Genomic DNA, 144,179 nt, shown 5'->3' with positions numbered 1-144,179 from the left:
GTTGCTCAGGGGCGGTGGGGTTACCACCGTGGCAGGCTGCCCCCAAGACGACCCACGGAATTGCTCCAGGAGCATGTCCAACACCCGGTCATGGCGCTCAGCCAACGTTTTGGACCCCTTCCATCAGCCCACGAAGCAATTCCTCATGCCTACCTCATGCCTACCAATGGACCAGGGAGGTGATGGCGTTGCGCAGCTGGTCCAGGTCTGCTGGGTCAGTCAATGCCAGTTTGTACTATCAGGTATGAAGGTAAGACCCATATGCAGACCACGTCGAATAAACACTAGTTTAATATTCCAACAGGGGCAGGCAATAGACAGGTCAAGGCAGGCAGGGGTCAGTAAACCAGAGGTGGTGCAATGGTACCGGGTGGCAGACAGGCTCAGGGTCAGGGTAAGGCAGAGGTCGGTAATCCAGAGGGGGGCAAAGGTTCAGGTCGACAGGCAGGCTCAGGCAGAGTGGTCAGGCAGGCGGGCTCGGAGTCAAGACAGGCAAGGGTCAAAACCAGGAGGGCGAGAAAAGAGAGACTGGAAAAAGCAGGAGCTGAGATACAACACGTCGGTTGACTTGAACAAACGAGATGACCTGGCAACAGAAAAACAAAGACCACAGGTATAAATACACAGGGGATAATGGGGAAGATGGGTGACACCTGGAGGAGGGTGGAGATAATCACAAAGACAGGTGAAACAGATCAGGGTGTGACAGCTCTTCCATCTCTATTTAGCTTTTACCATAATTTTATTTACCATTACACCTCTGCATAACTATGGCAAATTGATCAATCACATAGCTTGTGAGGCCTCTCGCACTGCTGCTTTATGGGCCAGGTAAATTGTAGGTAAGGTAAAATATAGGTAATGCTTATCATTATGCCCCATCTTAACACTTACACATGCTCTCTCTTTAATGTGTTGACTACCGCACCTGAATGGAATGACTCACATCAGAAATGGAGAGAGAATGGATGTCAAAGGATCTTAGCATTTTTGAGACAACTCAACAGTCATTTTGTGTCTTTCTCTCTGTCCTTCAGTGTCTTCCAATGACAGGCATGCTATGTTTTTAGCCTACAGAATGGGCTTAAGTGAATCTAAATGATCCAGATGGCTAAAGATTCCTGTGAGTGTTCGATGGTCCATATTTGGCGAATGCGCGGATGAATAACGATGACTGGATTTGGGTGCCATTTGGGGATCAGATTATGAGCCCCATGCTTGATTGTGCGAGTTCCGCCCAACCCCACAAAGTTCTGCATATTGTAATATCCTGACATGTAACTGTATAGATTTTTCCCCATCACTACTATAAACCCTGTTGCAACAAATTAAAAAAGTTGAGATAAGAAAGTTGCAATATAGCGGAACACTGACATTTCCCTTCGTTTTCCCTCCTCCTCTCTCTCTCTCTCTCTCTCTGTGTGTCTCTCTCCCTTCCTGTCTCTCTGTCCCTTCCTGTCGCTCTCTTCCTCTCTCTCTCTCTCTCTCTCTCTCTCTCTCTCTGTCCCTTGTATCTGTCACATCATCCTTCTCTTATTGCCTAGATGTCTTTATTTTACTCTGTTTCATCTCCCACATTCCCCATACACTAACGTCTTTCACATTCTCTTTGTCATCTGATTTCTTTCTCGCTCTCCCTCTTTATCTCCCGTTCTCTCTACCCCCTAACTTCTTTCACTTTCTCATCACTCTCTAATCCCATGCCTCTCCTTTAATCACTTACCCTCTCTTTAATCTCAAATTATTTCACAATCTCTCTTTCGCCCCTGCTCTCTCTCCTCCACCTCTTTCTCATTTTTTCCCACTTGTTCTCTTTCCCGTATGTATTTTGGTTTCCCCTCGTTCTCTCTCTTCCCGCTATCTCTTTCTGTCTTTCTCTATCTGTCTAATCGCTCTGCTATGCCTTTGGCTTTAATGTGTCTGGGTGCTTTGATGGTTTGCCGCAACGATGAGATGAGTGACAGCTGGGTGCCAATTTTCACACTCTAATCGTGACGACATCATCGCTCAGCCCAGTTTCATTTCACATCAAGCAGGAACGATTTGGGAGTTGAAAAACACGGGAGGCATTTACCTCGCAATCTGGTATATCCTACATTGTACGAACACCCTAAAAGGCCATATGGTAAAGCTGTGACCACTGTAACTACTGCACAAATTACAAATCAAATCAGCCAGAAATGGAAAATATCAATTTCCATCAGAGTAGGCTAGTAGGCGGCGATATTGGAGGGAGGGTTCATTATAATGGTTGAAATTGAATGAATGGAAAGGTACCAATCACATCAAACACGTGGTTTTCACAATGAGCCAATCCTCCTATATATTTGTCCACCAGCCACCACTGATTTCTACAAAGGCCAGGAGTCAAGCACTTTGCATTTGACTTAAAGGTAATTAATTTGTGAACGCCAGTTATAATTGTGCTGTGAGTTCCTAATGAACCAATGTGGTTGGTCGTGTTCTTTTTTTGTTGTTGACAGGAAGTCTAAAAAAGGTTTATTGAGACCAAAGTTTATTTTCCTGATAACACCACAATTCACATCAAAATACAATAAACACATTAAATTACACATCCATGTACACATTAAAATACTTCAGTAAAAAGGTCCTCTAACAACCATCTGAAAAAACAACTAAAAGCGGATCTACCCAACTCAGTTAAGATTGAAGGGATCTCCAGAGTTTGCCATCCCTGAGACCAGGTCTGGTATCCCATACGTCTACCAGTTAACAAGGAAGTAAGGTACAGTGGAAGTTGATGCAGGAGGGCTTTTTAAACAAAAAGAGTGCAATGCATCAATCCAGGAGACTTCAAAGAGGGCCAGCTTAATTTCTGATACAGAATGCATCCATTTCTGATACAGTATGCAATCTCCGGTGATAAATGTTAGTAAGCTATGATAAACTGTGTCCAATGGTTTTAATACAGTGGCAGCTGCATTCATACAGACAATATCCCCAAAGTCTATAACCGGAATGCATTTTGACTGAATGATTTGTTTTCTGCTACTGAATTAATTTATTATTATTCATTTATTAGCTAACTCATCAAAATGTTTTTTTTTAAAGATAGCTTTTTCGTCAATCCAGATGCCCAGATATTTATAAGCGGGGACACGATCAATGAGGGCACCCTCCAATTTACAGATGCATAAATCATCAGCTACATTTGTACGTGATTTGTAGAATAATATATATTTGGTTAAAACGCAAGCATTTTTGCTAAATCCATATGAAGACAATAAATCTCGCATTCTTTCAAAGACATGTTGGCCCTAGACAACAAGGGGTTGACCAAACACTCCCTGCCTGCTCCTGTTTGTACTTCCTGGGTAGAAGAACCCATTCAGAGAGAGATACTGTAGGTTGACATTCTGTGGCCGTAGACCAACACCAGACTATATATACTCTACTATAAAGCAGACCTGGGTTCAAATACTATTTGAAATATTTTAAATACCCTTACATGTGTTATACCCTGTCCAGAGTGCCAGATGGGCAGGTTTTACAGTTTTAGGACTGTTCTATTGGTTCATTAAGCCAGACAAGCTCAATCAAGTACAGAGAAAAAATATATATATATTTTTAATAGTTTTTGAAGCCAGGTCTGATATACTCTATTATAAATAACCGTGTTAAAGCGACACCGCTGTGTTTTCTTTGATTAGGCTTTATTTCGGGGCCCTTATCGCTCCTGAGGGCCTCTCCCAACCTCCCTGGAGCCAGTTTGATGTAGCAAAATGAAACACAGAGGCAATAAAGAGCAATAACAAAACGGGAGGCAGGGGTGTCTAGGGAGGGGAAATGGAAGAATTGAGGGAGTGACGGAGTGACCCCAATCACACCTAGCTAGCTGTACATGTTTTGTTCATGTCAACTTGCTCTCTCTCCTTCACTCTCGCTCTCTTTTCTTTCACTTGTTCTCTCTTGATCTCCCCATCTCTCGCTCTCTAATTAGCCAACTGACTTTCATGCCTGCTCCATACAAATCCTCCTCTTTATCTCCTCCTCTCTTTCTCTCGAGAAAAACAAACACAAACGAGACAAACTACACCATCGGTATCGAACAGCGAAGAAGGGAGGGAAATGGCACTCCTCTAAGCCTTCTAATGCTAAGCGCGGCGACACTTGCGGGGACGTTTTTAAAAAATGACGGATACTTGGGCAGTGAAGCTCTTCTGTCATCTTTCGCATTTCCTATTTTCCATCTTGTTATCAGCCCAGCCGTTCTGTTGAAATTACTGACGCTTCGCGTGCCTGCCGAAACAGTAGGAGCTAACAATAGCTCGGCACAGTGCACAGCCCCCCACTCCCTGGTGCCCGATATGAGTGAGCATGCTTCTAATATCTCCCTCATTCATAATTAATGAGATTAGGTACTCCGGCCCTCCGCTATTTATCGAGTGAGAACGCATTATTTTATAAAATCCCTCCACCCGCTACAACTCCTACAACTCCGCTCCTGCGCCAAGATTGCTGTTTAACTTCCCATTCATTTATTCTCTCGTTCTTTCTCTTGTCCTCTTTCTCATTCTCTCCCTCAATCTATTTCTCTTTCACGTTCTCTCATTCTGTCCTCTCTTTCACTTTTCCTCTAATTTTCTCTTGCTTTCTTTCTCCTTCTCTCTGTTCTGCCGATGTTTGCACTAACCCATGGTGCAAACAAAGTGCGATGGCAACAAAAGTTGGGGTAATCTATTTGCACACTGTTCTACCATAGTTAGATAATCAAGGGTCTTCTTGCTTTGCTGTGCTGATTACTGCCTCCAAATTAATCGATGTCAATTGTGATGCAGTGGTCCCCACTCTAGCACATGTTCCAAGTGATTTCTGTCAGTTGATTGTTTCTAAGAGTCGTATTTGGCTGCAGACCTGGGTTCAAATGCTACAGATGTACAGAAGGGTTAGGGTTAGGGATAGTCTCTTCTGGACTTGGGGACTGTGCCGAGACCTCTGGTGGCATGTCTTGTGGGGTATGCATGGGTGTCTGAGCTGTGTGCTAGTAGTTTAAACAGACAGCTCGGTGCATTCAATAATTCCATTGAAGCTGGCAAGAACAATCAAGAGCAGCTAAAGTATTTGAAATGATTTTGAATAGTATTTGAACCCAGGTCTTTTTGGTTGTGGTGGATGGTAGGTTTAGGTTATATCACTATTGGTATGAAGTGGATTGACATTTGCATTGTGTTCTGGTATTAGTGAAATGGTATTATCCTAATCATTCATGTGTATTAAGGCTACAGAGAGTTGTGCGGACAGCCCAGTACATCACTTGGGCCGAGCTCCCTGCCATCCAGGACCTTTACATCATGCTGTGTCAGAGGAAGGCCCGAAATATTGCCAAAGACTCCGGCCACCAAACCATAGACTGTTCACTACCAACAGTACCGGAGCACCTGTTCTCGGACCAACAGGCTCCGAGACAGCGTCTTTCCCCAAGCAAAAAGGCTCCTAAATAGCCAAAAGACTGCCAAATAGTTAATTAAATGGTTACCCGGACTATCTGCACTGACCCTATCTTGCACTGACTACATGCACACTCACAACATTATATATGCAGCGCATTCGGAAATTATTCAGACCCCTTGACTTTTTTCACATTTTGTTACATTACATCCTTATTCTAAAATTGATTAAATAAAACATTTTCCTCATCAATCTACACACAATACCCCATAATGACAAAGTGAAAACAGGTTTATAGAATTGTATGCAAATTTGTTCAAAACATAAACAGAAATACCTTATTTACATACACTACCGGTCAAAAGTTTTAGAACATCTACTCATTCAACGGTTTTTCTTTATTTTTACTTTCTACATTGTAGAAAAATAGTGAAGACATCAAAACTATGAAATAACACATATGATATTATGTAGTATCCAAAAAAGTGTTAAACAAATCAAATATATTTTATTTTTGAGATTCTTCATTGCCTTGATGACAGCTTTGCACATTCTTGGCATTCTCTCAACCAGCTTCACCTGGAATGCATTTCCAACAGTCTTGAAGGAGTTCCACCATATGCTGAGAACTTGTTGGCTGCTATTCCTTCATTCTGCAGTCTGACTCATCCCAAACCATCTCAATTTGCTTGAAGTCAGGGGATTGTGGAGGCCAGGTCATCTGATGCAGCACTCCATCACTCTCCTTCTTGGTCAAATAGACCCTACACAGCCTGGAGGTGTGTTGGGTCATTGTCCTGTTGAAAATGAAGTGATACTCCCACTAAGCCCAAACCAGATGGGGTGACGTGTCGCTGCAGAATGCTGTGGTAGCCATGCTGGTTAAGTGTGCCTTGAATTCTAAATAAATCACAGACAGTGTCACCAGAAAAACACCACCACACTATAACACTTCCTCCTCCATGCTTTACGGTGGGAAATACACATGGGTCTCACAAAGACACCAACAACCTCCAATTTGGACTCCAGACCAAAGGACACATTTCCATTGGTCTAATGTCTAATGCTTGTGTTTCTTCGCCCAAGCAAGTCTCTTCATAGTTTTGATGTCTTCACTATTATTCTACAATTTAGAAAATAGTAAAAATATGTAGGTGAAAAAAAACCTTTGACCGGTAGAGTAAGTATTCAGACCCTTTGCTTATGAGACTCAACATTTAGCTCAGGTGCATCCTGTTTCCATTGATCATCCTTGAAATGTTTCCACAACTTGATTGGAGTCCACATGTGATACATTCAATTGATTAGACATGATTTGGAAAGGCACACACCTGTCTGTATAAGGTCCCACAGTTGACAGTGCATGTCAGAGCAAAAACCAAGCAAGGAAGTCGAATTAATTGTCCGTAGAGCTCCGAGACAGGATTGTTTTGAGGCAAAGACATGGAGAAGGGCACCAAAAAAATTCTGCAGCATTGAAGTTCCCCAAGAACACAGTGGCCTCCATCATTCATAAATGGAAGAAGTTTGGAAACACCAAGACTCTTCGTCAAGCTGGCCGCCCGACCAAACTGAGCAATCGGGAGAGAAGCTCCTTGGTCCTTGGTCCTCTGAAAGAGCTCCAGAGTTCCTCTGTGGAGATGGAAGAACCTTCAAGAAGGACAACCATCTCTGCAGCACTCTACCAATCAAGCATTTATGGTAGAGTGGCCAGACGGAAGCCACTCCTCAGTAAAAGGCACATGACAACCCGCTTTGAGTTAGCCAAAAGGCTCCTAAAGGCCCTGAGAAACAAGATTCTCTGGTCTGATGAAACCAACATTGAACTCTTTGGTCTGAATGCCAAGCGTACCGTCTGGAGGGAACCTGGCACCATCCGTATGGTGAAGCATGGTGGTGGCAGCATCATGCTGTGGGGATGTTTATAAACTGCAGTGACTGGGAGACTAGTCCAGATTGAGGGAAAGATGAATGGAGCAAAGTACAGAGAGATCCTTAATGAAAACCTGCTCCAGAACGCTTAGGACCTCAGACTGGGGTGACGGTTCACCTTCCAACAGGACAACGACCCTAAGCACACAGCCAAGACAACGCAGGAGTGGCTTCGGGACAATTCTCTGAATGTCCTTGAGTGGCCCAGCCAGAGCCCGGACTTGAACCCGATCGAACATCTCTGGAGACCTGAAAATAGCTGTGCACCGACGATCCCATCCAACCTGACAGAGCTTGAGAGGATCTGCAGAGAAGAATGGGAGAAACTCACCAAATACAGGTGTGCCAAGCTTGTAGCATCATACCCAAGAAGACTAGAGGCTGTAATCGCTGCCGAAGGTGCTTCAAAAAAGTACTGAGTGAAGGTTCTGAATACTTATGTAAATGTGATATTTCAGGGGGGTTTTGCACACAAAAAAATATTACAATTCCGAAAAACCTGTTTTCGCTTTGTCTTTATGGGGTATTGTGTATAGATTGATGAGGAAAAAAAAAAATTCATCCATTTTAGAATAAGGCTGTAACTTAACAAAATGTGGAAAAGTCAAGGGGTCTGAATACTTTCCGATTGCACTGTATACACACTATATAAACACCCACTCACACAAACTACACTGACAAGCTCACACAAAACCCACACATATTCACATACACTACATATACACACACACACACATACACACACACACACACACACACTCACATACACACTCACTTTTACACTCATCATATGCTGCTGCTACTCGGTTCTGTATTTTACTCTTATTATTATCTGTCCTGATGCCTACTCACTGGGCACAGACGTCAGTTCAATGTCTAGTTTTTGGTTGAGTTGTCAACTAACGTGAAATCCACAAAACAATTCCCCATGTCACTGGACTTAGGTTAAGAGTTAATTAAGAGACGAAATGGCCTTACATTAATTACTTTTTTCAAATCCAAATCAGTTTTCCACGTTCATTTAACAAAAACATAGATTTATTTTGTGGAAACAAAATTATGAAATTATGTGGAAACAATGTCGATTCAACCAGTTTGTACCCATTGGGTAGTTACTTTACCCTGCCTTCATGTACATATCTACCTCAAATACCTTGTACCCATTGGGTAGTCACTTTACCCTGCCTTCATGTACATATCTACCTCAAATACCTTGTACCCATTGGGTAGTCACTTTACCCTGCCTTCATGTACATATCTACTTCAAATACATTGTACCCCTGCACATTGATCTGGTATTGGTATTCCCTGTATATAACTCCATTATTGTGTTTGTTATTCCTCTTGTGTTACAAATTATTATTATTTCTTATGTTGTTTTTGTTAAACTCTACATCATTGGGAAGGGCTCGTGAGCAAGCACTTCCCAGTAAAGCCTACACCTGTTGTATTTGGCGCATGTGACAAATACACATTTTTTTAATTGTATTTATCTCTCCCCTCCCACCCACACACAACATACACACACACACACACACACACACACACACACACACACACACACACACACACACACACACACACACATACATAATGGGCCCTTGGGAAGGTGAGGCCAGGACCAGATCTAATTATAGCCTCCCCAGTCTGCCTGTATTTCCCCATGTTTTACTGCTCGCCCTCTGTCACTGAACTTGTTGTGCGTGGGCTTCTCAAAACGAATCACCGTCCGGGGCATTAACAATTGACAAGAGCTGACGCCTCGCCTCCTTGCCTCACTCGCCCTCCTCGTCTATTTTTGGCCCCACCGAAGCTACCTGATTACACAACTATGTCTCCCGGCGTAGTTTGTGTCTTCTAAAAACAGCTCTCTCGTTTTGCAGATGGCTGGAGAACGAGGAGGGGTATTAAAGTGAAATTTAAACCATTTTCAACTTCATATTCATTATCTCCAGCACCACCCCAACATCAACATAATGTGAAAATGTTGTGTTTCTAGGTTTTGTAGGAAACAAGATAGAGGAAGATAAGTGTTTCCAATGACATCATCAACCAATTGATGATTGGTTGAAAAAAAAATGTTTACTACAAAACATGGAAACGCACCATTTTCACATATTGTGATGTTGGAGTGGTGCTAGAGATGATGAATATGAAGTAAAAAATAAATAAATGAAATTTCACTTTAAGTGCTAAAAAGCTTTGGAAGAAGTCCCTGGCGAGGCTTTAGTCTGGGTCCAAGGACCCCTTCAAATTAGCATGTCGACCCACAGGGGAACCGCAGGGGATTGTGGGGAAACACAGAACTGTCTGTAGTAAGGAAGACAGAGGTTGCATCTCAAATGCCACCCTATTCCGTATGTAATGCACAACTTTTGAACAGAGCCATAAAAAGGTAGCGTACGGATTAATTAATAGGGTGCCATTTGGGACAGCCTCTCCGAGCTGTTCCGTAAGATGTTGGACACTTAATGGCTGTGTTGATTGAGGAAATGCAGAGGCAACTCAGACACACACAGACTCATCCATGTGTACATATACACACACAGTCACAAACACCTACACCTCTTTCAATTAACCCCCCAAAAACGACACAAGTAATACGGCATATATACCTCTTCACTGGAACAGCTCTTCACTGGAACAGCTCTTCACTGGAACAGCGCTTCACTGGAACAGCTCTTCACTGCAACAGCTCTTCACTGGAACAGCTCTTCACTGGAACAGCCCTTCACTGGAACAGCTCTTCACTGGAACAGCTCTTCACTGCAACAGCTCTTCACTGCAACAGCTCTTCACTGGAAAAGCGCTTCACTGGAACAGCTCTTCACTGCAACAGCTCTTCACTGGAACAGCTCTTCACTGGAAAAGCGCTTCACTGGAACAGCTCTTCACTGGAACAGCTCTTCACTGGAACAGCTCTTCAATGGAACAGCTCTTCACTGGAACAACTCTTCACTGGAACAACCCTTCACTGGAACAGCTCTTCACTGGAACAGCTCTTCACTGGAACAGCTCTTCACTGGAACGGCTCTTCACTGGAAAAGCGCTTCACTGGAACAGCTCTTCACTGGAACAGCTCTTCACTGGAACAGCTCTTCACTGCAACAGCTCTTCACTGGAACAGCCCTTCACTGGAACAGCTCTTCACTGCAACAGCTCTTCACTGCAACAGCTCTTCACTGGAACAGCCCTTCACTGCAACAGCCCTTCACTGCAACAGCTCTTCACTGGAACAGCTCTTCACTGGAACAACGCTTCACTGGAACAGCCCTTCACTGGAATAGACCTTCACTGGAACATCCCTTTACTGGATCTGTCCTTCAGTGAAACAACTCTTCACTGGAACAGCTCTTCACTGGAACAGCTCTTCACTGGAACAGCCCTTCACTGGAACAGCCCTTCACTGGATCAGTCCTTCACTGGAATATACCTTCACTGGAACATCCCTTTACTGGATCTGTCCTTCACTGAAACAACTCTTCACTGGAACAACCCTTCACTGGATCAGCTCTTCATTGGAACAGCCTTTTACTAGAACAACGCTTCACTGGAACAGCTCTTCACTGGAACAGCTCTTCACTGGAACAGCTCTTCACTGGAACAACTCTTCACTGGAACAACCCTTCACTGGAACAGCTCTTCACTGGAACAGCCCTTCACTGGAACAACTCTTCACTGGAACAGCTCTTCACTGGAACAACTCTTCCCTGGAACAGCTCTTCAATGGAACAACTCTTCACTGGAACAGCTCTTCACTGGAACAGCGCTTCACTGGAACAGCCCTTCACTGGAACAACGCTTCACTGGAATAGCTCTTCAATGGAACAGCTCTTCACTGGAACAGCCCTTCACTGGAACAGCGCTTCACTGGAACAGCCCTTCACTGGAACAACTCTTCACTGGAACAGCCCTTCACCGGAACGACTCTTCACTGGAACAGCTCTTCACTCAACTCAAGAAATAAAAAATTTGCAAGTGTACACGTCAGTCAATCCAATGGGCACACATGAGGTCATGTCAATTATTCAACAAGCCCAGCTTTCCAAATATGCATATTCAAATAAGCACTGATATATGCATATGTTATTCATGTGTTAGTGATACCTGTCAGCGAAATAAAGAATTAGGCCTAGGGCTGTACAGCAGAAAGTTTCCAATTACAGTTACTCTTTTTCGACCAATGAGAAATATATCATTTAACCGAGTATGCTTAAAGGAAAACATCACTCAAAAACATGATGCTTTATTCCTGTGACACGTTCTCTATTTTGAAAGTTCTGTATCTTGATTTGCTGACATGCAAAACATGTTGGGACTGTATCAACAGTGCACTAATGAAACAAATATCAAAAGACAGTTTTTGAGTGGTATTTTCCTATAACATCAAAAACTGTCCAAAAATATCTGTCATCTGAAGTATCATTTTTTTTTATGTTAGAACTCCTTGTGGATAAAGTGAAGACCTTGATTGTAATGTACTGCAGTGTATTTCAGGGGTAGCCCCAACCGAGATACAAACCCAAGTCCTGCGATTGTCAATCCAGCACCTTAGCTGTTACGCCAAGAGTATTGAACCTCTTGATAAGGTTCTTATAGTATGTGGTTTGGATCCCCAAACTTGCCCCCAAGATAGAAGGAGTACCCATGAAGGTTCCTCTCTTCGTTTCTTTTGGAACTTGTGGCATGTTCTCTATCATGGCTCAGGCCCTGTACTCTGCTAGATATGCTACGTAGGTCTGGTGGGGTAGGACAGATCTAGGACCAGCTTCCCTTCCCACAACCCAGTGTGAGTGTCGCCCAGTTAGTTGTTTTGGGGAGGTTAATACGTGCTGACATCACAGAAATGTCATTTCATCCAGCAGAGAATATGCCAGGCAAGCAGCAAGTAAACCAACAGGGCATCAAACATTTTATTTTTAGCTGCAGCCTCTGGTGCTCTCGCTCTCCGACACAGACAGAGACACACATCGTAACAAACACGCAAGCATACACACACACACACACACACACGCACACACACACACGCACATTCCATCCATCTGTAAAACACATACAGTACACACAAACAAATGCATGCACACGCGAACACACACACACACACTATCTTGCTATCTCTGCTCTCTTTTGTTTCTATATATATCCAACCACTATACCTCCTTCTGTACTAACCATGTTCTCTCTGCCTCCACCCATATAAATAACATGGAAAACATACAGTAGGTTATCTGCTTGATTGCCCTGACACGAATTCATGCGATTGCTCTCATGCATTGAACAAACATGTTCGGTTAACACACCTGTCACCTCCACAGAAAACACTGGGATGAGAAATGCAATGGAATCTGGCAGATAATGAAATCCTACTATGTGTGGTTGTCAAATCTCTATTTCTCACGGATTTCAGCAATATGCAGTGCATTTATATGTTGTTGATTCTCTCTCGCTTTCTCTTTGTTGCTTTATCTCTCTCTCCCTCTCTCTTTCCTCTCTCTCTTTCTCTCTCTTGCTCTCTGTCTCTCTACTAATAACACTACAAGATTGAATCCACAGGACCAGTCACCCAGATTTTCCATGTGTGGATCCATACTGTGTATTATACAGCTGAGCTACACGGGCAGCCCATCAATGGTAAATGGCATGTGTCAAGGAGAAACTGTCACTCGTCACACCCCTAGATGGCGCCATTTTGGGGTCACCGGCTCCCTTGCTTCCTGGTATTAGTGTGGTGACGTGTGAACGCCTGTGAAAACAAACAGGCCTGATCAACGGCTTTGCTGTGCCTCGTCTTTAATCCGTGGGTAATGCCACTGAAACAGCACGACCATCTTAGGTCTTAGAGCTAGCTATCATAACATTGCTAGCATGGGAGAAAGCTTATACAGATGGCAGGAGAGAATCGAGAAGATCTCAATACCTTCCCCCCCACCCCCAACCCCCCACCTCTTTTTAACAGCCGAAATCTCAACAACAAGGATTTTATTTTATTTATTTTACTCTGAACGTTCTCATATCACCGACAGAACATTTAAGTAGCGCTAACGCTAAACCAAACATAGCATGGATAATAGCGCCGATTGAATGTTCCATTTTGAGTTCAAGTTAGTTTAGTCGAATTGCCAAGTTTGTCTGTTTTGGTTTACGTCTTAACTTCTCTAACCTCCCTATCGGCCTGCTGTCCTCTCACCCTTGTTTAGGGTAAACATGTTCCAGCATGGCAACCACACACACCACCACTTAATTTGGTTAATGCAAACGTTGGAATCAATGTGCAAATTGATTAATCAGAAAAACGCTCTGTCGTGTTATTATGTATGTATGAGTGAAATTGTGAGTCTTGGTGTGTGTGCGGTGCGTGTGTGTGTGTGACTGTGTGTTACACTGTATGTGTGTTACTGTGTGTGTGACACATGCGTCTATTCTGGTGTGTGCGCGCACACATACGTACAGTTGAAGACGGAAGTTTACATACACTTACGTTGGAATCATTAAAACTCGTTTTTCAACAACTCCACAAACTTCTTGTTAAAACAAACTATAGTTTTGGCGAGTCATTTAGATCATCTACTTTGTGCATGACTGTCAAGAGGTGAGTGTAGCTGGTGCATCGAAGTCAGGCGCAGGAGAGCGATGAGTGGACAAAGCATTTTACTAAGGCAATCATTTGCACAGAACGCAACTGCGTCACAAAACAAATGCCCAACGAACCAGTAAGGCAGCACAAAGTACAAAATACACAAGTACAAAGTACAGGCTGCCACAAAGCACGGCTAATAAAATAAACCCGGAGCAAACCAGCCGGAAGCATGCCAACCTCAACAATAAACAATTACACACACAGACATGGGGGGAACAGAGGGTTAAATACACAACATGTAATGAGGGAATGAATACCAGGTGTGTGGGAAAACAAGACAAAACAAATGGAAAATGAAAGGTGGATCGGCGATGGCTAGAAGACCGGTGACGTCGACCGCCGATTGCCGCCCGAACAAGGAGAGGGACCGACTTTGGCGGAAGTCGTGACAGTGACACAAGTAATTTTTCCAACATTTTTTTACAGACAGATTATTTCACTTATAATTCACTGTATCACAATTCCAGTGGGTCAGAAATTATCATATAGTAATTTGACTGTGCCTTTAAACAGCTTGGAAAATTCCAGAAAATGATGTCATGGCTTTAGAAGCTTCTGATAGGCTGTGGATGTATTTCAAGGCCTACCTTCAAACTCAGTGCCTCTTTGCTGGACATCATGGGAAAATCAAAAGAAATCAGCCAAGACCTCAGAAAATTAATTGTAGACCTCCACAAGTCTGGTTCATCCTTGGGAGAAATTTCCAAACGCCTGAAGGTACCACGTTCATCTGTACAAACAATAGCACGCAAGTATAAACACCATGGGACCATGCAGCCGTCATACCACTCAGGAAGGAGACGCGTTTTGTCTCCTAGAGATGAGCGTACATTGGTGCGAAAAGTGCAAATCCTAGAACAACAGCACAGGACATTGTGAAGATGCTGGAGGAAACAGGTACAAAAGTATCTATATCCACAGTAAAAACAAGTCCTATATCGACATAACATGAAAGGTTGCTCAGCAAGGAAGACACCACTGCTCCAAAACCGCCATAAAAAAGCCAGACAACGGTTTGCAACTGCACATGGGGACAAAGATTGCACCTTTTGGAAAAATGTCATCTGGTTTGATAGAACTGTTTGGCCATAATGCCCATTGTTATGTATGGGGGAAAAAGCGGGAAGCTTGCAAGCCGAAGAACACCATCCCAACTGTGAAGCAGGGGGGTGGCAGCATCATGTTGTGGGGTGCTTTGCTGCAGGAGGGACTGGTCCACTTCACAAAATAGATGGCATCTATATATGTGGATATGTTGAAGCAACATCTCATGACATCAGTCAGGAAGTTAAAACCTGGTCACAAATGGGTCTTCCAAATGGACAATGACAAAATGGTTTGTGGCAAAATGGTTTAATGACAACAAAGTCAAGGTACTGGAGGCCTACAAACCTGACTCAGTTACACCAGCTCTATCAGAAGGAATAAGCCAAAATTCACCCAACTTATTGTGGGAAGCTTGTGGAAGGCTACCAGAAACATTTGGCCCAAGTTAAAAAAATTAAAGGCAATGCTACCAAATAAAAGCTGAAATAAATCATTCTCTCTGCTATTATTCTGACATTTCACATTCTTAAAATAAAGTGGTGATCCTAACTGAGCTAAAACAGGGAATTTTTACTAGGATTAAATGTCAGGAATTGTGAAAAACTGAGTTTAAATGTATTTGGCTAAGGCGTATGTAAACTTCTGACTTCAACTGTACACAAGTGTGTGTTGGATTGCCAGCTTTAAGCTGTATGCTAAAACGTTACAGACGCTTCACCTATAGAAGAGCATTTTCCTCAATTGCTACAGTATCACAACTCGCAGAGATAATCGCTCATTTTAACGCAGTTTCATGATGATAAGGATTGTAATAACGATGCCAATGTTTCAAGATCGCACCCTTGGGAGAATCAGTTGCCTTTAGAGGGTGGTGGTGTTTGAGAGTGGCAACTCCTTTCTATATCTCCCACTCTCTTTTTTCAGTATCTCTCCCTCTCTCTCCCCCTCACTCTTCTTCACACTCTTTCTCTCTCATTTCCCAACTCTCTCCTGTCAATCCGTATTCTGTCATACTCTGGGTCTGAATAATTATGTAAATAAGGTATTTATGTAGTTTTTTTGCAGATTTTTTAAATAATCCATTTAAAAATAAGGCTGTAAAGTAACAAAATGTTGAAAAAGTGAAGGGGTTTGAATACTTACTGAAGGCACTTTATATGCTTAATGTATATTTTGTTATGCAACTCTCCCTCTACCTCATACCCTCTCTCTCCCTCAATCTCATACCCTCTCTCTCCTTCCATCTCCTTCTCTCTCTCTCCCTCCATCACATGACCTCTCTCTCCCTAAGCTCACACTCTCTCACCCTTCTTTTATCTCTCTGCTCAATCTCTCCCTGTCTCTTTCGCCCTTGCTCTTTCTCGCTCCCTAACTCTCTAACCTAATTTTTCTCTCTCTCTCTCCCTCATTTTATCTTCCCCTCTTTCATCATCTCGCTCCTTCAGTAGAGGACAGAGGACTGTAAAGAGCTACCAAGTGAATGACAGTAATTTGGGTGTGAAGGGCTAAAGCAAGCCCTAGCCAAGCCCTCTCGGGCCCCAGTAGTGTGCAGACAGTGCAGCGGGCCAGTCCCATCCTTCAGGCTATTGTAGCTATGTTGTTGTGGCCTGTCTGGTCTGGTCACACACACACACAACATGTACGCACACACACACACACACACACACACACATAGGGCTGTGGCGGTCATTACACTTTGTCAGCCGGTGATTGTCAAGCAGATAACTGCTTGGTAATTTACCGTTATTTACCGTCATGGTAATTTACCGTTAATTAACATAAACAAATGTAGCATCTCCTAGTAACGACATGATTTGGCACTATGTTCATTGTTGTTTAACTAGCTAATGTTTCTTGGCTAGCTCGTTAGCTAACATTATGTGACATGTGTGACCTGGACAAGGCTCTTCTCCCCCGATTGCTCCATTTGGCCAGGTGGCCAGCTCTAGGAACAGTCTTGGTGGTTCCTAACTTCTTCCATTTAAGAATGATGGAGGCCACTGTTCTTGGGGACCTTCAATGCTGTAGAAATGTTTTGGTACCCTTCCCCAGATATGTGCCTCAACACAATCCTGTCTCAGAGCTCTACGGCCAATGCCTTCGACCTCATGGCTTGATTTTTGCTCTTTCATGCACTGTTAACTGTGGGACCTTATATAGACAGCCTTTCCAAATCATGTCCAATCAATTGAATTTACCACGGGTGGACTCCAATCAAGTTGTAGAAACATCTCAATGATGATCAATGGAAACAGGATGCACATGAGCTCAATTTCGAGTCTCATAGAAAAGGGTCTGAATAATTATGTAAATAAGGTATTTATGTTGTTTTTTTGCAGATTTTTTAAATAATCCATTTAAAAATAAGGCTGTAAAGCAGGGGTCGGGAACCCGTTGCTAGGTAAAACAGGTAAACGCCTCCTTTTGAATCAGTCTGCTCGGTCATTAGCTCAAAGCTAACCCTTCGACGAAGAAGATGGCGAAAAGAAAAAAAGATGACGAGTATCGTACATTTCAGGACGAATGGACCGAAGAATTCGCCTTTGTGGAGAGAGCAGGTTCTGCGGTGTGTCTAATTTGCAATGACAAAATTACATCGATGAAACGGTCGAATGTAAAGCGGCACTTCGACACGCGCCATGCTACCTTTGCATCAAAATACCCTGCGGGAGACAGCAGAAAGAAAGCGTGCCAAGAGCTACTGAGCAGGGTGCAAGCTAGCCAGCAGCAACTCCGCGTATGGACCCGGCAAGGTAACTATAATTCCGCTAGCTTTGCTGGATCTTTAGCAATAGTGAGGAACGGAAAACCATTCACAGATGGCGAGTATGCTAAAACGTTCATGCTGGATGTAGCCAATGAACTTTTTGATGATCTTCCGAACAAAGACAAGATAATTAAACGGATACAAGACATGCCTCTGTCGGCAAGAACTGTTCATGATCGTACCATCGTGATGGCAAACAAAATGGAGGAAACGCAAGTGAAGGACATAAATGCAGCGCCGTTCTTTTCCCTGGCTTTGGATGAGTCAACAGACGTGAGCCATTTGTCGCAGTTCAGCGTGATTGCAAGATATGCTGTTGGTGACACACTGCGCGAAGAAAGTCTTGCAGTTCTGCCATTAAAAGGGTCCACAAGAGGTGAGGATTTATTTAAGTCTTTCATGGAGTTTGCTCAAGAAAAAAATCTACCTATGGATAAACTTCTCTCAGTGTGTACTGATGGTGCTCCGTGTACGGTGGGGAATAAAAAAGGATTTGTGGCGCTTCTCTGTGAACATGAAAATAGACCCATCCTAAGTTTCCATTGCATTCTACACCAGGAGGCACTTTGTGCTCAGATGTGTGACAGGCAGTTTGGGGAAGTGATGTCGCTGGTCATTCGTGTGATCAACTTTATTGTTGCTCGAGCGTTAAATGATCGCCAGTTTAAAACACTGCTGGATGAAGTTGGAAATAACTATCCTGGTCTGCTTTTGCACAGCAATGTGCGTTGGTTGTGCGTTGGTTGTCAAGAGGGAAGGTGCTTAGCCGTTTTGCGGCTTGCCTGAAAGAAATAAAATATATTATATGGCTTTCACTGAAATAAATTTCAATTTTTTTTTGCTTTCATGGCTCTCTTAGTCAAAAAGGTTCCCGACCCCTGCTGTAAAGTAACAAAATGTTGAAAAAGTGAAGGGGTCTGAATACTTACAGAAGGCACTTTATATGCTTAATGTATAGTTTTTTATGCAACTTTAGTTGTGATACAAATGTTGGGCTATATGTCTCCAAGATATATCAACTCTTATTAGCCAATGCCCTTCACATGATCGGGTACTTCTCACAGGCATCTTGGGTCTTTCTCACAGGCTACAAGTGAAGACAGACACATCGGCTCGCGTCCTTAGGCACATAGTGAGTATGTCAGAAGAACTGTCCACATTTACTTTCGTCAGCCAACAAGATGAGTAGGCCTAACGAACAGCAAAAGCACTAGCCTACGTCAATCTACTATCCGCCATAGTACAAATGTTGACCTATTCTATTCTGTGGGAGAAATTAATATTCCAAACATAGTCCGGGACAGTTGTGGGATGCGATAGATTCCAAATTAATACAACCATTAGCATCAAAAAAACTTCTAAAAACAATGAGTCTGATGCAACAGATAAGAATTAGCTTCAAATGTTGATAAACTATTAGGCTATTTCTTCACATTATAAGCGCAACAATGCACACATGTGCATGTGAATGTTCTAAAATGCAATCAATTAGCGATTCGCAAAAGCGACCGCAAATGCGATTATGCATGTAATGCTTTATTATAAAGGTGCATCTTTATGGTGATAATGTTCTTCCCCAAACTTGAAAGTCATGCGCCGCCTATGTATGCCAGTTACATGCTGACCACACTGACACATACATGTTATTCAATCATTTCACCCACACTGCTCACTGTCAACGAGCGTCTGCGTAGCCAGGCACTAAAATAGAACTTGGTTCTATTTGTGATGCTTGACGCACTGCAAGTCCCGCCTCTCCCATCTCCTCATTGGTTTTTAGGAGCATATACCCACGTGGGTGATTGAAAGACGAACTGAGGTCCACACTCCAGTCCAGTTGGTGGTGGTAATGCACCTTAAAGTTGGTTGCCAACCGCCATATAAAGTCCAAAGAAGAAGAAGAAGTCTGAAGGAGGAGAGATTATTAGAAACAAACTTTTACTCTTTTATCTGTAGATACATTTTCGGGGGTAGAGGACCTTGTGCATTCCAGGTAAAACAACAACCCAATTTTTATATCCCTTGACAAATTAGCTAGCAAGAGGAAGCTAGCTAGCTAATTTGCCATAAATCTTTAATGCTTTTCAACCTGTCCCCAAATTAATGTAGTTGGTTCAGAGTTTGTTTTGATGGTCATTAGTACCTTGACAAAGTTACCGTGACAAAGAGGTCACGTGGAATTTGAATGCAGTCATGACTCATAACCGCTGACGTGGCGGTAATACGGTCACCGTAACAACCCTAGTCACACACACACAGGCTACTGCAGCTACAGTATGGTCTGGTCGCCTGCAGCGGTTACACTGCCTTCTGACCTCTGTGCCTGTCTGTATCTGTAATGAAAGTCCCCGGGCCCTATATGCCCACTGCTGTTAAGGGGACAAAACTTTACATAATCGATGCTTTCTATGACATGGGGCCTGAGCAGAGGTTGGGGGTGTGTCAACAACTATAGGAATAAATGTGTGGGTAGTAGTGTGTGGGTTTTGTGTGTGTGTGTGTCTACCAGTATGCACCCACACATGCATAAGAAGAGACTGTCAGCCTATTGGCAGTATCCAGTATGAATGTTCATGTACACAGAAACACGCACACACACTGACAACTCAAAGTCACCTTGTTTAAATGTAGCATTGTTCCGAATACGTCGCATTGGCCAGTGATTAATTAAGCAATAAGGCCCGAGGAGGTATGGTATATGGCTAATATACGACGGCTAAGGGCTGTTCTTATGCACAACGCAATGCGGAGTGCCTGGACGCAGCCCTTAGCCGTGGTATATTGGCCATATATCACAAACCCCTGAGGTGCCTTATTGCTATTATAAACTGATTACCAACGTAATTAGAGCAGTAAAAATAAATGTTTTGTCATACCCGTGGTATACGGTCTGATATACCACGGCTGTCAGCCAATCAGCATTCAGGGCTCGAACCACCCAGTCTTTAATAGGAAATAGACATTTGAAGCACCTTGAGTTCTGAGGCGCCTATATCCATGGCTCCAACCACCATCTGTCATATGAGAGAGAAAATTAGCTCCTCTAGTCCTCCTCTATCCCTCCCTAAGCCTCCCAATCCCTTACCCCGATTTTGACATTAATCCCAATGGATATATTAGACTTTTAGCGGAATCAGGGAATGGGCAAATATGCACACGGCTTAAGTCCTAAAATCGTCAAAGTCTGGAGTTGTCAGAGGACTGTTGTCAAAAGAGAAGAGAGTTTATGTTCAGCAATCCAATTTAATTGCACTTTTTTTTGAAGGATTGGGGGATTTTGTAGAAAGGTGTCTTGTATTCTCTTGAGTGTTGTTCTTTGTATTGTTTTTCGCATGGAGGCGTTATGGGAAATAATTATTCATTAATATCGACGTATTAACCCTCCTGCTGTGTTCCGGTTGAATTGGACCGATTTACAAGTTTTCTCTCTGAAAAATGTAGTTCATTTAATCTGACTGTCATAAGGTTCCATGACTTTGTCCACACAGGGCATCTGAACACACAAAATGCATTTTGATGATGTTCATTACATTTTGGGTGTTTTATTTCACTTTTGTACACCAGTGGTGTTCTCAGTCAAAAATGAACGGTCATTAGAAATGAATGGGTGAGACTACAATTAGTCTATAAAATTGAGTTCAAGCAAATGCCAATTCATCAGATGGACACACTTCCTCTCCCAGACCCCAGTGTGTGTTTGAGCACACACACACACACCTCAATCCCCTTCTTGGCTTCCATGGCAACCCCCACAAAAACCTTTCCCCAATAGAATCTTTCCTCCACGGGAACCACACCTGTTTTCATTCTCACAAACAATCGCAACATTATTTCAATAATATGTAGAGCTTTTCTCGAAGCTCTGGTATATAAAGATTTTTTGAGGCCTCGCTCACAATTCATTCTGTGGCAGCACAATGACCAAACGATATACTGTATGTGAGGCTCTTGATCATATCTTTGATCCTGACACTGGTGAGGAGGAGGGAGGCCAGGAAACTGACAGTGAAGACGCATTAGAGGAGGAAGTGTCAGAAGTTGAAGACAACACAGAATATGATCCAGACCAAGAGACAACCGATGTGGAACAATCCAGTGATGAGGAAGAGGGCCATGCTGAGGTTGCTGTTACATTCCGGTCAAAGAATGGGAATTTGTCCTGGTCTTCATCCCCACCTGAGAGGAGAGGTAGGCTGTCGGCCGAAAATGTTATTAGGATGACCCCAGGGCCAACGAGATACGCCATATCCCCGGTTGATGACTTTTAAAGTCCTGCAACTATTTAAAAATGTGAAATGGTTTCAGAACAAATGTCCTTGTTAAACTTTGACACAAAGTAGTCTGCGATAAACAGCACAAAATGTTCATCTGAGTATTTGTTATCGTCAAAATAATCCATGCATTATGATTTTTTTTTTACTCAAAAACGAGTTGTATGAACTCAGGTCAATGAGGCCTACAGGCCATAAATAGCAAATAGAAATTCAAAACTTGTCATGTTCACAATAACTTAAGTTGACAAAAAGATCTAACACAACATTAAGTGATAATATATGTATTACTATGGATTTATAATCAGCTATAATGGGGCGGGAACATTGGACCGGGAACACATCATTCATTTAACACGAAACAAAAACAACAGGAGGGTTAAAGGGTTTGTTGCTTTTGATATCGTTAGCATTTCACAATTTTCCGGTTTCAAACATATTTATCTTTTGATTAATATCTTATCCCTGTAAAATAGGTCTTCTTTGCATGCCTTATATAGCTTACTTAGCTGCATAGAGGAAGAAACTCCAGCACAGTGCTACTCTTCTATTCTCCATAATGAATTGAACCTCCCACAAACCATTTCGATCCACAGACCTTCCATGTGATATTAGGACGTAGCATTGGGGTTGTGCCAACATTAAGCACTACGCCTTTAGGATGAGAGGCACGCTTCACACACAAGCCGATCATACACTACCTATTAGCGCTGATGGTAGCATATGGGGGAATTGAACTCTACTGTACCCAGCATATGGGTTTACTTGCCTTCCTTCCTGAAATGACCTCCGTGTTTCTCCATCTGGCTATCTAGCCACACTCCTGGGCAAGTGTGGCAGGTTAAGAGGATACGAGCTTGGGAGAGTAGCTGATAGGTTGCTGGTTTGAATCCCTCAGTCAACGAGGTGAAACTAGGTGTCCACTGTCAACACCTCGTCGCATCAGGGACTAGGCGTTGACGCGCATTGAGGAAGGAACTTAATGTAATTGGTCGTGTAAGTCTCCCTGGATAAGAATGACTGTAAATGTAAAATGTCTAACGCAACCTACTGTAGGGACAAGGACAGTGTGTGTAGAGCTCAAGATCCACTTAGAAATTCAACGTCTGTCCTGGATGTCGGGAGATGACTTGAAAACCTGCCACTAGGGGCAATGGTGAATGCTCTGGCACCTAGGGTTGTGTGCTCAATCCCAGTGCTAGGCTCTGGTCTATATCTCGTTTTAACCATATCCCAACCCTTAACCCTTAACTTAACCATTCAGAATGAATGCCTAAACTTAACCTTTGAAATTGGACCTTTATGGACAAACTTCAGAGTCTGAGAGCTTGCAGCGAGCGCGCGCGTGTGTGTGTGTGTGTGTGTGTGTGTGTGTGTGTGTGTGTGTGTGTGTGTGTGTGTGTGTGTGTGTGTGTGTGTGTGTGTGTGTGTGTGTGTGTGTGTGTGTGTGTGTGTGTGTGTGTGTGTGTGTGTGTGTGTGTAAGACCACACTGTCCTCTAACATTATTACTCCCTACCCAGTGAGCCACATGCTCCTCCTGCCTCGTTAGGGTAAAAACCCCACGCACACATATACGAAAACCCCACCGAGGCCGGAATGGCCACCTAGGACCTTGCTCCAGCTAGGGGCATCCCTCTGGCTCCCTCCATCTTTCCTTGTGAGTTTCCACCCATCATTTCTCCCTTCCCCACTTTCATTTCGTTCTGTCCTTGTGGTGCAGTCTGCTTTTTATGGCAGTCATTAAATGTAGAAAGCTCACAAAGAGAACGCCACTGCACACGCTAATTCCGTGTTCAGACGACATCATCCGTGATGTCTCCGGAATAGATTGGGCAGTCTGAATATGCCACTTTATAATGAAAAGCTCTAAAAATAAACCGGAGCTGGCAGCCTCATCTCTTAATGGAGTGCTTTAGCCATTTTGAAAACCCCTGTGTGTCCTAAATGGTGCCCTATTCCCTAGTGCACTACTTTTGAACCAGGGCCCATAGGGCTCTAGTCGAAAGTAGTGGACAATGTAGGGAATAGGCTGCTATTTGGAACTAAAACCCCTTCAGTGGGATCTTTGGTCTTTTACGCTTTGAGATGTCAACGCAAAGTGCACAGCTATTTAGCGAAAGGTCCGCCACAGACAGCCTAGATTTGCGTCCCAATGACACTTTTGAAGGGAAAAATATGATTCTGGGAGTTCTGTTGGGTCTGCTTTGGGAGGGAGACATTGAGTCTACATTGAAGAGATGGTGGTGCGACAATTATGTGACATTTGTGTTAATTAACTAGTACCCTTTTCAAACTAGTGAGCTGAGCTGAACTGAATTGCAAATGAAAACTATAAAAAAAATAAAAAAATGCTTCACAGTCTAGTATGTCATTGGAAATGACCAAGAAGCAAAAGTAGCCTTTTTTCTTCACATTTCACACTGATCTGTCACATTTCACTGCTTGCTCACTGAGCAGTCAGTCACGTTTTGGGCAGATTATGGCTTTTTGTTCATTAAAACCACATCTCCAAATCTGTCAGTAAAACATGTGGTATTAAAATGCAATGTGTGTGAATCCGTGTTGGCTAAATTCAGTTGAATGCAAAACATGCACACACACACACACACACACACACACACACACGTGCACATGCACGCATACTCTCATGCATTGATACACACACACTTGTACATATGTACGCATGCTCTCCCACACACACGCACATGACCGCGCACACACGCATGCACAAACACACACACACACACCCACGGTGCAGCTCCAATGCAGGCTTGCAATTGGTCGTGACCTAATTAACCACTCATGTGCAAGCACACTCATTCTTTTCTCCTGCCAGAGGTTCTAAAAATATCCACACATGCTCAATGAAATATGACTGCACTTCAGTCTAAATAATGTAAAGGACTGGTTAAAGAGGTAGACGTCTAGAATATCGTAGACATTCACAGCCCTGGCCAACACCTCATGTCCACCAGACGCATCAAACTCTTTGCTTGCCGGCGGGAGTCATTCCTTGTCAACGGAGCAGTCCGCAACGCTACGTTGGGGGTGCCGCAGTAGACTGCGGTGCGTTCTGTGTACCGCCGTGCTTTCAATATTTTCAACTCATCCGTTGCTTTCCTGTGCTTTCTAATTGACTCCATGTGTGAGGGTGTTTCCCAGTTCAAAACCGTATGTTTCTTAAAGCTCGAAGACACGTATGGTTCTCGTGTGCTAGCTGGGAAAGCTTCTGGCATAACTGATTGAGTACTAATCTACCAAGGTTATGGGGAAGGACCGTTTCTCACAGTATTCAAGTGGATGAAAAGTGCAGAAACAATACAACTGGTTATAGTTATTCAAGACCCACCTGCATTTTCCCTCCAAACCACATTGATACGGCAAGATTACTGATATAGGTAGTATGGCCAGTAGTGGAATAGGGAGATTGGAACAAAGCTCCCAAAATGAAAGAAAAAATGATTTAATGGTGGTGAGTTCCTAGGGAGATTTTTCTTGTAACAAACTTGGATTAAACACAAACTTGCCAGAAATAAGGCATTGGGGAACTTGGTGAGTGCAATAATAGAGTATTGATAGGAAAACCATAAGGATTCCACATAAGTAACACAAAGAATGACTTAATAATAGAACTTAAAACGTTAGTCTTACCAGAACCTCAGGTCGTGTCCTGAAGGGAAGTCCAAATCCAAGGAAATAACTCCGTTATAAAGTCCAAATCCAACATAAATCCAAAAGGTCCAATGAAAACAGACGGCTTTGAACTATTCGATGTCTATTTTCAACCAAAGCGGTGAGCAAACAATGTTCTCCTCAAACTGTGGGCCTGCAGTCTGATTCATTGTAATGCGATGCACGACATCCAATCTTCAAGGCTTGCGTCAAAATATCAAAGCTGTCTGATGCAAAATGATCGATGCTTGAATCAAATTTCAATGATCATGTGATCAATGACTTCCGAACCCATCAGACAAAAACTGGTTGTATCAACGTTGTTTCCACGTCATTTCAACAGCAACAAAATGTAATGCGATGACGTTGAATCAACGTGTCAAACTGATTGGATTTGCAGAAGGATTTCTGGTCTAAGACACCGCATCTCAATACAAGAGGTGTCACTGCAGTACCTGGTTTGAATCCAGGCTGCATCACATCCGGCTGTGATTGGGAGTCCCATAGGGCTGCGCACAATTGGCCCAGCGTCGTCTCGGTTTGGCCGGGGTAGGCTGTCATTGTAAATAAGAATTTGTTCTTAACTGACTTGCCTAGTTAAATAAATGTTACATCAACGGTAGGGAATTTTGTATTTTTTTCACCCAACTTTTAACCTAAATCCAATGACATAGTGAATTTTTTGTTTATTTCACACTGAACTCACATTAGTTGACAACTCAACCAAATTTAAATCAAAACTATACGTTGAACTGATGTCTGTGCCCAGTGGTAAGCTTAATTGAAATCAGGTACTTTTTTGAAATGTGTGTTGCAATGGTCACAGGAAGGCCACAAAGGTAATAAGAAGGCCAGCATCCCAGAGTCGCCTCTTCACTGTTGACGTTGAGACTGATGTTTTGCTGGTACTATTTAATGAAGCTGTCAGTTGAGGACTTGTGAGGCGTCTGTTTCTCAAACTAAACACTCTAATGTACTTGTCCTCTTGCTCAGTTATGCACCGGGGCCTCCCACTCCTCTTTCTATTCTGGTTAGAGCCTGTTTGCGCTGCTCTGTGAAGGGAGTAGTACACAGAGTTGTACGAGATCTTCAATTTCTCACATGGAATAGCCTTAATTTCTCAGAACAAGAATAGACTGACGAGTTTCAGAAGAAAGGTCTTTGTTTCTGGCCATTTTGAGTCTGTAATCAAACCCACAAATGTTGATGCTCCAGATACTCAACTTGTCTAAAGAAGGCCAGTTTTATTTCTTTAAATCAGGACAACAGTTTTCAGCTGTGCTAACATAATTGCAAAAGGGTATTCTAATGATCAATTTGCCTTTTAAAATGATAAACTTGGATTAGCTAACACATTGTGCCTTTGGAACACAGGAGTGGTGGTTGCTGATAATGAGCCTCTATACGCCTATGTAGATATTCCATTAAAAATCAGTCGTTTCCAAACAATAGTCATTTACAACATTAACAATGTCTACACTGTATTTCTGATCAGTTTGATGTTATTTTAATGGACAAAAAATGTGCTTTTCTTTCAAAAACAAGGACATTTCTAAGTGACCTCAAACTTTTGAACTGTAGTGTATATTCTGTATTCTATTCTACTGTGTTTTAGTCAATGCCAACATTGTTCAAACTAATATTTATGTATTTCTTAATTTCATTCTTTTACTTTTTGATTTGTGTGTATTGTTGTGAATTGTTTTTAGATACCACTGCACTGTTGGAGCAAGGAACATAAGCATTTCACTACACCTGAATTAACATCTGTTAATTATGTGTATGTGACCAATTAAATGTTATTTGATTTTAACGTGGTCTTTGCTGAGTACATACACTACATGACCAAAAGTATGTGGACACCTTCTCTCCGAACATCTCAATCGAAAATCACGGGCAGTAATATGGAGTTAGTCCCCCATTTGCTGCTATAACAGCCTCCACTCTTCTGGGAAGGCTTTACACTGGTTGATTGAACATTGCTGTGGGGATTTGCTTCCATTCAGTCACAAGAGGATTAGTGAGGTTGGGCAGGATTAGGCCTGGATTCTGATTCAAGATCAGTCTGCGTCCCAATTCATACCAAAGGTGTTCAATGGGGTTGCGGGTAGGGCTGTGTGCAGGCCAGTCAAGTCCCAGACAAATTTTTCCTCTTCCACCAAGCTTTGCAGTTGGCACTAAGCATTGCGACAGCTAACGATCTCCTGGCATCCGCCAACCCATATTAGTCCTTCAGACTGCCAGATTGTAAAGCGTGATTCATCACTCCAGAGATCGCGTTTCCACTGCTCCAGAATCCAATGGCGGCGAGCTTTACACCACTCCAGCTGACACTTGGCATTGTGCACGGTGATCTTAGGCTTGTGTGCGGCTTCTCGGCCACGCAAACCCATTTCATCAAGCTCCCGACGAACTGTCCTTGTGCCGACATTGCTTCCAGAGGCAACTTGGAACTCGGTAGTGAGTGTGGCAACCGAGGACAGACGATTTGTATGCGCTACGCACTTCAGCACTCGGCTGTCCCGTTCTGTGAGCTTGTGTGGCCTTCCACTTCGCGGCTGAGCCGTTGTTATTTTCATCATTTCGTAATTTAATTTCTTTAATGACTTGTGTTTTATTACATTGTCATTTTATGCTTTCATGGTAGGGTGTGTTACAAACTATGGCTCTCCAGAGGATGATGGATGATTGTTGGGTGAGTCATCAGCGGCAGACACTCTCTTCCAAAATCTGGAGTGTTTCCAGATGATCCATCCTCACTAGTGATTTATATCAACTGTTTCCTGAAGTCTATGTTCTCCTGTTAGTGTGAGTGGTTTATAGCGACGTCTCCTCCTGTCCTGTTTTTCATGGCGGCTAAGGAGTGACACATTCGGCCCAGACGGTGTGGGGAGAAACGCTTCCATTGTGAAATTCCCCAGGTCAAATCACCTTATTCCCAATCACCTTATTCCCCAATTCCCCAGGTCAAATCACCTTATTCCCAATCACCTTATTCCCCAATTCCCCAGGTCAAATCACCTTATTCCCAATCACCTTATTCCCCAATTCCCCAGGTCAAATCACCTTATTCCCAATCACCTTATTCCCCAATTCCCCAGGTCAAATCACCTTATTCCCAATCACCTTATTCCCCAATTCCCCAGGTCAAATCACCTTATTCCTTCCTCCCTTTTCCTCTCACACTACTTACGCGTCTATCATCCTAGGGCGAATACATATAAGCCAGCTTAGATAAGGAGCCACTGCTTAATGGTGGCAGTAATACTACTAATTATTTCTTATCTCCAGTGGTGTGGATGGGGGAGGGAGGGGGGGGGGGCGTTTGATCCTGAGCTCTCAAAGGTAATGTTGCTGGGTGAATAGCAATAGCATGAGCCCCTCTTACGCTTCTGTTTTTTTGTGCTTCATGTTCCTTCATCTGCTGCTATGATGAAGGTCAAAATGGCCGGCGGATTGGGGTTTACGGCGGGATGAAAATAACTCAGCGTTCATTTGATGTAAATCAAAGCTCATTGCCATTCGGTGCCACTTCTAGCGGCACTTTTAAACGAAAACATGTTTAATTAAACACTATGTTTAATCACTTGAGTTGGTTTAGCTAGTTAATTATCAAACCGTCTGTATTAGTCATAGATGATTGGGTGGTAATTGTTTTTAAACTCATTTTGATCCACGGTCAGGATTCATTATTCTGCCTCTATGTGGAAAGAAAGTTCCAGAACTTTAACGGTGGTTGGTAGAAATACATTTTCCAAAGATTTAGATCTAAGTCAGCCATGGCACAGTAGTCTTTACTTGTGGAATGTTCAGGTGTGTGTCAGACATGGCCAAAGCCTGGGCTGTGTTCAATGGGCACTAGGCGAAAGAAAAAGGTCTGAAACATGGAGGGCCCACCTGTACTTGTCCAATAGCAAAGATTTACTCTCCTTGTGAAATGTTGTAAAATGTTACACGTTAAGTGCACTAATGAACATGACCCAGGCACTGTAAGCAAGGGCGAGGCAGACAGATGACTTTTCAAACCCCATTCACAGCCACTTGCGTGGCTCTTTTTGGCACTCATCCCACTCTGTCACTGTGGCACAGATATCGTCAGGAGGTGGGAAGATGTCTATGAAAAAACGTATCAGGTATCATTGATATTGGTATGAATGACGAATGGCATCAGTTGATTCCTTGAGCCCTACTGAGATGCTATTTTGAAAAAAAGAAAGGAGCAATGGAGAGATGGGAGAGCAGAGAGTGGGGGAGGAGGAGGTGGCTGTGAGAGACTTTTAAATGCCAACACATATATTGTGTTGAGCTGTGAGGGGAACGGCACCTCCGTACCTTCAGGCTCTGATCAGGCCCTACACCCAAACAAGGGCACTGCGTTCATCCACCTCTGGCCTGCTCGCCTCCCTACCTCTGAGGAAGTACAGTTCCCGCTCAGCCCAGTCAAAACTGTTCGCTGCTCTGGCACCCCAATGGTGGAACAAACTCCCTCACGACGCCAGGTCAGCGGAGTCAATCACCACCTTCCGGAGACACCTGAAACCCCACCTCTTTAAGGAATACCTAGGATAGGATAAAGTAATCCTTCTAACCCCCCCCCCTTAAAAGAGTTAGATGCACTATTGTAAAGTGGTTGTTCCACTGGATATCATAAGGTGAATGCACCAATTTGTAAGTCGCTCTGGATAAGAGCGTCTGCTAAATGACTTAAATGTAAATGTAAATGTAATATATTGATTTGGATCATCTCAAAAACGACATTACTTTTCCGGGGCTTGTGACGCACAAGCCTGCCCGACGAAAATAGCCAAAGCTGGAAAGCCCCAAAAATATTACCAGAATGGAAAATGCAGAGAGGCTGGTTTAGACTGCAGGTTTAGGCCTTTACACAGACAATGGATTCAAGCACCCAGCTCTGCACGCGCTGACCAATGTCCTCGTATGACACTGGAAATATACGGCTGGACAATAGGGACAGAAAAGAACATAACCTCTCAAATTCAATTCTTGTAAAGAGGTAATGGGCTAACAGTGATAGAGATGAAAATGTATATGAATGGTTAACCCATGACAGTTTTAATTGAGGGGGGGGGGGGGGGTTCTACTAAGCTATATGGAATTGTTTTAATAAGGTCATGCCAAGGATCATGTTGCTATTTGATTTAGAATTTTAAGACCCCTTGAAGTATCCCAAAAATATAATCCAAAATTATTTGACGACGCATTTTATTCAGCCTTACTGCTATTAGACCATACACATGCATTGAATAACAGATTCACTACATGGAACAACAGATAGTCCCCCAAAAAACTAAAGGAAGTTTGTTCTGAAGTGTATGTCCTATATCTGAGGGATATAAGAAAGATCAGGAAATATGTATATATATATATATATATTACATGTATTGAACCCCTTATTTTTGGCTCTAAACAGTCTCCATAATATAATGTACTTCCATTCTTTTTTCCCAACTGGTACCGGGTGACCTACAGACGAGTCTTGTGAGGCCTGTGGCCGTACTAAAGCAAAATTATTTACATTTAAGTGTTCGTGAGAGTCTCACCTTTCCGCAGAGGGGTTATTAGTGTGTAGGCCAAACTGTTCGGACACTACAGACAGAAGTTGGCAGGATCAGCTGTACCGACTTCAGACATGTCCCACAACGCTTGTGGGGGTCATAGAGCAAAGTATCTTTTCATTCCATAGAGGGGCCAAACCATTCATAGGCTACAGATTTTGGGAGAAGACCGATTTTCGGGATGTCTCATGGTCTGACAAACACCACTCTAGCGCTGTCACCTTTCACCCCAGATGGTCCTGTGTGGCTCAGTTGGTAGAACATGGTGCTTGCAAAGCCAGGGTTGTGTGTTTGATTCCCAAAGGGGACCAGTATGAAAATGTACGCACTCACAACTGTAAGTCGCTCTGGATAAGAGTGTCTGTTAAAATGTAGAAGTGTGACATTGGTGGATTAAGATGCATCCAATGCACCAGATATCTCTAGCTTAAACTAACAGATTTTTATGAGGATTTTTTTATTGTCCTAAATTGATTTCTGTGGGGGGCGCGGACATTGACTTTCGGTTAATGTGTCCATTCATTCATGTTTTCTCTAGATATGTTATTATATTGTCATATACTTACCTCGTTGTACAATAACACAAAGGAGAGCCTTGAAGTAACATTGGTTGGAGTGACTAGATGCTCCAACCAGTCCCAAGAAGCAAGTCAAAATTATAGGCAATTGTATTGGAACATAACACCTACTTTTCAATATCAAGTGAATTAAATGGTGATAAATGATGTTGATTAAAATCTCACTTCTTAGTGAAGAGAGAGAGAGAGAGAGAGAGAGAGAGGGAGAATGTCGAGGGAGAAAGAGAGAATGTCGAGGGAGAAAGAGAGAAAGTCGAGGGAGAAAGAGAGAAAGTCGAGGGAGAAAGAGAGAAAGTCGAGGGAGAAAGAGTGTAGGGAGAGAAGGAGAGAGAGAGTGGGGGGGGGCTCAGAAGGGCTGGGGTAAGCAAAGAGGTCACTCACCGTACTCACCGGACTGCTGACGCCCAAATAATGTATAATGAAACAAAATGAGACATATTTAATATTTAATAATTTTCTGATACAGAGGATCACATCCACGGCTTTGTCGGCGGCGAGAGCCAGTCTCCAAAGTGTCACAAGAGAAATCGTCTGACTAGCACTGCCAGGTTTTGTTTAATCTGTAAACGAATGGGCTATCACTGGGGAGTCAGGTGAAGTGGCCCATAGACACTGATCTTGCATCAGTTCTGCATTTCCCCCACTAATGGTTAGGATTGGAAGAGGGAAAGCTGATCCTAGATCTGTACCTAGAGGAAACGTAACCCCAGCTTATCCCTGGACGTCGGTCTATACCATTGCCACAAGAAAAGAGCATTTTGGTTCAGGCGTCACTGCTTTTGCATACAAAGTACAACGTTGCTGTGGAGTTCCCAATAATAGTGTATAGCAACGTCCTTGGCTATGTTCTAAAAGTCATACATACTTGCGTACTAGTTGGAACGCATGCCAAATGCTAGTGTAGCGAACAAATAGGTTCCGGTGTCATTAAGGTCAATATCAAAGGTGGCCAGACCACACACTTATGTGACAGACTTGTGTCATGTGACATATTTGTATGTCATTTCTCTTCATGGTGATGGGGAATTCTAGCGTGTTTCACCTTCCAAAGCATGGTGAATGTTTGGAGGTTGTTGGACTCCGTTTCCCCGGGGGGTATAGTTCTTGTAACATCCTTCAGCATCACACCTCTGTATCCCCCTCTCTGCTTTTAGCTGCTTTGCTTTCAGCGACGTTGCGGCCACCCCCTCCCTGTACTTTGTGAAGTATGTTTGTGTGTGTGTGTGTGTGTGTGTGTGTGTGTGTGTGTGTGTGTGTGTGTGTGTGTGTGTGTGTGTGTGTGTGTGTGTGTGTGTGTGTGTGTGCGTGTGCGTGTGCGTGTGTGTGTGTGTGTGCGTGCGTGTGTGAAGTACACAGTCTTGGGGGTTGTGTGTATACAAAATATTTAAGTGCCTTTGAACGGGGTATGGTAGTAGGTGCCAGGCACACCGGTTTGTGTCAAGAACTGCAACGCTGCCGGGTGTTTCACGCTCAACAGTTTCCTGTGTATCGAGAATGGTCCAGGCAACTTGACACAACTGTGGGAAGCATTGGAGTCAACATACGCCAGCATCCCTGTGGAACGCTTTCGACACCTTGTGGAGTTCATGCCCCAATGAATTGAGGCTGTTCTGAGGGCAAAAGGGGGGGATGCAACTCCGTATTAGGAAGGTGTTCCTAATGAGTGGTATGCTCTGTGTATATCACTCAACTAAGATCCCTTCTCTGTTCTTGAAAAGACATTAACAAGAGACACACATCGCAGAGGGCACTGCACACATATTCTATGAACTCGTCTCGAATGGCACACGTAGTGCACTACCTATAACCAGGGCCCATATAGATGTAGGATCTTCATTTGATCACTCTTTTGTTGCTCGGAATTTCCTGCACAGCAGGAAATGCCAACTTGTGGTGTATGCAAGGTTAAAAAAGGCTTCTAAAGCTAAAATGTCAGACTTGATTTGTCCTAACTAAAAACGTATCATCCCCTACAAAAAAAGTCCCTTTAATCATAATCCACATAATAATTCACATTTCCTGTTGCTGCAAGATTATTTTCCTGTTGTAGCAAACGGCCTCAAATTAAGAGCCTACATTTGTAGGGCTCTGGTCAAAGGTAGTGCATGATATAGGGCTGCCATTTGGGACTCACCCTATGATTAATGTGGCACTTAGCTGAGCCCAGGATTAATCCTAATCTATATGCAGGATACAGCTTCATCCAGCATCATCCAGCCCCCCTGATTCGATTTTCCAGAGTGTTGGATGAGCTTCCCAATCACTTTGGATGAGCGTCCACGTCACTTCCTGTTGAACGCGGAACGAGGGAGAGCTCGGTTTGTTGTTTTAGAAAGTTTGTTGTTTTGGAACGTTTTGAAAGTCTATTGAGTTTGGATCCTGTGACGCGGTTGGCATCAGCTTCTGGGACCGCTACAATCTGTCCAGGGATCCTGACGACCAATGCCGGGTCTGAGGAGCCTGCTTAGTGTAGCAGTTAGCCTAGCAGCAGATCTATCACCTTGCTGCCAGCGCTTGCTGATTATTCAACCATATACGCATCAGCAACCAGAGCTAATGAAGTCACTGAAACCTTTAACAAAGAGTTGCAGTCTGTTTTGGAATGGGTGGCCAGTAATAAACTGGACCTGAACATCTCTAAAAGTAAGAGCATTGTATTTGGTACAAATCATTCCCTAAGTTCTAGACCTCAGCTGAATCTGGTAATGAATGGTGTGGCTGTTGAACAAGTTGAGGTGGATAAATTACTTGGTGTTACCTTAGATTGTAAACTGTCATGGTCAAAACATATAAATTCAATGGTTGTAAAGAGGGGAAAAGGTCTGTCTGTAATAAAGAGATGCTCTGCTTTTTTGACACCACACTCCACAAAGCAAGTCCTGCAGGTTTTAGTTTTGTCTTATCTTGATTGTTGTCCAGTCATATGGTCAAGTGTTGCAAAGAAAGACTTAGTTAAGCTGCAGCTGACCCAGAACAGAGCCATATCTCTTGCTCTTAATTGTAAACAGAAGGCTAATTCACAGTCCCCAGGTCTTTTCACAGTCCCCAGGTCCAGAACAAATTCAAGGAAACGTATAGTTTTATACAGAGCCATGAGTGCATGGAACTCCCTTCAATCTTATATAGCGCAAGTGAACAGCAAACCTGGTTTACACAAAACAAATAAAGCAACCTCTCACGACACAACGCCTCTCCCCCATGTGACCTACTTGTTGTGTGTATACATGTACACTGACATGTATGTGTGACTGATAGATGCACACAAACATACATGTTAATGTTTTTAAATGTATGTAAATTGTATGTAAAAAAAAATATATATATATAATTCATTATGTGTCGGACCCAAGTAAGACTAGCTGTCTCCATTGGCGTCGGCTAATGGGGATCCTAATAAATAAAATTAAAAAACTAAATGAAATACCTGTTTATGCCTTCTTACGCAAATGAAAAATGGCCAACATGTGAGACCCCACTGGGCACAGAGGTCAGCTGAATGATTTACATTTCATTAACTAACACTCATTCGAAATGAAATTTAAATAAAAATGTAACCATGCCATTGGATTTAGATCAGGGGTTGGGTGGAGAAAAAGACAACAATTGCCGAGGTTCCTTTATGACTCTTCTCGAATCACTTTTCAATGTTTATTCACCCATTTTGTGCCCAGTGGGACCTGAACGTTGCAAAATGTTCTGTTGCGTTCATGCACAAATGAATAGGACCTTGATCTTCGGACGTGAGTGAATGAACAATATTTGATGGTTGTTGGTCTCCTAAATGGACAGAACACCTCTTCCAAATCATGGGCTTCTTGCCTGGCTATCCATCAACATCGCTCCGGCCAAATTACATTTCTTCTCCACGATTTTCCTCCCTCAAGACAATTTCTAGAAAATGGACAAATTCTGACTGTTCTGATTGGTCCCAGAAACCAATGGGTTGGGCCAGAGCTGGCACCCCTGATGACGGTATCAACCTTGAAACTCTGATTGGTTCCAATTTTTTGGAGACCATCCAAATGCTGATGAATTTGTTTTTTTACAAATTCACACAAACAACTTCTAGGATGGCAGTGTCAGACTGAATATATGTAGCGATCGATAGAGCAAAGGAATTCAATTCAGGGTGAGTTGTCTGGCTATTTGGTCTGGCCCACTGATGGGTGGCTATGGGATGCTTGGGGTGTGTGTGTGTGTGTGTGTGTGTGTGTGTGTGTGTGTGTGTGTGTGTGTGTGTGTGTGTGTGTGTGTGTGTGTGTGTGTGTGTGTGTGTGTGTGTGTGTGTGTGTGTGTGTGTGTGTGTGTGTGTGTGTGTGTGTGTTGTACAAGACTGTGTGCGTGTGTGTGTCCTGGACATCCTCTGCATTGCGACCACATTATCTCAACTGTCAGTGCTTTCTGGCTGGCTGGATGTAGCATGTAGCGAGTAGCATAATATTCTGCTGGCAGACACAATCATGTCCAGTAGCTCAGCAGGGCTTTAGGTGAAACATTACGAGGAGAGGAACGTTGTCACACACATACACGCACGCACACACACACACTTACTCATATGATTCTAACCGAGGGTTAGGGAAGGAGCAAGGGGAAAACATTCACTGATAAGAAACATACAAGCATAGCACAGGGAGCTGGAAATGTGTAATAAATAAGTTGTTCATCCATGTACTGTAGCTTTTGCTTATTTTCTGGGTTGATTGACCAATTATTGCTAATAGTGTATTTTGGAAGCCGGACTATTCCAAGTGTGTTTTATGAGAACGTGTCAATGGCTGAATGTTTTATTTTATTTAATTTTTTAAACATTTTTCTCAACAGAGACAACTGGTGAAAAAGGAGCGTCCTTGTCATTCAATGTTGAATCCATCTCCCTCTCTCGCTCCCTCTCTTCTTGTCTCATTCTGTCTCTACCCGTCTTCGTGGATGCACTATGTGGGGCCCTATCTGTCCTCATTGCCCTGATTGGTTGGGCAACACCCCGAGTTGACATGGTCCATTCAGAAGACGGGGAATAGAAGTGTATCATCATGGGATATGGGGTTGACAGAGAGGGTCTTTCTCAATACATTTTCTCATGATTTCTCACATCCTCTCTCCACACATCCTTCATAAAACCCCTTAAAGAAGGTCAGAGGGGTGAGGGAAAGAGGTGAGGAGATAGGATGGGAGGAATCGTGGAGAGACATTATGAAAGAGCTCTAAAGAGAGAAAGAAACACCCGACCAAACGATCATTTCAACATGGATAATTGGATAATATTTGGTTGAGACGTCGATCAACGAGATTACGACCCAGCCCAGCCACAACCTATATTCACCCACTCAAAAAGACAGCCAAAGGTAGATTATTACAGCAATTGTGAAGATCTCCACAGACCTGCGACAACCCATGCATGCTATCTTGAACATGCACGCTTTATATGATTGCATTAGATTACGTTAGAAGTCACCAAAACTTTTTTTCCCGTGGATGTGTTACTCATTTTAAGGTTGAATGTTCGATTATTTTGTAAGATAGCTATTTCTTGTTTAAGCAAAGGCCTTTTTCTGGCCCAACTATGTGGAGTTTACGACTTAAAGTGGTCCTGTGGACAGATACTTCAATCTCTGCTGTGGAGCTTTGGAGCTCATTCAGTGTTATCTTTGGTCTCTTTGTTGCCTCTCTGAATAATGCCCTCATTGCCTGGTCTGTGAGATTTGGTGGGCGGCCCTCTCTTGGCAGGTTTGTTGTGGTGCCATATTCTTTCCATTTTTAATAACATCCGTGGGATGTTCAAATTTTCTGATATTTTTATATCCCAACTCGGATCTGTACTTATCCACAACTTTGTCTCTGACCTGTTTGGAGAGATCCTTGGTCTTCATAGTGTCACTTCCTTGGTGGTGCCCCATGCTTAGTATTGTTGCAGACTCTGAAGCCTTTCAGAACAGCTGTACAGTTGAAGTCGGAAGTTTACATACACCTTAGCCAAATACATTTAAACTCAGTTTTTCACAACTCCTGACATTTAATCCGAGCTAAAATTCCCTGTTTTAGGTCAGTTAGGATCAGCACTTTATTTTAAGAATTTGAAATGTCAGAATAATAGTAGAGAGAATGATTTATTTCAGCTTTTATTTCTTTCATCACTTTCCCAGTGGGTAAGAAGTGTACATACAATCAATTAGTATTTGATAGCATTCCCTTTAAATTGTTTAACTTGGGTCAAACGTTTCGGGTAGCCTTCCACAAGCTTCCCACAATAAGTTGGGTGAATTTTGGCCCATTCCTCCTGACAGAGATGGTGTAACTGAGTCAGGTTTGTAGGCCTCCTTGCTCACACATGCTCTTTCAGTTCTGCCCACAAATTTTCTATAGGATTGAGGTCAGGGCTTTGTTATGGCCACTCTAATACCTTGACTTGTTTTCCTTAAGCCATTTTGCCACAACTTTGGAAGTATGCTTGGGGCCATTGTCCATTTGGAAGACCCATTTGCGACCAAGCTTTAACTTCCTGACTGATGTCTTGAGATGTTGCTTCAATTTATCCACATCATTTTCCTGCCTCATAATGCCATCTATTTTGTGAAGTGTACCAGTCTATCCTGCAGCAAAGTACCCCCAAACATGATGCTGCCACCCCTGTGCTTAACGGTTGGGATGGTGTTCTTCTGCTTGCAAGCCTCCCCCTTTTTCCTCCAAACATAATGATGGTCATTATGGCCAAACAGTTCTATTTTTATTTAATCAGACCAGAGAATTGTGATACAGTGAACTATAAGTGAAATAATCTGTCTGTAAACAATTGTTGGAAAAATTACTTGTGTCATGCACAAAGTAGATGTCCTAACCGACTTGCGAAAACTATAGTTTGTTAACAAGAAATTTGTGGAGTTGTTGAAAAACTAGTTTTAATGACTCCATCCTAAGTGTATAAACTTCTGACTTCAACTGTATATATACTGAGATCATGTGACAGATCATGTGACACTTAGATTGCACATAGGTGGACTTTATTTAACAAATTATGTGATTTCTGAAAGTAATTGTATACACCAGATCTTATTTAGGGGCTTCATAGCAAAGCGGGTGAATACATAAGCACGCACCACTTTTCCATTCTGAATTTTTTTGAAAGAAGTAATTTCTTTCATTTCACTTCACCAATTTGGACTATTTTTGTCACAACTTCTACCCGAAGTCGGTTCTTCTCCTTGTTCGGGCGGTGTTCGGCGGTCGATGTCACCGGTCTTCTAGCCATGATCGATCTATTTTTCATGTTCCGTTTGTTTTGTCTGGTTGTCGCACTCACCTGGTTTCAATTCCCTAATTACATGTTATATATGTTCCCTCTGTTTCCCCCATGTCCTTGTCGGGAATTGTTTATTGTAAGTACGTGTGCTTTATGTGACTGGTGCGATACGGGTTTTGTTGCCCATGTGTTTTGTTATTTTTGTATGCCGGTAGTTATGTACATTAAACGTCTCCGGCTATTTACCAAGTTCTGCTCTCCTGCGTTTGACTTCCATGCCACCAGTTATGCACCCTTGACAATTGTGTGTATTACATGAAATCCAAATAAAAATCTATTTAAATTACAGGTTGTAATGCAACAAAATAGGAAAAACGCCAAGGCGGGTGAATACTTTTGCAAGGCACTGTACATGTGAAAAATATATACATGTGTTTATTTTTTATATCTCTCAGATATAGGACAGACACTTCAGAACAAACTTCGTTCAGATGTTTTTTAGGGGGCACTATCTATTTTTCCATGTAGTGAATCGGTTAATCAGTGCATTGGTATGTGTATATAATGATGGACTGTCGTGGGAACTCCTTCAAGTCTGTTGGAAAAGCATTCCAGGTGAACCTGGTTGAGAGAATGCCAAGAGTGTGCAAAGCTGTCAGCAAGGCTAAAGGTGGCTACTTTGAAGAATCTCAAATACAAAATATAACACTTTTTTGGTTACTACATGATTCCATATTTGTTATTTCATAGTTTTGATGTCTTCACTAATATTCTACAATGTAGAAAATATTAAAAATAAGTAAAACCCTGGAATGAGTACTGTAGGTGTGTTCAAACTTTTTACTGGTACCATAGTTTATGGAACTCTATGGTGTTTAGCTACAGTTTACACCGTTTTTACAAGTCGAAGCGTGGAATATTGTCACGTTCCTGACCTGTTTTCTGTTAGTTTTGTATGTGTTAGTTGGTCAGGACGTGAGTTTGGGTGGGCAGTCTGTTTTGTGTTTCTATGTTGGTTTAAGGGTGACCTGATATGGCTCTCAATTAGAGGCAGGTGGTTTTCATTTCCTCTGATTGAGAGCCATATTAAGGTAGGTGTTTTCACATTGATTGTTGTGGGTGGTTGTCTCCTGTGTCTGTGTATGTTGCGCCACACGGGACTGTTTCGGTTTGTTTGTTCGGTTTTTGTGTAGTCTGTTTTTCCTGTTCGTGCATTCTTCGTGTTACATGTAAGTTCTTACGTTCAGGTCAGTCTACGTTGTTTTGTAATTATTCAAGTGTTCGTTGTGTTTTCAGTTTTGTTTAATAAATATGTCACGTTACAACGCTGCGTTTTGGTTCAATCCCTGCTCCTCCTCTTCGGATGAAGAGGAAGAGGAATTCCGTTACAGAACCACTTATGCGGGATCAAGCAGCGTGAAAAGCGGCAACAGGAGCAGCGCAAGGAGGAATGGAAATGGGAGCGTAATCTGTACTACACTACTTGGGAGGAGATCGACAGGTGGGCAATCGACCCAGGGCGAGTGCCGGAGCCAGCCTGGGATTCTCTGGCGCAGTGTGAGGAGGGATACCTGTAACGGTAATCCTCTTCCTCTTCAACCGAAGAGGAGGAGTAGTGATTGAACCAAGGCGCAGCGGGTTGTGATGACATATTTATTTACAGAAAAGACGAAAACACGAACTTGACTATAAACTAACAAAACAACAAAACGGAGTAGACAAACCTGGACATGCGAACTTACATAAAACGCAGAACTCACGAACAGGAAAATGACTACACAAAAGACCGAACTTACAAACAAACCGAACAGTCCCGTATGGTGCGACAAACACTGACACAGGAGACAACCACTCACAACGAACACTGTGAAACAACTTACCTAAATATGACTCTCAATTAGAGGAAAACGCAAAACACCTGCCTCTAATTAAGAGCCATACCAGGCAACCCTTAAACCAACATAGAAACAGAAAACATAGAATGCCCACCCAAACTCACGTCCTGACCAACTAACACATACAACAAACTAACAGAAATAGGTCAGGAACGTGACATAACCCCCCCCTTAAGGTGCGAACTCCGGGCGCACTAGCACAAAGTTTAGGGGAGGGTCTGGGTGGGCATCTGACCACGGTGGTGGCTCAGGCTCAGGACGAGGTCCCCACCCCACCATAGTCAATCCCAGCTCGCTAATCCCCCTCAGAATGACCACCCCTCTATTCCACCCACCTAATATATGCAACACAAAATAAAGGGACAGCTCCGGGACAAGGTAGCTCAGGACATAGAGGTAGGTGAGAATAGAGAGGTAGATAGAGAGGTAGCTCAGGATAAAGAGATAGCTCAGGATAGAGGGGCAACTCCGGACTGAAAGGCAGCTCCGGACAGAGAGACAGCTCTGGACTGAGGGGCAGTTCTGGATTACTGGCAGCTCCGGACTGGCTGACGGCTCTGGACGCTCATGGCTGGCTGACGGCTCTGGACGCTCATGGCAGGCTGACGGCTCTAGACGCTCATGGCTCGCTGACGGCTCTGGCTGCTCATGGCTCGCTGACGGCTCTGGCTGCTCATGGCTCGCTGACGGCTCTGGCTGCTCATGGCTCGCTGACGGCTCTGGCTGCTCATGGCTCGCTGACGGCTCTGGCTGCTCATGGCTCGCTGACGGCTCTGGCTGCTCATGGCTCGCTGACAGCTCTGGCTGCTCATGGCTCACTAACGGCTCTGGACGCTCATGGCTCACTGGCGGTTCTGGACGCTCATGGCTCACTGGCGGCTCTGGCAGATCCTGTCTGGTTGGCGGCTCTGGCAGATCCTGTCTGGTTGGCGGCTCTGGCAGATCCTGTCTGGTTGGCGGCTCTGGCAGATCCTGTCTGTTTGGCGGCTCTGGCAGATCCTGTCTGGTTGGCGGCTCTGGCAGATCCTGTCTGACGAATGGCTCTAGCGGCTCCTGACTGACTATCGGCTCTGACGGCTCGGGACAGACGGGCGGCTCTAATGGCTCGGGACAGACGGATGGCTCAGACGGCGCTGGGGAGACGGATGGCTCAGATGGCGCTGGGGAGACGGATGGCTCAGATGGCGCTGGGGAGACGGATGGCTCAAATGGCGCTGGGGAGACGGATGGCTCAGACGGCGCTGCGGAGACGGATGGCTCAGACGGCGCTGCGGAGACGGATGGCTCTGGCTGATCCAGTCTGGCGGAAGGCTTTGGCTGCTCCTGTCTGGCGGAAGGCTCTAGCGGCTCCTGTCTGGCGGAAGGCTCTAGCGACTCCTGTCTGGCGGAAGGCTCTGTAGGCTCATGGCAGACGGGCGGCTTTGCAGGCTCATGGCAGACGGGCGGCTTTGAAGGCTCAATACCGACGGGCAGTTCATGCGGCGCTTGGCAGACGGACAGTTCAGGCGCCGTTGGGCAGACGGCAGACTCTGGCCGGCTGAGACGCACTGTAGGCCTGGTACGTGGTGCCGGAACTGGAGGCACCGGACTGGAGACACGCACCTTCAGGCTAGTGCGGGGAGCAGGGACAGGGCACACTGACCTCTCAAAGCGCACTATAGGCCTGGTGCGTGGTACCGGCACTGGTGGTACCGGGCTAAGGGCACGCACCTCAGGGCGAGTGCGGGGAGAAGGAACAGTGTGTACAGGACTCTGGAGACGCACAGGTGGCTTAGTGCGTGGTGCCGGAACTGGAGGCACCGAACTGGATACACGCACCATAGGAAGAGTGCGTGGAGGAGGAACAGGGCTCTGGAAACGCACTGGAAGCCTGGTGCGTGGTGTAGGCACTGGTGGTACTGGGCTGGGGCGGGGAGGTAGCGCCGGAAATACCGGACCGTGCAGGCGTACTGGCTCCCTTGAGCACCGAGCCTGCCCAACCTTACCTGGTTGAATACTCCCCGTCGCCCGACCAGTGCGGGGAGGTGGAATAACCCGCACCGGGCTATGTAGGCGAACCGGGGACACCATGCGTAAGGCTGGTGCCATGAATGCCGGCCCGAGAAGACGCACTGGAGACCAGACGTGTTGAGCCGGCCTCATGACACCTGGCTCAATGCCCAATCTAGCCCTACCAGTGCGGGGAGGTGGAATAACCCGCACCGGGCTATGCACACGTACAGGAGACACCATGCGCTCTACTGCGTAACACGGTGTCTGCCCGTACTCCCGCTCTCCACGGTTAGCCTGGGAAGTGGGCGCAGGTCTCCTACCTGCCCTTGGCCCACTACCTCTTAGCCACCCCCCAAGAAATTTTTGGGATTTCTTCTCGGGCTTCCTTGCTAGCCGCGTACCTTCATAATTGCGGTTCCTCTCTCCGGTTGCCTCCGCTCTCCTAATCGCCTCCAGCTGTTCCCATGGGAGGCGATCCCTTCCAGCCAGGATCTCCTCCCATGTGTAGCAACCCTTTCCGTTTAGTACGTCCTCCCATGTCCACTGCTCGAACTCACGCTGCTTGGTTCTGGATTGGTGGGTGGTTCTGTAACGGTAATCCCCTTCCTCTTCAACCGAAGAGGAGGAGTAGTGATTGAACCAAGGCGCAGCGGGTTGTGATGACATATTTATTTACAGAAAAGACGAAAACACGAACTTGACTATAAACTAACAAAACAACAAAACGGAGTAGACAAACCTGGACATGCGAACTTACATAAAACGCAGAACTCACGAACAGGAAAATGACTACACAAAAGACCAAACTTACAAACAAACCGAACAGTCCCGTATGTGTAACGGTCCTGACCTGTTTTATGTTGTTTTTGTATGTGTTTAGGTCAGGGCATGTGTTTTGGGTGGGCAGTCTATGTTATCTGTTTCTATGTTGGTTGTGGTTGCCTGGTATGGCTCTTAATTAGAGGCAGGTGTTTTGCGTTCTCCTCTAATTAAGAGTCATATTTAGGTAGGGTGTTCTCACTGTTTGTTTGTGGGTGATTGTCTCCTGTGTCGTCGAATGTATGTACCATACGGGACTGTTTGGCTGTTCGTTTATTTTGATGTCGTCTGTTTCCTGTCCGTGAGTTTACGTTTAGTTATGTAAGTTTATGTTCAGGTTTCGTCAACGTCGTTTTCTTGTTTTGTAAATTTGTAAGTGTTTTGTTTCGTGTTGCCATCGGGTTCAAATAAAAGATGGCTTATTTCCCGAATGCTGCATATTGGTCTGATGATCCTTCTCTCCTCTCCTCGTCCGAGGATGAGGAGAGCGACAGCCCTAACAGAATCACCCACCACGCTAAGACCAAGCGGCAAGGGAATGCTCAACAGAGCAACAAGGACTCCTGGACTTGGGAGGAGATCCTGGATGGTAGAGGACCTTGGGCTCAGCCAGGGGAATATCGCCGTCCCAAGGAGGAGTTGGAAGCAGCGAAGGCTGAGAGGCGCTGGTATGAGGAGGCAGCGCGTCGACGCGGTTGGGAGCCCGTGAGTCAGACCCAAAAATTTCTTGGGGGGGGGCACACGAGGAGTGTGGCAAAGCCGGGTAGGATACCCGAGCCAACTCCCCGTGCTTACCGTGGAGGTAGAAGGCGTCGTACTGGTAAGACACCGTGTTATGCGGTAAAGCGCACGGTGTCCCCAGTACGCGTGCTTAGCCCAGTGCGGGCTATTCCACCTTGCCGCACTGGGAGGGCTAAGTTGGGCATCGAGCCGAGTGCCATGAAGCCGGCCCAACGTATCTGGTCTCCAGTACGTCTCCTCGGGCCGGCGTACATGGCACCAGCCTTACAGGTGGTGTCCCCGGTTCGCCTGCATAGCCCAGTGCGGGCTATTCCACCTCGCCGCACTGGCAGGGCTACGGGGACCATTCAACCTGGTAAGGTTGGGGAGGCTCGGTGCTCAAGAGCACGTGTCCTCCTTCACGGTCCGGTATACCCGGTGCCACCTCCATGTACCAGTCCTCCGGTGGCAGCCCCCCGTACCAGGCTGTCTCTCCGGGTTCTCTCTCCAGCTGTTTCCTCCTCTCCAGCGCAGCCAGTGCCTAGACCACGCACCAGGCTGTCTCTCCTTCTCCTCCCTACAGAGCCGTCCTGCCATGACCAGCCAGAGCCGTCCTGCCATGATCAGCCAGAGCCGTCCTGCCATGATCAGCCAGAGCCGTCCTGCCATGACCAGCCAGAGCCGTCCTGCCATGACCTGCCAGAGCCGTCCTGCCATGACCTGCCAGAGCCGTCCTGCCATGACCTGCCAGAGCCGTCCTGCCATGACCTGCCAGAGCCGTCCAGCCAGGACCTGCCAGAGCCGTCCAGCCAGGACCTGCCAGAGCCGTCCAGCCAGGACCTGCCAGAGCCGTCCAGCCAGGACCTGCCAGAGCCGTCCAGCCAGGACCTGCCAGAGCCGTCCAGCCAGGACCTGCCAGAGTCCCTCAGCCAGGACCTGCCAGAGTCCCTCAGCCAGGACCTGCCAGAGTCCCTCAGCCAGGACCTGCCAGAGTCCCTCAGCCAGGATCTGCCAGAGTCCCTCAGCCAGGATCTGCCAGAGTCCCTCAGCCAGGATCTGCCAGAGTCCCTCAGCCAGGATCTGCCAGAGTCCCTCAGCCAGGATCTGCCAGAGTCCCTCAGCCAGGATCTGCCAGAGTCCCTCATCCAGGATCTGCCAGAGTCCCTCATCCAGGATCTGCCAGAGTCCCTCAGCCAGGATCTGCCAGAGTCCCTCAGCCAGGATCTGCCAGAGTCCCTCAGCCAGGATCTGCCAGAGTCCCTCAGCCAGGATCTGCCAGAGTCCCTCAGCCGGGACCTGCTCCTTGTCCCGGTGCTGCCCCTTATCCCGGTGCTGCCCCTTATCCCGGTGCTGGTCCTTATCCCGGTGCTGGTCCTTGTCCCGGTGCTGGTCCTTGTCCCGGTGCTGCCCCTTGTCCCGGTGCTGCCCCTTGTCCCGGTGCTGCCCCTTGTCCCGGTGCTGCCCCTTGTCCCGGTGCTGCCCCTTGTCCCGGTGCTGCCCCTTGTCCCGGTGCTGCCCCTTGTCCCGGTGCTGCCCCTTCTCCCGGTGCTGGCCGTTCATTTAGGGGATGTTAGTTTTAGGGTGGTCATTGGGAGGGGAAGACAGAAGCGGGGAGTGACTATGGTGGTGTGGGGACAGCGTCCAGAGCCGGAGCCACCACCGTGGTCAACTGCCCACCCAGACCCTCCCCTGGACTTTGTGCTGGTGCGCCCGGCGTTCGCACCTTGAGGGGGGGGTTCTGTAACGGTCCTGACCTGTTTTATGTTGTTTTTGTATGTGTTTAGGTCAGGGCATGTGTTTTGGGTGGGCAGTCTATGTTATCTGTTTCTATGTTGGTTGTGGTTGCCTGGTATGGCTCTTAATTAGAGGCAGGTGTTTTGCGTTCTCCTCTAATTAAGAGTCATATTTAGGTAGGGTGTTCTCACTGTTTGTTTGTGGGTGATTGTCTCCTGTGTCGTCGAATGTATGTACCATACGGGACTGTTTGGCTGTTCGTTTATTTTGATGTCGTCTGTTTCCTGTCCGTGAGTTTACGTTTAGTTATGTAAGTTTATGTTCAGGTTTCGTCAACGTCGTTTTCTTGTTTTGTAAATTTGTAAGTGTTTTGTTTCGTGTTGCCATCGGGTTCAAATAAAAGATGGCTTATTTCCCGAATGCTGCATATTGGTCTGATGATCCTTCTCTCCTCTCCTCGTCCGAGGATGAGGAGAGCGACAGCCCTAACAGTATGGTGCGACAAACACTGACACAGGAGACAACCACCCACAACGAACACTGTGAAACAACCTACCTAAATATGACTCTCAATTAGAGGAAAACGCAAAACACCTGCCTCTAATTAAGAGCCATACCAGGCAACCCTTAAACCAACATAGAAACAGAAAACATAGAATGCTAAACAAACTCACGTCCTGACCAACTAACACATACAACAAACTAACAGAAATAGGTCAGGAACGTGACAATACCGGCGAATGGAGGCAGCACGACGACGCGGTAGGAAGCCTGTGAGTCAGCCCAAAAAATTTCTTGGGGGGGCTTAGAGGTAGTGGGCCGAGGGCAGGTAGGAGACCTGTGCCCACTTCACAGGCTAACCGTGGAGAGCGGGAGTACGGGTGAACACCGTGTTAGCAGTAGAGCGCACGGTGTCTCCTGTACGTGTTCATAGCCCGGTGCGGGTTATTCCACCTCCCCGCACTGGTAGGGCTAGATTGGGCATTGAGCCAGGTGCCATGATGCCGGCTCAACGCGTCTGGTCTCCAGTGCGTCTCCTCGGGCCGGCATACATGGCACCAGCCTTACACATGGTGTCCCCGGTTCACCTACATAGCCCGGTGCGGGTTATTCCACCTCCCCGCACTGGTCGGGCGACGGGGACGGGGAGCATTCAACCAGATAAGGTTGGGCAGGCTCGGTGTTCAAGGGAACCAGTACGCCTGCACGGTCCGGTATTTCCGGCACCACCTCCCCGCCCCAGTCCAGTTCCACCAGTGCCTACACCACGTAACAGGCTTCCAGTGTGTCTCCAGAGCCCTGTTCCTCCTCCACTCACTCGTCCTATGGTGCGTGTCTCCAGCCCGGTACCACCAATTCCGGCACCACGCACTAAGCCTCCTGTGCGTCTCCAGAGTCCTGTGCATCCTGTTGCTGCTCCCCGCACTAGCCCTGAGATGCGTGTCCCCAGCCCGGTACCACCAGTTCCGGCACCACGCACTAGGCCTAATGTGCGTCCCCAGGGTCCAGTATGCCCTGTTCCTTCTCCCCGCACTAGCCTGAAGGTGCGTGTCCTTAGCACGGTGCCTCCAGTTCCGGCACCACGCACCAGGCCTACAGTGCGCCTCATCCGGCCAGAGCCATCCGTCTCCCCAGCGCCATCTGAGCCATCCGTCTCCCCAGCGCCATCTGAGCCATCCGTCTCCCCAGCGCCATCTGAGCCATCCGTCTCCCCAGCGCCATCTGAGCCATCCGTCTCCCCAGCGCTATCTGAGCCATCCGTCTGTCCCGAGCCATTAGAGCCGTCCGTCTGTCCCGAGCCGTCAGAGCCGTTAGTCAGTCAGGAGCCGCTAGAGCCATTCACCAGACAGGATCTGCCAGAGCCGCCAACCAGACAGGATCTGCCAGAGCCGCCAACCAGACAGGATCTGCCAGAGCCGCCAACCAGACAGGATCTGCCAGAGCCGCCAACCAGACAGGATCTGCCAGAGCCGCCAACCAGACATGAGCGTCCAGAGCCGCCAGCCAGCCATGAGCGTCCAGAGCCGTCAGCTAGCCATGAGCGTCCAGAGCCGTCAGCCAGCCATGAGCGTCCAGAGCCGTCAGCCAGCCAAGAGCGTCGAGAGCCGTCAGCCAGCCATGAGCGTCGAGAGCCGTCAGCCAGCCATGAGCGTCGAGAGCCGTCAGCCAGCCATGAGCGTCGAGAGCCGTCAGCCAGCCATGAGCGTCCAGAGCCGTCAGCCAGCCATGAGCGTCCAGAGCCATCAGCCAGCCATGAGCGTCCAGAGCCGTCAGCCAGCCATGAGCTGCCCCTCAGCCCAGAGCTGCCATTAATCCTGAACTGCCCCTCAGTCCAGAGCTGTCTCTCTGTCCGGAGCTTCCCTTCAGCCCGGAGTTGCCCCTCTATCCTGAGCTACCTCTCTATCCTGACCTACCTCTCTGTCCTGAGCTACCTTATCCCGGTGCTGCCCCTTGTCCCGGTGCTGCCCCTTATTTTCATGTTATCCTGTAAATTAAGTGGGTGTAATAGGAGGGTGGTCAGTCGGAGGGGGAGACGTAAGCTGGGATTGACTATGGTGGGGTGGGGACCTCGCCCAGAGCCTGAGCCACCACCGTGGTCAGATGCCCACCCAGACCCTCCCCTAGACTTTGTGCTGGTGCGCCCGGAGTTCGCACCTTAAGGGGGGGGTTATGTCACGTTCCTGACCTGTTTTCTGTTAGTTTTGTATGTGTTAGTTGGTCAGGATGTGAGTTTGGGTGGGCAGTCTGTTTTGTGTTTCTATGTTGGTTTAAGGGTGACCTGATATGGCTCTCAATTAGAGGCAGGTGGTTTTCATTTCCTCTGATTGAGAGCCATATTAAGCTAGGTGTTTTCACATTGATTGTTGTGGGTGGTTGTCTCCTGTGTCTGTGTATGTTGCGCCACACGGGACTGTTTCGGTTTGTTTGTTCGTTCGGTTTTTGTGTAGTCTGTTTTTCCTGTTCGTGCGTTCTTCGTGTTACATGTAAGTTCTTACGTTCAGGTCAGTCTACGTCGTTTGTTGTTTTGTAATTATTCAAGTGTTCGTCGTGTTTTCAGTTTTGTTTAATAAATATGTCACGTTACAACGCTGCGTTTTGGTTCAATCCCTGCTCCTCCTCTTCGGATGAAGAGGAAGAGGTATTCCGTTACAAATATTTAATTAGCCGTGGTCTTTTTTATGTCAATAAATGAATTTTTTGGCATGTTTTAAGCTTGCATTAGAAGTTCCGGTTACATGGATGGATCAAGTTACATGGATGTTTATAGATAGATAATAATAAACAGCGAGTAGCAGCAGTGTAAAAAAAAATGTAAGTAGTCTGAGTGGTCATTTGATTAATTGTTCAGCAGTCTTATGGCTTGGGGCTAGAAGCTGTTAAAGGAGCCTTTTGGACCTAGACTTGGAACTCCAGTACCGCTTGCCGTGTGGTAGCAGAAAGAACGGTCTGGAGTCTTTGACAATTTCAGACTATGGCTTTTCAGATTTCAGAGCAGCATGTACCTGATTCCAAATCAGTGGCCGTGCGGTTAGACTGTATGCCCTGAGAATGGTCGGTGGTTTGATCCCTGGTCGAGTCATACTAAAGAACATGGGACCTGAAGCCTCTCTGCTTGGCACTCAGCATTAAAGCTGCAGTATGTAGCTTTGTGCGTGACCTGACAGAATTCACATAGAAATGTGTGTTATAAATCTGTCATTCTCACTGAAAGCAAGTCTGATATGCGGTCGATCCGTTCTATGTGTGCTATTTCTATGCTTTCCCCCTTAACTTCGGTTTTTGCATCTTTTTACTTTGGGTTTTGTACACCAGCTTGAAAATACATTTCACAGCAGTTTAGATGGTACACTTATTTTCTACACTAAACACAAAACAGCCTGTTTTGTCACATAAACCGACGTTTTTGAGTTTTAGCAAGCAGGTAATGGTGGAGCGATTGCTCCATAATTGGGAGTATGGCCCTGCGTCAAACTAGCATCCTGTCTGGGGTGTGTACAGAAGATTCCGTTCTGGCTCGGACAAGGCCTACTAACTTATGTACCGGATGGAGGGAATTGAAACCTGACTGAGAAGCATCCAGTGCATGTGAGCAGCCGGACAATGTAAAAAATGCAATACTGTTTGATCCAACTTCATATTGTCCTGATCTATGGGGCTGATAGTCCTGTATTCAATGGTGTTAACATTGATCTCAAATAGCTCATGAAAACATCTATACATTTTTTACTTATGTTCAAGAAATGCATTGTCATCCAAAGGGAGAGAGTTACCACATTCTGTGGCTGATTCAGCGGTTATTGGGAAACAGTACGGATGCTAATGACGCATTTTAAGGCCCAGGTTGGCCCAGGTTGGTGGTGAGATCATCACACATTTATTTTGACTCGTTTCACCCTGATGAACACTCCACCCACAAGGGACCACCCAGAACCGACCAGGGTCATGTTCATTAGGGCACGCAACAGAAAATTGTAAACACATTTTGCAACGGAAAATGAAGATGAGCATTTCCTATTAGACCAGCTAGTCCCTTCCTATTTCAGTCTGTTTTCTTCCATTCTGTGCCTGATGAACACCAGCCAGGGGAATATTTGATCCAGAGCCAGGGCCAAGCCTCCCAGCAGTCATCCCACAATCAAGTCACCATGGTCAGTCACCTATGGTTCACTTCACCCCCTTCTCCCTGGCCTCCCGAGGTGGACAGACGCTCAGTGAAAAAAAATAGGCAGGACGGAGACTGGAGCAAATATAAAAATCCCAGGGATTTACGCCCTGCTCAAACAGAATTATACAGTAATCTGGTCCCTTCCTGCAGACTTTTATAACCTCCTTTGGCACTAGGATCTACAACACACATACAAACACACACACACAGAGGGAGGAAAACATGCAACACTGTGTTTTCCCCCTCATCACCTCCCAGACCTCTGTGTGTGCATTTCTGTGTGTGTGTGTGTTGTAAATCCTGGGGCCAAGGGGAGGTTATAAAAGTCCCCTAGAGGGAACAGATCACTGTATAAATCCGTGTGAGGAGGGAATACATCCCTGGGATTTGTATATTTGCTCCAGTCTCTGTCCTGCTCATTAATTCCCCTACAACACACAGCTCACAGGATTAGCAGGGGGATTGTACAGGGAAGTAGGGAAGAGGTAGGGAGAACGATGACCTGGCTCTTTCGGAGTTGGTTGGTTCAGTGGGTGAAGGACGGTGTTGGATGGTCAGAGTCCGTCAAGTGGACGTCAGATGCTCAGTTCAGCCTTTTGAAACCAGTGCAATTGTGGCGGGTTTATGCTGCTTTTGTCTGTGGCCCACGAACCACCGCTGCCCACACACGTGAGGCAACAACAAGGACAACGGGGGTGAGCGGCGGCGCACACGATCGAGCCGCCTATGACATTGGTCCTTAAACAAAGGCAATACTCCTCACTATGAAACAAAGTAGCCTATAGCCGGCCCAGATTGACATGCAAAATTTAATTGCATTGAATAGCAACTGAAAGTGGGCATTCATTTCACAAATCCACTTTACTCAAGTTTATTTGCTGCTAGTCTGTAAATCTGTGCGTGACAGCAGGATGTTCGAGATTGCACAGACTGAAAATGCACCAGCCTGAATGCACATGAGGCGCTGTTCCAAGTTGCCAACGAGGGTTTGTAAGGTCACGAAAAGTCATGGAAATTAGTTTAATCATTTTTGTTCATGTAATTCATGAAGGCACACTTTTATTATCAATCACAACAAATTGACATATCACCCATTATCATAATGACCGTTCAGTGTGTGCCTGTGTGTGCTAGTGCGAATGGCCCATTTCCCCAGGAGAGAGAGCGCAACATTTTAGCGGCAGGTATAAAATAATGACAGACAACAGACTAACTAGATAGCCAATTCAAAACATAACTCGTAGTAGTTATCTCTCTAGTTAACAATCGCTAACTAAACATTAATGTCATTGTTGCCTTTCCACCGGCACTGTAGATAGCCTTAATAAATCGGCATCGTTGGAATGCTGGGATTCCCCTCTATTAAACAGTAGCCATGTAATTGCGACAGCATTAAAAATATTCTAAGAGTAGCCTAATTGACAAATACCTTGCTGTGCAGATCTTCCCTCAAACACAAATATTTGAGACTGATATATAAACATGTCTAGTTAGATACCTTGCTTTTAAAGTAACCTGCCTTATCCATTTGATCTCTGATTCATTGAATGAGGGAATCATTTTATAAAGACAAAAGTATTTGATTGTAATGTTGCAATATTTTATATCAAGGGTGGCAACCATCCGCCAGGATAGCTACTGGGTGTGCAGGCTTTTGTTCCAGCCCTGGTCTAACCAAATTGTAGCCTAAACATCAGGTGCTCAACATGACCTTGCTAAGCAGCCTCGGGTGTTTCAGGGCTGGATCAAAAGCCAAAAGCGAGCTCTCCAGATGGAGGGTTGACCACATATTGACAGCATGTGACTAACAGTGCAGTTCTACTTTGTGGAGGGTTAAGTGCCTTGATCAAGGGAACAATGGCAGGAGATGGTAGACCTACATGGGATCAGACACAGCAGCTTTCCAGTGTCAATAATGCTTTACTTTTTAATGAAGGCTATAATAAGTCATGGAAATGTGGTTAAAAGTAATGGCGACGTCATGAAAAAATGTGTATGAACCCTTTCACTGTGAGTAATCAGAGTATAGCTTATAGCTTTATAGCATTTGTGAATTGGTGAACTAGTCTAATAGACCGCATTGGAAAAAGACAGCTCCTGCACTTCTTTCATCCCAAATCAAACACTGTTTCCAGCTAGTTGTTACAGAGTACTGGGCCCAGGAAGTGTATTCAAATGTTTGATAGAAAATCTGGTTTGTTAGAACTAGAATACCTGAAAGCTATCAAACTATATCATTAACAGTGGTAAACAAATTTACTTTTGCCATGAGAGATAACGAATAGTCTTCTTTCAGTCCTGGTTTCTAGTAGCCAGGAATCCAAACTGATATAGTCCATTTTACCATAATTATTTTTTAATTCCAGCTAGGATAGATATCTAGTTGGTTTACAGCTACGGTTAGTGATTGAGCCTTAGCATGGGCCAGGTCGAATCACAAATTACCTGGGCAGATCTGTAGCGCCGCCGTCACTGTTGATCTCTGGTTTCTGGGCCAAGAAATAGGGTTGTGGAGCCAGGACCTCAGCCAAGTTGGGGGACATCAATTAACGTTGCACATCGATACGGCCCCAACCCGAGACAGATTGGTTTGTTTGCTAATGGCAATTAAAGTGTAATCAGTGGGTTTGAAAGTGTATTTGTCTTAGCGAGTGCCGTTGGACAAAGGCTTTCTTCAAATAAGTCCTAAGGAAACTGCTGAGCGGGGAAAATCTACTGGCTAATAGCAAGGTAATCCATTTTACCCAAATGTCTTTACTAAGTGTATTTCATTACGTATCGATATAACATGCATGAATTTCCCCCAAAACATTTGAACAAACCGGACTGCAATATGTGTGTGCTTGTGTTTTGTTGTGCTGTACTGAAATAGGTGCACACATCTGCATCTGATCCTTTATTTTGCATATGAACGATTCTTCAGATCCATGCATACAAGGAACTCACAGAGATAGAGAAAGAGAGAGAGAAAGATGTCTCTTAGAGAATGAGACGTGAGTGAGAAAGAAAGAAATCCCATACTTACAAACATATTCCACCGAATGATGGGAACAGTTTTGCAGGGCATCGTGACACAGCAGCAATCCAAACATATTGCTTCCTCCTCCAAAGGAAGGAGTGTTACAGTGTCACAACCCAACAAAAATGATCATTAACATTGGTAAAATCTTTAAAAAACACTTTTGGTAATGTTTGTGACCAGACATTGCAGAATTTTTCTGGCTTTCACGGTATGATATATTTGTCATTTGTAGGTTTGCAAAATGCAGGTTTTCTATAAATCTTGATTGCTACTTATTTCCTCCTGATTCTGGGAATATTCCAACTGGGATTTCTGAAAAACCTGTGAATTTTTGAGAAGTTCCAGGAATTTTACAACCCTAGTCATTTTCTTTCATCGGATTATTGATGTTGGTGAAATGAACCTGATATATATTCTCGTACATCTATATAACATATACTTCATATAAAATAAAAACATATAATATGTCATACATAGAGTCACTGTTATCATCACTGTAAACATGAAAACAAAAGTACATTATCACTTTTTAAGTACCAAAAAAACTAACAAAAGTGCTTTTCGCAAAAGACAAAGCTACATTTTCCCCGTTTCGCTTTGACTGTATAGAGGTGAAGATAGCACAGATCACGGACGGTTCAGAAAGTGGAACTGTTTTGTATTTGGTAATTGTTTTCCTTTCACTTGTATTTTTTAAAGTAATTTTACTATTTTCTGTCACGTTGGTTCCCTTAAGCCTCCCTCCCCCTTTGTCCATGCGTGTGTGTTAGTATCACCCGGTCCCAAATCGCTCCCTACCCCTTCCCCTGGGCTCCTTAACTCCTCCAATGTTTGTAGATCTGCAGTGTACTGGATAGGTACAAGAAGTGAAATGGGGCAGCTTGAGCTTCCGCCATATTGCTTCCTTCCACCTTACAGATGTATAGACATTGATGGGTTCGCGCCATGGGGGAGGGGTAGGGAGCGCACTGGGACCAGCTGGTCCTCTCACACCAACTCCACCTTGACCTGGTTGTTGTTGGTGATGAGCGGCGACGGCTTGCCCTTGAGCCGCTCGGCCGCGTCGTTGGAGCTGCCGTGGAAGAAGATTCGCGCCGTGCAGACCGACACCACAATGCGCTTGTACTCGCGCCGGAAGTTCTGGTTGAGCACTCCGTATACGATGGCATTAAGGCAGCTGTTGAAGTAGGCCATGAAGTAGCTCGCCACGAAGAGCCACTCAGGGATGAGAGGCACCACCACCTCTGGGTTGATGGCCACCGCCAGCCCGATGAAGTTGAGCGGCGCCCAGCACACGGCGAACAGCACAAACACCACGAACATAGTCACGAAGTTCCTCACGTCGTGTGGCGTCAGTTTCGGTCTATTGTCCGGTTTGACACGTCGCCTAACCTGAATGACCAGGATCCAGATCCTCAGGTAGCAGTAAGTGACGATCATGATCGGTAGGATGAAGTGGAAGAAGACCACGGCGATGGTGTACGCCGAACTCGCCGACTGCTCGAACGTACACGAATACACCCTAGGGTCATACTGCAACGAACCCACGAAGAGATTCGGCACGATGGCCACAATGGTCAACGCCCAGATGAGTAGGACGTAACACACTGAGTTCTTGTCGCTGTACAGCTTGTCGTACTTAAGGCTGTGACATATATAACAGTAGCGGTTGATGGCAATGCCGGTGATGTTGAAGATGGAGCCGATGACGCTGACACCCATGAGAAAACCGCTGATCTGGCAGTGGACATAGCCCAGGTTCCAGCCTTTGTGGAAGATGGAGGTGAGGACCAGAGGGTAGGGGTAGATGGCCACCACCAGGTCGGCCACAGCCAGGCTCACCACAAAGATGTTGCCTAGAGATAGAGAGAGAGAGAGATAGAGAGAGAGAGAGAGAGAGAGAGAGAGAGAGAGAGAGAGAGAGAGAGAGAAGGAGAGAGAAAACAAAGAACATGGCAATTAGAAACGATTCTATCCTATCACAATGAGCACAATCAAAGTCATCAAGACAAACACTATGTTAATGTCACTGAATAAGCGGCTGAATGGACGGACAGGTAATTGTGTTTCCGTTCTTACAGCCAGCGAGGCTTGACTAATTTATTTACATATACCATTTTGCATACTTCACAACACAGTAATCTGCTTCAAGGCTACTACTTTGACAACTAGGTGCTAATGGTGAGAGAAAAACAATGCCTTTAAATCTGCATATGCTTGTGTAAGTGTGTATATCCGTGTGTGTATATCCGTGTGTGTATGACTGTGTGTGTGTGTGTGTGTGTGTGTGTGTGTGTGTGTGTGTGTGTGTGTGTGTGTGTGTGTGTGTGTGTGTGTGTGTGTGTGTGTGTGTGTGTGTGTGTGTGTGTGTGTGTGTGTGTGCGTGCGTGTGTGTGTGTTTCTTTGTTTGTTTCTTAGTTAGGGACCGTCAATCAATTACACAATGTAAATGATACAATATTTTCATCTTGCACACCTTTTAGTTTATTTGTACAGTGGGGAGAACAAGTATTTGACACACTGCCGATTTTGCAGGTTTTCCTACTTACAAAGCATGTAGAGGTCTGTCATTTTTATCATAGGTACACTTCAACTGTGAGAGACGGAATCTAAAACAAACATCCTGAAAATCACATTGTATGATTTTTAAGTAATTAATTAGCATTTTATTGCATGACATAAGTATTTGATACATCAGAAAAGCAGAACTTAATATTTGGTACAGAAACCTTTGTTTGCAATTACAGAGATCATACGTTTCCTGTAGTTCTTGACCAGGTTTGCACACACTGCAGCAGTGATTTTGGCCCACTCCTCCATACAGACCTTCTCCAGATCCTTCAGGTTTCAGGGCTGTCGCTGGGCAATGCGGACTTTCAGCTCCCTCCAAAGATTTTCTATTGGGTTCAGGTCTGGAGACTGGCTAAGCCACTCCAGGACCTTGAGATGCTTCTTACGGAGCCACTCCTTAGTTGCCCTGGCTGTGTGTTTCGGGTCGTTGTCATGCTGGAAGACCCAGCCACGACCCATCTTCAATGCTCTTACTGAGGGAAGGAGGTTGTTGGCCAAGATCTCGCGATACATGGCCCCATCCATCCTCCCCTCAATACGGTGCAGTCGTCCTGTCCCCTTTGCAGAAAAGCATCCCCAAAGAATGATGTTTCCACCTCCATGCTTCACGGTTGGGATGGTGTTCTTGGGGTTGTACTCATCCTTCTTCTTCCTCCAAACACGGCGAGTGGAGTTTAGACCAAAAGGCTCTATTTTTGTCTCATAAGACCACATGACCTTCTCCCATTCCTCCTCTGGATCATCCAGATGGTCATTGGCAAACTTCAGACGGGCCTGGACATGCGCTGGCTTGAGCAGGGGGACCTTGCGTGCGCTGCATGATTTTAATCCATGACGGCGTAGTGTGTTACTAATGGTTTTCTTTGAGACTGTGGTCCCAGCTCTCTTCAGGTCATTGACCAGGTCCTGCCGTGTAGTTCTGGGCTGATCCCTCACCTTCCTCATGATCATTGATGCCCCACGAGGTGAGATCTTGCATGGAGCCCCAGACCGAGGGTGATTGACCGTCATCTTGAACTTCTTCCATTTTCTAATAATTGCGCCAACAGTTGTTGCCTTCTCACCAAGCTGCTTGCCTATTGTCCTGTAGCCCATCCCAGCCTTGTGCAGGTCTACAATTTTATCCCTGATGTCCTTACACAGCTCTCTGGTCTTGGCCATTGTGGAGAGGTTGGAGTCTGTTTGATTGAGTGTGTGGACAGGTGTCTTTTATACAGGTAACGAGTTCAAACAGGTGCAGTTAATACAGGTAATGAGTGGAGAACAGGAGGGCTTCTTAAAGAAAAACTAACAGGTCTGTGAGAGCCGGAATTCTTACTGATTGGTAGGTGATCAAATACTTATGTCATGCAATAAAATGCAAATTAATTACTTAAAAATCATACAATGTGATTTTCTGGATTTTTGTTTTAGATTCCGTCTCTCACAGTTGAAGTGTACCTATGATAAAAATTACAGACCTCTACATGCTTTGTAAGTAGGAAAACCTGCAAAATCGGCAGTGTATCAAATACTTGTTCTCCCCACTGTATATGAATTTCTCCAATGTATAGTTGTTTTTAGGTTTTTAATCATTGACATTTGGAGCTATTGACATTTTTGCATATTCTCCCATGTACATTGTGTAATATACTGATGATCCCTAACTAGCCCCATATGGATATCCAAAGTCAACCCAAATTTACCACAGACATTACGATTGGGTCGCGTGCAGCAAAGATGGTGGATAACTAAAAATAGTTCACTCAGGCCGTTAGCTTTTGATAAAAATGTATTATGTTCCGGTCTACTTACCCTCTCTTGGGTAGCGGGCAGTATTTTGACGTCTGGATGAAAAGCGTGCCCAAAGTAAACTGCCTGTTACTCAGGCCCAGAAGCTAGGATATGCATATAATATAAAGTTTCTAAAACTGTTAAAATTATGTCTGTGAGTATAACAGAACTGATATGGCAGACGAATCCGTGAGGACAAACCACCCCCCCCCCCCCCAAAAAAAACAGCCTACCTCTATTTTCAATGGCTATCACTTTAATTATAATGCCAAGTCCTCCCAGATTGCAGTTCCTAGGGCTTCCACTAGATGTCAACAGTCTTTAGAAAGAGTTTCAGGCTGTTTTTTGGAAAAACTAGGGAGAAATTGTCGTTTTTCTAGGTGGCTCCCATTTTGGCCGTAGTGTTTCCAAGCGCGTGGAAGTGAGAGCGGTCTTTGGTATTTTTCTCCGGCAAAGACAATAGCGATTCTCCGTCTTACATTTTATCGTTTATTTACGTATAAGGGTACCTAAGGTTTGATTATAAACGTTGTTTGACTTGTTTGGAAAAGTTTATTAGTAATGTTTGGGATTAATTTTGTATGCATTTTGATGGGGGCAAACTGGGTCGATTATTGACTGAAGCGAGCCAGCTAAACTGAGTTTTTATGGATATAAAAAAGGACATTATCGAACAAAAGGACAATTTGTGATGTAACTGGGACCTTTTGGAGTGCCAACAGAAGAAGATCATCAAAAGTAAGGCATTTTTTATATCGCTATTTCTGACTTTCATGTCGCACCTGCCTGGTTGAAATATGTTTTTCATGTGTTTGTATGCGGGGTGCTGTCCTCAGATAATCGCACGGTTTGCTTTAGCCGTAAAGCCTTTTTGAAATCTGACACCGCGGCTGGATTAACAAGAAGTTAAGCTTTATTTTGATGTATTACTACACTTGTGATTTTATGAAAGTTAAATATTTATAATACTGTAGTTTGAATTTTGCGCTCTGCAATTTCACCGGATGTTGGCCAGGTGGAACGCTGCCCATGAGAAGTTTAATTGGGTGTGTCTCCCATAGACACCAGTGTAATAGCAGCTGGGTCTGGTCTACTTAGTTAATTAACTTTCATTGAAACGGCAAGTGTGGTGTTTCGGTTTGTCTTCCATCCTTGGCGTGCATCTGCACTCTGAATTCATAATTACTTGTGTGCTGCCAGCTGTGGGCATGTGGACAGGATTGAAAATTTGAAACCAACCCAACCTTCATTTACGTTGTGATGCAGTCACGACTACCACAAGTCTCACGAAAATACATTTTGGACAAGACTGACTTTATGACCAAAATTATCCTATTTACACTTTGTAGTCAGTTTTGACAGTTGTCATGGGTGAGGATCAAAGAGTGCACCCCCCCCCCCCCCCCCCTCCCATCAGAGAAGAAGGGGGAGAAATTGGGGCAGTTGATGACTTTAATGACCAGTCGTAAACTTTCTCTCTCTGGCCCTTTGCAGTATGGAGAATGGAATGTCTGGGTGTTACAACAGAGAGATACTTTGCAGTACTTTAACAACAGAAGTTTGGACATTGAAACAATATTTCTATCATAAATAGTGTGGGAAATGGTTGGTGGGGCTCCAAACAATAATCATGTCAAATCAGATGTTGTTTTGTGATATCATTAAGGCCGGTATAACTAAATAACAGTAACTCTACCAATGTATATGTCCCAGTAATCAGATTTACATCTAAATGTTGTGGAACTTATGAGATTAAATATGAAACAATTTGTGAGAAGATGAAATGTGATTTTAGTCTTCTAAATTAGATAATTGTTTTTCCTAAGAAACTTTGCCAAGTCAGTAACTATGCCCACGTGAGCACAGACATTGTGGCAACATGATGTATTCGCCCTCCAAGGCGAGTGCATAAAAGGACCGCTAACGAAATTTAGATTAGACCAAAACATGCCGGGTTGCTGCCGGTGTGTAAATTGGTTCCAGCTGTACCCTGAATAATCATAACTTAGATTAGGGTTCGTGCGGATTTGAAGTCATTGACGTTCAGAATGAGACTGATACAAGGTAATATAATTAATGGATGATGGTATGATAATGATATATAACAATATATTATATTAACCTGTCTAGGATGAGAGTGGCGCTAGCGGCACTCCCCCCCCACCCCCACTGAAAAACCAGTGCCGCGAAATTCAAAAAAATTTTTTTTTTTAAATATTTAACTTTCACACATTAAAGTCCAATACAGCTAATGAAAGACGCAGATCTTGTGAATCCAGTCAACATGTCCGATTTTTTAAATGTTTTACAGGGAAGACACAATATGTAAAGATGTACACATTAGCACCTAAAAACACATTAGCATAATCCACCATCTTTTATTTGTCCACCAACACCAGTAGCTATCACCAATTCGGCTAAACTAAGATATTTATAGCCCCTAACCAAGAAAAAAACTAATCAGATGACAGTCTGATAACATATTTATGGTATGGGATAGGTTTTGTTAGAAAAAAGTGCATATTTCAGGTAGATGGCATCGGTTACAATTGCACCCACCGTCACAAATGGAATAGACAAACTACTTAGAGCAACGTGTTTACCTACTTACTAATCATCAAACATTTCGTAAAAATACACAGCATACACGAATCGAAAGACACAGATCCTGTGAATACAGACAATATTTCAGATTTTCTAAGTGTCTTACAGCGAAAACACAATAAATCGTTATATTAGCATAGCACATAGCACATAGCAGCCCAGCATTGATTCTAGCCAAAGTGAGCGATAAAAGTAAACATCGCCAAAATATATTAATTTTTTCACTAACCTTCTCAGAATTCTTCAGATGACACTCCTGTAACATCATATTACACAATCCATATAGAGTTTGATCGAAAATGTTTATATTTAGCCACCAAAATCATGGTTAGACAATGTGGAATGTAGCTCAGCTGGTCAGAAAAAGTCTGTGCGCCACTTAGACAGTGATCTACTCTTATACATAAATACTCATAAACGTGACTAAAAAATATAGGGTGGACAGGGATTGATAGACAATTTAATTCTTAATACAATCGCGGAATTACATTTTTTAAATTATCCTTACTTTTCAATACAGCTTGCGCCAAGCGATGCTACGTCAAAAAACATGGCGTCCGAAGCCACTAAAATGTTTCGACAGAAACACGATTTATCATAATAAAAATGTCCTACCTTGAGCTGTTCTTCCATCAGTATCTTGGGCAAAGGATGCTTTCTTGGGAGAAATCATCTTTTGGTGGAAAGCTGTCCTCTTGCCATGTGGAAAGGTCAACTGCGTTCGGGATGAACTGAAAAGCGTGCCCAACTTTTCACATCGTTGCAAAAATAAATGTCCCAAAATCGCACTAAACGGATATAAATTGCTATAAAACGCTTTAAATTAACTACCTTATGATGTTTTTAACTCCTATAACGAGTGAAAAGATGACCGGAGAAATATAACAGGCTAAACTAACGCTTGGAACAGGTGCGCGCCGGTGTCCTCTAGGCTCATGACGCAGCTCCCAAAGAATGACTAGCTTCAGGGTTTTTTCATTTGTAGGTCCTGTGAACGTGCAATCGACCCCGTTGGAATCGTCATCACGTAAAGGCATCCAGGGGAAGACGTAAGAAGTGTCCGTATAGTCATAGCAACGACAGTGCCCTTTTAACTGAGTTCAGAAGAGTGGCCAACATTTCTCAAATCTGACTCCATGTCAGGGAAATTGCTGTAGAATGGGCTCTGTTCCACTTAGAGACAAAATTTCAACTCCTATAGAAACTATAGACTGTTTTCTATCCAATAATAATAATAATATGCATATTGTACGATCAAGGATTTTGTGGGAAGCCGTTTCAAAAATTAGCCAAGTTAGCATAAATAGTCTAAACAGCGCCCCCATCCCCAACAGGTTAACTCATTAAACAAACTTTTTCCATGGTGACCCAAGATTGCTAATGAGTTAATTTTTACATGATTTATTTAATCACATAATAATTAAACATAGTTAATTGGATCAGGATCACAGACTGTTTCTTGGTAGTCTTAAACAAATCTACTTTGAAACACAAGTATACACCTCACACACATGGTTATGGGCAGAAACAACAAAAAAGAGGACACCCATACCATGGCAGATATACAGTAATGTTTTCAATTTTGAATTTTCATCCCAATATTACACTTTATATACATCACAGAAGATTGAAATATAACAAAACCATTTGACATAGAAATATCATATGTTTATTTTTTATAATCTTTATTAATTATGAAATTATGAAAAATAATAATAACATTCCACAGATTAGGCAAAAGAGGGGGCTTTTGGTCATTGACAGCAGGAAAGGGCTATACAGCCCGTCTTTCAAGTGAAGTGACTGCATGACATGCCACTTCACACAGAGAAGGAGGACAAGAACAAATCTCTCATTATATTCTGACAGGACCATGCTTAGGCTCGCACACGCACAAACACACACACACACACACGCTAGTTAGTTCCAAAGTTTGCTTTAATTATGCAAAGTCTGTGTTTTTCCCCGCGTCTGCCCGGCGGATCTTCTGAAGAGTGAAATTGTATGCGTAAAGGCAAAGATTGAATTTACTCAATCAGGCAGTTAACAGCTTTCACCTACAGTACCTACAGTACTGTATGTGTGTCGTAAACCTGGTCCTGTTAGTGAGGAGGTCCTCTTGTGTCAGACGTGAGCTAAACAGCATAGCACTACACTTCTACAACATCGCTACAACGACTCAGCAACATTGCAGTAGCGCTGAAGTATCGTCTTTTCACACCCATCACTCCTTGACTTCCAGCTACGATCTATCAAACAGATCAGTCCCCAGACGCTTCTGGGAAATGTGTCACTCTCTCCGGGACGCCGGTGGCACAGACACGCAAGCACAACAAAAGCCAGGTCTGCCCGGTGCCTTCCCTCTCTTTCTGTCTCCCCTCTCCCTTGTAGCATACCAGAAATTCTTTCATGGCCGAAGACCTTTCCTGCAATAAATTAAGCTTAGTCCTCCTGGATCTGTCATCGAGGAGCCCTCTGTAAGAGGATTATGTGCACCTGCTATTGTCATGTGCACCTGCCTTGTGCACCTGCTATTGTAGCTGGACGAGGAGACTTAACAAAAGGTCTGGCGGCTAAAACAAAGAGATGTTTCTCAAGCTATGGGGTGAGAGCTTAAGGGTGGAGACAGCAAGGGTCGAGGAGTTTGTCTTTAAGCCCTCTAAGACCAAGAATGCACTACCCCTAAACGTGAGTCTCGCTAAAGCAAAGCTGGGGCCAGGGTTTAGACTATTTGAGCTGCTTGGAGTGTTCATACAGAGCCTAGACCTTGACAAGGTTGTGAGACAGAGCCCTACAGCCAGCTCGGCTGGCTTTCAAGTACCCTGAGGCCTGGCTTCTATTGGCTCTTGTCACCGTGGAGGCTAGACCCGGTGATTGACACACCACTCAAAGTATTAATTTGGCTTAAGGGGATATACAGCCCAGCCCAAAATGTTCATTTTTCATTCACTTGCCACCAACTTTGATAAGGATTTAGGCATGAGGGAATACCCTCTGGTCTTTTTCTGTGGCAGGCAGTGGAGATACATTTTTTCAATGGAGCAGCATGGATAAGATACCTTGAATACCTCGAGTAGCGTTCCCTTTTTGAAGGTAAGGGAACTCCCCCCCCAATTGTACAAAATAACATGGCAACTTATTGGCAGAGAGCGAACCATACACACGATGGGATTGTGTGGGATTTCACATTGCAAGCGGCGGTGTTTCATCCAAAGTTAATGGCAAATGCCATATTGTAAATGAGCTGTGTAACACCCCAAAATTCCTATAGTGGGCGAGTGAGTTCCATGTTAATTTTTCATAGGCTTACTGTAACGCAAGTCAAAACCCAAGAGTCAAATTTTGAGATTTTGAAAATTTTGGCAAAAACGTATCACCCCCTTAAAAAAGTGCTTTCTGGACCGTTTTTCGAAATTCTTTCGATTTTTATGTCAATTACACATGTGTAAGAACTGTATGAAAATACTTTTGTCAAATTTTATTAACATAATTTTTTTGAAATTTTTATTTGGACTTAAGGAATATGTTTTGTGCATTTGGAATGTGATTTCAATGGAAGTCAAAAGTCAAAAGTCAAAAATGTCAAATATTTGGAAAAAACGTATCACCCCCTTTAAAAAAGTGCTTTCTGGACCGTTTTTCGAAATTCTTTCGATTTTTATGTCAATTACACATGTATAAGAACTGTATGAAAATACTTTTGTCACATTTTACTATCATAATTTTTTATAAATGTTTACTTGGACTTAAGGAATATGTTTTGTGCATTTGGAATGTGATTTCATAGGAAGTCAAAAGTCAAAAGTTAAAAGTCAAAAATGTTAAAAATGTGGAAAAAACATATATTCCATTTAAGAAAGTGCTTTCTGGACCGTTTTTTGAAATTCTTTCGATTTTTACGTCAATTACACATGTATAAGAACTGTATGAAAATACTTTAGTCACATTTTACTATCATAATTTTTTATAAATGTTTACTTGTACTTATCACCCCCCAAACCTCCATAAATCACTCAGGCCAGCACCCATTGATTTGGGGCCGTAGTATAGTGCTCCCATGGACGTCTGGATGACACCTAAAAGCATTTAAAACCGTTTTGAAAAATGACATGAAAACATGAAAAATATTTTTTTTTTTTCTTTTTTTGGAAACCTCCTTAAATCACTCAGGCCAGACCCCATTGACTCGAGAAGAAAAAACATAAAATATTTTTCAGAAGATAAAACAGAATATTTTTTGACTTTTTTGGAAAACCTCCATAAATCACTCAGGCCAACCCCCATTGATTTTTGTCCGTAGAATAGTGCTCCCAGAGCGGGTATGGAGGTCTGGATGCCCCCTAAACGCAATTTCAACCGTCTTGAAACAGGGCACCTGGTAACCTAAAAGTTTGGACTTAGAATATTTTTCGAGTTTTTTGGAAAAACTCCATAAATCACTCAGGCCATTGAATCGAGAATAAAAAACATAAAATATTTTTCAGAAAAAAAAACAGAATATTTTCTGACTTTTTTGGAAAACCTCCATAAATCCCTCAGGCCAACACCCATTGATTTTTGTCCGTCGAATAGTGCTCCCAGAGCGGGTTGGAAGTCTGGATGCCCCCTAAACGCAGTTTCAACCAGGGCATCTGGTAACCTAAAAATAATGCCAGGTGCACAAACAGTTTGGACTTGTTTGTGTGTGTGTGAGCTTTTCTTTGACATCTGTTTCGAGAAATGACTGATTTACAGTTCATGAAGGTTGCCTAATCACACACTTAAAGTTTTGGAAAGATCTGACTTTTTTAACCCTTTTAAACAGCACCTATGACCCCATTTTAAGGCACTTCCGGTTGGCACAGGAAGCTATAGGTAAAGACATATGCTGATCGGGGTATGCTCTTAGAGAATCCTGAGTTTTAAGTCTATACGTTAAGAACTGACTGATTTACACAGGGTTGAATGCACTATAAATCACAAACTGCTGGTTGGCTATGGCAAAACACTTTTAGGGTTATTTAACCACTTCCGGTTGCTCCAGGAAGCTTAGAATCAACACAGGTAGACCTCATAGTGGCCTGATGGATTGTTATCAAAGACAGGTTCATAAGACATTCATAACCCACATAGGCTTCAGGTTGAATTTAGAGGTGCACTCAATGTATTCCTATGGGGCTACATTTCATTGTATACTGTTTGATGTAAACACCTTCTTTTAACTGTGAAGGGTTAATGCCACAGAGTCAAGGTTATGCTTGCACAGATCGGGAGGACCTTAGGAGTGTTCCTGAGGTAAAATTGTGCTTCTAACCTTAACGGTTCTCTCTCTGTCTCCCAAAAGCAAATCAAATTGACATTGAGGTCAAAGGGTCATTTGTGTCCGTCTTCTTGTAACGGTCGCTGCGCTCAGACCGAGCAAGCTACGGTTAAGCGGGGCATCTCGTTGAACTCGGCACGGCCTGGAGATAATAGTAATGCCATTGCAGGCTTTGTGTGTCTTTAAGCACCGTACTTTTTCACTCCATCCTTGCTTTTTGTGTGTGTATGTTTGTGTGAGAGAGCTTTTCTTTGACATCTGTTGGGAGAAATGACTGATTACAGTTCATGAGGGTTGTCTAATCACATATATGAAGTTTTGAAAAGTTCTGACCTTTTAACCCTTCAAAACAGCATCTATGACACCATCTTAAGGCCCTTCTGGTTGTCACAGGAAGCTATAAGTAAAGAGATATCCTGATCGGGGTATGCTCTTAGAGAATCCTGAGTTTTAAGTCTATACGTTAAGAACTGACTGATTTACACAGGGTTGCATGCACTATATATCACAAACTGCTGGTTGGGTATGGCAAAACACTTTTAGGGTGATTTAACCACTGCCGGTTGCTCCAGGAAGCTTAGAATCAACACAGGTAGACCTCATAGTGGCTTGATGGATTGTTATCAAAGACAGGTTCATAAGACATTCATAACCCACATAGGGTTTATTTTTAAGAATGCACGTTAAATTTGCAATATGATTCAACACATCATATTGCAAAAGTAACAGACACTGTTATGTTTGCAATATGATTCAACACATCATATTGCAAAAGTAACACACACTGTTACGTTTGCAATATGATGTGTTGAATCATATTGCAAACATAACACACACTGTTACTTTTGCAATATGATGTGTTGAATCATATTGCAAATTTAACGTGCATTCTTTAAATACTTTAAATACTTTAGAAATACAAAATCGAACAGGCTTGTTGGGGTTTGTCTCTATGGGCCGAGCCGGTTTCAATGCACCTAGTCTTGAGACTCTGGGACTTTTCTAAATGTCGCCAGTTTCGTTGAGGTCAAAATGACTTGAAAACATGGCAAATACACAAGGCTTTTTATCGATCCGAGAACCTTCTAGAGCCACCTAATTCACCGTGCACAATCGACCTGAGGTCTAGAACAGGTTTGTAAATTTTCAGAACTCTAGGTCTGACGGTTCTTTAAAAGTTGGAACAAAAGTAACTACCACAGGCACTGTCTGCCTCTTAGCCCCTCAGTGTGTCCCTCCATCATTTCTGTTTGGGTGTGTAAATTTTTCTTTGAAATCTGATGGGACTAATGACTGATTTACAGTTCAGGAAGGTTGCCTAATCACAAATATGAAGTTTTGGAAAGATTTGACTTTTTTAACCCTTCGAAACAGCTCTTTTGACACCAATTATGGCACTTCCGGTTTGCACAGGAAGCTGAACGTAAACACATATCCTCATTGGAGTAGGCTTTTACAGAATCCTGAGTTTTAAGTCTATACGTTAAGAACTCAGTGATTTACATAGGGCTGAATGCACTATTTCTCTCAAACTGCAGGTTGAGTATTGCAAACACTTTTAGGGTGATTTTAACCACTTCCGGTTGCTCCAGGAAGCTTAGAATCGACACAGGTAGACCTTATGATGGCCTGATGGACTGACATCAAAGACAGGTTCCTAAGACCTTCATAACCCACATAGGCTTCAGGTTGAATTTGGAGGTGCAGTCAATGTATTCCAATGGAGAGAGATGTCAATGTAAACTGTGAGATGTAAAAACCTGTTTTCACTGTTAAGGGTTAATGCCACAAGGTCAAGGTTAGGCTTGCACAGATCGGGAGGACCTAAAGAACATTCCTGAGGTCAAATTGTGTTTCTAACCCTAACGGTTCTCTCGCTGTCTCCCAAAAGCAAATAGAATTGACATTGAGGTCAAAAGGTCATTTTGCTCTGTCTTCTTGTCACTGTCGCTGTGGCCAGACCGAGTGAGCTACGGTCAAGCGGGGCATCTCGTTGAACTCGGCACGGCCTAGAGATAATAGTCATGCCATTGTCGGCTTTGTGTGTCTTTAAGCACCGTACTTTTTCACTCCATCATTGCTTTGTGTGTGTGTGTGTGTGAGAGAGAGCTTTTCTTTGACATCTGTTTAGAGAAATGACTGATTTACACTTCATGAAGGTTGCCTAATCACACACTTAAAGTTTTGGAAAGATCTGACTTTTTTAACCCTTCGAAACAGCACCTATGACCCCATTTCAATGCACTTCCGGTTGGCACAGGAAGCTATAGGTAAACACATATCTTGATTGGGGTATGCTGTTACAGAATCCTGAATTTTAAGTCTATACGTTAAGAATTGACTGATCTACATAGGGTTGAATGCAGTGATTTTCAAAATTGCAAGTCATGTATATCAGGACACCTTTTAGGGTGGTTTTAACCACTTCCGGTTGGTCCAGGTAACTTAAAATCAACACAGGTAGACCTCATAGTGGCCTGATGGATTGGTATCAAAGACAGGTTCATAAGACATTCAAAACCCACATAGGCTTCAGGTTGAATTTGGAGGTGCAGTCAATGTATTCCTATGGGGCGAAATGTCATTGTAAACTGTTTGATCTAAACACCTTCATTTAACTATTAAGGGTTAATGCCACAGGGTCAATGTTAGGCTTGCACAGATCGGGGGGACCTTAAAAACATTCCTGAGGTCAAATTGTGTTTCTAACCCTAACGGTTCTCTCGCTGTCTCCCAAAAGCAAATAAAATTGACATGGAGGTCAAAAGGTCATTTTGCTCTGTCTTCTTGTAACGGTCGCTGCGCTCAGACCGAGCGAGCTACGGCCAAGCGGGGCATCTCGTTGAACTCGGCACGGCCTAGAGATAATAGTCATACCATTGTCGGCTTTGTGTGTCTTTAAGCACCGTACTTTTTCACTCCATCATTGCTTTGTGTGTGTGTGTGTGTGAGAGAGAGCTTTTCTTTGACATCTGTTTAGAGAAATGACTGATTTACACTTCATGAAGGTTGCCTAATCACACACTTAAAGTTTTGGAAAGATCTGACTTTTTTAACCCTTCGAAACAGCACCTATGACCCCATTTCAATGCACTTCCGGTTGGCACAGGAAGCTATAGGTAAACACATATCTTGATTGGGGTATGCTGTTACAGAATCCTGAATTTTAAGTCTATACGTTAAGAATTGACTGATCTACATAGGGTTGAATGCAGTGATTTTCAAAATTGCAAGTCATGTATATCAGGACACCTTTTAGGGTGGTTTTAACCACTTCCGGTTGGTCCAGGTAGCTTAAAATCAACACAGGTAGACCTCATAGTGGCCTGATGGATTGGTATCAAAGACAGGTTCATAAGACATTCATAACCCACATAGGCTTCAGGTTGAATTTGGAGGTGCAGTCAATGTATTCCTATGGGGCGAAATGTCATTGTAAACTGTTTGATCTAAACACCTTCATTTAACTATTAAGGGTTAATGCCACAGGGTCAATGTTAGGCTTGCACAGATCGGGGGGACCTTAAAAACATTCCTGAGGTCAAATTGTGTTTCTAACCCTAACGGTTCTCTCGCTGTCTCCCAAAAGCAAATAAAATTGACATGGAGGTCAAAAGGTCATTTTGCTCTGTCTTCTTGTAACGGTCGCTGCGCTCAGACCGAGCGAGCTACGGCCAAGCGGGGCATCTCGTTGAACTCGGCACGGCCTGGAGATTATGGTGATGTCATTTTAGTGGTGATTTCAGAATGCTGTTTTGCTGCATTCATGGAAGGCGCTGTGAATTTTGGGCCTGCTCTGAAATATTTGACAGTTGGCTTCTAAAGGAGTTGGAAAAAGTGAGTTTGGAGTCAGATGGTATCAGTTTGGTGTCTGAAAAGATGTCATTGACTTATGGACACTTGCTAGTTGACTTTGGTTGACAATTGCTAGTTGACTTGCTAGTTGACTTTTGTCCATTTGCAATATGTTTCAACGGGGAGGTACCATGAGGATAAAGCGACATGATGAAATTTCACGAAACGAGCGATGGAGAGGAACCACTATCACTGCCCGGCCATCCTGAGGTCATCAGGACGTTGACTTTTGTATTTCTAAAGTATTTAAAGAATGCACGTTATATTTGCAATATGATTCAACATCACATCATATTGCAAATATAACGGGCATTTGCAATATGATGTGATGTTGAATCATATTGCAAATCTAACGGGCATTCTTTAAATACTTTACAAATGCAAAAGTCAACGGTCTGATGACCTCAGGATGGCCGGGCAGTGATAGTGGTTCCTCTCCATCGCTCGTTTCGTGAAATTTCATCGTGTCGCTTTATCCTCATGGTACCTCCCCGTTGAAACATATTGCAAATGTACAAAAGTCAACGAGCAAGTCAGTGTCCATCAGTCAAATAGATATTTTCAGACACCAAACTGATACCATCTGACTCCAAACTCACTTATTCCAACTCCTTTAGATGCCAACTATAACATATTTCAGAGCAGGCCCAAAATTCACAGCGCCTTCTATTTAAACCATAATAAAACAAATAATACGTAGTTATGTTCTAGCTGCGGGTCCAGTGCTCACATTATGTTTAGCCCTATGTGAGGCGACCTCGAATCCCAAGTTTCGGCTCGATAGGTCATTCGGTGCCCGAGCAAAACCCTAATTGGTGCTGAAATTCCACTTTTTTCATTGCCTTGCTACGGGGTCCTTGAATGAGCAATCAAACAGGCTTGTTGGGTTCTGTCTCTATGGGCCGAGCCGGTTTCAACGCACCTAGTCTTGAGACTCTGGGACTTTCCTAAATGTCGTCCGTTTCGTTGAGGTCAAAATGAATTGAAAACATGGCAAATACACGAGGCTTTTTATCGATCCGGGAACCTTCTAGAGCCACATAATTCACTGTGCACAATCGACCTGAGGTCTAGAACAGGTTTGTAAATTTTCAGAACTCTAGGTCTGACGGTTCTTTAAAAGTTGGAACAAAAGTAACTACTACAGGCACTGTCTGCCTCTTAGCCCCTCAGTGTGTCCCTCCATCATTTCTGTGTCGGTGTGTTTTTTTTTTTTTTTTTATCTGATGGGATGAAGGACTGATTTACAGTTCATGAGGGTTGTCTATTCACATATATGAAGTTTTGGAAAGATTTGACATGTTTAACCCTTCAAAACAGCCCATTAGACACCAGTTATGGCACTTCCGGTTGTCACAGGAAGCTATAAATAAACACATACACTCACTGGAGTATGCTGTTACAGAATCCTGAGTTTTAAGTCTGTATGTTAAAAGTTGACTGATTTACATAGGGCTGAATGCACTATTTCTCTCAAACTGCAGGTTGGCTATGGCAAACAATTTTAGGGTGATTTAACCACTTCCGGTTGCTCCAGGAAGCTTAGAATCGACACAGGTAGACCTCATGGTGGCCTGATGGACTGACATCAAAGACAGGTTCATAAGACATTCATAACCCACATAGGCTTCAGGTTGAATTTAGAGGCGCAGTCAATGTATTCCAATGGGGAGACATGTCATTGTAAATTGTTTGATGTAAACACCAGCTTTTAACTGTTAAGGGTTAATGCCACAAGGTCAAGGTTAGGCTTGCACAGATCGGGAGGACCTTAAGAACATTCCTGAGGTGAAATTGTGCTTCTAACGTTAACGGTTCTCTCTCTGTCACCCAAAAGCAAATAAAATTGACATTGAGGTCAAAAGGTCATTTGTGTCCGTCTTCTTGTAACGGTCGCTGCGCTCAGACCGAACGAGCTACGGTCAAGCGGGGCATCTCGTTGAACTCGGCACGGCCTGGAGATAATAGTAATACCGTTGCAGGCTTTGTGTGTCTTTAAGCACCGTACTTTTTCACTCCATCCTTCCTTTTTGTGTGTGTGTGTTTGTGTGAGAGAGCTTTTCTTTGACATCTGTTGGGAAAAATGACTGATTACAGTTCATGAGGGTTGTCTAATCACACAAGTGAAGTTTTGAAAAGATCTGACCTTTATTACCCTTCAAACCTGACCCTATGCACCAGTTTAAGGTACTTCCAGTTGACATAGGAAGCTGAACGTGAACACATACCCTCCTTGGGGTAGGCTCTTATATAATATTGAGCTTTAAGTCTTTATGTTAAGAACTGACTTATTAACAGAGGGTTAAATGAGTGTGTGTTACTTCATAAAATCACATAAAATCACAGAATTCTCGCAGAGCTTCGAGACCCACTTTAAAAATGTTCGTGTGAACAAACTGCAACTGGATCTGTGATTTTTTTGGAAAAAAAAATCCTCTTCGTGAACATCACCAAAGGGACAATGTACTATTTCTCTTAAATTACGATAGATAAACGGCAGTTTTTTTTTTTCCTGACACCGTATGCTTATGTACTTTGATGTGAAGCGGTCAAATTGCACCCTACTTTTCGTTTTTGACCTTTGATCCCAGCAAAATGGCCATAACTCAAAAAGCGCCGAAGCCTCGACGCCATCTTGTTCGGGGCCAACTTCCCTTTACTCCAAACCTACGCTCGCCGAGTTTCGTCTTCGAAATATTTTCCGTTTAGGAGAAAAGGCCGCGCTCGTTTGCCCCGTGTTCGTGCGCCTGCAATATGATTTATTTTCCGCCTTGTGGGAATTTTCGAGAATGCGGAGCGCAAGTCAAAAATTTGTTATTTTTATAAAACGGCGACCGAACGTCCGAAACGATTTCCGACATGACTTCCCGAAAGAGCTCCCCCGCGCCCTCGGCCCGACGCTGTCCGCGATTTTCCCGGACGAAGTCGGACGTCAGGTAAGGGACCGTACATTTCCAATGGGAGAATCCTCACCGATCATACGGCTCCCGTACCAGATGTCCCTTAAGGTATGACAGCAGGTAGAGCGAGTCAAAGTGAGTCCAAGCACGTCGGCGCCGGCCAACTGTAGCCTCACGGTTATGCTCCGCTAATGAGGTGTGAATTTCAACGCCTAGGGTCAAAGTGTAAACTCCACAACTTGAGGGTCAGCGAGGCACCAAGGTCGAAGTGTCAGCAAGTGGGAGAAGGTCCCAAGGGCCCTAACTCTATTGCTCCTGACAGATTACTATGCATAGGCTAGCTAGCTGTTATAAAGTAATCTATGATAATGTATGCCAGTGGTTCCCAAACTAGGGGAGATGAACAAATGAAAGAGGAACTTTCAACTTACAGTACACTTGAATGTTGTAATAGTGAAATGCACAAGGTGCAATTTCAAAATTGGGTAGTGCATCAGAGGTTTTCCTCTTGTTCAGTCAGTCATTGTAGAGAGAGCTATTCATAACTTGTCAGAAATGCCCAGTTGATTAACTAGCCCATGTCATCTAGTGTTTTGATTTTGTTGTAAAGTTTGAGTCACTCAGATATCAGACGAAACCACATAATACATAAATAGCAGGGAATTAGCTTTAAAACCGCACATAAATCCTCCACCCTATGGCGAAATGTATATGTTTGCAGCGAGCATGTATACAATTTCAGGAAATAAGCATTGAATCTGAAAAACAAGAGGGGTGTGAACAGTTTGTGTCATGAACAGTGCTTGTGCCCATAGAAATAGACGTTGGAGAATGCATATCTGACATTCATGAATTGTAACTCACATTTAACGTTCACCTTCTGTACTTCGGCATCGATAAAATGGTTAATAATTCAAGTGTTTCTTTCACAAAAGCAATGTGGAAACACTGGCTTATTAAGTCAATGATGGTGTTACAGAATTGGCATGTGTCACAGATGGGCATTTAGCAAGGGCTAGTTGGAATTCACCCAAAATATCCCACCGCTGCCACCAGCACAACAAAGATCAAATTGGATTACGATGGCTCCAACTCCCTCACAGCACCAATGTGACAGATCAGAGTCAAACACATAACAGTGAGATGGAGCTACTGTACTGAGACGAAAGTGAACCCAAACAAAAAAAAGAAAATGAGCGTGTCGTATCTCTATGGCACTCACTGTAATCTGGGTCCTTCATAGAAGAGAGAGAGAGAGTAAAAGGGACAGAGAGAGAGAGAGGGAGAGAGAGAGAGAGAGAGAGAGGGGGGGGGGGGGGGGCGTGATAGGAGAGAAACATGAGCGAGGTCCCTCGTGACATTATTGGATTTGCAGATATAGTGTTTATGAATGAGGGCTGGTGACAGGCGTGGATGATGAGGCATGCCTCTCCAGAGTTAATCTGTTCTCTCCTCTCTACTAAGGCTATTTCAAGAGCGGACCATAAAACAAACGGCTTAGAAAGGAAAATGGCCAGCATTTGGAAAGCATGCTGAAACAATCTGTTAATGCAAGCAGTGTAGAGTATCAGCGAGATCACACCAGATATTACTTCAATATTCTATTCAGGTCCCCAGGACGTCAGGAGCTGCCTTCAATACCATCCACTAGAGGCAACGTCAGCACGTATTACCATCTAGTAGGCACATGGCTCCGAGCATCACAGGTTCAATCCCTTTTACCTTTTTTCAGTTTTAACCTTATCCCAAACTTTAAACCTTGCCTTAACCAGTCAGAATAATTTGGTAGATTTGGGCTTGCCTGCCTGGTTTATTCTGTCTCTCGCTCTCTCGCTCTCTGGGCATAGGCAGATTCTGCAATTACAATCAACAGACTAAAGCATCACCACCTTGCATAACATATAAACTAGAGGTCGACTGATTATGATTTTTCAACGCCGATACCGATACCGATTGTTGGGGGGGCAAAAAGCCGATGCCGATTAATCGGCTGATTTTTATATATATATTTGTAATAATGACAATTACAACAATACTGAATGAACACTTTTATTTTAACTTAATATAATACATCACTAAAATCAATTTAGTCTCAAATAAATAATGAAACATGTTCAATTTGGTTTAAACAATGCAAAAACAAAGTGTTGGAGAAGAAAGTAAAAGGGCAATATTTGCCATGCAAAAAAGCTAACGTTTAAGTTCCTTGCTCAGAACATGAGAACATGAGAACATATGAACGCTGGAGGTTCCTTTTAACATGAGTCTTCAATATTCACAGGTAAGAAGTTTTAGGTTGTAGTTATTGTAGGAATTATAGGACTATTACTCTCTATGTCATTTGTATTTCATATACCTTTCACTATTGGATGTTCTTATAGGCACTATAGTATTGCCAGCCTAATCTCGGGAGTTGATAGGCTTGAGGTCATAAACAGCGCAATGCTTGAAGTACAGCGAAGAGCTGCTGGCAAATGCAGGAAAGTGCTGTTTGAATGAATGCTTACGAGCCTGCTGCTGCCTACCACCGCTCAGTCAGACTGCTCTATCAAATATCAAATCATAGACTTAATTATAATATAAGAACACACAGAAATACGAGCCTTAGGTCATTAATATGGTCAAATCCGGAAACTATCATTTTGAAAACAAAATGTTTATTCTTTCAGTGAAATACGGAACCGTTCCGTATTTTATCTAACGGGTTGCATCCCTAAGTCTAAATATTGCTGTTACATTGCACAACCTTCAATGTTATGTCTTTGTTAGGAAGAATTGGTCTTCACACAGTTCCCCACGAGCCAGGCAGCCCAAACTGCTGCATATACCCTGACTCTGCTTGCACCGAACGCAAGAGAAGTGACACAATTTCCCTAGTAATACAATATTAACTAAATATCCAGGTTTAAAAATATATACTTGTCTATTGATTTTAAGAAAGGCATTGATGTTTATGGTTAGGTACACATTGGTGCAACGACAGTGCTTTTTTTGCGAATGCGCTTGTTAAATCATCACCCGTTTGGAGAAGTAGGCTGTGATTCGATGATAAATTAACAGGCACCGCATCGATTATATGCAACGCAGGACAAGCTACCATGTGTAGTTAACTAGTGATTATGTTAATATTGATTGTTTTTTATAAGATAAGTTTAATGCTAGCTAGCAACTTACCTTGGCTCCTTGCTGCACTCGCGTAACAGGTAGTCAGCCTGCCACGCAGTCTCATCGTGGAGTGCAATGTAATCGACCATAATCGTTGTCCAAAAATACCGATTACCGATTGTTATGAAAACTTGAAATCGGCCCAAATTAGTCGGTTAATCGGTCGACCTCTAATATAAACGCAATATGTTATCCTAAATGTCATATGTAAACATCTGGCATTCGACCAATTCTCACAAGCAGACATAATAAAGCAAAAGCCGAAACAATGCAAAGCAACAATGGAATACACAAGACGACTACAAAAGACTAACCAGACAAAACAAAACCTACAATTCGAAACAGTATAAGTAAAAGCTGATTCTGCAGTAAGCTGCCCCACGTGAACTGTCATTGTCACCAGTTAATAAATCACAGGAGTCAAAGCTATCATACGAGGCGGACTAGTGCCAGAGGAGAGAAGAAAGAACCCAACTGCAGACAGAAGAGATTCACATTACCACAGGTATTTCAAGGCACTTACCTAACTCTTGACATTTCGCAAAGTGCTTTTGACTTGTTCCATCTTCTGGGATTCTGTCTCTTTTTCTCTCAGTGCAGCTTTTGGCCTTGCATACAGACTGTCAGGTCAGGGTGCTTCCCTGTGTCTGTATTCAGACAGAACTCTTCAGACAAGGGTGAGTTTTTAGTTCTGTGCACATTGACATTTGTCTAACTGCGACAAACTACTTGTATGGGCTCTTGAAGACCTCAGGAACGGACTTTCACTGTTATATTCATGGAAACCGGAAAACAATTGTCAAGTTCTTCCAATTCCCTATTTATTTATCTTAGTGTTCGGCACAATAAGACGAATCCTAGGATGTGATAGCTCTGTGGTTTAACAGTACTCAGATAGACATGAACCCCACATCCCACCTACTCACAGAACATGCCACAAAGAAAATCCCCCAAAGTTGCTCATCCTCCCTAGTTCACGGTCTCATTCTCAATTTGCCGGGCTGCTAGTCAATTTTTACGGACCGCTAGACCATCGCGTGTCGCGGCTTTGAGGACCATGCGCTGTGCATGTACCTGTCCGGCACACTCACTGTCTCTCCTCGGGAAGCTGAGGGAGCCGCGATGACAAAACACCATGGGTGTTGTCACAATGGATGTCAACACGGCCCACACGGCTGGTGGCATGAAGCGAGATGACAGGACCAGCCATGTTGGTCGTGGAGCCAGACAGAACCCCCCAAGGCGGAGTTGTTCACTGTCATGTTGTCACTTCGATAAAGCCATCTTTCATTTGTGAAGTTTCGCTGTCTCCAATGTTAATTGCAACTTCTCCAAAAACATTGACGGAAAACATCAAACCTGTGAACGGGGCGCTAGTTAAGGTATCGTATCGAATTTGTTCATACCTGAACTGAGTGACAAAGGCTGTTTGCGTCACCGTTCTAGATGTGGCACCGACCTGCAGGTTTAAAAAACCCAGATAACATCTTCAATGTGTCATTATGACCAAGAAACTACGATTCGGTCCAACACGAGGATCTGAAAAGCTGTGTTTTAGGCTAGCTAGCTGTTAGCATGTACAGTCACTGACTGCTACACAATAACACATTAGCTGCGTAATTTTCCCAAACACTCATCTTGCTTCTAGTTCTGAGCGATTAGTGCTTTTCTAGGTTGGTTAAGTTTCTGGTCGGTTATTCAAAAAACAATCACGGTTTCCAGTTTCGATTATTTGGGTTGAATACTGTAACAACACAGAATAAAATTATGAATAAAAGTCCCATGATGGTAGTGACTGTTCATTACTGCTGATCACTTATTAACCATCATTTAATTCACATTACTTTACTTTAAAAATATATATTTCAGATGTTGTGTATCATACATGTGTTTTATTTTACTTAATTATTTCATTCCAAGTCAACGAATTTCTATAGAGCGACTGCATACAGTATGTTGTCTGACAAAATTACTATTTTGCAGTTCTTCAAAGTAAATAAGACATACTTTTATGACTGCTGAATATCAGCTATCAGTCACTTGGAACATTTATTTTCAGGTAGAGACGCCTCCCGAAGCAACAGCTGCTCTCTAATCCCCTCAGACCGGACAAGTAGATGTGCAATGGATTATGATCATTGTAGTTAATTACCATGTTTTATGCACTAAACTATGTAGAATATTCGCCTGTTGGAAACTACAACTCCCTACTACATCGCACAGTTCATGCTGGTCTGATTTATTTCTAGAGAAACTGTGCAATGTGCACATTAAGAATTCAAATCATTGAACCGATGTCGGTCAATGATTTGTTAAAAAGACTAAGAAAAAAACAACATTTTGGTTAATCGCTCAGCACTACTTTCTTCACATGGGGCCCTGGCCTGTTGTGTATGGGCTACTGTACTTAAGGCCCTGAGGGGGGTGTGGGTTGGGTGAACCATGTGGGTTACGGCTTGTTGTAGCCCCGGGCACCACTGCACCTTAACTCAGCTGCTCACCAGAGATCCACCATCAGATATAGTAGAAAGAGAAAAATATATTCACAGAACCACTTGGACAGACAGAAAGCCCCCAATGCACGATAGCTGCTGTCCCTGATCCACTTCCTGGGCACTGTGAATGCAAAACTAGGACCCTACACTGGCACTGTGTTGCACTGTGCTGGACTGTGCGCTAGAGAAAAGGATGTCAAAGCGCCAGGCTGTCCATTTCTGGATCCATACCTTGTGGGTTTGCAAATAAAGCCTAAGTTCCAATCCAATCGGTCCTAAGTTCCAATCCCATCAACCCTTTTTCTGTGCCGAATTCAGTGTCCCACCAGAGGTCCACTGTAATGATAGCCACCACTTCAGGAGTATCAAAGGGGTGTTGGCGCTTGCCGGGGTGCTTTGGGCAAGCCCCAGGGGCCAACTCCATTATTTTCGAATGGGGCCCTTTGATTTTAAACTTTGGGACATAAGGATACAAGCCAGGGATGGCCTAGCAGCAGGAATCCAAGTGTTGTCCATAGCCAACACACAGTGCCACAGTGCCACAAATTTGGGGAGGGCATGTGTGGGGATTATCATCTTCCCTCCACCTCCAATTAGACCCCCAGGTGAATTTGTTTTGAGTGGGTGCGTGAGTTTTGATTTGGAGAGACAAGCCTGGGCACCACACAGTAGGGAACTGATGAGGTGACCCAGATAGGGGGGAAACAGACTGAAAGTTTAGCCAGGGCACAAGGATTACAGGCCACGGTCAAAGCGTCTGCATATACGCACTCTGTGTCCTATACGAGCGTGAGAGAGGTCTTAGTTGGAAGTGATTCCAGGGCTATTCTCAATGATTTTCCTCAAGGAATACTAAGTGGCTAACAGGCTAACAAACCATATAGTGCAGTCGAATCCCATTAGGTGTTGGAATGCAAACGCTAATTAAGAAAAATGGAGCGAAAACTCATATCGTCATGATATACAGAGGAGAAGAGGTTTTCCCCTCCTTTTTTCTCCCTTCTCATATAAACTGGTTGAATAAACATTGTTTTCACGTCATTCCAACCCCAAAAAAATGCACAGATGACGTTGAATCAACGTGGAAAACTGATTGTCATCAATGTAAGAGAATTTTCCATTTTTTTCATCCAACTTTTAACCTAAATCCAATGCAACGGTGAAATGTTTTGCTGATTTCACTTTGAATTCACATTAGTTAGCTAGCTCTGGTCCAATGTTAAAAAGGAGATGGCCTCAATGGCGCTGCCCATGCTGTCACAGACGCTATAATGGCTCAGATACAAAAATGAGTCCTCTATCTATCTCTATGGGCCATCTCCATTTTCTATTAGTTGGTAAACAAACTAAAAGGGTGAATACCGCCACCTGGAGTGTGTTGTTTGAACAGGTATAAAGTCAAGTTTGGCGATTTACTGCCACCTGAAGTTATGGAATGTTTCTTCATGAGTCTAATTAATTGGCTGATCCCTCCTGATGATCGCGATAGAATTATGTGATCCTTCCTTAAACCATGACGAGTCCCACCCAGTTGACTACTTTAAAATGGTGAAAGTCCTCATTGGCAACGTCCATGGAAACATTTGTTATTTCCAAGTAGTGACCTCTATTTATCTCTATGGATTGAACCCATTATGCCTTTTAGCTTTTGAAGTCCTCATAAAGACACCATCTAATGATGAGCTACTCGCAGTCTTTCGAATTATAAACAGGCCGACCCATTAAGAATGCTACCTATAGGTAGACAAAGACTTTTTGGTAGCATAGCACTATGCTGGCTGTTTGACAAATGGCGGGAGGTTGGGGGAAGGGTGTGGGTGTTCGATCATTTTTTTCTTGATTAAAGTTATTAATTACAACGGAATATACGGTTAAGGTACATTTTTTAAAAGGATGATTATCTTTGGAGAGGAAGATTGGGGTGCATTACAGTAGGGTGAGTGTTCCCTTGTTCCCATGGTACTGAATATCCCCATAATTACAAGAGAATATTAAGATGGACTGGATAGTGGGTCATTTTCCAAAAAATGATGGGTTTAAAGTTGAAATGTTGTGCCCTTTAAATCTGAACTAAATTGATATGAGCTTGGTACATTGGCCAAACTCATTAGTATGGAAACCTTGAAGCCTTCTATAAGAAAATATATTTACCGGGCTGCAATATCTCACATTATTCCTACACCTACCTCTTAATTGTATTCCTCCCAAATGGAAACACCTCGACATACTGCGAGTTTGCAATGATCTTTTGAAAAATGACCATGTCTAGTTTGTGGCCTACAGTAGCTGAATACTACACACCTACACAGTACCAATACACATCTGGTAAAACATACACAATGAATATTCCTTTAAGAAATAAAGACGTTGTTTATCGGTGTAGGTTGAATTTGCCCCTGGATGCTGATCTTTTTTGCCTCACTAAACCTCACTATTGGTTAAGGTTAGGACTGGGGGAGGGGAAGCTGATCCCAGATCTGTACCTAGGGTAAACTTCACCCCGGAGTGTGGTTTATCCATTGCTTCTGTAAGTGACCGTCCTCGTTCAGCGTTTTGACAAAAATATGTTGGCCAACCGGTGCCTATCCAATGGTTTAACATCTGCCTGCTGAGCCTCTAAATTCTGATTGGTTGGCGTGATGGTTGTTATTCTTATCACCCATTTATTAAGCAGATGACCTAGCCCCGGCTGACTTAAAAGACCTCAAATTTAATCTCCTTAAACTTTGAATGGGAATGCGTTGCATAATATGTCAATCTCATATCTTCCCATTTTCCAGTGACATTCTATGACTTTGCTGTCGTGTGTCTTTTCTAATGAAACCAACCCCCCTTGATGAAAAGATAAACCATGTCGTTTATCCCTCCCACGTGAATAATGTGGCCCTATAGGATGACTAGCAGCCAAGCCTTCTGGGTCATGTTCAGTAGGTAACACAACATTTTGAAATGTTTCGAAATGGGGAGGCACTACCTGAACCTGTCCAATCGGAAAAACAGATTTTTTTGTTTTCCATTTCAAAACGTTTTGCTACGGTGTACCCGACTGAACACCACCCTGGTTAGTGAGGGACCTGTCAATGCATAAGCTGTCACCCAGCCCACCAATTTTCTGTTTATGCAACGTGTTCACCATCAAAGTCGTGCCAATACCTTATCCGTAATTCTGAGTATTTCGTCACATTTATTAATCCCTATATAAAAAAAAACACTATCTTCAATTCATCATTAAAATGAATCCTATTTTCCCCGACAGTGAGTAGATCCCATCCGTTCGCCTGCTTCCCACCACTCTCTCCCTCCATCCCAGACAGCTCACACTCCTGTAATTACTTTTCTGACAGCTCGGCGAGTGACCCCAAAAATACACAAAATAAATAAGCCACACACTGGGGTTGACAGAACACACACACACAAACACTTTCCCTGTCACACACACACACACACACACTCTCTCTTTCCCTTTATGTGCATCTCTCTCTCTCTCTCTCTCTCTCTCTCTCTCTCTCTCACACACACGCACACATAAACACACACGGAAACAGATTAAATCATAGCAACACACACAGGTAGTAACACAACTGCACTTACACACTCTAGGGTTGTGCATCTCTCCTCTCATGAATGATTCAATACGCATCTAGATGCATGGGATCCGATATGATACAGGAACGATGTTTTAGTTTGAAATGAATCGGTGCGATTCAGTTTGATTCGGATAGCGAATCGATGTGATTCGGTTGGATATGATACAATGATTTTTTTTGTTTGTTGCATGAACACATTCCTTTTCCATTTTAAATGAATATCTGCTGCTGATGTGAGCTCAGGAGCTGGGCCTCTCTGAGCTGGGCCTCTCTGAGCTGGATCTGCCTGAGATGACTTCTCTTAGCTAAGTGGCCCTCTGTTAGTGTGTGTGTGTGTGTGTGTGTGTGTGTGTGTGTGTGTGTGTAGGCACCTGAGCTGAGCCATTGGGCAGATTGAGCATGTACCACCCCACTGTCAAATTAGGGGTCGGGGGAAATGTATGTTTTTATTCCCACCACTTGTTTTCTGAAATCACCATCACCCACTGATTAACTTGTCATTTTTGCAGATTGAAAATGTTTTGAGCTAGTACTATGTCAATATTTATATTTAGAAATGAGCATGGTATTTAGAGAATTAATATAATGCAGCTTTGGATACCAAAAGCCCAAAAGGCTGTCAGACAGCGATTTTGATTTGTGTCATTTTACTGTTCAAATGCATTATATGCAGCCGGCAATACATTTGTATCCCTGGCGGATCGGTCCGTACCTAAAACATTCTCCATTCAGCCTGCATAGGCTTCGATTTCCTCCGTAACTTTATATGATGGAGATAAGGTGGGGGAAAAAACTGGGGAAATATGCATACTTTCCTTACACAACATCCAGGATTAGCATTTAGACACTTCTAGCATGATGGTGTAAAATGGTGTTTCATAAAGAAAGTACGCATATTCCCCCTGTTTTCCCCCCCAACTTTTCGCAATTAAATAAGTTTAAGGAGGAACTCAAAGCCTATGCAGTCTGATGGAGAAGGTTTTAGGTACGAACCGGTCCACTCGGGATACCAATGTATTGCCGGCGCATACAATGCATTTAGATGGTAAAATGACACGACTCAATATCGGCATCTGTCGGCCTTTGGGCTAGGATAGGCCTTACCGCTCGTTGGCGCGAGCATCTGTGTCTCCCGCACTGTTGTTATCCGACAGTCGTACACAGTTACATGCATAAACGTTCGATAGGCTACTGAACTGAAGGAGAGGACTTCATCAATTCAGACACAACGGAAGAGAAGATTTTTGGAATAAAACAATAGAGGAGTAAAGAACATTAGTGAACTGGCGATTCTTAACGTTTCAATCGGTTTTCCTACCAACGCATGCTTCATTTAGATCGTTTCGGGCAGACTGATGCACTCTTCTCTTAAACATCTGAACCAGGACCAATGTGTATCCGTGAATTGTTACATCCCTAACACGCACACGCACACACAAAGTCTATACACACCACAGTAACACACAAGCTCAGTGATAGACACAAGTGCACAAACACACGCACGCACACACCCACACTCTCTTTCTCTCGCACACTTCATGCAGGAATGATAAGCTCTAATTACCAGACTTCATCCCCACCCCCCACCCACACATCGCTAGGGTTGTCACGATACCAGTATTGCATTACTACGGCACCAGATTCTCCATGGCAAAAAAAATAAAACACGAATGATCCTATAAAAAACGACTTTATGTAAAATTGTGGGTGTTATAGCTTGCAAAATAAACAAAATTGACTCTGGGTGATACATAATGCTGTTTGTTTCAAACATTAGGACTGTTTTTCTCAAGAAATGTTTTGTTTCCTTGCCACGATACTTCCGAGTATCGCGATACTGGTATCGTGACAACCCTAATAAGACACCCCTCCCACCCTGCAGAGCTGCCTCTCAGGAGACAGAGAAATATTAGCTCCAGGCCTAAACGTGGGGTTATTCTATGGGATCCAGGCTCCTGGTATCAGTTCCATATCTATTTTTAAACACATTTGCCCGATTCGGTGGCACGCCATCTGCAATTGGAAACCCAAGGCCCACAATGTATCACAACAAGGCAGCCCTTTTGATGGCACTCTCCGTTTCTATATTGCATTGAGATCTTGCCTACTGTGGGATTGGGGGGGATCACACACAGATGTGTAGATGTGAAACATTGAAGAGTGCTAAGACACACACTGGAGAGAGAGATACAAACACGCACGCGCGCACGCACACACACACACACACTGGAGACAGAGATACACACACGGACACTGGAGAGAAATACACACACACACACACACTGGAGACAGAGATACACACACACACTGGAGAGAGAGATACACACACACACGCACACACACACACACACACACACACACACACTGGAGACAGAGATACACACACGTACACTGGAGAGAGAGATACACACACACGGGTGCACACACACACACACACACACACACACACACACTGGAGACAGAAATACACACACGCACACTGGAGAGAGAGATACACACACACACACGCACGCGCGCACACACACACACACACACACACTGGAGACAGAGATACACACACGCACACTGGAGAGAGATACACACACACACACTGGAGACAGAGATACACACACACACACAAGAAAGATACAAACACACACACTGGAGAGATACATATACACACACACTAGAGACAGAGATACACACACACACAACGCACACATGAGAATGTTACAAACACACACACTGTAGAGATACATACACACACACTGGAGACAGATACACACACACTGGAGACAGAGACATATATGCACACAGAGACTCACACACATACACTCATCCCCCCCTCCCACACACACACACACACACACACACATAGTCTACAGAGAGAAAGTGTGCAGGAGAAAAAGACTCAGTGACCCATGTAAAGGTAATGCATACGTCTTTATTTTCCGTCTGCTGCAGCTGGTGTTGTTGTTTTGAGCACCCACACGGTTCACACAGCCTCCTTCTACATGTATGCATCAGCACAGTAAATGTCTGAGTCCGTATAAACATATCACCTCAGTACCTTGATAATACCTCTGTTTTCTACATACAATTAACAACTAGTTTTTGTTTCATGTGTAACACAATTCTACAGGCATTCATACTGGTTCATTGAGAAGAGACTCATACTTTGAAAAACATATATGTTTTTTTAACATATTGTGGTGACATAAAAACTGTCTTTGCACCATGACAATTTTTCAATTCGTTGATCTCCTAAATGTGACCGACTGACTGGGTTCGGACATGAATACCTTCCACTCCACAACACTGTTTTAGCCCACTTACCTCAGGGACCTATAGCGCAAGTCTTCAGGTCTTAGAGAGTTCAACGTTTGGAAACACTGACAACTCTTGGCTGATGATTAGAAACATACCAGCAGGCAGAAACTTAACCAATAGGATTGGGAAGAATGTTCCAGAGAAACAGCAGCTCGCTCTTCTCTCTCTTCTATTTTATTTGTTGTCTTTGCAGCCCTCTGATTTTCCTTCCCTACCTACCTGGTCCACCCTAGCTGCTCCGACTGAGTCCACATAAACAACTACAGGCTATGCACATCTACACAAACACATATGAGTATGAGCGTACATACACACACTCTCTCTCTCACACATAGGGTTGCAAAGGGTCGGAAACTTCAAGACCTCAAGACTTCTGCCTGCAGCCCATACACGCTGCAGCGTACATGTTGGACCCCAAGTATGCTGGCAAGAGCATCCTGTCTGGTGCAGAGATCAACAAGGCCTATGGTGTCATCACTACCGTGTCTCGCCACCTTGGCCTGGATGAGGGCAAGGTTCTTGGCAGTCTGGCGAAGTACACTTCCAAGCAAAGGCTTTGGGATGGAGATGCAATATGGCAGTCGTGCCAACATACAGTAGCATGCGAAAGTATTCACTCCCCTTGGCAATTTTCCTATTTTGTTGCCTTACAACCTGGAATTAAAATAGATTTTTTGAGGATTTGTATCATTTGATTTACACAACATCCCTACCGCTTTGAAGATGTAAAAAACAAATATTGTGAGACAAGCAAGAAATAAGACAAAGAAACAGAAAACTTGAGCGTGCATAACTACTAAATGTTTAAGGTAATTGGTTGCACCAGCTCGTATTTAGCGGCTTCATAGCAAAGGGGATGAACAGACATGCATACACCACTTTTCTGTTTTTAATTTTTGTACATTCTTTGAAACAAGTTATATTTTTAATTTCACTTCACCAATTTGCACTATTTTGTGTATGTCCATTACATGAAATCCAAATAAAAATCCATCCATAGGGCTAGGCCCCTTTTTCTCCACTTCCTGTCTGAATGACGTGCCCAAAGTAAACTGAATGTAGCTCAGGCCCTGAAGCAAGGATATACATATAATTGGTACCATTGGAAAGAAAACAATGTGAAGTATGTAGAAATAATAAAATTATGTAAGAGAATATAACACAATAGATATGGTAGGAGAAAATCCAAAGAAAAACTAACCGGAATGTTCTTTTTTTGGAGAGACCATTCTCTTAGAAATGCAAGAGTAAGGTCATATTGAAAATTAGCTCCCGCGATGCAATTCATATGGCTTCCACAGGGTGTCAGCAGTCTATGTTCAAGGTTTCAGGCTTGTAACTTAAAAAACGAATAAGAAATATCAGGTTTAGCAGAAGGACACAGTCTTGGAAATTTGTGTTTGCGCGCACCATGAAGACATTAGGCACCTGCTAAAATCGGTTTCCTATTGAACATACTTCTTTCCGTAAGAAATCATATAGTTTGATTACATTTTAGGGTATCTGAGGAGTAAATAGACATGTATTTTTACTTGCTGAAATAGAGTTTAGGGGTAGATTTTTCGGATTCCTTTCTCTGCATGTTAAACGAGTGGATTACTCAAATCGATGGCGCCAACTAAACTGACTTTTAGGGATATAAAGAAGGATTTTATCCAACAAAATGACACTACATGTTATAACTGGGACCCTTTGGATGACAAATCACAAGAAGATTATCAAAAAGTAAGTGAATATTAAATCGTTATTTGTGAATGTATGAAACCGGTGCCGGAGGAAAAATATTTTTATGTGCGGCGCCGTCCTCAAACAATCGCATGGCATGTTTCGCTGTAATAGCTACTGTAAATCGGACAGTGCAGTTAGATTAACAAGAATTTAAGCTTTCAGCCAATATAAGACACTTATATGTACATAAATGTTTAGCGGGACGGGACTCCTAACCCTAAGAAGTTTTAAATTACAGGTTGTTAATGCAACAAAATAGGAAAAACGCCAAGGGGGATGAATACATTTGCAAGGCACTGTATATCATCAGCTACCTGGTGGAAGGGACTTCGTGGATCTGAGGCTCCTTCCCCTGTTGCCTCCATCATCCTCCAAATCCCACCAACATCAGCCGCCTCAGAGCGCAACTGGTCCTTGTTTGGGAACACACACACCAAAGCACGCAACAGGCTGACCAATACAAGGATTGAAAAATTGGTGGCCATCTGGGCAAATTTCAGGACTTTTGAGCCTGACAACGAGCCATCCTCAACAAGGTTGGAAAGTGACAGTGAAGATGAGCCCTTATAGAGTCTGATGTTCAAGAGGTGGACATTGAGGAGGTCCAGGGAGAAGACATGGAAGCCTGAGAGGAAGACAACCAAAGCTTTAGTTTCTAGACCATAATTGTACAGATGTATGTTGAAAACGTTTTTGGGAGAGGCGATGGATCATTGAGGAGCATTCAATATTCCCTTTCTTTTGTTTTCAGTGACATCATCCCATGTGAAGGCTCAACTACTCACACACACATGCGTTCTAGCTCGCGCTCGCAAGCGCTCACAAACACACACACACCCCTTACGAAAAAGCACTACGGCGTTCCTATAGTATTTCTATAAGAAACTGTACGTTTTGTATAATACCCTATAGTTAGCTTATAGTATGCTATGATATATTATTTTGCTATGAAAATACTATAGAATGATTATAGGAGTCTATATAGTATGTATTTTTAACTTACAATAACCTCAAAATATCCAATATGTTTTCGTTAGTACAAATATTATACACTATCTCTATAATATTCGTATGAATTTAAATAGCGTTCCTGTATTATTTTCGTTAGAATTCCCCTGAAGTTATTGAAAGCATTCCTATAGGCTGTTCCAGTCGGGTTTGTAGTAGTATTCTAATTGAGGTGATGAAAATTAGCCAAGAAAAAACATTTTCTGCAAGCAAAAAAAGAAAGCCAACCAATATTTATTTTATATGCCAACATGGGTCCATCAAAAATCCATCAAAAACATGTTGCATCTTAGTAAAAACAGACCAGTAATATTAATGTTCATTTATTTGTATTTAAAAAAACATCTATTCCACTGAACACGTGAACCACATGTACGATACAATATATACGTGATGGCCCTTGCATCACTGATGTATGTCGCTGAGAAGTTATCAATGAGTGATACGATTAGAATCACACAGATTCATTGACATACAACACACATTCTGTGATCGCCAACTATTGCTCCAGTGAAACTAGACGCGTGCGTTCTAACTGGAAGCTGCACGTCCCTAACATATCCTCACACTGGACGGACCTGAATTAAAGTACCTTATGTTGATGCTTTTTTTGGCCAGGTCACCATTGCAAATGAGAATCAGCTCTCATTGTCAATCAGCTCAATAACATCAACCAGCTCTCTAATAAAACAGCCATAACTAATCTCTCTCATAAGTGTTTGGCAGAGGGACAAGCCAGCCATCCACATAAATACATTTGCACTTGTCTTCCAAAGAAAAAATGTTTTTTTTGTCTCGACCTCTCAACTTTCACATACATTTTTTTTGATGAGATGCTTAGATTGCGGTTGATGAAGAAACTGTCAGCTTGAATGACATCTGGTTGAACCACAACAATGGGAATAGGTTGACATCAGCAGTTTGTTTGACAAATGCAATTCAGTCTAACAAAGAAACAGAACAGCAGTTGTGCCCAGCATCCCTTTTTTCAGAGATTTTGTAGTTAGTTGTGTGATAAACAATCTGTTCATAAATGAATCGGTCGTATGACTCCACAGGCTGGGACGGGACAGATCCGGTAATTAGTTATGAAGAGGTACAGATTTTCCAAGAGTTTTGAGAGAGCCTGAGATTTTTTTCTCCTTTCAGTCTCCTGTCTGCAAGATTTGTAAGGAATATACCGAACTCTGACTCTGGGTGAAATCCTAAAACACTAAGACGTTTGGGAATGTTTCGCCAAAGAAGGAAAAGCTGGCAAATTTGTTGTGGAACACACTGCGTCCCATGGAAAAGAGATTTCAAACTTCCATTGTTACCCTCAAATGTAAAAGATGACGTTGCCCAGAGAGACCCCCAGTTCAGTACACTATCAGTAAGGTGGATTAGCTGATGACAATTGAAAGAAACATTTTCTTGTCCATATAATTCTTCAATTTTCTTGAAAAAGAGGACTAGATCCTTGAAGCAAAATATGCATGCTGAATGTATGTAGAAAAGAATGTTGTAGAAATGGAGCCGGAAGGAAGCCCGGCGGAACAGTGGTTGAATAAAACAGAAGAAATGTACGACACTCAGATGCTTTCCATCTTATAGTGATCGCGGTATTCTTGTGATTTCCTTTGGTGGCTTGAGATTTAGCAGTCGAGAGTCTAATTCTGTAATTTGTCGAACTATGTACCATGGATTCAAACAGTTGCACGTGTCCAACCAAAGAGAGAGAAGTTGTCGAGTTATGCCGAGGAGAACAGAATGCATGTAGTTAGGCACAAAACCAAACACAATGTTGAACAATGAACAATGAACAATTTGCAGTTGTTGACTGTAAGGTCAGGATCTTACCTTACAGTCAACAACTGCAAATTGAAAGATCACACAATCAATTTAAGGATAATGCATTTCATGCTGCTCGCACTGACATTCTGTAAAATGGTGTAAAGGGGTTGTCAACACCTCTGCCTTTGGGGACAACTTTACGGGGTGCAAGCATCAGTCACAACCATATTCCCGATTGAATTGCTTACAGTAACGAAGGATTGGCCTGGCAATTGCATCTGAGGAACAAATCAAGGAGAAGACCTTTGTCCTCTTCAGAATCTCACTGTTATCGCTCCAAAGTAATGGATTTTGGGCTAAATCGCAACATTCATCAATAAAAGGTTTTAAAAGGTTATCCATTCTGGGGTTTTCTGGGCCAAACCAAAGTCCTGCAACCATCATATGTTCTTTCCGATGTATTTAAGGAAGTTCATTTATGGTAAATTGAAGGGGCCAAACTGAGTAATTTGAGGAGTTAAAAACGGGTACTCCATCACAGTTCCAGGTTAATGTTAAATCATCAGCAGATAGCCTCTTCTCTTTCAGTAATGTCTGGTACATCTTTCCATCCATGACATCCTCAATTTCATATTCTTCTTCCTTCACTGTTTTCCTCAAAATATCTATTCCATGGTTCTCCAGTGTATCTCGCAGAAGGTTCCTCAAAGGTATTGACAAAAAAAAAACGTTTTGTTTCTCTGATGAATGACGTTCCACAATGTGGAACGGGTTGCTTTCCTAAGTAATTTTGGCATTCATCCCAAAAGAAATGAGAGACCGCTGTCAGGGCTGGGTTACCCAACATTTTTTTGAAGAGATATTTAGATGTTGGAACCAAATTGGGGACAAGCAAATTCAGCAAGGCAAATAGGTCTATCAGGGCAGTTCCAGTCAGGTGATGATGCAGAACAAAAAAGATTATTGCCATAAGGCATTGCTCCTTTGTTACTGATGCCCCAGGGTAAAATCCTTTCTTTGTTCTGAAAAGAGTTAGATGCAAGGTATATTTAGACATTTGTTTAAGCCAGAAGGAAACATATAATACATCTGTAAAGTTAGAACAGATTGCCAAGGCCTGAGAGTTGTGTGTGTTTGTGAACCTGACACTAACCATCTCAGGGGCATCATCATAGTCTAAATGATCAGAGCCAGGTTGATTGGGGTGTGTCAAGGGGTCCTAAATTAGGAATACATGGAGAAAACCAACACAGAACATGATCTAACTGAAATGTTTGCTAGAATACATAACGCTGACTTCACAAGGGTGAGGCTAAGAAACGGAATGTCTGTGTGTGTACCACATTAATGTGTACATGTGGGTACCTGATGTCCCCACATGTATACAAAAACCTGACAAATTGGACACCGTGGGGATATTTGGCAAGTCCCCACGAGGGGAATTGCGATTTTTGGCTCGGGGGTTAAGTTTAGGGAAAAACGTACAATTGTGCATAGTGTTAGAATTGGGGTTACTATTAGGTTTAGGCATTGCGGGTTAAGTTTAGGGTTAGGCATTAGGGCCAGGTGAATTTTAGCCTTAGCCTTAACCCAATAACCTAAATGTTATGGTTAGGGTTAGGATAAAGGTTAGGGTTAGAGTTAAGATGAGGGTATGGTTAAGGTTAGGGTTAGGGTTAGGATAAAGGTTAGGGTTACGTTTAGGGCTAGGGAACATGATTTTTTGGGTCAAGTTTAGGTCTCAAGTCCCCACAAGGGTAGAAAAACAAATATGTGTGTGTGCATGTGTGTGTGTTTGTGCACCTGACACTTACCATCTCAGGGGCATCATCATAGTCTAAATGATCAGAGCCAGGTTGATTGGGGGGGTGTTTCAAGGGGTCCTAAAAAATGAACAGAGAAAACCAACACAGAACATTATCTAATGAAAATATTAGCTAGAATACATGACTCTGACTTCACAAGGGTGAGGCTAAAAAACGGAATGTGTGTGTGTGTGTGTGTGTGTGTGTGTGTGTGTGTGTGTGTGTGTGTGTGTCATTAAGCTCAAAATAATCAGAGCCATGTTGATTGAGGTTTGTAAGTAGCTAGCTAGAAACTAGATACTGAACACACACACTGACAATGTACCATCTAGGTAGCAAGTTAACTAGCTACTGTATCTAGCTATATACAGTTAGTGTATACATACCAGTAACAGCATAGCATAAGCAATTTAACACCCCAAGCAGTATTATGGTTGTAGCTACATTTTTAAAAAATCTAGTTTTCTAGAGCTCACACCTAGCTAAGGCAATATAACAACAACAATACCTTAATATTTCTGCTTGATCTGGTCTGTCGAGGAAAAGGGAAGTTTCCATCACGCATCCATTTTTTATATGGTCTCCATATCACTCGGACTGGAGGCATTTCTTACAAGCGTAAGCAAATTAGCTAATTGTTGAAAACGGCTTGCATCATGTCAACTGCTAATGAAACTGATTGCGTAGTTAGCTATAAAAAAAACTTTGCGGCAAAGCATAAAAGGCGCCAAGCTCTACGTAACTAAATTGTGCGCATGGGTGAAAGTTAGAAAACTAGGCACGAGCAAAGAGAAAATAACGGTTTACTCTCAGTTTGCACTTTGCAGCACAAGCAAAATATCACCAAACATGTATGCACTTGTGGAATTTTTTGAAGAAGGGACATCAGAAATTGTTCCAGTGGAAAATATTGAAGAGTTTGATGGGACATGCGGCAATTTGAAAGAATGTATTGTTATTGGCAGCACACAGGGAAGAGATATCCCGCCTATGTCATGGCTCTGGATGGTAAGCTATCTAGCTAGCTATCCAGCTAATGACACAGTATAACGTAGCTAGCTAACAATATATGGTTAATGTCATCAATTGTTAAACTTAGTTATACAAAAGTAATACAGCCAAGACATTGGCTATAACAATAACAACAAATGTAGCTAACATTAGCTAGCTAAGGAGCTAGTTATATCACTTCATTTCACTAGTATGTGTAGGTAGCATGCTAACCACTGGCTAGTTAGCTGTTCGGAAGACCGATCCAATAGCTAACTAGCTTCTGGTTAGCACGAAAGCTAGCTAACACATACTAACTGGGCTGATTGCCTGGCCATTGTTGTAAATAATAATTTGTTCTTAACTGACTTGCCTGGTAAAAGAAAGGTAAAAGAAAAGAAAATATATAGCTAGCTAGTAAGCTAAGTTGCAAACACAGCTTATGATATTATGGGGTGGGGGGGGGGGGTATGCATCATGGTGAGTGATGTGAGTCTACACTTTGTAGCATTAGTTGTGCAATTTAAGTTGATGCATTAAAGGTGAATTTAACCCTGTACTAATCACTAATATTATCATAACACTTTGTGCATAAAAATCTGATTTCTCCTCAACACAACCAAATACATAAAAAAAATAGTTATGTGGTTAATAATTATGTCTGAAACCTCCAATCATTGAGACTAAAAAACACCACAAATATTGTCAATTGGTGGATTTTGTCTTTAAAAAATATGTCCCCTATTCATGTCTAAATGTGTAAGTTGTACAAAGAATCTTTGTCCTTGTAACGGGTGACGCTCTCCTCATCCTCGGACGAGGTGAGGAGAGAAGGATCTTCAGACCAAAATGCAGCTTGAGGGAAATAAGCCATCTTTATTATAAATACGACGATGGCAACACGAAAACACAAACACTTTCAAATTTACAAAATAACAAAACGACTTATACGAAACCTGAACATAAACTTACATAACTAATACGTAACACTTACGGACAGGAAACATACTACATCGAAACGAAACGAACAACCGAAACAATCCCGTATGGTGTAAGACATAACACAGACACAGGAGACAATCACCCACAACGAACACTGTGACAACGCCTACCTAAATATGACTCTTAATTAGAGGAACGCCAAACACCTGCCTCTAATTAAGAGCCATACCAGGTAACCCAAAACCAACACAGAAACAGAAAACATAGAATGCCCACCCAACCTCACGTCCTGACCAACTAACACACAAAAACTAACAGAAATAGGTCAGGAACGTGACAGTACCCCCCCCCACAAGGTGCGAACTCCGGACGCACCAGCACAAAGTCTAGGGGAGGGTCTGGGTGGGCATCTAACCACGGTGGTGGCTCAGGCTCCGGGCGCGGTTCCCACCCCACCATAATCCATCCTAGCCCCCTCCCTTCAAGAATGTCCACCCTCTTACTTCCCCCACAAAATCCTCCTAATAACATATCTAATAATGACAATACCGGGACAGAGAGATAAACCAAGACAGAGGGATAGATAAGACTATAGAGGTAGATAAAGATAGAGAGGGAGATCAGGATAGAGGGGCAACTCCGGACTGAAAGGCAGCTCCGGACAGAGAGACAGCTCTGGACTGATGGGCAGTTCTGGGTATTTAGCCTTTTCAGGCTGAAGGGCAGCTCATGGCTGACTGACGAATCTCGATGCTCATGGCTGGCTGACGGCTCTCGACGCTCATGGCAGGCTGACGGCTCTCGACGCTCATGGCAGGCTGACGGCTCTCGACGCTCATGGCAGGCTGACGGCTCTCGACGCTCATGGCAGGCTGACGGCTCTCGACGCTCATGGCAGGCTGACGGCTCTCGACGCTCATGGCAGGCTGACGGCTCTCGACGCTCATGGCGCTCTGACGGCTCTGGCTGCTCATGGCGCTCTGACGGCTCTGGCTGCTCATGGCGCTCTGACGGCTCTGGCTGCTCATGGCGCTCTGACGGCTCTGGCTGCTCATGGCGCTCTGACGGCTCTGGCTGCTCATGGCGCTCTGACGGCTCTGGCTGCTCATGGCGCTCTGACGGCTCTGGCTGCTCATGGCTCGCTGACGGCTCTGGCAGATCCTGTCTGGCTGGCGGCTCTGGCAGATCCTGTCTGGCTGGCGGCTCTGGCAGATCCTGTCTGATTGGCGGCTCTGGCAGATCCTGTCTGATTGGCGGCTCTGGCAGATCCTGTCTGATTGGCGGCTCTGGCGGATCCTGTCTGACGGGCGGCTCTAGCGGCTCCTGTCTGGCGGACGGCTCTAGCGGCTCCTGTCTGGCGGACGGCTCTGTAGGCTCATGGCAGACGGGCGGCTTTGCAGGCTCATGGCAGACGGGCGGCTTTGCAGGCTCATTGCAGACGGATGGCTCAGACGGCGCTGGGGAGACGGATGGCTCAGATGGCGCTGGGGAGACGGATGGCTCAGATGGCGCTGGGGAGACGGATGGCTCAGATGGCGCTGGGGAGACGGATGGCTCAGATGGCGCTGGGGAGACGGATGGCTCTGGCCGGATAATGCGCACTGTAGACCTGGTGCGTGGTGCCGGAACTGGAGGCACCGGGCTAAGGACACGCACCTTCATACTAGTGCGGGGAGCAGGGACAGGGCACACTGGACTCTCAAAGCCCACTCTATACCTGGTGCGAGGTACCGGCACTGGTGACACCGGGCTGAGGGCAAGCACATCAGGATTAGTAGGGGGAGAAGAAACAGTGTGTACAGGGCTCTGGAGACGCACTGGTAGCTTAGTGCGTGGGGCCGGAACTGGAGGCACCGAACTGGATACACGCACTACAGGGAGAGTGCGTAGAGGAGGAACAGGGCTCAGGAGACGCACTGGTAGCCTAGTGCGTAGTGTAGGCACTGTAGGTACTAGGCTGGGGCGGGGAGGTGGCGCCGGAAATACCGGACCGTGCAGGCGTACTGGCTCTCTTGAGCATTGAGCCTGCCCAACCTTACCTGGTTGAATGCTCCCGGTCGCCCGCCCAGTGCGGGGAGGTGGAATAACCCGCACCGGGCTGTGTAGGCGAACCGGGGAAACCATGCGTAAGGCAGGTGCCATGTATGCCGGCCCGAGGAGACGCACTGGAGACCAGACGCGTTGAGCCGGCCTCATGACACCTGGCTCAATGCCCAATCTAGCCCTACCAGTGCGGGGAGGTGGAATAACCCGCACCGGGCTATGCACACGTACAGGAGACACCGTGCGCTCTACTGCGTAACACGGTGTCTGCCCGTACTCCCGCTCTCCACGGTTAGCCTGGGAAGTGGGCGCAGGTCTCCTACCTTCCCTTGGCCCACAACCCCTTAGCCCCCCCCCAAGAAATTTTTGGGAGTTACTCACGGGCTTTTCGGGCTTCCGTGCAAGACGCGTCCCCTCATAACGCCGGTTCCCTTCTCCGGTTGCCTCTGTTCTCCTCAGTGCCTCCACCTGTTCCCATGGGAGGCGATCCCTTCCAGCCAGGATCTCCTCCCATGTGTAGCAACCTTTACCGTCCAATACATCGTCCCAAGTCCATTCCTCCTTCTTTCGCTGTCCCTTACTCCGTTTACACCGCTGCTTGGCTCTGGATTGGTGGGTGATTCTGTAACGGGTGACGCTCTCCTCATCCTCGGACGAGGTGAGGAGAGAAGGATCTTCAGACCAAAATGCAGCTTGAGGGAAATAAGCCATCTTTATTATAAATACGACGATGGCAACACGAAAACACAAACACTTTCAAATTTACAAAATAACAAAACGACGTATACGAAACCTGAACATAAACTTACATAACTAATACGTAACACTTACGGACAGGAAACATACTACATCGAAACGAAACGAACAACCGAAACAATCCCGTATGGTGTAAGACATAACACAGACACAGGAGACAATCACCCACAACGAACACTGTGACAACGCCTACCTAAATATGACTCTTAATTAGAGGAACGCCAAACACCTGCCTCTAATTAAGAGCCATACCAGGTAACCCAAAACCAACACAGAAACAGAAAACATAGAATGCCCACCCAACCTCACGTCCTGACCAACTAACACACAAAAACTAACAGAAATAGGTCAGGAACGTGACAGTCCTTCCAGGCCAGACCTCAAAGTGACACAGAGAGTGAGGACCTCACCTTAGTGTCAAAACAGGAAATGCAAATGCAGGTAACCACTGCAAACTTTCAAATAAGAAAATGCAGCACTCAGACAATCTCTCTCCATGATTGAAGGTAAGCTTTCCTGTTTGTGGATGCTCCCACGGAATATTGTCACCCTGCATGCAAGTCCAGGTTTAGTTGTGTATATACCCATAGATACAGTGATTAGGTTAATTTGTAGGTGTATCTGTGAGTAGGTGCAGTTGTAAAGTGTCTACCAATCTATTAGTTGAATGCATATTGCATGCAAGTGTAATGATAACACATTATGTTCTATATTTTCAGTTGCCAGGTTTGCTCCAGGAGGTGAAAAACCTAAAAAGGGAGAGAATGAGACACACAACTTCAAAGGGTGTGTGTGTGTGTTTGGTTTAAGCATGATGACCAGAATATGAGCAGTAGAGATTGAGATTAGGAAAGATTATTAGAAGTTGGAAGGAGTTGGTTGAAGGAATCTGTATTCACTTTCTCTGTCTGTCATCCTGTGTTCCCAGACATGGCTGGGAGGAAGAGAGGAAACACAGTTTCTAACGGTGTGTTATAGATTGTTGTTCGGTTGATGATCAGAATATGAGGAGTAGAGATTGAGAGTAGGAGGGATGATTAGAAGTTGTAAGGAGGTGGTTGAATGAATCTGTATTACATCGCTTTAACTGTCTGTCATACTGTGTGTCCCAGACATCATGGCTGGTGGATCCACACCCTTCCTCCAATCCCCAAAAGCAGCACTCCAAAACATAGCCGTCACAAACCTACCAGACAGCATGGTAGGGTGACTTGAAACCTTGAGCTGTAAAGCGGGGATGCAAACTAGTCACAATTTGAATACAAAAGTAGGTGTATTAACATTGTAACAATACAGCAAGGAGAAAAATACTGTATGCATGTGCAGTTTTGCTTAATTTCACGTAAATGTTTAATGCATATTGTAGTACAATAATAATGTGTCTTATAAGTGTTTTAAATTATAGAGCGCCATTTAAGATTACACAAAACATACTCATAAAACTATTTCTCGTTAACTACTAAAACTATCTAACGGAGTACAGCAAGCAAACAACTTGAGTCATGGCAGAAAGGAAATGGTTTTATAATTCCAATACATTTACTTACTTAAAGGGGTGGTTCATCGAAAAAATACTTTTAACCTCTGCGAGTAAGGCTAGTTTCCTGAATTTCTGCCTGTCTGACATGCCCAAAGTAAACTACCTGTTACTCAGGCCCAGAAGCTAAGATATGCATATAATTGGTAGAATTTGATAGAAAACACTCTGAAGTTCCTAAAACTGTTAAAATAATATCTGTGAGTATAACAGAACTGATATAGCAGGTGAAAACCCGAGGAGAATCCATCCGGAAAAAACTTTTGGAGCTCAGAATGACTTCCAATGCAATGCTATTGAAAGATCTAATTTCCGCCTCCCAGATTGCAGTTCCTATGGCTTCCAGTAGATGTCAACAGTCTTTATACAAGGTTTTAGGCTTGTTTCTTTGAAAAATAAAGAAGTATTTGTAGTCGTTCCAAGTTGAGCGCCAGGGAAAAAGTAGTCTTTTTGCACGCGTTCTTTTCCTTTGCTATTGAACATAGTAATCTCCGTCTGAAATATTATCGTTTATTTAGATATTAGACAACCTGAGGATTAATAAAAAACATTGTTTGACTTGTTTGGACTTTGCTGGTAACTTTTTGGAATCCTTTGTATGCATGTTGAAGGACTGGATTATTGAATTCAATTGCGCCCACTAAACAGCATTTCTGGGATATAAAGCAGGACTTTATCGAACAAAACAACCATTCATTGTGTAGCTGGGACCCTTGGGATTGCAAACAGAGGAAGATCTTCAAAAGAAAGTGATTTATTTTATCGCTATTTGTTATATCGTGACGCCTGTGCTGGTTTGGAAAATATGCTAATGTGAGGCACTGTCCTCAGACAATCGAATGCTATGCTTTCTCCGTAAAGCCTTTTTGAAATCTGACAACGCAGTTCGATTACCAAGATTCTAATCTAAAGAATCATGTATGACACTTGAATTTTCATGAATATTTAATATTACGATTTTGTATTTTGAATTTGGCGCGCTGCGATTTCACCGGATATTGTTGAATTGATCCCTCTAGCGGGATCTCAGCTCTAAGATGTTTTAACCTCATTAGAACATTTACCTAGGCATTCGCCTTTACCAGAGACCGTTTTTAGATTAGTTGTATCAGTATTTCGACTTCTGCAATTTTATTTCAAAATGCGACATTTACAATTTTATCTAGAATGTATGAAAAACTATATGTATTTATCCTTACTTTATGCAACAACTGTTTGTCTCATCACTGAATTGCCCAAAAACAATCGGTTTTGCTTTAAAACATGTAACAAAAATCAACCTACTTTTCTTCAGTTTGTGTCATCTGGTTGATACTCTTCCTCTTGGTTCAAAGATTTGTAAGTCAATTCTGACTCTGACCCAAGTCGAGGCTCGGCGCGGATTAATTAAAAATTAATTCCTGGATTTTAATGAAAAAATTACCGATATATTAGGCTATGTAAATATTTTATCAAAGTAATCTTATCGAGATTTTAACTACAAGGGCTATTGCAGTGATTGGAGGCACCGGTGGTGTCTTTCGAGGGTACTTTGTTTATGATATACATTGATATTAAATGGGGTTTCTATGGGAGAGGGAGAAGTAGAATTCGCTGATGAGCTAAACTAAATACTGATCCAACCAACCTAAAAATTGTCTCTGGTGAAGGCTAATGCCTAGGAACATGTTCTAGTGAGATTAAATGTATTTTTGGACGAACCACCCCTTTAACACGAGTGATGAAAACATTAAAGAAGGCAATACAACAGTTTACATTTCAAGATAATACTTTATGAACAAAGAATATCTAAACATGAATCTGAGAGGTAGGCAGAGAACATATGCTTCACTAAGTCCAAAACTCAAATCTAATATACTGTACTTAGAAAGGGGGGGGATAGAAGGGGAGAGTGACAAAGCGAGGGAGACAGAGAGAGAAAGAAGGAGATCAGAGTTGTATAGTTACCACTAGTGCTGGGGGATAGGACTACATCTATCATCAATGGCGACGATGTGACAATGTCAAAAACAATGTTCTGTTAAATTTGGAGTCGACTCGATAAATTCTCTTTTCAGAAACGTTTTACAATCACAGATAATGATGTTAATAATTCATATTTGTGTTCTGCCAAGTGCTAATATCGGTAACAATAATGATTTTGTCCGAATACTCTGCACACCCCTATTAAAGACATACTGGGGATAATTGCGCTAACAAGACAAGGGTTTTTTAGAACAAATTAGAAGTCAGAGCAAATCCTAATATTAAAATACTGTATTGATTTCGGATATAATTTAAAAAATATATTCTAATATCATGCAAAAACTACGTTTCAGTCCATCACAAAGGACAGTTTGAATACATTGTTGATAACTATTACAGTACCGTACAAAGAGCAAATTTTGACCACAGCTTCTAAAGGCCCAAAATGATGTGTAACTGGCTTATTTTTTGTGTCTTTTATTAAAGTTGTTTTATGAAGTCTTACAGGTGGAACTGGCAGAGGGTGTTAAACTCCAGGCAAACATTATCACTCGACTGAGCAAAGAACCATCAATGTGCATTTCTGAGCTCATGACAGTTCTGTTTCCCAGAGAGATGACGGCCGTCTCTTCGTTGACAGGAAAACATTTTAATGCATTCTGGGACCAGGAGGCAAAGAAACCGCTGTGCCCAAGTGTCTGCCATTTGCAGTAAGTTGCTTAAGAATTGTTTACTACAAATACTGTACAATAACATGTAGAATTATGAAAGATAATACTTTTACTTCAAAATACAGCAGAACTACTATTAAAAAAAGCTTTGTAGTTTATTTTATTATATTATTTATTTATAACAAGAGTGTGAATTTGTGTGTGTAACCTGATCTCAGGTCTATTAGTTTGTGCCAAGACTGTTGATTAATTTCGGGTTAGGCAAGCTATTCTGTCCTCAAAGAAAATTTGTTAAAATCCCCTTTTCTTTTTCTCCACAGCATTTTTAATTAGGCGAAACCAGATGAAGAAGGATGTCTTAAAAATAATTTGATTGAAGATTCAAAATTGCTTAAGAAGTCCAATATTTAGTTTTAAAACTGCTTTTTTTATTCAAAGGGAGTAACTTGGAGGCTAAAGCCTAACCTTTTGATTTGTTAACTTAGTGAAAAAGTATTAAAATTGATAATTTTTCAAATATGATGTCCTCGTATCTGTCAAATTCTTAATGTACACTGAACAAAAACATTTCAAAAGTCTACTATAGTTATTGCTGTAGTATCACTATAAGATTGCTGTAATATTACCATAAGATATACCTTTGATTATTGGTATAGTAGTGTATAATATTAGTTATTGCTATAGTATCACTATAAGAAGATGTTATAGTATTCCTTTAAGATTACTATAGTTATTCTATAGTATGTCCGAATTACCATAATAATACTATAGAATTTAGAAAACGTTTTTTTCTGTGATATTTCTATAGTAATCTTATAGGATCATTATAATATTGATATAGTTATTGCTATATTTTTACTATAAGATTACTATAGTTATTCTATAGTATGTCTGAATTTACCACAAGAATACTATGTTGTTTCGTGATATTTGTATAATACTCTTTTATAGTAATCCTATAGTGCTTTTTCGTAAGGGACCACCAGGAGAGACTGGTGTTGCAGTTTGGGAGTGTGCAGAAAGAGCTAAACCAGATAAATGATGATTAGTCATTATCAGTCTATAGATACAGCTCAACTGAGCCTGGGCTGAATACACAAACATCCTGTACTAATGGAGCGCCACCCCCTCCGAATCTTCACATGGCATGGTGTGAAGTCAAAAGGTGCCTCCAGATTCTAGAGTAATGAGCAGGGCTTTTCAATCAAGGTCTTGGGGGGAACCACAGTGTACGCGTTTTAGGTGTACCAATACACATGATGCAAGTAATCAACTACACACTCTGGTATAGAGGTCCAGGGCCTAGACAGGTCCAGGGCCTAGATTCACAAAACCTTCGTAAGAAGAAATTTCTTCTTAACTGCCATTTTTTCCTTAACTATAGACTTAAGAAGAAAGATAAGCAAAGTTGCTATTCCTCAAAAAGGTTATTGGAAATTTTAGCAGCCGGCTATTAACAGTGAATAAGGTTCAGGGCACTGTACTGGGCGAAGGCCGGCTATTGGTGACTGTTAACAGTCTGAAGGCCTGGAGATAGAAGCTGTTTATCAGTCTCTCGGTTTTGATGCACTTGTACTGTCTTTGCCTTTTAGATGGTAGTGAGGTGAACAGGCCGTGGCTGGGGTGGTGAGGTCCTTGATGATCTTCTTGTCCTTCCTGTGACACCGGGTGCTGTAGATGTCTTGGAGGGCACTCAGTGTGCCCCCGTTAATGTGTTGGGCTCTCACCTGTAGGCTGTCTCATAGTTGTTGGTAATCAGGCCTACCACTGTTGTGTCGTCAGCAAACTTGATGATTGAGTTGGAGACGATTTGCGTGGCCACACCGTCATGGGTGGACAGGGGCTACAGGAGGGGACTGAGCATGCACCCCTGTGGGGCCCCCGTGTTGAGGATCAGTGTGGCGCAGGCGTTGTTGCCTTCCTTCACCAATTGGGGTACGCCCACCAGGAAGTCCAAGACCCAGTTGCACAGGGAGGGGTTTAGACTCAGGGCCTGTCATGCCAAATAGTGTCCCCTGACAAAAAGTGTCCACCCCATGCTTCACAATGGGATTCGATGAGTTCTAGGGCTGTTGCTAGAACTTGCAAAATTCTGACCAAATTAAGTAATGAACCAAAGCGTCTGTTGCTATGCTGGTTGCTTGGCTCTATTTTACCTCGTAGAGGTCACGAAGGAAGGAGGAAGCGGGCAGTTCTTGTACTATTTCACCTCATAAGCGCCAGCTCAGTCTGCGCAAAATGTATATCTCAGAATTGCACTCCAAGGACGGTGTTTTTGACGGTGACAACCTGCTAACTACCTGCTGCTTCAAAGGACCGAAAAGACTGGAAAGCGAAGTGACACAAGCCTACCAGACGAGCTAAATAACTTCTATGCTCGCTTCGAGGCAAGTAACACTGAAACATGCATGAGAGCATCAGCTGTTCTGGATGAATGTGTGATCACGCTCTCCACAGCCGATGTGAGTAAGACCTTTAAACAGGTCAATATTCACAAGACCGCAGGGCCAGACGGATTACCAGGACGTGTACTCCGAGCATGCGCTGACCAACTGGCAAGTGTCTTCACTGACATTTTCAATCTCTCCCTGTCTAAGTCTGTAATACCAACATGTTTCAAGTAGACCACCATAGTCCCTGTGCCCAAGAACACTAAGGTAAGCTGCCTAAATGACTACGACCTGTAGCACTCACGTCTGTAGCCATGAAGTACTTTGAAAGGCTGGTGGAAGTTCACATCAACACCATTATCCCAGAAACCCTAGACCCACTCCAATTTGCATACTGCACCAACAGATCCACAGATGATGCTATCTCTATTGCACTCCACACTGCACTTTCACACCTGGACAAAAGGAACACCTACAGTGGCTTGCGAAAGTATTCACCTCCCTTGGCATTTTTCCTATTTTGATGCCTTTGATGCATTTTCTTCTGAAACAAGCAAGAAATAAGACAAAAAAACTGAAAACTTGAGCGTGCATAACTATTCACCCCCCCAAAGTCAATACTTAGCAGAGCCACCTTTTGCAGCAATTACAGCTGCAAGTCTCTTGGGGTATGTCTCTACAAGCTTGGCACACCACTGGGATTTTTGCCCGTTCTTCAAGGCAAAACTGCTCCAGCTCATTCAAGTTGGATGAGTTCCGCTGGTGTACAGCAATCTTTAAGTCATACCAAAGATTCTCAATTGGATTCAGGTCTGGGCTTTGACTAGGCCTTTCAAAAACATATAAATGTTTCCCCTTAAACCACTTGAGTGTTGCTTTAGCAGTATGGTTAGGGTCATTGTCCTGCTGGAAGGTGATCCTCAAATCTCTTGAAGACTGAAACAGGTTTCCCTCAAGAATTTCCCTGTATTTATTGCCATCCATCATTCCTTAATTCCCCCATGCCTTTATGGCTTTTTTCTGGCCACTCTTCCGTAAAGCCCAACTCGGCTTAAAGTGGTCCTGTGGACAGATACTCCAATCTCTGCTGTGGAGCTTTACAGCTCCTTCAGGGTTATCTTTGGTCTCTTTGTTGCCTCTCTGATTAATGCCCTCATTGCCTGGTCTGTGAGTTTTGGTGGGCGGTCCTCTCTTGACAGGTTTGTTGTGGTGCCATATTGTCTCCATTTTTTAATAATGGATTTAATGGTGCTCCGTGGGATGTTCAAAGTTTTAGATTTTTTTTTATAACCCTACCCTGATCTGTACTTCTCCACAACTTTGTCCCTGACCTGTTTGGAGAGCTCCTTGGTCTTCATGGTGCCACTTGCTTGGTGGTGCGGTCCCGTGTGGCTCAGTTGGTAGAGCATGGCGCTTGCAACGCCAGAGTTGTGGGTTCAATTCCCACGGGGGGACCAGGGTTCAATTCCCACGGGGGGACCAGGATGAATATGTATGAACTTTCCAATTTGTAAGTCGCTCTGGATAAGAGCGTCTGCTAAATGACTTAAATGTAAATGGTGCCACTTGCTTAGTGGTGTTGCAGACTCTGGGGCCTTTCAGAACAGGTGTATTTATAAATACCGAGATCATGTGACACTTAGATTGCACACAGGTGCATAATTATTTAACTAATTATGTGACTTCTGAAGGTAATTGGTTGCACCAGATCTTATTTAGGTGCTTCATAGCAAAGGGAGTGAATACATATGCAAGCACCACTTTTCCATTTAAAATGTATTTTTAATTTAATTTCATTTCATTTCATTTCACCAATTTGGACTATGATGTGTATGTCCATTACATAAAATAAAAATCTATTTAAATTACAGGTTGTAATGCAACAAAATGGGAAACATGCCAAGGGGGGCGAATACTTTTGCAAGGCACTGTATGTGAGAATGCTATTCATTGACTACAGCTCAGCGTTCAACACCATAGTGCCCTCAAAGCTCAACACTAAGCTAAGGACCCTGGGACTAAACACCTCCCTCTGCAACTGGATCCGGCACTTCTTGATGGGCCGCCCCCAGGTGGTAAGGGTAGGTAACAACACATCCACCACGCTGATCCTCAACATGGGGGCCCCTCAGGGGTGCGTGCTCAGTCCCTTCCTGTACTCACTGTTCACTAATGGCTGCACGCCCAGTCACGACTCCAACACCATCATTAAGTTTGCCGATGACACAACAGTGGTAGGCCTGATCACCGACAACGATGACACAGCCTATAGGGAAGAGGTCAGACACCTGGCCGTGTATTGCCAGGACAACAACCTCTTCCTCAACGTGATCAAGAAAAAGGAGATGATTGTGGGCTACAGGATAAGGAGGACTGAGCACACCCCCATTCTCATTGACGGGGCTGTAGTGGAGCAGGTTGAGAGCTTCAAGTTCCTTGGTGTCTACATCACCAACAAACTAACATGGTCCAAGCACACCAAGACAATCGTGGAGAAGGCACGACAAAACCTATTCCCCCTCAGGAGACTGAAAAGATTTGGCATGGGTCCTCAGATCTTCAAAAGGTTCTACAGCTGCACCATTGAGAGCATCCTGACTGGTTGCATCACTGCCTGGTATGGCAACCACAGAGGGTAGTGCGTACGGCCCAGTACATCACTGGGCCCAAGCTTCCTGCCATCCAGGACCTCTATACCAGGCAGTGTCAGAGGAAGGCCCTAAAAATTGTCAAAAACTCCAGCCACCATAGTCATAGACTGTTCTCTCTGCTACCGCATGGCAAGCGGTACCGGGGCGCCAAGTCTAGGTACCGGAGCGCCAAGTCTAAACAGCTTCTACCCCCAAGCCATAAGACTCCTGAACGTCTAATCAAATTTACGCTGCTGCTACTCTCTGTTATTATCTATGCATAGTCACTTTAATAAATCTACCTACATGTACAGTACATATTACCTCAATTACCTCGACTAACCGGTGCCCCCGCACATTGACTCTGCACCGGTACCCCCTGTATATAGCCTCCCTATTGTTATTTTACTGCTGCTCTTTAATTATTTGTTACTTTTATTTCTTAATTTTAGTTTTTTTAGGGTTTTTTAACTGCATTGTTGGTTAAGGGCTTGTAAGTAAGCATCTCACTGTTAGGTCTACACCTCTTTTATTCGGCGCCTGTGACAAATAAAATTTGATTTGTGTTGATTTTGATTTTTCATAACCAGGAGTAGAACTCTAAACTCACTTTGAGAACTCAACAATGTAAATGACCGGGATTCTATGTAAAAAAGCACATTTTTACAAGTCAAAATGATTTCACTCTATTCCCACACCTTCTGCCTCAAAAATACTGGATAAATTAATATTTTTGTGACAGTTTGGACAGGGAATTAGAAACTGTTGACAGCATATGACAATGTAATGTTTAGATATATTATAAACTAGGGCTGGGAATTGCCAGGGACCTCACGGTACGATATTATCACGATACTTCGGTGCCAATGGCGCCAGAGAGGATGGCTGCTGTTTTATTGGCTTTTAACCAACTGTGCTATTTTGTTACTTTTTTCGCATTGTTTGTAAGTTATTTTGTACATAATGTTGCTGCTACCGTCCCCGCTATTGTTATTTTACTGCTGCTCTTTAATTATTTGTTATTTTTATCTCTTACTTTTTTTTAGGTATTTCCTTAAAACAGCATTGTTGGTTAAGGGCTTGTAAGTAAGCATTTCACTGTAAAGTCTACACCTGTTGTATTTGGCGCATGTGACAAATAAAATTTGATTTGATATGATATGTATTGCGATTCTCACGATTCTATATGTTTTGCGATTCGATTCTGTGATTTTATTTTATATGACTCACCATATGTCTGCTGCAGTGGGACGAGAGAGCCATGAGAAAACAAGTTTTGGAAATAAAAGTCCTGAAAAGAAATTGGAGGTCCAGCCAACTAGAGCAAAAATATAATATTGTCAAAACGATGCGTAAAAAATGATATCCTGACATGTAACTGTATAGATTTTTCCCCATCACTACTATAAACCCTGTTGCAACAAATTAAAAAAGTTGAGATAAGAAAGTTGCAATATAGCGGAACACTGACATTTCCCTTCGTTTTCCCTCCTCTCTCTCTCTCTCTCTCTCTCTCTCTCTCTCTGTGTGTCTCTCTGTCCCTTCCTGTCGCTCTCTTCCTCCCTCTGTCTCTCTCTCTCTCTCTCTCTCTCTCTCTCTTCCTCTCTTTCACTCTCTCTCTCATTCCTTCTGTTATGAGCAGCAGAATGAAAAGTGGGGTAATCCATGAGGTAACCACAGCAAAGGTGCTACGGTCTGATTTGGAATTTGATACTGAGCACCGCTCGCTCAAATTGGAAGCCACACCATTTCTGACAGAGGGAAAATATCTGTGAACCACGTCCGCTCCACCGTGGAGAGAGTAGTCTCTGACAAACACACACACACACAGCAGCCACCCACCTTCCAACTGCCAAATGCGCCAAACCCTCTCAGCAGCCCTGCTTATCAATGTTATATTTTCCCCTAAAATACCACAGGTGATATCAATCATAGAAAAATCTGAGGCTGTCTTCACCACCACATTAACACGGAAGTCAGTCCTTTGGATTCATAACACATCCAAAGGTGCTTTCTGACGGGCTCAAGGCCTCTGAGAAAATACGGCTCGGCCGAGTTTCGGATGTGAGGGTAGTTTATGGGCGCGATCATCTTATTTCCTACTGCATAATTTTCACTTTTTTTTGGACTGCGCCCAAATGGCCCTGACGGTGGCGGCTCTCAGACTAGCTGGCCTGGACAAGGGCTGAGCAGCCAGGCATGAGGAGAGAGATTGTAACGGATTTGAAAGTCTATGAAATTGATGAATTCATGTAGAGAACAATTTCAAAGAGTTTGTTTATGGCCTGTTAAAATAAAGCATACTGCTTGGAAGGAAAACAATTTGCACCCCCTTTCACATTAGCGTTAGCAAATGGAAAGTTAGTATTCCATCCTCTAATGGACTGAGCTTGCACGTCAATTGTAAATTCTAAAAAAATATATACAATTATACAAGAGATGTGCAGTTTGTGACATACAGTACACATACCGGAGGTATAAATATCTTTAGAAAGTTTGGCAACAAAATCTGCTACTATTACACACTTTCTATAGGTAGCGCAATTCATTATGCAGTTAGCCTAGTGGTTAGAGCATTGTGCCAGTAACCAAAAGGTTGCTGGATCGAATCCCAGAGCTGACAAGGTAAAAATATGTCGCTCTGCCCCTGAACAAGGCAGTTAACCCACTGTTCCCCGGTAGGCCATCATTGTAAATAAGAATTTGTTCTTAAACTGACTTGCCTAGTTAAATAAAATAAATAAAAATACATGTATGCATTAATTAAGGCTTCATTAATGCATTTACTGTAAATATAGGCTGTTACTAGGAGCCACTAGCTGTTTATAGCAAGTCAAAAGTTCCACACTATGTGACAATGACAGTGGAGGAGAAGTCAGAGGGGGTGCTTACTTGTCCCTAAGATCCATCCATATAAGGGAATGTATACTGCCCTATGGGAGAAGCTGACACTAATGTCCTCTGACGCATAGATGGCCCTGTCACCACAATGGCACATACAGTACTGTGAAGTGCAATTGTGGTCGTTGACACAATTCCCTACATCCCAAATGGCACCCTATTCCCTACACAGTGCACTACTATGGGCCCTGGTGAAAAGTAGTACACAACGTTGGGAATAGGGTGGCATTTGGGATGCATGTGTTAACCACAACAATACAAGCCATTAGCGCTTGGTCAGTTCAATGGAGTGGCTATTGAAAACGTGTAGGGTAATATTGGCGTATCGTGTGACGAGGACGGGTAAGCTAATTGGCTTATCTTGGCAGTTCACAGCTGCGTGGTTTCGCTGGTCCTCTATGGCTCAAGTTTTAGGAGCGTGGCTCTAGCAAAACAATGTTTATTTTCAGAACAAAATCATTGGAAAATAATTTGGATTCCAACCGCTGCTAAAAACCCAGATACAGTAATTGATCCTAGCCCTAGAAGAAAAAACACACATTTAATTGTTTTATCACATGGAATGCATCTTGCCTTGGGGTGGAATTGGCTTTCTTTCTAATTTGTTGAGCACAAAAACCCATTTGATAAAAGTGTTGTCTCTGTAATTACACGTTGAGCATCGTGATACTTGATCATTTTCAACAAATCTTTTGCCCAAAATAAAGAGGCGCATTAGATACGATTATTCTTTTGTTTTTTTGTCTTCATATTTTGGCCTGTCTTGTATTCCTGTCTTGCTCTTCTCCTCCTGCACACAAAGACAACAGTAACGTTTCATCGCATCGTGTCATCCGTTGCTGCTTTCTGCTTATATGTCCTGCTGTTTTCCTTCCTTCCATCCCTCTCTTCACTGTCTCTTTCTCTCCCCTTCTTTCTCTCTCTTTTTCAACCTCTCTTCATCCCCTCTCTCTCTCTACCTTTCCTTATCTCTCTCTTTACCTTACTCTCTCCGACTTTCTACCTCTCTACCCCCCTCTCTCTCTCTTACTTCTGAGAGATCTGATTGTAATAAGTGTAACTGGCCGTAGTGAGGATACAGGGTGACCCTGCTAATCTACAGTAATAATCACAAGGAAACGCCGGTCAGCGTTCAGATTAAGCTTGAAGGGGACAAGGTGTTCACAGTGGATATTAAAGAAGTGCCTATATGTCTATCATCAAGTGCCTGTGTGTCTATCATCGACTATGGGTTTGTCCCAAAATGGCACCCTATTCCCTATATAGTCCCTATGGGCGCTGGTCAAAAGAAGTTCACTAGAGAATAGGGTGCCATTTGGGACGTACTTGGTGAATCAGCGAATCACTCTGAAGACTGGGGGGGGAGTGGAGAGTCTTTTGTTCACGTTCATCTATATGATACATCGGTTCACTAGTTCCAAAGTTAATGTAGTAATGTCTCCTTTTTTTTCAGATTCCTGAGTTTAACCAGAATTCAAAATGTGTCATGCGATGTATGACATTTTCTGGTTGTAAATTGGTTACCTGGTCGTGGAGTTGACAGATAAATAAATATTTACCTGGTTGTAATCTGGTTTTCTGGTCTCTAGAATCAGCATATAAAACCTGCCCAGGATGTCACAAAATATGTTAGAATGACATCATTGCAACCCCTTTTGCCTGCAAGGTAGCCCACTCATATTTGGCTTAGTCTAATGGGATGGGGGAGAGAGTGGGATCAAACATAAGTGGATCACGGCCAAGCTCTTTTGGGAAAACAGACAGGCGCATCAGAGGGGAGACATACCAGGAGTACATTAATTTCCAACGGAACGCTGCGTTTGCCTTGCAACATTGCGTGTCAGAGGTAGTTGTAGTGCGTATAGTGTGGTGCATACGTTGAATTTAACAAACGTCTCTATCAAATCGTACCTGTAGAAGGCTTGACATAAATGGTAGCAGAACCTGAACGTTGACTTTTCCGATGATGCATACCATTTTGCACAATGGCGCAAGTGTGGGTGCGCGTGTTCAAAACATCTCTTATACTCTAAACCGGCATACACTACCGTATGCATAAGTTGTGCACGGTTCCCCTCGGGCGAGCATTAGGTTATACTTGATTGAGCCCGCCAAATAGCGTCATCCCCAGTGCACTTCAAGCAGAAAGAGGTTTGCACTGTATAATATTGTATATGATTAAATACAGCCCTGGAAAGAGGGAGGAAAAGCAGGAGAAAGAAGAGGAAGGAAGTAAGAGGTGGGTGATAAAGAAGAGGAAGGAAGAGGTGAGGGATAATGAAGAGGAAGGAAGTGGTGGGGGATAAAGAAGAGGAAGGAAGAGGTGAGGGATAATGAAGAGGAAGGAAGTGGTGGGGGATAAAGAAGAGGAAGGAAGAGGTGAGGGATAATGAAGAGGAAGGAAGTGGTGGGGGATAAAGAAGAGGAAGGAAGAGGTGAGGGATAATGAAGAGGAAGGAAGTGGTGGGGGATAAAGAAGAGGAAGGAAGAGGTGAGGGATAATGAAGAGGAAGGAAGTGGTGGGGGATAAAGAAGAGGAAGGAAGAGGTGAGGGATAATGAAGAGGAAGGAAGTGGTGGGGGATAAAGAAGAGGAAGGAAGAGGTGAGGGATAATGAAGAGGAAGGAAGTGGTGGGGGATAAAGAAGAGGAAGGAAGAGGTGAGGGATAATGAAGAGGAAGGAAGTGGTGGGGGATAAAGAAGAGGAAGGAAGAGGTGAGGGATAATGAAGAGGAAGGAAGTGGTGGGGGATAAAGAAGAGGAAGGAAGAGGTGAGGGATAATGAAGAGGAAGGAAGTGGTGGGGGATAAAGAAAATGAAAAGGTTAGGGATAAAGAAGAGGATGGGCTCAGGAGCTTTAGGGTACTTGTGAGAGTATTGAAGACATTATATATATATATATATATAAATATATATATATACAGTATATAAAGTTGATGTTGGAAGTTCACATACACTTAGTTTGGAGTAATTAAAACTCGTTTTTCAACAACTCCACAAATTTCTTGTAAACAAACTATAGTTTTGGAAAGTCGGTTAGGACATCTACTTGTGCATGACACAAGTAATTTTTCCAACAATTGTTTACAGACAGATTATTTCACTTATAATTCACTGTATCACAATTCCAGTGGGTCAGAAGTTTACATACATTAAGTTGACTGAGCCTTTAAACAGTTTGGAAAATTCCAGAAAACTATGTCATGGCTTGAGAAGCTTCTGTTAGGCTAATTTACATAATTTGAGTCAATTGGAGGTGTACCTGTGGATGTATTTCAAGGCCTACCTTCAAACTCAGTGCCTCTTTGCTTGAAATCGTGGGGAAATCGAAAGAAATCAGCCAAGACTGTAGACCTCCACAAGTCTGGTTCATCCTTGGGAGCAATTTCCAAACGCCTGAAGGAACCGCGTTCATCTGTACAAACAATAGTACGCAAGTATAAACACCAGGGGACCACGCAGCCGTCATACGCTCAGGAAGGAAACGCATTCTGTCTCCTAGAGATGAACGTACTTTGGTGCAAAAAGTGCAAATCAATCCCAGAACAACAGCAAAGGACCTTATGAAGATGCTGGAGTAAACAGGTACAAAGGTATCTATATCCACAGTGAAACGAGTCCTATATCGACATAACCTGAAAGGCTGCTCAGCAAGGAAGAAGCCACTGCTCCAAAACCGCCATAAAAATGCCAGACTACGGTTTGCAACTGCACATGGGGACAAAGATTGTACTTTTTGGAGAAATGTCCTCTGGTCTGAAGAAACAAAAATAGAACTGTTAGGCCATTATGACCATTGTTATGTTTGGAGGGAAAAAAGGGGAGGCTTGCAAGCAGAGGAACACCATCCCAACCGTGAAGCACGGGGGTGGCAGCATCATGTTGTGGGGGTGCTTTGCTGCAGGAGGGACTGGTGCACTTCACAAAATAGATGGCATCATTAGGAAGGATAATTATGTGGATATATTGAAGCAACATCTCAAGACATCAGTCAGGAAGTTAAAGCTTGGTCACAAATGGGTCTTCCAAATGGACAATGATTTCAAGCATACTTCCAAAGTTGTGGCAAAATGGCTTAAAGACAACAAAGTCAAGGTATTGGAGTGGCCATCACAAAGTCCTGACCTCAATCCTATAGAACATGTGTGTGCAGAACTGAAAAAGTGTGTGCCAGCAAGGAGGCCTACAAACCTGACTCATTTACACCAGCTCTGTCAGGAGGAATGGGCCAAAATTAAAACCCAACTTATTTTGTGGGAAGCTTGTGGAAGGCTACCCAGAACGTTTGACCCAAGTTAAACAATTTAAAGGCAATGCTACCAAATACTAATTGAGTGTATGTAAACTTCTGACCCACTGGGAATGTGATGAAAGAAATAAAAGCTGAAACAAATCATTCTCTCTACTATTATTCTGACATTTCCCTAAAACAGGGATTTTTTACTCTGATTAAATGTCAGGAATTGTAAAATAAAAAAATAAAAAAAACTGAGTTTAAATGTATTTGGCTAAGGTGTATGCAAACTTCCGACTTCAACTGTATATATTTCATTTATTTAACTAGGCAAGTCAGTTAAGAACAAATTCTTATTTACAATGACGGCCTACCCCGGCCAAGCCCTGACACTGGACCAATTGTGCGCCGCCCTAGGGACTCCCAATCACGGCCGGTTGTGATACAGCCTGGAATCAAACCAGGTCTGTAGTGACGCCTCTAGCACTGAGATGCAGTGCCTTAGACAGCTGCGCCACTCGGGAGCCATATACATAGCAACACACTGGGCACACACTGGTTGAATCAACGTTGTTGCCACGTCATTTCAATGAAATTATGTTGAACAAACAAGGAATAGACGTTGAATTGACGTCTGTGCCCAGTGGGAACGGAATCAGCAAAATAATAGGGGCCCAGAAAAGTGCTCTATTTTCATCTACAATGAACAAATTCAACAGATGAAATGTCTCTGTATCCCTCCCTTTCAAAAAGTCTCTCTCTACCTCTCTCTCTCTCTCCCCCTCCGTCCATCCCCAAAGGGAGTTAGCACAACAGAGGATAAACAGCAGACTTATAAATGAACCACACAACCTCAACACAATCCAGACCTTTCATTAGGTTTGCTCACTGCTCCAAGGTGGCTTGATAGACACACATGCATAGCTGTTCTTGTCTATAAATACTTGTCTATTAATGTTCTTTATTATGTCATGTTTCATGTGGACCCCAGGAAGAGTAGCTGCTGCTTTCGCAACAGCTAATGGGGATCCTAATAAAATACAAAATACACACACACACACACACACTGGCAAGCCTACTTGAAGAAGTGTTGACGACTTTCACTTTTTTATTGCCCTAGTTGACTGGAGGTGATGTTGATACTGATTTACGGCCGATGTTAAGTGGGTTATGATGAGAACTAAGGAGAACGTTGCTTAGCCAGGCCTCGCTCTCTAATCCACTTCTTCCTAACAAATTATTAATTTATGCAGCTCGGACACACACACACAGCAAAGCCATCAACACACACATACATACACAGCGAAGCCACCAACACACACACATTAGCGAAGCCACCAACACAGACACACACGCATACAATAGGAAGCTGCCAACACACACACACACAGGGAAGCCACCAACACACATACACACAGCGAAGGCACCCCCAGGTCATGCACCCCCGCGGCCCTCACCTGGGTCACCTGAGTTTACCCACCATCCTTCTTGCTCCTGACAACGTGCCCTATCCCCCCCCCCGCCACTGCTTGACTCCTAGTGTTGTCAGTCGCCGCGGCAACAGACATCAACAGGAGCATGCAGCTTTTTTGGCCAAGGCTCACTGGTAAGAGTTGACAAAGATGTTGATTGCAATGTGACTTCCTGGTTATCGTTTTGATGCATTGAGGTGCTGTTTTAAACATGTTCTTATGCTGAGGGAACGGTACCAATATCCTTGTTAGGCAAGCTGTGCTTTGTGTAGTGTAGCGAGGCAAACTCTGTGGTAACAGACTGGTTCTTGGCGGATGGTTTTGTAGAAATTCCAACTGACAGACATCATGAAACGTTTGAGCATATCAACCAAGGTTACACATATCCAACTTAGACAGCTATGCAACTAAAGAAGACAGGGACTATGTCTACAGAGAGAATGAGAAAGCAGATTACTGGTATTCATTGAGTGATGCTGTTACGGCTCTCGTCGAAAGGAGTGGACCAAAGCGCAGCGTGGAAAGTGTTCATGATTTTTATTTTCAAAAAACACTCAAACAAAATAACCAAAGTGAAAACGAAAGCGCACAGTTCTGTCAGGTACAGACATGCAACAGAAAACAAGATCCCACAACCTAATTGTAGGAAAAGGTCTGCCTAAGTATGATCCCCAATCAGAGACAACGATAGACAGCTGCCTCTGATTGGGAACCACACTCGGCCAAAAACAAAGAAACAGAAAACATAGAATGCCCACCCAAATCACACCCTGACCTAACCAAATAGAGAAATAAAAAGGCTTTCTAAGGTCAGGGCGTGACAGATGCCTCATGTACACAATACAGTCGATACGACCACCGTGACCACCGTGTCTCTGTAGAAATGTGAACAGGGGTTTCAAGGAGGTAGTTAATGATAGCTTCTCCGCTACACCCGGAGGAGAAAGCGAGCCAGCACAGTGTTTGAGTAACAATATGTCAAATGCAGCGGCGTTCACAGTGGTGGCGGATTTCAAATACTTAATAAACATATCAGCCAGCCGCTGTTCAAATTCACACACGGTGGCAGTGGACACCTGGTGTGTGGCACTCTACCCACATTAAAATCACCTATAGCTGCACTGATCTAACAGAAGAAGCCTACCGGGCCAAGTCAAAATGGGGTTCCGGCAGGTCTCAAAGAAGCGCCAGTCGCACTTACCGAGGTGAAAACTCTGGAAACTAATGATACTACCAGGCCACTGGATTTTTATAATTTAACCTTTATATAACTAGGCAAGACAGTTAAGAACAAATTCTTATTTACAATGACGGCCTACCCCGGCCAAACCCGGACGACGCTGGGCCAATTGTCCGCCACCCTATGGGACTCCCAATCACGGTCGGATATGATGCAGCCTGGATGGGGAAGAAGGACACAGACATCTCATCCCACTTCACGGATGCAAACTTTACATTGTTTCAAAGAGTGGAACTGTTGCTGCTATGTTTGAGCACCTTTAGGATTTGCATTAGATGCAACAGCCAACATCAAAAACATTTTTGCACCATTTGTTGTCCAAGCAGGGAGTCAACACAGCGTGGGCCTTTAATGGGCCTAGTGGTTAGGGCGATGGGCTGGTAACCGAAAGGTTGCTAGATCGAATCACTGAGCTGACAAGGTAAAAATCTGTCGTTCTGCCCCTGAACAAGGCAGTTAACCCACTGTTCGTAGGCCGTCATTGAAAATAAGAATTTGTTATTAACTGACTTGCCTAGTTAAATAAAAAAATAAAAAAATGGGTATTGAGTGCTATGATCGGGCAGTGTCCAGATTTTCATACCTTCATACATTTCCTGTACCATACCGGAGTAAACATTTTTTTGGTGGGGTGGGCGAACAAAGCTAATTTAGGCAGCATGGATGTTGATTCAGGAGGGGATTGATTGTCTCTGCTGTAACCAAGAGACTTGACCTTGCAAGCTAGCCACTTATCTAGCAAGTTAGCAAACCAAATGCACAGCTGGAGCCATGAGCTGGAGATCATTTATTTGGCGCATCCCATTTTCTTTTTACGGTATTGAAAATCATACAGTTGGTACTTCAAAATACCCCGGTATACCCTCTACTGCCCAAGCCTATTGAACGTGAACTTTGAACTTTGATATTGTTTTGACTACGCCAACAGAAGTTGACTGCTGCAACTAGATCTAACAAATCGACCTGGTGCCAACATGTACTCCTTCCAATCCTTGTGATGTAAATACAATACGATGCACTACATTCTGGTAATACTTTGTTTGCCACGTTGCATCCAGCAAAAGGAACCTTGGACTTTACGAGACAGGTCTAAAATGGGACTCTTCTTCTGTCTGGTGCACTCCAATGACAGATATTGGGCAGCAGATTGTCAGAGAGGTGGACAACAAGCTTTGTTCACAGCACCCCATGTATTTTCCTGTCACTCAAACATTCTTGGCTGTCCATTGACCATCGAGATGATTAGTGAATACTCGACATGTGTCGAACATGAATAAATTCATGAATTTGTATGTCTGATGTTGTGACTGTATCATGTCTCTCTTTTGTTGTGGAATCTCTTTGAACGCAGTGCAAATTCTGTACCTAATACACATTTCTGTGTAAACACACAATAAAGTACAATCTAATCTAATCTAAATATTTTAAACACTTTTTTATACTTTAGAGTTGATGTTGGTTCGGTGTGTCTAGTACAACAGAATAGTCCCAAAAATACAAACCTCAATCTAGTTTGATCCAGAGTTTAATTGGGATTTAAAATGGCTTCCCTCTAGATGAAATTCAAACAGGATGCTGGGGGAAATCATTGCAATTAAAAATAGAAATTTCCCTACAAAAAGAAGATGTGTCTTTTGTTTTTCACCGAGCTCTCTAATTTGACGTCACTGTGTGCTGTGTACCAATTTCCGTTAAAGAGGTTTAGCAACAAAGCCAGTGGGATATTTAGGGGCCGTCAACGCTTGTCATAAATGGAGACATACGCAAAGCACTTAATGCCGTTTTATATGCTTAGAAATCATGTATTCTGCTTGGAGCTACAATAACAGACTCTGGAGTAGCAGAGGGGTTTGGATTCTATGATGATCCAAAATAACATTAATGAAACGAAAACAAACTTTGGAACTTGGAAGTTTGAATCTGAAGTTTACCTAAACATCATTGAAACTTGTAATGTGTATACATGAAAAGACATGAATTTGATAGTATACGAATGGCTTGTAGACCATATATAGCTTTTACACCAGACTCTATAATCAGACTCTGTAGCATAGACATGCAGTGCATTCGGGAAGTGTTCAGACCCTTTGGCTTCATCCACATTTTGTTACGTTGCAGCCTTATTATAAAATGAATGAAATTGTTTTTTCTTCTTCCTCATCAATCTACACATACAGTACCAGTCAAAGGTTTGGACTCATTCAAGGGTTTTTCTTAATTTTTACTATTTTCTACATTGTAGAATAATAGTGAAGACATCAAAACTATGAAATAACACATATGGAATTGTAGTAACCAAAAAAGTGTTAAACATATCAACATATATTTGAGATTTGAGATTCTTCAAAGTAGCCACCCATTGCCTTGATGACATCTTTGCACACTCTTTGTATTCTATCAACCAGCTTCACCTAGAATGCTTTTCCAACAGTCCTGAAGGAGTTCCCACATATGCTGAGCACTTGTTGGCTGCTTTTCCTTCACTCTGCGGTACAACTCATCCAAAACCATCTCAATTGGGTTGAGGTTGGATGATTGTGGAGGCCAGGTAATCTGACCCAGAACTCCATCACTCTCCTTCTTGGTCAAATAGCCCTTACACACCCTGGAGGTGTGTTCGGTCATTGTCCTGTTGAAAAACGAATGATAGTCCCACTAAGCTCAAACCAGATGGGATGGCGTATCTCCGCAGAATGCTGTGGTAGCCATGCTGGCTAAGTGTGCCTTGAATTCTAAATAAATGACAGACAGTGTCACCAGCAAAGCACCCCCACACCATCACACCTCCTCTTCCATGCTTCACGGTAGGAACCACACATGCGGAGATTATCCTTTCAACTACTCTGCATCTCACAAAGACACGGCGGTTGGAATCAAAAATCTCAAATTTGGATTCACCAGACCGAAGGACAGATTTCCACCGGTCTAATGTCCATTGCTCGTGTTTCTTGGCCGAAGCAAGTCTCTTCTTCTTATTAGTGTCCTTTTGTAGTGGATTGTTTGCAGCAATTCGGCCATGAAGGCCAGATTCACACTGTCTCCTCTGAACAGTTGATGTTGAGACATGTCTGTTACTTGAACTCTGTGAGGCATTTATTTGGGCTGCAATTTCTGAGGCTAGTAACTCTAATGAACTTATCTTCTGCAGCAGAAGTAACTCTGGGTCTTCCTTTCCTGTGGCGGTCCTCATGAGAGCCAGTTTCATCATAGCGCTTGATGGTTTTTGCGACTGCACTTGAAGAAACTTTCAAAGTTCTTGAAATTTTCCGCATTGAATGACCTTCATGTCTTAAAGTAATGATGGACTGTCGTTTCTATTTGCTTATTTGAGCTGCCATATTATGGACTAGGTTTTTTACCAAATAGGGCTATCTTCTGTACACCACTCCTACCTTGTCACAACACAACTGATTGGCTCAAATGCATTAAGAAGGAAAGAAATTCCACAAATTTACTTTTAACAAGGAACACCTGTTAATTGAAATGCATTCCAGGTGACTACCTCATGAATCTGGTTGAGAGAATGCCAAGAGTGTGCAAAGCTGTCATCAAGGCAAAGCGTGGCTACTTTGAAGAATCTCAAATATAAAATATATTTGGATTTGTTTAACACTTTTTGGGTTACTGCATGATTCCATGTGTGTTATTTCATAGTTCTGATGTCTTCACTATTATTCTACAATGTAGAAAATAGTAAAAATTAAGAAAAACCAAGGAATGAGTAGGTGTGTCCAAACTTTTGACTGGTACTTTAATACCCCACAATGACAAAGCAAAACAGGTTTTGGAAATTTACCGAAATTTATTAAAAAAAAACTGAAATATCAAATTTACATAAGTATTCAGACCCTTTACTCATTACTTTGTTGAAGCACCTTTGGCAGAGATTACATCCATAAGTCTTCTTGGGTATGACGCTACAAGTTTGGCACACCTGTATTTGGGAAGTTTCTCTAATTCTTCTCTGCAGATCCTCTTAAGCTCTGTCAGGTTGGATGGGGAGCATCGCTCCACACCTATTTTCAGGTCTCTCCAGAGATGTTCGATTTGGTTGAAGTCCGGGCTCTGGCTGGGCCACTCAAGGACTTTCAGAGACTGGTCCCGAAGCCACTCCTGCATTGTCTTGGCTGTGTGCTTAGGGTCATTGTCCTGTTGGAAAGTGAACATTCACCCCAGTCTGAGGTCTTGAGCGCTCTGGAGCATGCTTTCATCAAGGATCTCTCTGTACTTTGCTCTGTTCGTCTTTCCCTCGATCCTGACTAGTCTGCCAGTCCCTGAAAAACATCCCCACAGCATGATGCTGCTACTACCATGCTTCACCGTAGGGATGGTGCCAGGTTTCCTCCAAACGTGACGCTTGGCATTCAGGCAAAAGAGTTCAATCTTGGTTTCATCAGACCAGAAAATGTTGTTTCTCACAGTCCGAGAGTCTTCAAGAGCTTTTTGGCAAATTCGTAGAGGGCTGTCATTTGCCTTTTACTGAGGAGTGGCTTACGTCTGGCCACTCTACCATAAAGGCCTGATTGGTGGAGTGCTGCAGAAATGGTTGTCCTTCTGGAAGGTTCCCCCATCTCCACAGAGGAAGTCTGGAGCTCTGTCAGAGTGACCATCGGGTTCTTGGTCACCTCCCTGACCAAGGCCCTTCTCCCCCAATTGCTCAATTTGCCAAGCTCTAGGAAGAGTGTTGGTGGTTCCAAACCTTCCATTTAAGAATGATGGAGGCACCTGTGTTCTTTGGGACCTGAAATTCTGCAGAAATGTTTTGGTGCCCTTCCCCAGATCTATGCCTCAAAACAATCCTGTCTCTGAGCTCTAGGGACAATTCCTTCAAACTCATGGCTTGGATTTTGCTCTGACATGCACTGTCAACTCTGGGACCTTATATAGACAGGTGTCTGCCTTTCCAAATCATGTCCAATCACTTGAATTTACTAGAGGTAGACACATGGGGCGGCAGGTAGCCTAGTGGTTAGAGTGTTGGGTCCGTAACTGAAAGGTTGCTAGTTCGCGTCCCTGATAAGGTAAACAGCTGTTGTTCTACCCCTGAACAAGGTAGTTTATTTTTTTTTATTTTTTATTTTTTTTATTTTATCCCCTTTTCTCCCCAATTTTCGTGGTATCCAATCGCTAGTAATTACTATCTTGTCTCATCGCTACAACTCCCGTACGGGCTCGGGAGAGACGAAGGTCGAAAGTCATGCGTCCTCCGAAGCACAACCCAACCTAGCCGCACTGCTTCTTAACACAGCGCGCCTCCAACCCGGAAGCCAGCCGCACCAATGTGTCGGAGGAAACACCGTGCACCCGCCCCCTCGGTTAGCGCGCACTGCGCCCGGCCCGCCACAGGAGTCGCTGGAGCGCGATGAGACAAGGATATCCCTACCGGCCAAACCCTCCCTAACCCGGACGACGCTAAGCCAATTGTGCGTCGCCCCACGGACCTCCCGGTCGCGGCCGGCTGCGACAGAGCCTGGGCGCGAACCCAGACTCTGGTGGCGCAGCATAGCACTGCGATGCAGTGCTCTAGACCACTGCGCCACCCGGGAGGCCCTTGAACAAGGTAGTTAACCCACTGTTCCAAGGCTGGTATTGTAAATATGAATTTGTTCTTAACTGACATGCCTAGTTAAATAATGTTTGTTTTTTTATCTCAAGAATGATCAATTGAAACAGAATGGAACTGTGTAAAGTATCTGAATACTTCTGTAAATAAGGTCGTTCTGTTATTTATTTTTTAATACATTTGCCAAAAATTCTAAAAACCTATTTTCGCATTGTCATTATGGGTAATTGTGTGTAGATTGATGAGGAAAACGTTTTTTTTCATCCATTTTAGAATAAGGCTGTAATGTAAGAAAATGTGGATAAAGTTGAAGGGGTCTAAATACTTTCCCAATGCACTGTACATGTACAGTGGGGAGAACAAGTATTTGATACACTGCCGATTTTGCAGGTTTTCCTACTTACAAAGCATGTAGAGGTCTGTAATTTTTATCATAGGTACACTTCAACTGTGAGAGACGGAATCTAAAACAAAAATCCAGAAAATCACATTGTATGATTTTTAAGTAATTAATTTGCATTTTATTGCATGACATAAGTATTTGATACATCAGAAAAGCAGAACTTAATATTTGGTACAGAATCCTTTGTTTGCAATTACAGAGATCATACGTTTCCTGTAGTTCTTGACCAGGTTTGCACACACTGCAGCAGGGATTTTGGCCCACTCCTCCATACAGACCTTCTCCAGATCCTTCAGGTTTCGGGGATGTCACTGGGCAATACGGACTTTCAGCTCCCTCCAAAGATGTTCTATTGGGTTCAGGTCTGGAGACTGGCTAGGCCACTCCAGGACCTTGAGATGCTTCTTACGGAGCCACTCCTTAGTTGCCCTGGCTGTGTGTTTCGGGTCGTTGTCATGCTGGAAGACCCAGCCACGACCCATCTTCAATGCTCTTACTGAGGGAAGGAGGTTGTTGGCCAAGATCTCGCGATACATGGCCCCATCCATCCTCCCCTCAATACGGTGCAGTCGTCCTGTCCCCTTTGCAGAAAAGCATCCCCAAAGAATGATGTTTCCACCTCCATGCTTCACGGTTGGGATGGTGTTCTTGGGGTTGTACTCCTCCTTCTTCTTCTTCCAAACACGGCGAGTGGAGTTTAGACCAAAAAGCTCTATTTTTGTCTCATCAGACCACATGACCTTCTCCCATTCCTCCTCTGAATCATCCAGATGGTCATTGGCAAACTTCAGACGGGCCTGGACATGAGCTGGCTTGGGCAGGAGACCTTGCGTGCGCTGCAGGATTTTAATCCATGACGGCGTAGTGTGTTACTAATGGTTTTCTTTGAGACTGTGGTCCCAGCTCTCTTCAGGTCATTGACCAGGTCCTGCCGTGTAGTTCTGGGCTGATCCCTCACCTTCCTCATGATCATTGATGCCCCACGAGGTGAGATCTTGCATGGAGCCCCAGACCGAGGGTGATTGACCGTCATCTTGAACTTCTTCCATTTTCTAATAATTGCGCCAACAGTTGTTGCCTTCTCACCAAGCTGCTTGCCTATTGTCCTGTAGCCCATCCCAGCCTTGTGCAGGTCTACAATTCTATCCCTGATGTCCTTACACAGCTCTCTGGTCTTGGCCATTGTGGAGAGGTTGGAGTCTGTTTGATTGAGTGTGTGGACAGGTGTCTTTTATACAGGTAACGAGTTCAAACAGGTGCAGTTAATACAGGTAATGAGTGGAGAACAGGAGGGCTTCTTAAAGAAAAACTAACAGGTCTGTGAGAGCCGTAATTCTTACTGGTTGGTAGGTGATCAAATACTTATGTCATGCAATATAATGCAAATTAATTACTTAAAAATCATACAATGTGATTTTCTGGATTTTTGTTTTAGATTCCGTCTCTCACAGTTGAAGTGTACCTATGATAAAAATTACAGACCTCTACATGCTTTGTAAGTAGGGAAACCTGCAAAATCGGCAGTGTATCAAATACTTGTTCTCCCCACTGTATGTCATGTCTTCAAGTTCTCTGTTGCCAAGATGTATTGTCTGGCACAACTTGAATGATGAATTGAATTGAATGACCTGCCCTCAATCATACACAACACGACAAGTAAACACTGTTGTTGTGCCTGGTGTACGACAAACACACAGACACACAAGCGTGCATGTAGCGTTTACACAAAACTTTGGCACACAAACAACATTCTGCTTCTGAAAGGCTGGAAAACAATGCAACATCGCTGGGTTGAGAGAGAGTGCTTCAGATTAAAGTTCAATGTGCAGTCAATCACACACACACACACTCTCCTGCGGAACAGCCATTCCGTTCGCTGGCAGAGGGGCAGGCAGGCCACATGGGCAGAGGTGGTGGTGGCTACCACGTTCCCCGGATGCCGAAAATGAGCATTAATCCACAATTGGACCAATCTGTTTTATGCCCATTTGACGCCAGGCCAGTCCACCGGGTCCCTCCCTAACCGGGAGTGTCTGTCCCAAAGCAACGCTATGGGACTTTGCACTTTGTCTGAACTTGACAAAATACTTAAATATCCACTGAGGAGAAAATAGGCATGAGCAGTGTCCCAAATGGCTCGCTATTCTCCTTATGGGCCCTGGTCAAAAGTAGTGCACTGCACCATTTGGGATGCATATTAATGGAAACTTGCATGGAATTCAAACCCTTTCTGTTATTTTTGTTTATTCCCATGCCTGAGTTTTCCCATACCACAAAACCCCATTTTGGTCAGCATCAACAAACAGACTTTGGTTGTCTGCGGTTTATCCATAGCTCGCGGACTGCTCGAGGAGTCAAGTCATAATCCGTGTTTACATTGACAAAACGAACCGGCACTTGCATTCCATTCCATCCCATAAATAACAACCATGTCAAACATTATGTAGCCTGGTGAGACAACTCCATGCCAATAGACCTGGAAAATAATAAGGAAAAGTGTCAATCAATATGGTCGCCATGAGGCATACGATTTGCCAATGGAGGGTTTTCTCCTTTTTTGGGAGGCTTGAATAGAAAGAAAATTGTGAGGGCTTTGAGCTGGACATGCACCATCTTTGGGAACAGGGCTGGGAAATTGCAAACGCTCCCGAAAGGCATAAAACTAAGGATACAGGGAAACTGGGTGGCTGGGTGGCTGGCCTGCTTAAGGGATGTTAGTATTCGCCAAACGCTGTTGTGGAAACAGTGTTAGAGAGATACATCATTTTTTCACATGGCTCAATTGAAGCCTGTCACATAGGTCCATTATTAATGACATCATACAGAGCCAATTATTGTTGAGTAGAAAGCTGACAAAAGACTGAATGGATATTCATGTCAATGTAAATGGTTTCATTCAAAGCAGATATTCTAACTAGGGTTGGGCGGTATTTCATACCTTCATACTGTTCCTGTGCCATACCGGGGTATACGGTATTGCCAGCAGCGCAGACAAGGGGCCCTATTTCTTTCCAAGCATAAAAATAAATAAAAAAGCATTTAGGCAGCAGGGATCTTGATCCAGCAGGGGATTGTCTCTGCTGTAACCAATAAGCTTGATCTAGCAAGTTAGCCACTTAGCTCACAAACCACATTTTTATTTTATTTAACTATTAAGAACAAACTCTTGTTTGCAATGACAGCTTACCCCGGCCAAACCTGGGCCAATTGTGCACCGCTCCCTAGGGGAGTCCCAATCATAGCCAGATGTGATTCAGCCTAGATTTGAACCAGGGTCTGTAGTGACGTCTCTTGCACTGAGATGCAGTGCCTTAGACTGCTGCGCCAGCCCTGAGCTGGAGACATTTGGTTTGGCACATCTTAGATACTTAACTGTTTGTTTTAAGCGCAGCAAGGATTTGCAACTATAATGACAACGCAAGGAGATAACTGACAAATCAAACAATAATTTTAGGGTGAGTATATACAAGGAAAAATAGGACACCAACTACTGTGAAGTTGACAATAACGGCTTCATCTCAACAGTCTAAAGTAGCTTCCTCAACTTGTCTCCTTTCCTTCATCTGCACTGATGTGAAAGGACTGGACTGGACAGGTGAAGCCGTTTAATAATTCGGGACTACCAATAGGACTTTCATATCAGTGGAAATGAAGGACATGAGACAAGGAGTGGGCGCCACTTTAGACTGTTGAGATGCAGCCATTATTGACGCAGAAGAAGGAGAGGGAGCCACGTCAGACTATTGAGATGCACCCAGAGAGACTGCATTTGCTAAATCAATTGAACTCTGTGCATTCAAATGTATCTGCCCTCCCCTCCTCAAAGATGTGCTCCCTAAATAAGAATCGTTTTTGTCACAGACTGGGCACCATAAAATGTGATCAAACCTGTAATACCAAATTAAAAATATGTGATTTGTTTCTGCACCTGATGGAATGTTCAATTCTATTTACTGTGTAAACTATTAAAAGACTCAAATCCAGGACAAAGCGATTGTGCAATTCTGTGTATGTTTATATCAAACGGAAGTGATTATAATGATAAATCAGGATGGAGAGGGAGGTGGGACGAGGAATTACAGGAAGTCTTAATAATAATCATAATCTTCACATTAGGGGGAAGGACTTAATATGACTGGCACAAATCTATTTTTCTTAAATCACTTAAAAGATGCTCTGCGTTTGACATTAGGTCTAGGCTGTGTCAATCAAACGCAACTAATATCATGAAACGTCAAGGAGAAAAAAAAGTAATTTGGGGGGTAAAAAAAGTTATTTATCTTGATACACAGTCCAGTAAACTATAAACCCTCAAATCTGTGTACAATGTGGATTCGTCTAAAATTCAAATCTGTCTATGAATGGCCAGAGCGGCACCGGATCCCAAAGCATGTCCATTTGGTATTTGGAGAACTCACCAGTCAGTAATAATGTAGGACTAAATATGTATTTTCTCAACAGCTTAACTTCTATCTGGCGCAGATGTTATCTGTAGCCTATCAAATCGCAATGTTATTACTGAAGAGATTTTATTTTTTTATGATATGTATATTATTGCGTTCTCACACAAGAATGTCGTAGGTTCTTATCACAGGGTTACAGCAGTACTGTACTTTGGAATAGAATCATTTAGACACATGAAATATCCAAACATAAGTTAAACAACCACGCCACAGTACAATACTATAATGCATTTAAAATATCCATACTGTACAACATATAACATTATCCTACATACAACATTATCCTACATTATAATATAAAACACATTCTATATCCGATCTGCCATCTGGTGATAATAGACTGGACACAACAGCCCCACTCGGATTCCAATTTATAAAAACCAAGTGCGCACGTGACGCATGTTCCGTCACTTAATCCAATTTTTCCATTGAAAAATAAAACGGAGAGTTGAAGATGTTCTCATTCGGACATCCCAGTTTAGTTACATGATTGATAGGATGTGAAATGCAAACCCAAACTAAGCATGTGGAGCCTGTGGCGCACATGTCTGTTGAAATACACTGCTGTCCATCCTATAGTTTCTCTTGAGTAGCTCCGGGCGGCGCGTGTCAATCTATCTCCGCGTGTCTATTTTTCATTGACCCTCTCTAGCTATTGTTATTGCCTGGGGTATAGTATCATAGGGTATACGATCAGGCTACCAACATTGGCACGGCATCCTCTATAACGCGCGGGTAGCTACCTCCAAATGCCACCGGACCATTTCTTTCACCTTAGCTTTAAGCTCAAACTAAATTCATTGGGATAGACCAGTGCATTTTATTGATTTTCATCGATGTAGGTAGTAGGCCTATCACAAATTCTGCACAAATAAGTCTACTTGTTTAGTTAATTTCTACATTTGCGCGCGAACAGCGTATACAGCTTTACCCAAACGCCTGTCCTTTATTGATGTCATATTTCGGACTCAACTGTATCAAAACAACAATGTCGTGTCAAATACAACACTTTGAAACTTGTTTATAAACACAGCACAATACTTTGGCTACTCCGACCTCATGCACAATAGTATACATTACTCACCTGCATTCCTTAGCTTCTTGTTCCGGTAGACAGAGAATATCACCAAAAGGTTGCCCAAAATATCAACCACGATAGTGAATATCAGGAAGCACCCCAAAGTTGTAGTAACCCACCGTGGGCGGTTCAACACTTCCTCGTACGGGTCCAGCGACGACCTGTTCAGATAAGACCCATTTATAATCATTGTATATTTTGTAACTTTCCCAATTAGCGAAATAAACGTGCCGCCCGTCCCATAATATGCCGTCTACATTTTGGACACGGGGATGCAGTGGTATTCTCCCGTGGGTTTCCTCCTCTCCATATTGCCCGTTATAAGATCCCGTAGACAACCTTCTGTTTTTCCTTCTAGTCACAATGCTCGTGTGTCCGCGTCTACACTTATATGGCTATATGTGTCCCCATCACATTGTTGCTATGTGACATTCAGAAGCAACTTCAGACCTTCCCATGTTAACATGGTGTGATTACAGTGGGCCCGTCGTGGTTGGATGACGGGTAAGTGGTAGCCTAGTGATGCCTCTCAGCGGCCGAAAGAGGGAAAAGCAGCGGACTGCACGCGGCGGCACTCGTTTCCAAGTGTCTTTTGAAGCTCTCCTCGCATTTATTGCTTTGATTACAGCGACTCGTCGTTCATTTATTCAAGCGTTCATTGATACTTTTTTTGAGGAATCGTTCATATTTTTTTTTAATCCTTTCCCACGTTGATTCAGTCACAAATAAAGAAACAGATAACATGCACCTTTTTTAATAACAGATCAATATAAGGATGTTGACTAGACTATGCTATTATTAAGATTATCATGATGATTATGCTTAATATCAATTATTGGAATTATTCCAATTACTATGATAGAGAAAATACAATTAATTCAAAACATATAACATTATTTACTAATATTATGGAGACAGAAAGATTTAGACAGATGTCATGTAAATCTCTCTCTCTCTCTCTCTCTCATATATATATATATATATATATATATATATCTGTGTCCCAACAGCAGGTGTTGTAAAGAGTAATCCACGTGATTACTATCTACAGAATATCAAAATAAACTCTAACATAGAAACATTCATTGTGTCTCAAATGGCACCCTATTCACTAGTCAGGGCTCATTGGGATCTGGTCAAAAGTAGTGCACTATATGGGAATATGCAGACTTATAGAGAGAGGTTGAGGAGACCGCTTGTAGCTGAGCTGAGGAAATTTAGTGGACCTGACTTGAAAAACCAACACACAACACATGGTAAATTGAATTTATTTTCCCAAAGGAAACTGCGCCCCTGCGACCTATAAGTACAATTATAATCGCTTCCTTCTGCACAAATTCCCACACACACGCACGTACAAGCGCTCACACACAGAGACACACACAAATATCAGCGTGTGGCAGGTACTTTACACTCCCACCAACCCATACACATACACACACACGCTGTTAAGGGGTTGTCACCCAAACCTCCTCTGCCATGTGAATGCAACTTTAATGTGGAGACATCCCACTAATAGGTCTGCTGTGATGAAGGCAGTGCATTAAAAAGGTCTGTGTGGGCTATGTTCTCTCTCTCTTTAATTCTCTCTCCCCTTCTCCCCTTCTTTCATTCACTCTCTTTCCCTCTTCAGCTCTCCCTCTCCATTATCCTTCTGTGTGTGTGTGTGTGTGTGTGTGTGTGTGTGTGTGTGTGTGTGTGTGTGTGTCAGTGAGTGAGTCCAGTTGCTGTGAGCCAGACCACTTACTTAAAATAGTTTGATTACCGCTGGAAAAGATACCATTGAAGCCTTTTTGCCCGAGTGAAGTTGCAGAAAAACCCATTTTAAAGCGATTGGAACATCTTCAACCAGTCAGAAAACAGAAGCCACAGCGCCGCATTTTGCAGAAGTAAAACAAGCACTTGCTGTCTTTGCAGAGAAAGGCACATTGAGTACCGGGACATAAACCAACTAGGTCTGACAACTAGACGTTCCATCCATATTTCTCAAACAACTTTTGAAGTCAAATGTTGGAAGTGTTTAAGGTTAAGTTCAGGCATTAACTTAGGATTTTTGAGGTTAGTGGTTAAGTTTAGGCATTAACCCCAACATCTTAAAGTCAGGCATTAACTCTGAATGGTTAAGGTAAGGGTTAAGGTTTGGGATAGGCTTGAACCAATATCTCAAAAACAACTTTCTACCGCCGGATTCGAACTTGCAACCTTTGGAATCAGAGGCAGATGCTTAGCAAAACGCCCTAGCAAAACCGAAACCTAATTTAAGTTAACAGCACTCACTGTTGCCCCTAGTGGCCCGGTTTCCACGTCATCTCCCGATGTCCTTGGACATGGATGGACATTGAATACTGACTTGTATCACGGTGACCTGGCTGCAAAAGTATTTTAGCTAACATAGCTATCTGCTTACTGCCTTGGCTTGAGCAAAGAAATGCCGACTTAACACAAGCCATATAGTGCCTGTCAACAGTGGCGCTTCGCGTTCGTCATCAGCTAAACCACCCCCATAGTTCATCAAAGGACGCTGATCGGTCCGACCAAACCGGTGAGGGCACCAAGCTCACATCCTCCACTCCCAGCCAGATGTCATTCATGTAGCAAAACAGTAAGTAAACTCATAAGACTTCTGGGTGGTTGTACGAGGTTACAGGTTAGTCTAATTGAGATGACATCTATTTAGCAAAAACCACCTGTTCACAATAGCAGCAGCTTCATCTCGACCCCTTGTTCAAAGGGCTATATAGATACAATTTGATTGATTGATTGGCTACTACTCAAGTAATTCAGTTGGACGGGACAGGCTGTCTTCCAAATGGCACCCTATTCCCTATATAGTGCACTAATTTTGACCAGAGCCCTAAAGTGCACAAAATGGAATAGCGTGCTGTTTTGCGACGCAAACACGGTGTCTGACCCAGCAAGACTACTATATGAGGCTACTTTGTATGTCCACCATGCTTTTAGCTTGTCATAAAATGTTAACATATTGCCCTGAAAGCCAATATGAAGTACTCTTAGACCCATTACTATCTGTCATAAGGTTGGAATGTGTCCATTAGTGGTAGTAAAAATAGTATCCAAACTAAATTGTTAGTGAACCAGGAATAGACTTGAGTTAAGTTGAAGAGAGGTCAAAGGTTACTCCAAACATAACATCATGATTACTTTGGGGTGGGTTCTCATCCTGTTGGGGCTTTAGTCAAAGAGGAGGTCTTATACCTGCATGATAAACGCACACACATACACACAGCCACGCGCGCACACACGCACGTTCACATGCACACGTACAGACATATACATACAGACACAAACCCGCACACACGTCTCATGCGACCAATGTAATTCATTGAATGTCTCCGATGTGGCTTTGTCCCACACTCATTAAGGCGGACAGAGGTTCGACTGCTTGTGAAAACGGCCAGCTTCAGTCAGCTGATTCTAGCCATTCCTTCTGGTTAGTTCTAGTCGGGCAGCTTCGTCTCCTATTCAGAGGACCCCCACTTTTGTTAGAATCTTATTGGTCAAGGTCATGCCAAACACTTATCACCACATCTCCTTCGGCCTATCAGTGGCTTTGATTCCCAGGACTTCAATTTCAATTAGTCTATGACCCCAGCACGCTGTGTGGCCCGAAACATGCTTTCCCCATCATAATGAGCACTTCAAAAACATTTCCCTCCTGCTAAACTTTTCCTCCTCTAGACTGAATCCCTCTATGTCTGATGTTTAATTGTGCGTGCATCCAAACCACCACATAGTTCATGTCAGTTCTCAGATGTGTGCATGTGGACATCTTCTTCCATTAAACTCCCCCTAACCTGGTCATCCGCCTCATCCTTGTTCTGACCAGACATCCTGTAGTGGTTACTACCGGCCTTAAGCCAGCACCTAAGGTTTCTTATTACATTCACGGTCCTTTGATTCTCTACAACCCTACCTCTATTTTTCACTGCTTAATCTCATGATACACTACAGACAGAGAGAACAAGAGAGAGAGAGAGAGGAAGAGAGAGACAGAGAGGGAGATTTACTGTTGACTGTTTGTTTATTCAACTTTTGTTTATCCATTTCACTTGCTTTGGCAATGTAAAAGTGTTTCCCATGCCAATAAAGCCCCTTGGATTAGAGAGAGAGATGTAGGGAGGGGAGAGAGGGAGAGAAGAGAGAGAGATGTAGGGAGGAGAGGGAGAGAAGAGAGAGAGAGAGATGTAGGGAGGGGAGAGAGGGAGAGAAGAGAGAGAGAGAGATGTAGGGAGGAGAGAGAGGGAGAGAAGAGAGAGAGATGTAGGGAGGAGAGGGAGAGAAGAGAGAGAGAGATGTAGGGAGGAGAGGGAGAGAAGAGAGAGAGAGATGTAGGGAGGGGAGAGAGAGAGAGATGTAGGGAGGGGAGAGAGAGAGAGATGTAGGGAGGGGAGAGAGAGAGAGATGTAGGGAGGGGAGAGAGAGAGATGTAGGGAGGGGAGAGAGAGAGAGATGTAGGGAGGGGAGAGAGAGTGAGATGTAGGGAGGGGAGAGAGAGTGAGAGAGTGAGATGTAGGGAGGGGAGAGAGAGAGAGATGTAGGGAGGGGAGAGAGAGAGAGATGTAGGGAGGGGAGAGAGAGAGAGATGTAGGGAGGGGAGAGAGAGAGATGTAGGGAGGGGAGAGAGAGAGATGTAGGGAGGGGAGAGAGAGAGATGTAGGGAGGGGAGAGAGAGAGATGTAGGGAGGGGAGAGAGAGATGTAGGGAGGGGAGAGAGAGAGATGTAGGGAGGGGAGAGAGAGAGATGTAGGGAGGGGAGAGAGAGAGATGTAGGGAGGGGAGAGAGAGAGAGAGATTCTGAGCTCCGAGACCCTTTGACACAGTGCTGTGATCTGTTGAGATTTCTATCATCCACTTTGGGTCTGATACTGGCCAACCAAACCCAAACACCCCCAAACTATTTCAGACAATAGAGACGGAGTGGGAATACCAATGCATCCAAACGTTTTAGTCCAAACAAGAACCCTAGTCACAGTGGAACTGAGTCTCACAAAGCATCCGCAATGAACAGAATCATACACATGGTTCTGCTGCGTTGTCAGTCAATTATAAATCAATGGTTTGAATAAAATACAAAGGCACTGACGTGAGCAGAGACGGTGAAGGGGGAACACTGAGTAAAGGGCATGCAGGCAATGAACAGAACATTGACCTCAGAACAGAGCACACACTTCTGAATGAATGAGAACGAGAGAGGGGGGGGGGCAGATTGTGTGTGTGCGTGTGTGTGTCAAGAGAGGGGTGGGCAGATTGTGTGTGTGTGTGTGTGTGTGTCGAGAGAGGGGGGGGGGGGGCAGATTGTGTGTGTGTGTGTGTCGAGAGAGGGGGGGGGGGGGCAGATTGTGTGTGTGTGTGTGTGTGTGTGTGTGTGTGTGAGAGAGAGAAACAGAGCAAAGACAGAGAGTGAGTAGAAAGACAGCAACACAATTAGACCCAACCAAATCATGACAAAACAAAAATATAATTACTTAACACATTGGAGAGAATGTACAAAAAAACAGAGCAAACTAGAATGCTATTTGGCCCTAAACAGAGAGTACACAGTGACAGAATACCTGACCACTGAGACTCAAATAAATGTCACATACACATGGTTAGAATATGTTAATGCGAGTGTAGCGAAATGCTTGTGCTTCTAGTTCCGACTATGCAGTAATATCTAACAAGTAATCTAACAAATTCACAACAACTACCTTATACAGACAAATGTAAAGGGATGAATACGAATATGTAAATATAAATATATGGATGAGCGATGGCGTGCGGCAAAGGCAAGATGCAGTAGATGGTATAGAATACAGTATATACATATGAGATGAGTAATGTAAGATATGTAAACATTATTAAAGTGGCATTATTTAAAGTGACTAGTGATACCTTTATTAAGTCTATTTATTTGTGGCCAGAGATTTGAGTCTGTATGTTGGCAGCAGCCTCTATGTTAGTGATGGCTGTTTAACAGTCTGATGGCCTTGAGATTGAAAAACAGCTTCTGTGTAACGCTCGTCGTTAAGTGAAAGAGAGGAGGACCAAATCGCAGTGTTTCCATATTTATTGGAACACTTATTAAACACGAACAAAACAATAAACAGAAATGAAACCAACGACGCTACAGACCTGCACATGTGAACCTAGTGAAAACAAAGAACGCAATGAACAGGAACAATCACCCACAAACAAACAGTGAACACAGCCTACCTAAATATGGTTCCCAATCAGAGACAACATAAAACACCTGCCTCTGATTGAGAACCATATCAGGCAAATCAGACACACCTAAACCAATGAGACACAAAACATAGAATATACCCACCCAGCTTACGTCCTGACCAACTAAACAAAGACTAAACAAAGGAAATAAGGTCAGGAACGTGACATTCTGTCTCTCGGTCCCAGCTTTGATGCACCTGTACTGACCTCACCTTCTGGATGATAGCGGGGTGAACAGGCAGTGGCTCGGGCGGTTGTTGTCCTTGATGATATTTTTGGCCTTCCTGTGACATCGGGTGCTGTAGGTGTCCTGGAGGGCAGGTAGTTTGCCCCCGGTGATGTGTTGTGCAGACCACACTACCCTCTGGAGAGCCTTGCAGGTTGAGAGCAATTGCCGTACCAGGCGGTGATACAGCCTGACAGGATGCTCTCGATTGTGCATCTGTAAAAGCATGTGAGTGTTTTAGATGACAAGCCAAATTTCTTCAGCCTCCTGAGGTTTAAGAGATGCTATTGCGCCTCCTTCACCAGGCTGTCTGTGTGGGTGGACCATTTCAGTTTGTCTGTGACTACTGTCCCATCGATGTGGACGGGGGGTTCCCTCTGCTGTTTCCTGATGTCCACGATCATCTCCTTTGTTAAGTTGATGTTGAGTGAGAGGTTATTTTCCTGACATCACACTCCGAGGGCCCTCACCTCCTCCCTGTAGGCCATCTCGTCGTTGTTGGTAATCAGGCCTACCACTGCAGTGTCATCTGCAAACTTGATGATTGAGTTGGAGGCGTGCATGGCCACGCAGTCATGGGTGAACAGGGAGTACATGAGAGGGCTGAGAACGCACCCTTGTGGGGCCCCAGTGTTGATGATCAGCAGGTGGAGATGTTGTTTCCTACCTTCACCACCTGGGGGTCCAGGACCCAGTTGCACAGGGCGGGGATGAAACCCAGGGTCTTGATCTTAATGACGAGTTTGGAGGGTACTATGGTGTTAAATGCTGAGTTGTAGTCAATGAACAGCATTCTTACATAGGTATTCCTCTTGTCCAGATGGGATAGGGCAGTGTGCAGTGGGATGGCGATTGCATTGTCAGTGGACCTATTGGAGCGAAGCAAATTGGAGTGGGTCTAGGGTATCCGGTAGGGTGGAGGTGATATGATCCTTGACTAGTCTCTCAAATAACTTCATGATGAGTGCAATGGGGTGTTCTTGTGAACATGAACAAAGGGTGCCATCTTGAAGCATGTGGGGACAACAGACTGGGATAGGGATTGGTTGAATATGTCCATTAACATACCAGCCAGCTGGTCTGCACATGCTCTGAGGACGCGGCTAGGGATGTCGTCTTGGCCGGGCAGCCTTCCGAGGGTTAACACGTTTAAATGTTTTACTCACGTTGGCCACGGAGAAGGAGAGCCCACAGGCTATGGTAGCGGGCGGTGTCAGTGGCACTGTATTTTCCTCAATGCGAGCAAAGAAGTTGTTTAATTTGTCTGGGAGCAAGACATTGATGTCCGCGACGGGGCTGGTTTTCTTTTTGTAATCCGTGATTGACTGTAGACCCTGCCACATACATCTCGTGTTTTAGCCGTTGAATTGCGACTCTACTTTGTCTCTATACTGACGCTTTGCTTGTTTGATTGCCTTGCGGAGGGAATAGCTGCACTGTTTGTATTCGGTCATGTTTCCGGTCACATTGCCATGATTAAAAGCGGTGGTTCGCGCTTTCAGTTTTGCGCGAATGCTGCCATCAATCCACGGTTTCTGGTTAGGGAAGATTTTAATAGTCACAGAGGGTACGACATCTCCAATGCACTTGCTAATAAACGCGCTCACCGAGTCAGCGTATACATCAATGTTGTTGTCTGAGGCTATCAGGAACATATCCCAGACCACGTGATTGAAGCAATCTTGAAGCGTGGAATCAGATTGGTCAGACCAGTGTTGTATTGACCTGAGCACGGGCGTTTCCTGTTTTAGTTTCTGTCTACAGACTGGGAGCAACAAAACGGAGTCATGGTCATATTTGCCGAAGGCAGGGCGGGGGAGTGCTTTGTATGCATCGCGGAATGCAGCAATGATCCAGAATGCTACCAGCTCGTGTCTCGCATTCGATATGCTGATAGAATTTAGGAAGTATTGTTCTCAGGTTAGCTTTGTTAAAATCCCCAGGTACAATAAATACAGCCTCAGGATGTATGGTTTCCAGTTTACATAGAGTTCAGTGAAGTTCTTTCAGGGCCGACAAGGGATCTGCTTGTCGCTAGTAAAGATTGAAAAATGTAAGGGGCCTAGACAGCAAACCTGGGGAATTCCTGATTCTACATGGATTATGTTGGAGAGGCTTTCATTAAAGAACACCCTCTGTGTCACGATCGTTATAAGGAGTGGACCAAGATGCAGCGTGGTATGTTTCCATCCTTTATTTTGGAATAGAACACTATAAAGAACAAAACGAACAAACAAAACGTGAAGCTAATATAATGCTCAACAAGCAACTATAAATAGAAGATCCCACAAAGCACAAAGGTGAAATGGCTGCCTAAATATGATCCCCAATCAGAGACAACGATAAACAGCGGCCTCTGATTGGGAATCATACCAAGCCAACATAGATATATAATTGCCTAGATGACCCACCCTAGTCACACCCCGACCTAACCAACATAGAGAATAACAGGCTCTCTATGGTCAGGGCGTGACAGTACCCCCTCCGCTCGTGGACACGTCATCGGAGGAACCGGACCGTGAATCATCGCCGGATGCTCTGGACCGTGGATTGTCGCTGGGGGCTCTGGGCCGAGGATCGTCGCCGGAGGCTCCGGACCGTGGATCGTCGCCGGAGGCTCCAGACCGTGGATCGTCGCCGGAGGAACCGGAACGTGGATCGTTGCCGGAGGAACCGGACCGTAGATCGTCGCCGGAGGAACCGGACCGTAGATCGTCGCCGGGGACTCAGGACAGTGGTTCCGGACCGTGGACAGTCTCAGGAGGTTCCGGACCGCGGACCGTCTCAGGAGGTTCCGGACCGCGGACCGTCTCATGCGTGGGACCGGTACAGGTGGCACCGGGCTGATGACACACACCTCAGGGCGAGTGCGGGGAGGAGGCACAGGACGCACTGGGTTGTGAAGGCGCACTGGAGACACAGTACGTATGGCCGGCCCAGGATATACTGGGCCGTGGAGGCGCACTGGAGGTCTGGAGCGTAGAGCTGGCACAACTCGTCCTTGCTGGATGCTCACTTTAGCCCGGCAAGTGCAGGGCGCTGGCACAGGACGCACTGGGCTGTGAAGGCGCACTGGCGACACAGGTTGAGCCGGCACAACCCGTCCTGGCTGGATTTTCACTTTCGCACGGTAAGTGCGAGGAGCTGGCACAGAACGCACTGGGCTGTGGATGCGCACTGGAGACACATTGCGAATTTCCGCAAAACATGGTGCCTGACTGGTCCCACGCTCCTCACGGCGACTGTCTTGCACCAGACACCAAAACATCCACTCTACTTCATCACTCCCCACAACTATCTCACAATACTCCTCGCTCAGTCTATCCCAAAATTCTTCTTCGCTCTCAGACTCGCCCCTCGGCTTTGCCGACCAACCCGTGTGCCTCCTCCCCCCAAAAATTGGGGGGCTGCCTCTCGGGCTTCCGTCGTGGTCGTGAACTTCGGAGTGGCCGTTGATCCTCCTGCGTCTGCTTCCATGGAAGGCTTTCGAGGTCGAAGAAATTGTCCATAGAGCTCCGAGACGGGATTGTGTCGAGGCACAGATCTGCGGAAGGTTACCAAACATTTCTGCAGTATTGAAGGTCCCCAAGAACACAGTGGATTCCATCACTCTTAAATTGAAGAAGTTTGGAACCACCAAGACTCTTCCTAGAGCTTGCCGCTTAGCCAAAGTGACCAATCACTCAGTAAAAGGCACATGACCGCCTGATCTGATGAAACCAAGATTTAACTCTTTGGCCTGAATGCCAAGCATCCCGTCTGGAGGAAACCTGGCACGATCCCTACGGTGAAGCGTGGTGGTGGCAGCATCATGCTGTGGGGATGTTTGTCAGCAGCAGGGACTGGGAGACTAGTCAGGATTGATGGAAAGACGAACAGAGCAATGTACAGAGAGATCCTTGATGAAAACCTGCTCCAGAGTGCTCAGGATCCCAGACTGGGGCAAAAGTTCACCTTCCAATAGGACAACGACCCTAAGCACACAGCAAAGACAAAGCAGGAGTGGCTTCGGGACAAGTATCTGAATGTCCATGAGTGGCCAAGCCAGAGCCCGGACTTGAACCCGATCGAACATCTCTGGAAAGACCTGGAAATAGCTGTGCAACGATGCTCCCCATCCAACCTGACAGAACATGAGAGGATCTGCAGAGAAGAATAGGATAAACTCCCCAAATACAGGTGTGCCAAGCTTGTAGGGTCATATCCAAGAAGACTCGAGGCTGTAATCGCTGCCAGAGGTGCTTCAACAAAGTACTGAGTGAAGGGTCTGAATACTTACAATACCAGTCAAAAGATTGGACACACCTACTCAATCAAGGATTTTTCATTATTTAAAAAAAAAATCTACATTATAGAATAATAGTGAAGACATCAAAACTAAGAAATAACACATATGGAATCATGTAGTAACCAATAAAGTATTAAACAAATCAAAGTATATTTTAGATTTTAGATTCTTCAAAGTAGCCACCTTTTGCCTTGATGACAGCTTTGTACACTTTTGGTATTTTCTCAACCAGATTCATTAGGAATGCTTTTCCAACAGTCTTGAAGGAGTTCCCACTTGTTGGCTGCTTTTCCTTCACTCCGCGGTCCAACTAATCCCAACCCATCTCAATTGGGTGGAGGTATGGTGATTGTGGAGGCCAGGTCATCTGATGCAGCACTCCATCACTCTCCTTCTTAGACAAATAGCCTGGTGGTGTGTTTTGGGTCTGTCCTGTTGAAAACAAATGATGGACCCAGATGGAATGGTGTGACGCTGCAGAATGCTGTGGTAGCCATGCTGCTTAAGTGTGCCTTCAATTCTAAATAAATCACAGACAGTGTCACCAGCAAAGCACCCCCACACCATCACACTACCTCCTCCATGCTTCACGGTGGGAACCATACATGCAGAGATCATCCGTACAAAGACACGGCGGTTGGAACCAAAAATCTCAAATTTGGACTCATCAGACCAAAGGACAGATTTCCATCAGTCTAATGCCCATTGCTCGTGTTTCTTGGCCGAAGCAAGTCTCTTCTTATTATTAGTGTCCTTTAGTAGTGGATTCTTTGCAGCAATTCGGCCATGAAGGCCGGATTCACGTGGTCTCCTCTGAACAGTTAATGTGTATATTTAATAATCTCATCCCACACAATTCATATTCTTTATATAGATAGGCACGTTTTATTTTGTCTGTTTAGCGTCCCAGATAAAGCAAAATATTTTTTGCTCATATGATTTGAAAAATGAATCATCAGGATTAGGCAGCGCCATAAGTAAGTGAGTAAACTGAGATGTGACTATGGAGTTAATCAGGGCATTTTTTACCTCTTCATGGTTGCAGGATCTTGTCTATTGTTACAAGTTTTCTATTGAAATTCATTGTGGAGAGTTTATTTATATATTTTGTGATATGAATACCAAGTAAGTCTACTTCACCATCAGCCCATTTTATAGGTAAACTGCAGGGTAATGTAAAAGTTGTAATTTTATAAAGATCCAAAACTTAATATTGTACAATATTGTACACACATCATAATTAGGTTTTAGTCCAGTGAGTACAGAAGTGTTATCTAGATCTTCAATGGGACATTGCAGGGATCTAGCTTGCGGACTTAATATAAAACTTGAGTCATCAGCATACATGGACACCTTTGTTTTTAAGCCTTGGATTTCTAATCCTCTAATGTTGTTATTGGATCTGATTTTAATAGCTAGCATTTCGATGGCCATAAAGAATAGACATGGTGACAGCGGACACCCTTGTTTAACTCCTCTTGACAATTCAAAACTCTCTGAGATGTAGCCGTTATTTACTATTTTACACCTGGGGATGCTATACATTATTTTTACCTATTTTATAAGAGAATTACTGAAATTGAAAAAAATCCAGGCATTTATAAATACAATCCAGTCCTACTTTATCAAATGCCTTTTCAAAATCTGCTATAAATACCAGGCCTGGCTTCATAGATATTTCATGATGCTCTATTATTTCTAGTAGTTGTTGTATACTATCTCCAATGTATCGTCCATGTAAAAAACCTGTCTGATCAGGATGAACAATACCTGGTAAAAACCCTTTTAATTCTGAGTGCTATGCATTTCGCTTGTATTTTTGCATCACAACATTGAAGTGTAAGGGGCCTCCAGTTTTTTTAGATAGACTGACGGTGTTGCAATTGTGGTGGGGATCATGATCCTTAGTTCCTGGAGTGCCTTGTAAGGGAGAAGGAATTTGAGGTAGCCAAAAATTTAGAGCGGTTAATTGAATCTCCTATGCGGAGGCTATTCAAATAATTGAGAAAACAATTGATGCTAGTGAAGATATGGTAGTGGACGCAGCCTGTAGTAAATGTTTGCTACCAGGCAAAAGATACCCTGTGAGTTACAAAGGGGGATTTTGTGGCGTTCATTGCCAGTTTCAAACTGTAAGGCACAAGGCTCAAAGAAATCTAAGGAACTGGACATTATTGTGGCTGCGCAGAAAAGTTTTTTGGGATTTAACGATTTTACATTTGAAGACTATTAAGTAGGGTTGCACATTTTGGGGAATATTCAGAGGTGGAAACGTTCCGTGGCAATTAACGGGAATATATGGGAATTAACGGGAATATATGGGAATTAATATTAATACCATTTAAATATATATTTTTTTGCATTGCACATATTTACCATATCATATGGAGACAGAAACATAAACCTTTTACCTTATCATAAGTAGACATATTGCAAATGATTAAATCCTTCCAATAGAAATGTAAAAAACTATTTAGTGACGAACTTTAAACTTTAATTATATGAGCTGACTCTTCATATTTCACTGAACAACAAAAGAAAGGGAATATTGAATGATCCCCAATGATCCATAGCATCCCTAAAATGTTTTCAACATACATCCTCTCAGGCTTCCATGTCTTCTCCCTGGACCTCCTCAATGTCCACCTCTTGAACATCAGACTCTATGAGGCCTCATCTTCACTGTCACTTTCCAACCTTGTTGAGGATGGCTCGTTGTCAGGATCAAAAAGCCAGAAATTTGCCCAGATGGCCACCAATTTTTCATTTAGACCAAGGTGGTGAGACACGGTAGTGATGACACCATAAGCCTTGTTGATCTCTGCACCAGACAGGATGCTCTTGCCATGCTGCGGCATGTATGGGCTTCAGGCAGAAGTCTTCACACTTTTTGATGTATTTCAGAACTGCAGTTTCCTCTGCTTGGAGCAACAGCGAAGTGGGCAGGGCAGTACGGATTTATTCTCTTACATTTGCAAGCAGAGTCTGAACATCAGACAGGATGGCATTGTCTCCCTCAATCCATAGCAATGGCTATAGGTTTCAGGAGTTTCAGGCTTCTTACCACTCTCTCCCAAAATACATCATCCATGAGGATCCTCTTGATGGGGCTGTCCATATCGGCAGACTTATATAGCCATTCCTTGGAAGAGATTCCTTCCCCTCCAGGAGACTGTCAAACATGATGACAGCAGCTTCAATGTGGTGCTCTTATTCTTCTCACTTTTCTTGGTGAGGTAGATTGCTGCTATAACTTGATAACCCTTCACATTCCTAACCATTTTCTTGGCTCTCTTGTAGAGTGTATCCATTGTTTTCAGTGCTATGTTGTCCTTGAGGAGCAGATTCAATGCATGAGCTGCACACCCAATGTGTGTGATGTGAGGGTAGGACTCCTCCACTTTAGACCAAGCAGCCTTCATGTTCGCTGTATTGTCTGTCACTAGTGCAAATACATTCTGTGGTCGAAGGTCATTGATGACTGCCTTCAGCTCATATGCAATGTAGAGACTGGTGTGTCTGTTGTCCTTTGTGTCTATGTTCTTGTAGAATCCTGGTTAAGGGGTGGAGATTATGTAGTTAATTATTCCTTGCCCACGAACATTCGACAACCCATCAGAGATTATTGCAGTCCAGTATGCTTTCTCTATGATTTTCTTGACCTTCTCTTGAACTCTGTTGAACTATGAATCCAGCAAATTAGTAGATAAAGCATGTCTGGTTGGAGGGGTGTATGCTGGGCGAAGAACATTCAGAAATCTATTCCAAAACACATTGCTGTGAGCATCAGTGGTGAACCAGTTGCATACACAGCTCGAGCAAGACATTCATCAGCATTTCTCTGACTACGTTCCTCCATTGAGTCAAAAAAATATCTGATTCCAGGAGGACCATGAGCTGTTTCTATCGATAAGGTGTCTGATTCATAATTTTCACTTCGAATAGAAGTAGAGAGACTTTTGTCAGAGATTTCTTGTTGTGAGCGATGAGGGAACTTTATGCACTTGGCCAGATGATTCTGCATCTTTGTTGCAGTCTTCACATATGATTTGGAGACGTATTTGCAAATGTACACAGCTTTTCCTTCTACATTAGCTGCAGTGAAATGTCTCCACACATCAGATAGTGCCCATGGCATTTTCCTGTAATGATTAGAAGGGAAAAAAGTAAAACAACAACGAATACAATTCCATGTACAGTCGTGGCCAAAAGTTTGGAGAATGACACAAATATTAATTTTCACTTTTCAATTTTCTTGAGGATTGACCACACGTTCTGAATGGGATTAAGGTCTGGGGAGTTTCCTGGCCATGGACCCAAAATATTGATGTTTTGTTCCCCGAGCCACTTAGTTATCACTTTTGCCTTATGGCAAGGTGCTCCATCATGCTGGAAAAGGCATTGTTCGTCACCAAACTGTTCCTGGATGGTTGGGAGAAGTTGATCTCGGAGGATGTGTTGGTACCATTCTTTATTCATGGCTGTGTTCTTACGCAAAATTGTGAGTGAGCCCACTCCCTTGGCTGAGAAGCAACCCCACACATGAATGGTCTCAGGATGCTTTACTGTTGGCATGACACAGGACTGATGGTGGCGCTCACCTTGTCTTCTCTGGGCAAGCTTTTTTCCGGATGCCCCAAACAATCAGAATGGGGATTCATCAGAGAAAATGACTTTACCCCAGTCCTCAGCAGTGCAATCCCTGTACCTTTTGCAGAATATCAGTCTGTCCCTGATGTTTTTCCTCGAGAGAAGTGGCTTCTTTGCTGCACTTCTTGACACCAGGCCATCCTCAAAAAGTCTTCGCCTCACTGTGTGTGCAGATGCACTCACACCTGCCTGCTGCCATTCCTGAGCAAGCTCTGTACTGGTGGTGCCCCGATCCCGCAGCTGAATCAACTTTAGGAGACGGGCCTGGCGCTTGCTGGACTTTCTTGGGCGCCCTGAAGCCTTCTTCACAACAATTAAACCACTCTCCAAGTGAATTTCTTGATGATCCGATAAATGGTTGATTTAGGTGCAATCTTACTGGCAGCAATATCCTTGCCTGTGAAGCCATTTTTGTGCAAAGCAATGATGACGGCACGTGTTTCCTTGCAGGTAACCATGGTTGACAGAGGAAGAACAATGATTCCTAGCACCACCCTCCTTTTGAAGCTTCCAGTCTGTTTTTCGAACTCAATCAGCATGCAGAGTGATCTCCAGCCTTGTCCTCGCCAACACTCACACCTGTGTTAACGAGAGCATCACTGACATGATGTCAGCTGGTCCTTTTGTGGCAGGGCTGAAATGCAGTGGACATGTTTTGGGGGGATTCAGTTCATTTGCATGGCAAAGAGGGACTTTGAAATGAATTGCAATTCATCTGATCACTCTTCATAACATTCTGGAGTATATGCAAATGGCCATCATACAAACTGAGGCAGCAGACTTTGTGAAAATTAATATTTGTGTCATTCTCAAAACTTTTGGCCACGACTGTACAGATAAAAAGTTAAGCATTTAGATTAAACTACTCCTTTGTAAGAAACATGTTTTAAAATGAAGCATGTATGGAAACAGTTCAATTAACACTCCTCAGTTAGCAGGCTCAAGCAAGTTAAAACCCACATGGTAGCAAAAACTAAGTAGCAGAAATTGTTAACAAGTTAGAAATGATTTAAACACACTTTGCTGTAGGCTACTATTTACTAGTTAACAAAAAATCATGTATGTCATATAAAAGATATTCACCCCACCCAGTATTGTAATCAAAACTTACCAGAAAGCATGTAGTCCTTGGCTCAGACAGTGTAGTAGAGTGGGCTCAATTGCATCTCATTAGTGTGCTAGATCTTGAGAATCAGCTGTACATGTGATGGAAGAATGCACTGTGCATGCAGAGGGTTGCAATTCCATTGAATTTGGGATAACCAAAATATGCCACAATACCTAGAATTGCCTTATGTGTATCCTACTTTTTTGAGGAATTTAAGCAAAATTCCCCAAAGACCCAGGCTTAACTTTCCATGGAAAGTTTCCGACCCTTCGCAACCGGTGTTGCCAACTTAGCGGCTTTGTCGCTTTATTTAGCGAGTATTCAGACCCCTCTAGCGACACATTTTCAAAAAAGCGACTAGCGACAAATCTAGCGACTTTTTCTGGTGTTATTGGAGACTTTTGGAGACGCTGACGTGAATGCACGTAGCGTTCTTACTCTTCTCAACGAGCAGCGGATGCCACCCCCATCGATATTCACCCCTCCGCGTCCAGACTGCAAATGAATTGCGCATGCGGGAAGCCGCTGCTGGCTGATCCCACCCTGGCTTACATTTT

At 43.6% G+C, this 144,179-nt stretch overlaps 1 protein-coding gene across 1 annotated transcript; it reads right to left on the bottom strand.

The window, feature by feature from the left end:
* Positions 1-54,417: 54,417 nt before the first annotated feature.
* Positions 54,418-127,683, bottom strand: LOC129855818 (melatonin receptor type 1A-A-like). Its single transcript, XM_055923851.1, has 2 exons — positions 127,129-127,683; positions 54,418-55,828 (listed from the first exon to the last, which is right to left on the bottom strand). The coding sequence occupies exons 1-2, from the start codon at positions 127,310-127,312 to the stop codon at positions 54,960-54,962; spliced, it is 1,053 nt and encodes a 350-aa protein (XP_055779826.1). The 5' UTR covers positions 127,313-127,683; the 3' UTR covers positions 54,418-54,959.
* Between the last annotated feature and the right edge of the window lie 16,496 nt (positions 127,684-144,179).

This window comes from Salvelinus fontinalis, chromosome 5, assembly GCF_029448725.1.
Source record: "Salvelinus fontinalis isolate EN_2023a chromosome 5, ASM2944872v1, whole genome shotgun sequence".
Classification (NCBI taxonomy): domain Eukaryota; kingdom Metazoa; phylum Chordata; class Actinopteri; order Salmoniformes; family Salmonidae; genus Salvelinus; species Salvelinus fontinalis.
Note: the sequence above shows the minus strand (reverse complement) of the source record. Positions and strands in the feature narration are given on the sequence as shown.

What these genes read in the sequence shown, in the direction of transcription:
- LOC129855818 (XM_055923851.1), bottom strand. Translation starts at nt 127,312, where the DNA reads ATGATTATAAATGGGTCTTATCTGAACAGGTCGTCGCTGGACCCGTAC. An exon ending in CAAGAAGCTAAGGAATGCAG is followed by an intron (nt 55,829 to 127,128) that starts GTGAGTAATGTA and finishes CTCTATCTCTAG; the next exon opens with GCAACATCTTTGTGGTGAGC.